At 34.1% G+C, this 144,179-nt stretch overlaps 5 protein-coding genes across 8 annotated transcripts; 1 reads left to right on the top strand and 4 right to left on the bottom strand.

The window, feature by feature from the left end:
* Window positions 1-1,941: 1,941 nt before the first annotated feature.
* LOC128231921 (uncharacterized) lies at window positions 1,942-5,453 on the bottom strand. 2 transcript variants are annotated; one of them, XM_052945177.1, is made up of 4 exons: window positions 5,255-5,453; window positions 4,154-4,292; window positions 3,456-3,636; window positions 1,942-3,115 (listed from the first exon to the last, which is right to left on the bottom strand). In XM_052945177.1, exons 2-4 carry the CDS (start codon window positions 4,289-4,291, stop codon window positions 2,580-2,582), a joined length of 855 nt encoding a protein of 284 aa, XP_052801137.1. In that variant the 5' UTR covers window position 4,292; window positions 5,255-5,453; the 3' UTR covers window positions 1,942-2,579. The 2 variants fall into 2 exon arrangements, with proteins under 2 accessions (XP_052801137.1, XP_052801146.1); XM_052945186.1 differs by having other exon boundaries at window positions 4,154-4,213.
* Window positions 5,454-34,498: 29,045 nt separating this feature from the next.
* Window positions 34,499-38,585, bottom strand: LOC128231902 (uncharacterized). Of its 3 annotated transcripts, none has more exons than XM_052945149.1 (4): window positions 38,388-38,585; window positions 37,219-37,357; window positions 36,564-36,744; window positions 34,499-36,211 (listed from the first exon to the last, which is right to left on the bottom strand). In XM_052945149.1, exons 2-4 carry the CDS (start codon window positions 37,354-37,356, stop codon window positions 35,676-35,678), a joined length of 855 nt encoding a protein of 284 aa, XP_052801109.1. In that variant the 5' UTR covers window position 37,357; window positions 38,388-38,585; the 3' UTR covers window positions 34,499-35,675. The 3 variants fall into 3 exon arrangements, with proteins under 3 accessions (XP_052801109.1, XP_052801117.1, XP_052801125.1); XM_052945157.1 differs by having other exon boundaries at window positions 37,219-37,278; XM_052945165.1 differs by lacking the exon at window positions 37,219-37,357.
* Window positions 38,586-40,425: 1,840 nt separating this feature from the next.
* On the top strand, window positions 40,426-129,122 carry LOC128231890 (uncharacterized protein C10orf67, mitochondrial-like). Its single transcript, XM_052945146.1, has 28 exons — window positions 40,426-40,475; window positions 89,319-89,459; window positions 90,531-90,651; window positions 91,154-91,245; window positions 92,361-92,412; window positions 93,051-93,125; window positions 93,449-93,622; window positions 95,003-95,053; window positions 97,905-97,925; window positions 99,440-99,490; window positions 99,817-99,831; window positions 107,560-107,586; window positions 107,910-107,930; window positions 110,677-110,818; window positions 111,450-111,508; window positions 112,890-112,955; window positions 114,027-114,038; window positions 115,313-115,333; window positions 119,220-119,285; window positions 119,716-119,823; window positions 120,189-120,212; window positions 120,629-120,720; window positions 121,869-121,934; window positions 122,491-122,578; window positions 123,271-123,330; window positions 123,932-124,061; window positions 125,027-125,102; window positions 128,231-129,122. Exons 1-28 carry the CDS (start codon window positions 40,441-40,443, stop codon window positions 128,310-128,312), a joined length of 1,968 nt encoding a protein of 655 aa, XP_052801106.1. The 5' UTR covers window positions 40,426-40,440; the 3' UTR covers window positions 128,313-129,122.
* A 2,691-nt stretch (window positions 129,123-131,813) lies between these two features.
* On the bottom strand, window positions 131,814-132,656 carry LOC128225429 (uncharacterized). The gene has a single exon (XM_052935393.1). The coding sequence runs from the start codon at window positions 132,654-132,656 to the stop codon at window positions 131,814-131,816; it is 843 nt and encodes a 280-aa protein (XP_052791353.1).
* A 7,877-nt stretch (window positions 132,657-140,533) lies between these two features.
* LOC128225413 (uncharacterized) lies at window positions 140,534-142,011 on the bottom strand. Its single transcript, XM_052935392.1, has one exon. The coding sequence runs from the start codon at window positions 142,009-142,011 to the stop codon at window positions 141,079-141,081; it is 933 nt and encodes a 310-aa protein (XP_052791352.1). The 3' UTR covers window positions 140,534-141,078.
* Between the last annotated feature and the right edge of the window lie 2,168 nt (window positions 142,012-144,179).

The raw sequence follows: 144,179 nt of genomic DNA, 5'->3' as shown, positions 1-144,179 counted from the left end.
GTTTATTAATTTTAAAACATAATTCTCAAAGAAACACATATAAATATTCTTTATTTTTTAACTATGATATATGTTGAAAACAAATGAGAAAAAAAGAAACACAGGTAATACGTCATAGATTAAAAGTGTTTGAATGTAAAGATATTAGTGAGACCATTATTTTGCATATATACAAATTCCTTTCTCAACTAATGTATCTAAGCAGTAAATCTTTCCCTGACATACAAGACATTGTATGTTGTCATTTCTAACATTCCACCTTTCAGCACTCCTTAGGAAATTGCGACTGTATGTGTATATTCCTTCCAAGTTATAGGCACGATGTAGCCAATCGGATTGCACTGTATAATTAACGGATCTGTACGGTGCATCTAGTCATTGGTGTTTGTACACAGGATTGACTTATATAGCGCATATATGATCTAGTGGAAACATACTTTTATATCACAGGAACAATATTCGATTCCCCGCCTCAAAACTAAAAACACTGATTGTCTTACGTCAGGGACGTATTACTGAGTTATATAATTGCGCACGTTAAAGAACTACGGAAGCTCTAACGTAAACCCCGCAACTTCTCAGATACACCAACAACATCACACCACACTCGATAAGTCATCTATATATGTGTCATCTTTATCCCGAGTATTCTCCAATTCTCTCGTTTGTATATTGTGTACAGTTTAATAAAGCCAGTTTGTAATAAGGAAATGATACGATGTCCTAACTTTTAAGGTAATTAATTAATCGTCTGTATGGTCATGGTCGGCTTTGTTGTATAGTACGGCACCAGCAGCATTGTATTCTTGTAAAACTGGCTAAAACATAAGATACAAATAGTATAACTATTTAGACCAAGCAAATTCAGAACAAAAATGTATTTTGTTGAGCATTTTTCATTAAAAACAAAACTTAACGAAGTACCATAAAAATAATGTTTTGGAGCTTTTTCGTTTGTTGTAACACCTTTAATGCATTTTTATTGTTTTATACAATTTTTACAAGGCAGCGACAATTTACCACCGCCCAACACTTATTTAATGAAATTTATGTCTTATCGGTTTAAGGTCGCACCAAAATACCACATAACTACACAAAGGGCGGAGCTAGTGGGTCAATTAAGTGCGAACACCAAACAAGTTAGAGTTCCTTTTAGCACTCTACAGAAAATGGTGTTTTCTCTTCTCATTCATACTACGTTCGGGAGTTTTCGAAATTGCAAGATGGCGTTTTAAGAGGCATGGAAATTGAATATGCATTAGTAGAATGCGTAGAATGCGTAAAATGACTCCTTGAATTAAAAACACAAGCTGGTGCCTCGGATCATACAACAATTTTGCATATTTGCAGCGTGTTTCCATCTTTTATGAGGTAATTATGACATGTTTAATATATTACCTAACTGTAGGGGATATATTTCGCTTGTGGTAATACTGTTCCAACAAATTTGGATACTTATGATTTATTGTTGTATAGCTGTATGAAATTGGAATAGAGAATTGCACTTATGACAGTTTAATACCTTCATTGGCGTCCAGCTAGTTTCTAGTATCTAGTGTGAATATTAGTTGCATTTTATACTAGTTTAATAAGTTACCGATTTTTTAAATTTGAATCTATTTTTGAACTGAATTAGAAAATAATTCAGATAGTAAGGTTTGGTAGGCTGAGCACTGATGAATTAAATGCCACTTATGTTGTAAAATGTTTATTCATCAAGTTAATAAATCATCGCATATGGAATTGCGCAGTCAGATAGTAAATTGAACGTGGAACTGTATTTCTTATCTCTTAATATTGCCTACGAGATGGAATACTTACTTTATAAACCGTTAGTCTAAAATAGTTTCGTAAATGAATAATTACCTTGTACGTGTGTACATGTGTGCAGAGAAAAACGACACCACATATCATTTTATTCTTTAACCTTACAAGCACAGACAAGACACATTTTTTTATTAAAACAACTCTTTTAATTAAATAAATATTTTAATAAATACATATTGTTGAAACTTTTACTGACGATAAACGTTAAGCAAAATCACATTTCATATCTGTCAATAACACGACAATGTGATTAATTAGAGATCAGCATGAAACAATTATGTTCAAAACGAATGCTTAATAACAAAACCTTGACAAATCTGAATATCATTAAATACACTTTGCATGAATATTAAAATGGTAACAGTAAAATAATGAGAATGTAAAGGAAATAAAGTTTTGCGGGAGCCTTCCTTAAATTAATATTCTGGAAATAACGATTAGTATTTTTTTATCGTTGTGCAAACAACTTTGAATATTTTATTATAAACTGCAATTTTATAAACTTAGCCTAAACAAATACAATCTAGAAATCACCACCACTTTTCACGTCCCTTTCGACTTAAATATTTCTTAAATTGTTGACATTTCAATATAACCGATATCGATGTTTTCAAGTTCATTTCTGTCTTGAAAGGTTTCGATTTAAAGGTCCTACAATAACATTAAATTTGCGTTGGCATGTTTTAAACCTTAGAAATAAATTAAACGTAGTGAAAATGAACAAACTTTCCTCTACAATCAGACCATTATGGTCAACTAGGCACACTTTTATGAGTTTGTATTAATAAAACTGGACGTCGTTTGTGTAACGATCTGGCTGTGTTATTGCCCTTTGCACGTTTTCGCTTTTTGTGTTTGTGTAGAAGAATCAAGGCGGCTCGACGCCCGCACCCGCCGCAGACAATATGCAACTGCAATGTTCGGCTGTCAGAATTAAGTGCGTCTACGAGGATTGACGGCTGTAACGTTAACTGGAGAGTCTTTGTCTTTTTGAGGCGAGATTTCACCGATGTGAGTACAGTCCCTTGTTTTCCATCGTGCTTCACATTGGACACCGTAAGCTTGATTTCCAAAGATTGCTTTCGACGTCTGTCTTTTTTGCTCTTCTTTGTCAAATCAATGTTGTTTTTATTCGATGATTTAACCGACTGGAAATCCAAACTCTTTTGTTTTCTTTTCTTCTTGTATTTGAGTCTCACGAGTAAATTTACTATGTCTATAACCGTTCGATGATCGGACGAAATGTCGGATAGCTCAAACTGAATGGTGTGAGTGTCAGCGGCCGTAGCTGAGAGTAAAAATAAAAATCAGAGTAAATTGTTCGATTGTAGCAATGATTGACATTTATCATTTGTTATTGATAAAATTCAGAATTCCAAAACATTCTATGCGAAAGTACATTTAAATTACCGTCCGTATCATTTAAGCGTACTAATTGTATATCTTTGTTACCCACTGTTGCTTTTAGGACGACAATCCTACCAAGTAGGTAACCTATTTGCCGTCAACAAAACATTTTACATGCATATATCCAGATTCTGTGTTTACAAAATTGATTTTGTGACTAAATGATATAGTTGTTTGCTACATACGTTCCTTAAACGGTATATATTATATGTAGTTTATACCTGGTACTTCCGAGAGAATTCTGGTGATATCTCGTGATCTAAAAGCCATCACCTTTGACATTGGTGGGGGTTTGGTGGTGAGTGGAGGAACAATTGGGCGCATTGGAGGATCCATGATCCCTAAACGCCTCAGTATGTTGGCCTTAATGATGGCTAAGTACCGAAGCTCTTTGATTTGTATCTAAAAAACAAATAAGCATTAAATTGAGGTGAGATGTTAATAGGCGAGGAGTGTTTTAGGTAATCACACTTAGCTGGTCCTGGTTTAGAGGCCAACCAGAACTAACTTTATCATGCTATTAAATTTGCAACAGTTCCAGTTTCTGTCAAATATATAAGATCACGCGTAACACATAATACACCTTAAAAAGTATAAGTATGAAGTCGTTGCTGGTATCCTGTTTGATTTTGTGACTCTGTTTACAGTAAACCTTTTCCATAATTAGCTGTTACTATTATTATTTTGTACATATTGACATTATTTATTAATATCCATTGACATTACACACTTTATTTCGACATACTTACTAAACATTTTTTTGAGATTGACAATTAATCAGTCTTAATCATTAGATATTTAATGGAAAATAAATTACTTTTTATGTGAACCGGTCGATAAAACACATCGGCAACTGTTTATTATTAAAGCACATTTTCAATTTCACTTCATCTAAAGCAATCGGATTAAACTATGCTACCTGAAAGTTTTGGTGTGATGTTGGTACCTCTGAGTTTTGATATATGCGTGGAACTTCGGGCTGAATACAGAGACTCGAGTAAGAATTATAGGCCAAAACGACCAAAATATACATGAAACGGTCCATGCGAGTTGACATTCTGAAAATACAAATGTAGTTGTAGTTCATTTTACTTGGAAACGCCTTTCAGTTTTTCAATTTATCTTGCCCAGAAATATCAGTTAATACCGGTTAGGATAACATTTAAAACCGCAAGAACTTCCGCATTCATTGTAAAAATATCTCAATTGATGATCCCTTTGAAATTTCAAGAATTCGAGAAATCAACGGAATTTGAAACAAGCGATTTAGCAGTAATAGATCCCGATGGAATTAATGTTCCCCTCTTCGTTAAAATATTTTACAGCACAGGTTTGACATAAATTCTCAGTACCTGTGGAACGTCTGTATTAATTATCGATACGCAAGCTATAATGATGTTACACCATATGGCCTTGTCAGATATGTTTGGTATTTTCAGGATTATGTAATCTTGCATACTGACGAAAATGATAGTTATATTTTCACAGGAAAACGCCCGTGTAACAAGCAAATATGTATGCTATTGCATGTGCTGCTATTAAACAGAGAGGGCTTAATGACTTTACTAGAACAGATAAATCCTCGTTTAATAAGATATGTTTGTTAATTAATTAGTTAATTAATTCATTAATTCATCAATTCAATAATTCATTCATTCGTTCGTTCGTTCGTCCGTTCGTTCGTTCGTTCGTTCGTTCGTTCGTTCGTTCGTTCGTTCGTTCGTTCATTCATTTATTCATTCATTTATTCATATTTTTTAATATTTCTTCTTTACCTTTTTATATTTATTTTTATTAATGAAATATTAAGTTTATTCCATTATTTTTTATTATTTGCACTAACTTTAGCAAGTGTGATCTTTGATCTTTAATCGAATCGCTTTGATAACGCCTAAATAGAATATATATCTTGATATAAAAACTAGTGTTATGTATTTTTCTACTTAAGTGTTTGTATCAGAAGCACGTTTTGTTCTTTTAAATAGTTAGATAAATAGTTCAACGTTATGAATGTTCTTACCTCCAAATAAATGTTGAATTTCTGTTACGCAATAATCTATGATCCAACCGTGTTTAATCTCCGATAAAATAAGTCATTGGCTTCACAGCAATCCAACACTATTTACACTCTTGTCGGTCTTTTCCATGTCCCCGCATGTTCAATGGAAGCATAATCACATAAGCAGATGCTTCCGTGAAGCCTAAAGCCTATCAGACATCCCAACGCTGTTGAGGCGCGACTTCCAATACGTTGGAAACATTCCGCCTTCATAGTATTTGTTATTTTTCTCCTCCTCTGATAAGCCGCCATGATAATAATACGATTCATAAAAATGTAACATTGCTCTTACATAGTTTCGCGTAAATATTACATCTATTCAATAATCTTTACAACTAGACGTATTCATTGCTTGCCCAGCAGGGAGTTCAAGTATTATAAGGTCCCTATATTATTAAATGTCGTTTGTCCGAAAAATAACCCTTTTTTATAAACGCAATAAATGTAAACCTGAAAGAAATTGCATTGTATTGTCCTTTGAATTAAAGAATATTTTTATTCTACATGTTCAAGATAGTGATACATCACTCAAAGTGCTAAACAAAGTACCTTCCGTATAAAATATGATACAAAAAGAACACCTTCTTGCAGTAAAACATCAAAAGGAGGTTCACAACAGTCTCGGTTATATTGACAGAAATAGTAGTTGCAACAGTGTCAACGCTTTCTAAAGCCGTTTAAGGCGGAATTCAATGTTCATGAATCACTAAGCCATGGCCAATATTCAAAGGATAAGAAAATATCGAATTACACTGTGGATGGAGTTGCTTAAGCCGTTGGCTGAACGTATTTGCCGTGACGAAATAATTGTTGATCATTTAGTCCATATAGTTCCTAATAAGACTAATAGTCAATCATAAAAGAGTTAAGACATTTGTTCTGAAATTGAAGTATCGATTGCAGCCCAAGAAACAACAAAGCAATCTTGGTGTTGAACAACTGTCATTCTGAGTACACATAATCTAGTTTAAACCAAGAGTTACCTCCCTGTTTCGCGGTAACCCCAACATTTCTTGAAAAATATATTTCAACGCATATGGTATATGTCTTTGTTGTATTTTGACGATGTATTTACTTATGTAGTGTGACTTATACCTTCCCTCAGTATCATCGTCAATGTTGCAGACGTGACGCTATAATCCAAGTTATGTCTTGCACCACTTGCCTCGGTGTCATCATATATATATTTCGGACAATGCGCTTGTCCCTGTATTGTGAAAATTAGTATTATTTTTCATTCACGAACGGTTATAAGAGATGCACTGTCAATAACCCAAGGTTCAACTAATTCACGAAGTACAATTTACATCAGCATGGCAATGAAAAGAGGGACACTATTCCACTATCCGAAGCAGTACTTTACTCACTATTACGGTAAAAATGGTGGGAAAGGAACGTACTTGTGTAAATACCTTCAGTCAATTACAAACACTATATTGTAACCTATTATTTTTTAGCCTGTTTATTTCGTTAAAAAATATTCATTTAAATCATTGTCAAAGCAAAGATTATATCATTGTCAGCGCCAAAACTTCGATACACAACGCATAATATCCCTATGGCAGACTGTGTGAGATTTTCATTGTTTAATTTTTTCAAACAAGTGCGTCATATCTTATAAACAGTTTGCATTAGGTGATATTTTTGAAGCTGGAGAGAGAGTTAGGTCCCTTATCATAGAACTACGTGGGGTTTACCGATTACTTTTTATAATCATTTGTTTCATTCTTAAATTTGCTCAAGTTAATGCATACTTGGATAGGATTTGCCATTGACGTTTCTTCTTATTCGGGAGTGTTGGGAACAGAGTAAGGAAGTTAACGGAAACTAGTTTAAATCTTAAATTACATTTTACTGACCGTTCCAAGGCTGTACTCCAACAATCCTCGATAGACACCCCTAGATTTATACATTCTATATGTTGTTTGTTGTTTGTGGATGTTTGTGTTGTTGTTATGTGTACCTGGTTTTTGGCCTGTGCCATTTATGATTTATATATACAAGTTTGACTACTGGACTTGATTATGTAGTTTTTCATGTAAACTTAAGCAAAGACCGCGTCCGATTTACTTGGGTTTAGTAATGGTAAATCATGACACTTTTGTGTAGGGGATAAAATGCATGTATCTCCATAAAGACATTTCCTATACTTTCCGATTTTGATTTCTTGAAAAATAATTGCTTTTTCATGTATCCGAAAGACTTTGCAAATCCCCAATTTAAAAATAAAAGACAATATGAAATAAAAGTGTTTCTCAATTTACCGTCCAATTTACTGTTTATGGGTTCATTTTGCTACATTTTGAGAGATTGAAATATTTGTTGAAAAAAACATCAGGCCATCTAGGTGTCATTAGTTTTAGTTACAGAGGAAAAGACCGCTGTAGCCGATGGATTTCTACCTAATAAAGTGAAAAAGTGAGGTCGCTTTATTTCAACTTGCACATACACGTCTTGTGTTAAGGCCTTCCAAGAACGCAATAAGCGGATAAAGTAGTCTTTTTCCCTTTTTATCATGTTTTAGTCTTAACACTATGTTAAGACGTTGAAGCGAAAAAGGAAAAAAATATGCCAACATTGTGAAAATTGAAAAACACTTCTGACTGCAACAGTCTAGCCAAATAACAAAACATTGCGCTTTGCTCCAACTGTACTTATTTCAGGTCAATGTACTTTTAAACGGAACGAAAGTCATTTTCTCTTTATTCTACACGTGATAAAACTCGCAATGAAGCCATTCTTTCAGTTATTTACCTGTTTTAATGAACGTTTCTGAAATCGATTAAATCATTTAAAAAATAGCGTTTGAAAAAGCAACATAATAAAGAATAAAATAACAAGCCATGTCAAGGAAAAATATATATATATATATAAGAAGTAACACATAACTTTAAGTGCTTTACAATTACATAATGGCAATCTTATTTACGAGCTTACGGCTACATTGCGAATAAAATGCGACTTAATATATGACCATTTCCAAAAGACGCTGCAAAAATATAAACTGATCATACAAATATGAAAAGTCGTTTAAGAATGGAGAACACCAGCGGTAGGGGACCATTTAGGGTCTTAGGTATAAGCGTGATACTAAACTACAACCTCGCTTTTAACATGAACGGTATCTTTGATAAAAGTATATTGGATCAGTCTTACATTTTCTGACAGTTATATTTTTTCTATATAAAGTATTGCTTTTATGTGCGATATTATAAAAAAATATATACATATAATTTAAATATGTTAAGATTCCAGAACTGTTAAATTCATGTTGTTCTTGCGTTTTTGAATGTTTGCGCTCATTTCTCCAGAAATTTGATTGGAAGACGGAGTCTGGTTAAGTACTGTAGCAGGCCCCAGACGATAACGACCGCCAAAAATGCATTTAGCCATTCATTGTTTTTTTTGAGTGGGTTATTTTTGAAGTTCACTCATGGGCAATTCCTATTATAGAGACATAAGCATCTACACTAAGATAGCTAGCGCTTACTAAAATATACCTAATAATGAAATATCATTAAATATAATATTATTCGGCTATATTGGAATCGCTTCCCGTTAGTGAGATTCATACAACGAAATAAAGTAATTTTGCAAAAAAAATTGGTTTTGAATGTTTGCAGAATCCTGATATGGCGACATTGATTACGTATTCAGATATCATAAAGTAAATTCTATTCTTACGAAAATAGATCAGCCAGATTATAATTAACATGGCACGGTGGATGATGTGCATCATTAATGTAGGTTTTAATTTCAAAGTCAGACATGTTATTATTTTAACTTGCTGTAATCAGTAATTATCGGCAATGGCACATTGATCTGAAATATGGAGTTGACATCATCGTTGGGTTTCAAGAATATATTTTATTGAAGGGAATTTCGTTTGATTGGAACCAAACTCATCATGTGATATTTCTTACAAACAGCACGGATTGAAGTCACAGCATTCCGGAAGAACGAAGTGTTCGTGTTTATGTCTTGCGTAGTTTATTAATATTGGGATTTTTCATCTGCCGTCAAGTCAACTTGTTTCGTCCGCTGAAAGGTCATTCCCAGATAACGAGGGTATGTTATTGATGGAAGCTCTAAGTGACGAATTTAAGTATTCCGATGTCTATGGTCTATTGAGGGAAAACAAACAGGGCTGTGTTTTCAAATAATTATAAACTGCAATCCAATTATGATACAAAGCGTAACACATTCTATTAAAACATTGTCCTGAGATTCATTACACAAAAAAACTTTTTTGGGTTCCAATCTGGAGCACAGTCCCTTTAAGCGCTGTATTTTATAAAATTTAAAAGGAGTAAAAGGTTATTAAGTAAATGAATTTTCTGATCTACGAGTTGCAGTTCCATATAAAGCTTTTGCCTTCCATATTTTGTTTTATGACAAGGTACATTGCATGTTTGTTTATAGACAGAATATCAACAGTTTATAAAATTGGAATCATCAAACATACAAACACAGACGCATCTTTGCAACAAAAGCAAAAATTAAATTCAGTATCGCGTAGTGTCTTTCAATTGTAACAACGCAATCTTATTTTAGTATTTCAAATAAAACGTTGTAGAATTAAACTGACATGTCGGTCTTAAGGAAAGAACCTTTGACCAAGACTAAATGCTCTTCCATGCAATTCTTACATAGACTAACATGATTTTAAACTAAACGTGTACCTGTGAAACTATGCCTCAGCATGGTCAACCTCGAAGGAAATTTTGTTTTAGAAATACTATAATGCATCGGATAATTTTAAAACAGTGTTATTAACAGTACTCATGTTGACAATTAAACTCTTAAGTGCGACACACAGAATTATCATGTGGAACGTTCATGGCAATTGTTGTCGAAAACCTATAATGCATAGTCAAGATACAGTCCGGACAAGGATCATTTCAACCTTTGACCTGTTAGTATGACTTAGGGTTTCTTCATGGTGAGTTTTTTCGAAATTCCTATAATGCATGGTCAAGATACAGCAACCTCTAGCCTTGACCTTAACCTTTAGGACATGGGTCTCGTGCCCGACATGCCGCCACATCATGCTGAACCTTTAAAGCAAGGTGTTTTTAAGTAATCATTCATGGTAGGTCAAGATACAGACAAAACAAGGACCATTCCAACCGTTGACCTCTAACATTGACCTTGACCTTTAAGGTACAGATATGGGTCTTGATTGCAACACACCACCTCATCATGGTGAAACTTCAGGGCAACTTTTTGAGAATCCTATAATGCATGGTCAATATATTGCCCTGACAGGATCTTTTTCACCTTTGACCTCTTACCTTGACCATGACATTAGAGATACAGGATGGAAGTGCTTTCGATCTATTTAATAATTCTCTGTTGAAGCGTATTCACAATTTTTAATTTGCTTAATGCAAGATGATGTGGTAATACTCAACCTGGAGTTGTTTCTTCTTGACGTTACCTCCGAGTATATGCGTAAAACACCGGGCAGAATGCTGTTACACGAGTAGTCATTAAAGGCCAAAATAATATGATGTATCAATATGTTTTACTTGTATTAAAACAAATATTTAAAGGTATTTGAAAATGTCATTCGGTTGTTCAATGGAATTAGCCCAGACAAATGTCTTTACATCATTCAACATAAAATTTGAAACCGCAAGAATATCAGCTTTCCTTTCAAAAATATCTTTATTGATTATTCTTTGAAATTTGAAGAATTTAAGACTTGAACGGTATTTGAAACAAACGATTCGACAGAGATAGATCCTCGAAAATAGATTAAACAGAAATTTCAAAGGAGCGGATGCATCCACTCATTTTACACACATTTTCATCACAAGTTTGACATTGTTTCTCTTTACCTGTTGAACGTCTTCATCAAGGGTCGATATGCAAGCTATACCGAAGATACACCATATGGCCTTGTTTGATTGTTCATATTTTTATTGAAATTACGTAACCTTGCATAATCAAACAAAATCAGAGTTATATATTTCACAGGGAAATGGTTTGCCTCAAGGCCACAAGCAAAATTGTATGTTACAGTTTGTGCTGATATGTTGAGAATTTTAATGATTCCACCAACTATTTTATGAGAACAGATAAATCCTCATTAAATGATAAGGACTCCATCTAATTTATCGTCAAATAAATGTTATATTACTGTTAAACAGTATTATATGAATGAACAGTAATCTGTGTATAATGAAATATTGCTCAGGCTTCACGACTATCCATCACTTGATACACTCGTGAAGGTTTTTTATGTCCCCGCATGCTCAATGGTGGCAACATGAAATGATTCAATGCTCTTAAGAACGTGACATTGTTTATACAAACTGCCATACGCGGTTCGTAAACGGGAATGCTTTTACGGCATCATAAGGCCGTTCAAGGGTGTAACATTATTTATGCTGACCGCCAAACGTGGTTCATAAAAGGAAATGCTTTTACGACATCATAAGGCCGTTCATGAGCGTGACATTGTTTATTCAGACTGCCATTCGCGGTTCATAAACGGAACTGCTTTAACGACATCATAAGGCCGTTCATGCCTTTGACATTGTTTTTACACTGCTATACGCGGCTTGTAATGGGGAATAGCATTTATAAATAAACATTAAACAGCATAATTTATGTTTTCTCTCTTCGTTGTAATGGAGCGCTGCATGTTACCGTGAAAATAATGCTATTCATTTACACTTCGTGCATCAGGGTCATCGTTATGGTTGTGTATTGTCAAGTGATGTTATCCCTGTATTCATTCTGAAATCCTCGACCATTCACCATCGAAAACAACCTCGCAAAAATGATGTATTATCGGCATCATATTTACGCATTCTGACAATTCCTGGCTTGTTTTGATTTAATACTGAATTTTGGGACCGTTCGATATCTATCCCCTTTTAAGTTCATTTTGTTGTTGTTGTTTTCGGGCCAATTTGAGTAATTAGTTCATGTAAAAAAGATCAATACAATACTTTTTGTAAACCGGGGCCGCTGTTTCCAAACCTTGAATGTCATTGTTTAAGGGTGTATTGGTACGCAGTGATTCTTTTTTTTTATCTTTTTTTATCTTCGAATGAGCTGTTGTGTAAATGTCTGGAAGCTTGGTCCGTAATATATAAGACTGCTGACAAAAGATCTGATTGCCGTTAATCATATTTCCGTTAATTGATGTTTTATGGCTAAAAGCGTTAGTAACGCATTATGAAAAAATCAAACTTTTGGCAGTTTACAAGAAGCATTTAAAGGGAAAGAAACTTATTTATGATGACCATTCGCTTATTTTAAATAAATCGTGTTGGATCACTGGCTTTCATGCTGTTGTTTTTTTTTCAATGTGTGATAGTTTTCGGATGGAACGAACCGACGAAAAGCCTCGGAAAAGATTTCGATAATTTAAAAAACAAAACAGTTTCGGTCTATTTAAAGTCTTCATTTTAAGCAAAAAAATGCCCTCCGACGTAGCATATATGATGTTATTTATTAATGGTATAAACATGCTGGTTATAAGGACACAAATCAAAGTAATGCATTTCAGTACATAGTTAAAGTTAAAGGAATATAAGGAAATAAAATGTATATAAGAAGTTATACATAACTTCAAGTGCTATACAAATATATTTTAGCAATCTTATTAACGAGCGAACGGCGGCATATCGTAAGATGAATTATTTTAGGTAAATCGTAAGAGTACAAAAAAATTGCAGAATATAAATATCATTTTGCCAAAACTGGCAAGCAAAGCACTTCGTTTAGAAAAAGACATTCAAAAAACGATCGTAATATAACATGGTTTCATTACGAATTAAATGCGACGTGGTATATGACCATTTGTAAAAGAGTTATTTCAAAAATAGAAAATCAAAACGTAGTCGTGTTAGAATGGGTACCTGGAGAGAGCCATCTGTAGAGAGCCATCTGTAGCGGACTGAAACGTGATACATGACTCCACAGTCGTCATATTTAAGTTTTCAATTTGTATGCTTAATTCATACTACAGTACTGTTTGCGCTTATTTCTCCAACGATTGGATTGCAAGATGGAGTCTGATACAGTACTAAAGAAGTCCCCAGACGATAACGACCGCCAAAGTAGAATTTAGTTAATAACTAAATTTGATTGAGTGGGCTTTGATTGAGAGTGATTACACAGGAATTGCCTTGCATAGAGACATTAGCACAAACACTGCAATAGCTCGGTTTAATTTAGTGTGCTAAATTATTAGATATCATTAAACATCACATTATTCGGCTATAATAGGAATTGCTTTTTGTCAGTTGGGTTCATACAAAGAATGAAAAAAGTAATATTGGAGATATATTTTGATTCGAATGTTTGAGATTTCTGAAATGTCAACATTGATTATGTATTCAGATATCATCAAGTTTATCCTATTATTTCGAAAAAAGATCAGCCAGGTTATACATAACATGCCACGGTGAATGAAATGTAGCATATAATGTAGGTTTTAATTTAAATGTCAGACATGTTATCATTGAAACTTTTTATCGGCAATGGCACATTGATGTAAAATATGTAGTTTACATCATCCTTGTGTTTCAAGAATATATTTTAATAAAGGGAAATACGTTTGATTGGAATCAATCTCTTCATGTGATATTTCGTACGAACAATACGGATTGAAGTTTTTATGCTTTTGTCTTGCATAGTTTATTAATATTGAGATGTTTCATCTGTCGCCAATATAACTAGTCTCGTCCGCTCCAAGGAATCGTCCCTGATATTTAAGGTGTGTTTTTGTCGGAAGCTCTGGACGGATGCTTTCATAAAGAAAAAAAACGACTGCTGCGTTTTCAAATAATACTAAAGTGCAATCCACGTTTTTCATGACAGGCGAATTATTGAAGCATTTGCGCAGAAAATGGAGTGCAAAAGTGTGTACCTGTTAAACCTTCTATGCGTTTACAAAAATATATTTCGGCATTTCAACTTGCAATAAAACGAAAAAACACAAGGTGTTTAAAGAAATTATATATAGTTACACAAGCATCGAATTGTTTCCCTAGTTTACAGTCATATATAGTGATATGTTTGTATCAGATTGATATTAATTCTTAGGTTTCACATTCTTATAAATATCGCACATGTCTAAACATGGTGAAATTTAGCAATACAATCAGTTGCACCCATTTTTTGAACGTCCGCATTACTTTCCAATTTAAACATCTTTTAAAATAATTTCGTTCTCAAATAATATGTATTTTATGTATGTAGTAATCATTCCTGACCTATGCAGCAGGATTGTTCATAAAATTGTTTGACATATTTCCACGATGTTGGTAGTGTTTCCTTTTTTATTTTGCTACGAATGGAATTAAAAGTTTGTTTTCAAAGCATCACTTTTTTTTATTCATAAAAAACCTATTTCGTAAAAACGAAATATTAAATTATAATTCAAAAATACGACCAATCACTGTTTTACTGTTTTATTAAGTTAAGAGCATGCATTAATGACTTCAGTGTTAAATCCTGGGCAGGTTTATTCATTTCAAAACATAATTCTCAAAGAAATACTAAAATATATAATGTCAAGCTGATATATGTTAACAATAAATGAGAAAAAAGAAACGCTAAAACTTCACCGAATAAAAGTGTTTGAATGTTAAATTATTAGTGAGACTTTTATTTTGCATATACACACATACAATTTTCTTTTCCGACTAATGAATCTAAGCAGTAAAGTCTTTTACTGCCATACAAGACATTGTATGTTGTCATTTCTAACCTTCCAACTTTGAATAATCAGCCCTCTTTAGGAAATTGTTACAGAAGGTGTATATTCTTCCAAGCTTTAGAAACGATGTAGCCAATCGGATTGCACTGTATAAACAAGGATCTGTACGGTGCATGTAGTCATCGGTGTTTGTATATATGATTGACTTATATAGCGCATTCATGATCTAGTGGAAATACACTTTAATGTTTTAATATTCGATTTCCCCCCTCAAAACTGAAAACACTGATTGTGTTTCGTGAGGGACGTGTGACTAAGTTATATAATTGCGCATGTTCAAGGACTACGGAAGCTCTAACGTAAACCCCACAACATCCCAGATACACCAACAACAATGCCCCGCACACCAGAAGTCATCTATATAATTAAGTGCCATCCTTATCCCGAATAATTCTCTCGTTACTTTTTGATTATTGTGTACAGTTTGAAAAGCCAGTTTGTAATAAGGATATTTGGACGTTTGACATTACATTGATAACGTCACGTGATCATGTCAATCAATCAATCACGCAACAAGCCGTAATTAAGTGATAATTACATTTACAAACGCTAATGAAAATTTTAGTCTTGAAAGAGGATATTTAAGCAAATATCAACATTTGCTGAAGGGTCCCGGTTTTCGGTGTCTTAGGGCAGTTTTGTTGGTAATAAACTAGTTTTAATTTAATGTCTTTTTTCGAACCGTATATTTGTTATAACAGATAAAAATAAAATAAAAAAAAACATGTTTATCGTTTGTTTAACGTAAACCGAAACTGATTTTTGGAGCTATCAAGACCCACTGCGGGGGTGTTTTCGTCGGTTTGCTCAATCCGAAAACTAGTTTACTTTAAAAAAAAAAATAACATGACGAGAAGTGAAATAACACGTGTGTTGAAACACCATTAAGTAAAGAACACGCAAAAGGACCATCTGCAGTACTATTACTTTGAAGAAATTCAAAAGTAATGACTACATTCAGAAACTATACTTTGTTGTTGAAACTGTACAAAAAACCATGCATTTGTTACCTCAAGTAAAATCAGGTTTCTAATCCGCCGAAACCAATGAAGTTTTTTGTAAAACCGTCAATGCATTTTGTTTGGTTTAATACAGTATTTACAAGGCAGCGACAAGCTACCATCGCCCGACACTTATTTAATGAAACTTACCCCTTGGGTGTTTAGTGTCGCGCCAAAATACCACGTGACTACACAAATGACGGAGCTATCAGGTCAATTAAGTGCGAGCAGCAAACAAGCTAGACTTCATTTTAGCACTCGACGAAAATTGGTGCGAGTTTCCTCGACCCGCGAGATCGCTCCATTTTACGTAGATTGCCAAACTGAACTGTAACATATACGTAAAGGTAGAATATGGAATAAATATTAATTTATACCAAGTTCGGGAGTTTCCAAAATTGCATTTTTGCGTTTTAAGAGGCACATGAATTGAATATGCATTAGTAGCATGCGTAGAGTGCGTAAAATAACACCTTGAATAAGAAACACAAGCAATACCTTCGGATCTTACAACAACTGTGCATATTTGCAACGTGTTTCCATCTATTATGAGGTAATTATGGCTTTTTTAATATATTACCTAATTGTAGGGGATATATTTTGCTTGTGGTAATACTGATCCAACAAATTTGTATAATTATGATTAGTAATTGTATAGCTGTATAAAATTGAAATAGAGAGTTATGTTTATGACAGTTTAAGCCCTAGAGTTCATTGGCGTCCAGCTAGTTTCTAGTATCAAAATGTATAGTGTTAATATTATTTAGCATTATATACTAGTTTAATAAGTAAGCGTTTTTGTTTTTACATATGCTTTAAATTGAACGTGTAACCGTCTCTTTCTTATATTTTTATCTTGTCTACGAGATTCAATACTACTTACACCGTTCGCCTAACATAGTTTGGTAAACGAATAATTACCTTGTATATGAGTACATGTGTACACCGTAAGCTTGATTTCCAAAAAAAGCTTTCGACGTCTGTCTTTTTTGCTCTTCTTCAAATCAATGTTGTTTTTATCCGATGATTTGACCGACTGGAAATCCAAACTGTTTTGATTTCTTTTCTTCTTGTATTTGAGTCTCACGAGTAAATTAACCATGTCTATAACCGTTCGATTGTCAGACGAAATGTCGGAGAGCTCAAACTAAATTGTGTGAGTGTCTGCGGCCGTAGCTGAGATTATAAAATATAGTAAATTGTTCGATTGTAACAATGGGTGGCATTTCTTATTTGATACTGATAGAATTCAGAATTCAAAAACGTACTGTGCGAAGTTTCATTTAAATCAACGTCCGTATCAGCCAAGCGTTTTAATTTTATCTCTTTATTGCCCACTGTTGCTTTTAGGACGACAGTCCTATCAAATAGGTAACTTATTTGCCGTCAACAAAATATTTTACATGCATATATCAAGATTCCGGTTTACAAAATTGATTTCGTGACAATTTGATATGGTTGTTTGCTACATACGTTCCTTTAATTAAAATATCATTCAAACGTGATATAGTATGTGTAGTTTATACCTGGTACTTCTGAGAGAATTCTGGTGATATCGCGTGATCTAAAAGCCATCACCTTTAACCTCAGTGGGGTTTTGGTGGTGAGCGGAGGAGCAGTTGGACGCATCGAAGGATCCATGATCCCTAAACGCCTCAGTATGTCGGCTTTGATGATGACTAAGGTGAAGCTCTTTCATTTGTATCTAAAAGAAACCCAAAAAAGCATTATATTAAATTGAGATGAGATGGTTAATAATAATGAATAAGTGTTTAAGGTAATCACACTTAGCTGGTCTCAGTTTCTAGGCCAACCAGAACTAACTTTATAATGATATTAAATTGACATCAGTTCCAGTTTCTGTCAAATATATCAGACCAAATGTAACACACAATATAGCTTAATACGTAACAGAAGTATGAAGCCGTTGCTGGTATCCGGTTCCATTTTGTGACTCTGTTGACAGTAAACCTGTTCCATAATTAGCTGTTGTTATTATTATTTTGTACATATTGACATAATTTATTAATACATATATGTATTCATTGATATTACACACTTCCTTTCGAGATACTTAACATTTTTTCAGATTGACAATCAGTCTTAATCATTAGATATTGAATCAAAATTAAATTACTTTTTGTTTGAACCGGTCGATAAAACACATCGGTAACTCATTAACATCAAAACACATTTTCAATTGCACTTGATCCAATCTGAAGGAATCGGAATAAACTATGCTACCTTGAAGTTTTGGTGTGATGTTGGTACCTCTGAGTTTTGATATATGCGTGGGGCTTCGTGCTGAATACAGAGACTTGAGTAAGAATTATAGGCCAAAACGACCAAAATATACATGAAACGGTCCATGCGAGTTGACATTCTAAAAATACAAATGTAATTGTAGTTCATTTTACTTGAAAACGCCTTTCAGTTTTTCAATTTGTCTTGCCAGGAAATATCAGTTAATATCGGTAAGGATAATATTTAAAACCGCAAGAACTTCCGCATTCATTGTAAAATATCTCGATTGATGATCTCTTTGAAATTTCAAGAATTCGAGAAACCAACGGTATTTGAAACAAGCTATTTAGCATTGATAGATCATCGGATCCAAATTAAACAGAATTCCCGAAGGAATTAATGTTCCCCTCATCGTTCAAATATTTACAGCACAGATTTGACATAAATTCATAGTACCTGTTGAACGTCTGCATTAATTATCGATACGCAAGCTATAATGATGTTACACCATATGGCCTTGTCAGATATGTTTGGTATTTTCAGGATTATTTAATCTTGCATACTGACGAAAATGATAGTTATATTTTCACAGGAAAACGCCTACGTAACAAGATAATGTGTATGCTACTGCATGTACTGCTATTAAACAGAAAGTTCTTAATGTCTTCACCTATTAATTTAATAGAACAGATAAATCCTCGTAAAATGAGACATGTTTGTTAATTAACAAATTCATTCATTCATTCATTCATTCATTCATTCATTCATTCATTCATTCATTCATTCATTCATTCATTCATTCATACATTCATTCATTCATTCATTCATTCATTCATTCATTCATTGATTCATTCATTCATTCATTCTTTCATTCATTCATTCATTTATTCATTCATTCATTCATTCATTCATTCATTCATTCATTCATTCATTCATTCATTCATTCATTCATCGAAAATGGAAGTGATTACTCAGTGTCACATGCCTTTTTCCAATTTATTAACAAATGACAGTGAATGAAAGCATGCTTATACATTTCAGACCATTAGCTACTTCCATCTCCGTGAAATGGTTTGTGATTTAAAAAATGGCTGAACATGGTCGATCTACTTGAATTGCATTTTTAACAATATCATTGCATTGTTCTTCCGTGTACACTGTTGTGTTTTCTTCAATGTGTTTAATGTTTATTACAAAAGAGGAACTTTGTCCCCATATACGGTGTTTGGGTCGTGAAAAAAAGTAAAATTCAGTCTCACGAGCAAATTGGTCAATCAAGATGTTTCACAAATTAAAAAAACTGTTTCTGTGAAAGTGTGTTGGTTTTTCAAACCACCCTTAATTTCACATCCGGGGTTAAATTATACTTTTCAGATAACATATCTAATTGGAGCAAGGTGTAACAGAACATTTGCTGTTTCTGATATATGCTTACGTTCGAATGGTTCCGATTGTGGACCCGTTTTGATTGCGACCTTCTCAATTCAATCATGAGAATTTCCAGTGATTGAAGTTTATCTAAAATGATACTGCTATTTTGTCCTATTGCTATAATACAGTAAGCTGAATCGAGCCAGATTGATTGCACTAAGTATACTAATTGGATTATCCGTGAAGTTTCGTTTTAATTATTCTCCGACAAACTTGTGTTTAACTTTTCTAGTGCCAATTGAGCTTTTGTTAATATCAAAAGCTTTTCAAGAAAAGCTGAGCACATTGAAAGAAAACTCAATAAACCTTAATAAGTTTTTAATTTCTTGTTTTCTTAGGATTTCAATTTATTTGCTTGTTTACGTTAATTCATCCCTTGGAGGTTATAGGTCCATGCCACAAGTTGAAATTTGGATTGGAATTTGGAAGCTTAAGGTTACCAGATCTTTATTTTGACACCCCCAAATAGCATCCAGTATTTGCTAAATTGTGTTTTGGTTAAGTTGAAATATTCATGTTATATTTATTGCAACAAAGACTTTTCTTTGCATGTTGCCAAACAATGATGCGTCCATTTATAAAAGAAAAACATAACATTTTGAATCAGGAATTATCGAGCAAGGCATTTTGGTCCAAAATACTAAGTTGATATGGTTTAATTGAAAATCTTGAAAAACAATGAATAGAAGATCACGGAATAAACATTCGTTTATAGGATTTTTTCCGCAGTTTAACGTTTGTATTTACTTTAATTTTAGGAGGATATTTTTTATTTTACTTTTTAGTTGAAAGTGTTATATCGTTTATTTCGAAACCATTTGTCATATACTAGTTTTTAGTTTTGTGTATTGTCATATCGCGTTGTCACTCATTTGATCAGTGTGTAGTAACAAAGCGTGGTGTAGTCAAGTAGTTTGACTGAAAACCAGATTTATTGTACTATTTATGAAACAAAATTTATTTAAATAAAAAAATCAAGATTATACCGTAAATGTTTTTATTTTACAATGTTTCATGAATACACAATGCGTTTCTATGTCATCTTACAATTTTCCTCCAAATCAATCTTGACAGAAGAATGAATCTATTGCACTTAACTTCTTTTGCAACCCAATGTATCGATTTATCTTTCAACTTGCGTTCAAATCAAATCGCACTTCGACTTTGACAAAATTAAACGAAAAATCCAGGATACCAAAAATACAATGGATAATTCTTATATCATCAAAGCTCTGATTCCTGGACACAAAGTCTTTAGTACTCAGAGTTTCTTTCTAAGTGATGCGTTTGTTGTTATTTTCAAATAATTCATGATTGTCCTATGATAACCGTTGCATTGCAATTTATTTATAAATATTTAATATCATTTTCGCTTCATAGGAGGTAGTTAGCGGTACGCATATAAACAACACTTAATTTTCGGTATTCCGACACTTGTATTTGTTAAACCACTGTAGAGTAGAAAATGACGGAGAAATCGGACATCAATGGGGAATGGGAGGGGGTACAATCTCATTGATTATTATTCCGCCCTTCATCTGGTCTCTTAATATTGCCATTGTTCCATTATGTTACAAAATGCATTGTAGAGTGACATTGTGCAGCATTCCACTTATACGAATATCAGCATTTCACAAGAAATTGGGACTGTAGGTGAACATCCCATTCAGAAAGAATGTGCACTTCTGTCAACAGCAAGAATACTAAACAAATCAGAAACAGATCCAGTCTGCCAAGAACAAATTGTAAAAGAATTTCTCACTTGTGTCGGGTAAACATTATTTTTCAAGGTTGTCTACGTTTGAGTAAACAAATCATGCTACGAAAGTGTTCGGAAATTGTGCACGGAAGTTCTTTTAGGCTGTTAATTTCGTTAGAAAGCATTCATTCAAATCATCGTCAGAGCAAAGATTATGTCATTGTCAGTGTCAAAACTTCGATGCACAACGCAAAATATCCCTGGCAGACTGTGAGAGATTTTTATTGTTTTATTTTTTTGGAACAAGTGCATCATATCTTAACTAAAGATTGCATTAGGTACTCTGACTCGCATTCTTATAGCTGTAGAGAGAGTTATGTCCCTAATCATAAAAGTACGTGAGGTTTATCGATTACTTTTTATCATCATTTGTTTCATTCTTAAATTTGCTCAAGTTAATGCACACTTGGATAAGATTAGCCATTCACGTTTCTTCCTTATTCCGGAGTGTTGGGATAAATGTGAGGTTGTTTACGGAACCTAGTTTATATCAGAAGTAAAATTACATTTTGGTGACCGCTCCAAGGCGGTACCACAACATTCCTCTATAGACACCGCTAGTTTTATACATTCTATATGGTGTAAGTTGTTTGTGGACGTGTGTGTTGTTGTTCTGTGTATCTGGTTTTGGGCCTGTGTCATTTATGACTTATATATACAATTTTGACTACTGGACGTGTTTCTATAGAATTCATATACACTTTTGCTAAGGCCGCGTCCGATTTACATTGGTTTAGTAATGGTAAAACATAATGCGTTTGTGTAGGGAATAAAAATGTGTGTAATCTCAAAAAATAAATACCGTGAATGTACACATAACTCCATAAAGACATTTCCCATATTTTTCGTTTTTGATTTCTTGAAAAATAATTGCTTTTCATGTATCCGAATGACTTTGCAAATCTCCATCTGAGAATAAATGGCAATATAAATTAAATTGTTTCTCAATTAACCGTCCGATTTACTGTTTATGGGTTTATTTTGGTACATTTTGAGTGCCTGAAAGAATGTGCACTTCTGTCAACAGCAAGAATACTAAACAAATCAGAAACAGATCCAGTCTGCCAAGAACAAATTGTAAAGGAATTTCTCACTTGTGTCGGGTAAACATTATTTTTCAAGGTTGTCTACGTTTGAGTAAACAAATCATGCTACGAAAGTGTTCGGAAATTGTGCACGGAAGTTCTTTTAGCCTGTTAATTTCGTTACAAAACATTCATTCACATCATCGTCAGAGCAAAGATTTTGTCATTGTCAGTATCAAAACTACGATGCACAACGCAAAATATCCCTATGGCAGACTGTGAGAGATTTTTATTGTTTTATTTTTTGGAACAAGTGCATCATATCTTAACTAAAGATTGCATTAGGTACTCTGACTCGCATTCTTATAGCTGTAGAGAGAGTTATGTCCCTAATCATAAAAGTACGTGAGGTTTATCGATTACTTTTTATCATCATTTGTTTCATTCTTAAATTTGCTCAAGTTAATGCACACTTGGATAAGATTTGCCATTCACGTTTTTTCCTTATTCCGGAGTGTTGGGATTAATGTGAGGTTGTTTACGGAAACTAGTTTATATCAGAAGTAAAATTACATTTTGGTGACCGCTCCAAGGCGGAACCACAACATTCCTCTATAGACACCGCTAGTTTTATACATTCTATATGGTGTAAGTTGTTTGTGGACGTGTGTGTTATTGTTCTGTGTATCTGGTTTTGGGCCTGTGTCATTTATGGCTTATATATACAATTTTGACTACTGGACGTGTTTCTATAGAATTCATATACACTTTTGCTAAGGCCGCGTCCGATTTACATTGGTTTAGTAATGGTAAAACATAATGCTTTTGTGTAGGGAATTAAAATGTGTGTAATCTCAAAAAATAAATACCGTGAATGTACGCATAACTCCATAGAGACATTTCCCATATTTTTCGTTTTTGATTTCTTGAAAAATAATTGCTTTTCATGTATCCGAATGACTTTGCAAATCTCCATTTCAGAATAAATGACAATATAAATTAAATTGTTTCTCATTTAACCGTCCGATTTACTGTTTATGGGTTTATTTTGGTACATTTTGAGTGCCTGAAATAACAGAAAAAATCAGGCCTGGGTGTCATTAGGTATAGAGGCAAAGACCGCTGTAGCCGATGAATTTCTACCAAATAAAGTGAAATTACGTAAGTACAAAGAATAACATACGGATATAGTTGTTCACTGTACTTAATGTATGAAACTAATTAATATAACTCTTGGTTAAAAATAGTGATACAAATAATTTTAAATGGGATACTAAGATATGTGAACAGTTCAGTCTAATATGTCATGATATGAAAACTCAAAATATAATCTGGTATTAAAAAGTTTGTAAATGGAGAGCCGGAAAACGTGTCGTATAAATGAATGGCGTCGTTTGGTCGCTCTATTTCAACTCGTACATACACGTCTTGTGTTTTGGCCTTCCGAAAATGCATTAAGCCGATAAAGTACTCCTTTTCCCTTTTTATCATTTTTAGTCAAGACGTTTAAGCGAAAAAGGAACAAAAAACATCCCAACATTGTAAAAATTAATAACACTTCTGTCTGATACAGTTTAGCCAAAATAAAAAAAAAACATTGTTCTTTGCTCCAACTGTACTTAGTTCAGGTCGGTGTACTTTTAAACAGAACAAACGTCATTTTCTCTGTATTCTACACATGATATAAATTGTAATGAAGCCGTTATTTCATTAATTTGCGTGTCTCAATGAACGTTTCTGAAATTGTTTAGATCAATTCTAAAATGATACCATAAATAGCGTTTGATAAAGCAACATAATAAACACTAAAAACAATGACATGTCAAGAAAAAATAAACATTAGAAGTAGTAAATATCTTCAAGTGCTTTAAAAAAATAATTTGGCATTATTATTAACCAGCTTACGGCAACATTGTTTCATTGCGAATAAAATGCGAAGTAATATATAACCATTTCCAAAAGACGTTTCATTAAAATATACACTGACTATACAAATGCGAAAATAAAGTCGTTTTAGAATGGCTGTCTATAGAAACCATCGGTGGAGGACCATTTAGTGTCTTGGGTTAAAGCGTGATAACTACAACCTCGCTTTTAACATTAACGAAAACCTTTGATAATATATATTGGATCAGTCTTATTTTCTTACAGTTATATTTTTCTATACAAAGTATTGGTTTTATGTGCGATATTATAAATATGTATATATATAATTGATAAATGTTACGATCCCAGAACTGTTATATTCATGTTGTTGTTGCGTTTTTGTGTGTTTGCGCTCATTTGTCCAGAAATTTGATTGCAAGATGGAGTCTGATTCTGTATTGTAGCAGGCCCCAGACGGTAACGACCGCCAAAGTTGCATTTAGCCATTCGTTTGTTTTATTGAGTGGGTTATTTTTGAAGTTCACTCATGTACAATGCCTATTATAGAGACATACGCATCTACACTAAGATAGCTAGTGCTTATTGAAATATACTTAATAATGAACTAGCATGAAATATAATATAATTCGACTTTAATGGAATCGCTTCCCGTTAGTAAGGCTCATACAACGAAATAAAGTAATTTTATAGATATATTTGGATTGGAATGTTTGCAGAATTATAAAATGTCAACATTGATTACGTATTTAGATATCATTAAGTTTATCTTATTATTACGAAAATAGATCAGCGAAGTTATAAATAACATGGCACAGTACAATGTAGGTTTTAATTCAAATTTCAGACATGTTATCATTGAAACATGTTGTAATCAGTTATTTTCGGCACATTTATCTAAAATATGGAGTTTACATCATCCTTGTGTTTCAAAAATATATTTCAATGAAGAGAAATACGTTTTATTGGACTCAATCTCTTCATGTGCTATTTCTTACATACTACACGGATTGAAGTCACAGCATTCCGGAAGAACGAAAAGGTCATGTTTAGGTCTAACATGTTTATTAATATTGAGATTTTTCATCTGCCGCCTGTCTAACTTGTTTCTCACCGACGAATTTGAGTATTCCGATGCCTTCAGGTCTATTGAGAAACACCAGAGTGTTGTGTTTTTGAAATAATTATTAAATGCAATCCACGTTGATCATGACAGTTGAATTAAAGTATCTGCGCAGAATTGTAAATAAAACAATTTGCACCTGTAAGACCTCCAACGTGATTACAAAAAAACACACTATTTTTTGCTTTTTAACTTTCAATAAAACGGCTTAACGTAGGGTTTCAAGAGCTTATTGGAAATTTAAAAGGCAAGGAATTGATTGTGTAGTTTAGAATCAAACATTGTGGTTTGCTTTCAGTTCCAAGATTTGGGTCGAAGAAGTATCGCGCGTGTCTAAAAATTTGGCAAAATAGCAATACAGACAGTTCTTGTCCTATTTTGACCTTCTACATGTTTGGGTACATCAATACTTACCAAATTTTACATCGTTTAAAATAATGTCAATCAAGACATTGTTTACTTGATGCTACAGCCATCCTACGAAACGCATTTTTAGTAGGGCTTTTGTTGAAAAACCGATTGAAATATCAATCATAGTCAAGTACTTTAGTGGGTTATTCGGTACAGGATTTGTTTTTTTATCTAGGAAATGAAAGAGAGATTTTAGAGGCCCAGGAATAAACACATCATGACCTCTTCAAATGCGTGAAACGACAATTTGAATTAGAATCACAAGCAGATGCCTCCACTTTGCTAATTTACATTCGTTATTCCTTCTTTTATTAGGTAATTCTGGTATTTTGTAATTAATTAACAAAATAAAGAGGATATGTTTCGCTTATGATGAGAGTGTTCCAACTCAAATGGATAATGAAGATTAATGGCTGTATAACGGTATAAAAGTTGAGAAGAGAATTATGTTGATGATAGTGTGATTCCCAGCTTTCATTAGCACCCAACACGTGTTCTTGTATCGACATACACAGAATACTTAGTGTTTTTATAGTTGCACAATTTAATAGTTTTATAAATAAGCGACTGTTTTAAATCATTAATTTATTTTATAATCAAATAAAATATAAATTTAGCGAATAAGACTGGTCTACTTAAGCACTGTATTTTATAAAATTTAAATGGAGAAAATAGTTATTCAGTAAATGAACAAATTGAAAATGTTTATTTATTTATTTTCTTCTGATGCACGAGTTGCAATTCCATATAAAGCTTTTGCCTTCCATATTTTGTTTTATGACAAGGTACATAATTTATATAATTGGAATCATCAAACATACAAACACAGACGCATCTTTATTACAAAAGCAAATATTAAATTCAGTATCACATAGTGTCTTTCAATTTGAACAACGCGATTTAACTTAAGTATTTCAAATACAACGTAGAATTAAACTGAAGCCAAATTGCGAAATGTTGATCCCATTGAAAGAATCTTTGATCCAGACTAAATTCCTTTCCATGCAATCCTTACACAGAAGAACATGATTTTAAACAATAAGTATACCTGTGAAACTATGCCACAGCATGGTCAACCTCCATGGAAATTTTGTTTTTGAAAAATTCTATAATGCATCGGATACAGCTCGGATAAGGCTTAGTCTAGACCAGTGTTATAACCAGTACTCATGTTGACAATAGACGTCTTAATTGCGACACACAGCCTTATCATGTTGAACCTTCTGGCCATTGTTGTTAAAAACCTATAATGCATGGTCAAGATGAAAACCGAAAAAGGATCATTTCAACCTTTGACCTTTAAGTTCTTGTGAGCGCCGCCTCATTACGGTGAACCTTCATGGCAGTGTTATGATACAGCCCGGACAATTTTAAGTTCAACATTTGACCTTTAACCCTATCTTTGACCTTAGAGGTAACGCCCTGGGTCTAATGCGCGACACGCGACCTCCTCCTCCTCACAGGGTTCATTCATGGCAAGTTTGTTTGAAAATCCAAGAATGCATGGTCAAGATACAGCGAGAACAAGGATCACTTCAGCCTTTCACCTTTAATCTTGACCTTTCACGACCTGGGTCCTTTGCGCGACATGCCGCCTCATCATGGTGAACCTTCAAGGTTATTTTGGAAAATCCTATCATTCATGGTTGGTAAAGATACAGACAGAAAAAGGACAATTTTAACCTTTGACCTCTAACCTTGACCCTAACCTTTAAGGTACAGACAAGGGTCTTGATTGCTACTCGCCACCTCATCGTGGTGAACCTCCATGGCAAGTTTTTGAAAATCCTTCAATGCATGGTCAAGATATAGCTCGGACATGATCATTTCTACCTTTGACCTATTACCTTGACTAAGACATTTGAGATACAGAATTCGGTCTTGTGCGTGACACTCTACCTCGTCATAGTGAACTTCCATAGTTTCTAATAAATTATTTTGCTAGAATAAAACATTAGTCCCATTTGTATTATTAATGTTCGTTATTAAATATTATTACAAATGGTGCTTATGAGAGAATTCTGTTCTTTTAATTCTCAGTAGGTCTAAAAGGGATCCCCTTTGACCTTGGTGGAGGTTTGGTAGTGACATGTGGAGAAGTGGTGCTCAACGGATGATCTCTTGGACCCCTTAACGCCGCAGTAATCGCCTTTAATGATGGCTAAGCTACGATGCTACTTCATCTGTTATGCAAAAACGTAATTATGCAGATGGTTTAGCTGAATCGGGGTGTCGGCCTGTCACCTTACTGATTATTGGTTCGAACCCAAGAGGGGTCAACATTCTTACGATATTTCAAATTGACATCAGTTCCGGTTTCTACCAAGTTAACAAATGCAAATGTATTTTATAAAAGATACATTAGATATTAATATAAACAAATAGTTGCAGGATTGGAAGTGGTTTTTATTGTTTTAATTATTCTCTGATGAAACACATTCCCATTTTTCAATTTTCTTTAATACAAGTTGTCGTTATTTTCCTCTACCTGGTGTTGTTTTTTCTTGACCTTGGTACCTCATAGTTTTGTTATCTCCGTGAAACACCGGGTAAAATGCTGTCACCCGAGTAAGCATTAAAGGCCCAAACGATCAATATATACATATAACGGTCCATAGTGTTAACATTCTTTAGAATGCATCCTACATTTTTAGCCAATAAAATTGCAGATAAGCAACCATTTAGTACTTGACTTAATCGTTAAGAATAATTTCACCTTTTGCGGGTGTTTAAAGGTCCGCCTACTGCCACTAATCCAATACATAATCCCTATGTCGTATTTTGCGTTTTCAATGTATCAGCCAATGAAATTATTTTCTAAGTTAGTTAGATGACCAGAATTAATTTCGTAATGATAAAGAAGGACTCGTTTGCTACGCTCACTCCGCCCATTTTTATTCATTGAGGATTTACTTCATGTCATCTAGCTATTACGTCAAAATAGTAGGATGTAGCAACATGTTTTACTTTACATTCAACAAATATTTAAAAGTTTTTGAAAATGCCTTTCATGTGTTCATTTAAACTGGCCCAGACATTAATCTTGACATAGTTCAACATAAAATTTGAAACCGCAATAACACCAGCATTTCTTTCAAAAGTATCTTAATTGATTATTCTTTGAAATTGGAAGAATTCAAAAATTGAACGGTATTTGAAACAAACGATTCGACAGAGATAGATCCTCGAAAATAGATTATTAATAAACAGAAATTTCAAAGAAGCGGATGTCACAGGTTTGACATTGTTTCTCTTTAACTGTTGAACGTCTACAACAAGTGTCGATATGCAAGCTTTATCGAAGATACACCATATGGCCTTGTCTGATTTTTCTTGATATTCTCAGGATTACGTAATCTTGCGTTATAAGGCAAAATCAGAGTTATATATCTCACAGGGAAAGCCTCAAGGCAACAAGCAGAAGTATATGTTACAGTATGTGCTGATATGTTGAGAATTTTATAAATAGAGAGTGCTAAATAGCTCCACCAACTATTTCATGAGAACAGATAAGTCCTCATTAAATAATAAGAACTTCATTTTACTTTTCGTCATATACATGTTATATTACTGTTGCACATTACTATATGAATTAACAGTAATATGTGTCCAATGAAATATTGATCAGGCTTCACGACTATCCATCACTTGAAGGTTTTTTTGTCACCGATTGCTCCATGGTGGCAACAGTAAATGAATCATTAAATGAATGTTTTTACGACATCATAATGCCGTTCAAGAGCGTAACGTTGTTTATGCAGACCGCCATACGCGGATAATAAATGGGACTGCTTTTACGACATCATAAGGCCGTTCAAGACCGTGACATTGTTTATACACTGCTATATGCGGCTTGTGAACGGGAATAGCATTTATAAATAACCAATAAATAGCATAATTTATGTTTTCTCTCTTCGTTGTAGTGGAGCGCTGCATGTTACCCGTGAAATGTATGCTATTTATTTGCACTTTGTGCATCAGGGTCATCGTTATTGTTGTGTATTGTCAAGTGATGTTATCCCCGTATTCATTCTGAACTCCTCGACCATTCACCATCGAAAATAACCTTGCAAAAATAATGTATTATCGGCATCACATTAGCTCATTCTGACAATTATTGGTTTGTTTTGTTTTAATACTGAATTTTGGGACCGTTCGATGTCCAGCCCCTTTAAAGTTCTTTTTGTTGTTGTTGTTGTTTTTGGGCCCATTTGAGTATTTTTTTCTCGAAAAAATAGAAATGAAACACTTTTCATATACCGAGGCTACTGTTTCCAAACCTTGAATGTCTTTGCTTAAGGGTGAATTAATGGTACAAATGACATGCATTGAACGCATCTTTATATTCTCAATGTTAAAGCTTTTTCAAATTATACATACCTATATTTCCTACAAGTTCGCATGTCAAAATACTTTAAAAGCAGTCCCTTGTTCAAAATCGATACATTACAGAACAGAAACGAAGTGTTGTATTTTTGTTTGTGCTTCGCGTGGGTGATAAAAATATGTGTAATCTAGGAAAAATGAAAACCGTTGCGGTTATCATAACTTCGTCAAGACATTTCCCATACTTTACGTGCTTGATTTATTGGAAAAATGTTCCGGAGCCATAGTATTTCTTGTTTCTAAACAGTAATACCGGCTTTCCTTATTTTCAATGTGAAAATGATTCAATATTAAATGTTAAACCTGTTAATTCTTCTGGCAACAGTATAATTGAAATTGAACCAAAAAGTTAAGTTGCTGAATCGAGCCCCTGAAGTGATATTCTCTCATTTTCTATCAACTTGGATCACGACAGCCAATGCTATAAAACATTGATAAGTTGTCCACGGCTTATATTTTAGCCAGTTTGCACATTGAACGATGTGATTGGCTAACAGTTACTGTATGATAAATATGGACTTATCTTTCAATCGTATGTATACTTTAAGCCGTACTGGCACAGATTGAGCGTTTTGATTCTTTTTGTCTTTTTTATCTTAGAATAAGCTTATTTTTGAGTAAACGTCTGGAAGCCTGTACTGTTGCATTAGATTGCTGAAAATAGATCTGATTGCCGTTTATCATATTTCCGGTTTTTAATGTTTTATGGCTAAAAACGTTACGCACGCATTATGGAAAATTTTTCGGCAGTTTACAAGACAATTGAGATCAGTCATATTGTGACTTATCTAATATGACTGAAGTGAAGCCGTTTCGGAGACCTTGTTTTAAGTAAAACTGTATATATCCGAGAGTGCAGCTTTTAAACGGAAAGGAACGTATTAATGATGGTCGTTTGCCTAATTTAACTAAATCGTGTTGCGAAACAGGTGTTGGAACACTTGTTCGTCACCCTGTTGTTGTTGTTTTTTCAATGTGAGATAGTTTTCGGATGGAACGAACCGACGAAATGCCTCGGAAGAGGTTTTAGATAATTTTTAAAAACGGTTTCGGTCTGTTTTAAGTCTTTATTTTTAGCAAATTTTGCCCTCCGACGTAGGATATATGATTTAATTTATCATTTGTCCGTCATGCTGTTGTTGTTGTTTTTTCAATGTGAGATAGTTTTTGGATGGAACGAACCAACGAAATGCCTCGGAAGAGGTTTTAGATAAATTTTAAAAACAGTTTCGGTCTGTTTTAAGTCTTTATTTTTAGCAAAATTAAATCATATATGCTACGTCGGAGGGCAAAATTTTGCTAAAAATAAAGACTTTAAGGAAATAAAGTGTATATAAGAAGTGATACATATCTAGTGCTATTCAATTATATTTTGGGAATCTTATTTACGGCTACATATCGTAAGATCAAGATTTGTAGGTAACTCGTTAGAGTACAAACAAAACATGCAGACTCAATAAAACACCTTGCCAAAACTGGCAAGAAAAGCACTTAGTTTCGAAAAGGTCTATACAAAAACTCAATTATATTAAATCAAAAAAACGATCGAATCATTACATGGTTTCATTACGAATAAAATGCGACTTGATATATGAACATTTGCAAAAGAGGTATAGCGAACATATAAAATAAAAACGTAGTCGTGTTGTAACGGCTTTCTGTAGAGAGCAATCTGTAGCGGACTATTACGTGTTTTGGGTCGAAACGTGATATTATATTTGATTTATCACATGACTCCACAGTCGTCATATTCAAATTTTCATTTTGTATGTTTAACTCATACTTCAGTACTGCTTGTGCTGATATTTCCAATAATTAGATTGCAAGATGGGGTCTGATACATTACTTTAGAAGTCCTCAGACAATAACGACCGCCAAAGTAGCATTTAGTTAATAATTAATTTTGATTGAGTGGGCTATTTTTGAAGTTTACATATAGGAATTGCCTAGTAGAGACATTAGCGCCAATACTGCAATAGCTCGGTTTAATTTAGTGTTTTAAATAATGAGATATAATAAAACATCACATTATTCGGCTATAATAGTTATTGCTTTTCGTCAGTGAGGTTCATACAAAGAATGAAAAAAGTAATTTTGGAGATATATTTTGATTGGAATGTTTGAGAATTCTGAAATGTCAACATTGATTACATATTCAGATATCATCAAGTATATTCTATTATTACGGAAGTAGATCGGCCAGATTATAAAGAACATGACACGGTGAATGATATGTAGCATATAATGTAAGTTTTAATTTAAATGTCAGACATGTTATCACTGAAACATGTTGTTATCAGTTATTATCGGCAATGGCACATTTAACTAAAAATGGAGATTACATCATCCTTGCTTTTCAAGGATAGATTTCATTGAAGGGAAATATGTTTGATTGGAATCAAACTCTTCATGTGATATTTTTTACGAACAAAACGGATGCTTTAAGATTTGAGGAAGAAAAGAACGACTGCTGCGTTTCCAAATCAGATTGGTTTAATTTCTTATGTTTGCATGTTTCACACTCTTACAAATATCACGCGTGTCTGAGAATTGTGAAAATTAGCAATACAATCAGTTGCACTCATTTTTTGAACTTCAGCATTACTTTCCAATGTTAACATCCTCTCAAATAATTTCGTCCGCAAATAATATGTATTTTATGTAAATTGTAACCATCACCGATGTTGGTAGTGTTTCTTCCTAAATATTATTTTACGAAGTTTTGGAAGTAAACGTTTTTTTTCGAAGCATCACTTCCCTTAATAAAAAGGTATTTCGTTAAAATGAAGTATTTAAGAAACTCATATAAATATTCTTGATATATTTTAAAATATGATATATATTGAAAACAAATGAGAAAAAAAGAAACACTTAGGTAATAAGTCAACGATTAAAAGTGTTTGAATGTAAAGATATCAGTGAGACATTTATTTTGCATATACACAATTTCCTTTTTCAACTAATGTATCTAAGTAGTAAAGCATAACCTGACATACAAGACATTGTATGTTGACATTTCTTACATCCCACTTTGCACAATCATCACTCCTTAGTAAATTGTGACTGTATGTGTATATTCCTTATCTGTACAGTGCGTGTAGTCATTGGTATTTGTACATAGGATTGACTTATATAGCGCATCCATGATCTAGTGGAAACACACTTTAATGCCACAGGAACAGTATTCGATTCCGCACCTCAAAACTAAAAAAACACACTGATTGTCTTACGTCAGGGGCGTCTTACTGAGTTATATAATGACGTACGTTAAAGAACTACGGAAGCTCTAACGTAAACTCCGCCACCTCTCAAATACACCAACAACATCACACCACACTCGAGAAGTCATCTATGTATGTGTCATCTTGATCGAGTATTCTCCCATTCTCTCGTTTGTATATTGTGTACAGTTTAAAAAACCAGTTTGTAATAAGGAAATGGTACGATGTCCTAACTTTTAAGGTAATTAATAAAACGTTTGTGTGGTCATCGTCGACTTTGTTGTATAAGACAGCACCAGCAGCATCATAGTCTTGAAAAACTGACTAACACATAACATACATATAGTATAACTATTCAAACAAAGCAAATTCAGTACAAAAATGTATTTTGTTGAAAACAAACATAAACGAGGTTCTTTCCAGTAAATCATTGTATTATGCAAACATACCTAGGTAGTTCTTATAATCTAAATATCAACGAAATGAGTTAATATTAAAACATAAAGTACCATAAAAATCATGTTTTTGAGCATTTCGTTTGTTATAACACCTTCAATGTTTTTTTGTTTTTTTTGGTTTTATACAATATTTACAAGACTGCGACAATTTACCATCGCCAAACACTCATTTAATGAAACTTACGTCTTGGCGGTTGAAGGTCGCGCCAAAATACCACATGAATACACAAAGGGCGGAGCTAGTGGGTCAATTAAGTTCCTTTTAGCACTCTACAGAAAATGGTGTTTTCTCGGCCCGCGGCATTGCTCCATTTTACGTAGATTGTAAAAATGAACTTGAACATATACGTAAAGGTAGAATACGGAATAAAAATTTATTTATACCAAGTTCGGGAGTTTCCGAAATTGCAAGATGGCGTTTTAAGAGGCAAGGGAATTGAATATGCATAAGTAGCATGCGTAGAATGCGTAAAATGACTCCTTGAATTTGAAACACAAGCTTTTCCCTCGGATCTTACAACAACTGTGCATATTTGCAACGTGTTTCCATTTATTAGGAGTTAATTATGGCATTTTTAATACATAAAATAATTGTAGGTGATATATGATTGGAATAGAGAATTGTTCTTATGACAGTTTAATAGCTAGAGTTCATTGGCGTGCAGCTAGTTTCTAGTATCGAAATGTATAGTGTGAATATTAGTTGCATTATATACTAGTTTAATAGGTTACCGAATTTTAATTTATTTTTTAACTGAATTAGAAAATAATTCAGATAGTAAGGTTTGTTAGGCTGAGCACTGATTTTAATACCACTTATGTTGTAAAATGTTTATTCATCAAGTTATTAAATCATCGCATATAAAATTGTGCAGTCAGATAGTAAATTGGACGTGGAACTGTCTTTCTTATCTTTTTATCTTGTCTACAAGATGCAATACTATATACACCGTTCGTCTAACATAGTTTGGTAAATGAATAAATACCTTGTACATGTGTACATGTGTACAGAGAAAAACGACACCAGATATTATTTTATTCTTAAACCCTACAAACACAGACAAGACACAATTTTTAATTAAAGCAACTCTTTTAATTAAATAAATATTTAAATAAATAAATATTGTTGAACTGACGATAAACTTTAAGCAAAATCACATTTCATATCAGGCAATAACACGACAATGTGATTAATTAGAGACCAGCATGAAACAATTCTGTTCAAAACGAATGTTTAATAACAAAACCTTGAAAAATCTGAATATTATTACATACACTTCGCATGAATATTAAAATAGTAACAGTAAAATAAGGAGAATATAAAGGAAATAAAGGTATGCGGGAACATTCCTAAAATTAATATTCTGGAAATAACGATTAGTATTTTTTACAATTTCCGTTGTGCAAACAACTTTGAATATTTCATTATAAACTGTAATTTTATAAACTTAGCCTAAACAAATACAATCTAGAAATCACCACCACTTTTCACGTCCCTTTCGACTTATATATTTCTTAAATTGTTGACATTTCAATATGACCGATATTGATGCTTTCAAGTTCATTTCTGTCTTGAAAGGTTTCGATTTAAAGGTCTTACAATAACATTAAATTTGCATTGGCATGTTTCAAACCTTAGAAATGGATAAAATGTAGTGAAAATGAGCAAACTTTCTTCTACAATCAGACCATTTTGGTCAACTAGGCACACTTTTATGAGTTTGTATGAATAAAACTGGACGTCGTTTGTGTAACGTTCTTGCTGTGTTATTGCCTTTTGCCCGTTTTCGCTTTTTGTGTTTGTGTAAAAGAATCAAGGCAGCTCGACGCCCACACCCGCCGCAGGTAATGTGCAACATCAATGTTTGGCTGTCAGAATTAATTGCGTCTACAAGAATTGACGGGTGTAACGTTAACTGTAGGGTCTTTGTCTTTTTGAGGCGAGATTTCACCGTTGTGAGTACAGTCCCTTGTTTTCCATCGTGCGTCACATTGGAAACCATAAGCTTGATTTCCAATAATTGCCTTCGACGTCTGTCCTTTTTGCTCTTCTTTGTCAAATCAATCTTGTTTTTATCCGATGATTTGACCGACTGGAAATCCAAACTGTTTTGATTTCTTTTCTTCTTGTATTTGAGTCTCACGAGTAAATTTACCATGTCTATAACCGTTCGATTATCGGACGAAATGCCGGATAACTCAAACTGAATGGTGTGAGTGTCTGCGGCCGTAGCTGAGAATACAAAAATCAGAGTAAATTGTTCGATTGTAACAATGAGTGACATTTTTGATTTGATACTGATAAAATTCATAATTCCAAAACGTACTGTGCGAAGTTACACTGAAATCACCGTCCGTATCAGTCAACCGTTTAATTTTATCACTTTATAAGCCACTGTTGCTTTTAGGACGACAGTCCTACTAAATAGGTACTTAATTTGCCGTCAACAAAACAGTTTACATGCATATATCCAGATTCTGTGTTTACAAAATTGATTTCCTGACTAAATGATATGGTTGTCTGCTACATACGTTCCTTTCATTAACATATCATTCAAAAGTTATATATTATATGTAGTTTATACCTGGTAATTCTGAGAGAATTCTGGTGATATCGCGTGATCTAAAAGCCATCACCTTGGACCTTTGTGGGGGTTTGGTGGTGAGAGGAGGAGCAGTTGGACGCATTGGAGGATCCATGATTCCTAAGCGCCTCAGTATGTCGGCTTTTATGATGGCTAAGTTGCGAAGCTCTATCATCCGTATCTAAAAGAAACCCAAAGCATAAAATTCAGATGAGATGGTTTATAGGCGAGGAGTGTTTTTAGGTGATCACACCTAGCTGGTCCCGGTTTTGAGGCCAACCAAAACTAACTTTATGATGCTATTAAATTGACATCAGTTGCAGTTTCTTTCCAACATATAATACCAAGCGTAACTCATAATACAGCTCTATACGTATGAGAAGTATGAAGGCGTTGCTGGAATCATGTTCGTTTGTTCTACTCTGTTGACAAAAAACCTGTTATATAACTAGCTGTTGCCATCATAATTTTGCCAAAAAGACCATAGTTTTTAGAATGGCACTTATTCAGTCTTAATAATTAGATTTAAAATCAAAATTTGATTACCTTTTGTGTGAACCGGTCGATAAAACACATCGGCAACTGTTTTTTATCATAAAAACACATTTCAATTTTACTTGATCAAATCTGAAGCGATCGGATTAAACTATGCTACCTGAAAGTTTTGGTGTGATGTTGGTACCTCTGAGTTTTGATATATGCGTGGGGCTTCGTGCTGAATACAGATACTCGAGTAAGAATTATAGGCCAAAACGACCAAAATATACATGAAACGGTCCATGCGAGTTGACATTCTGAAAATACAAATGTAGTTGTTGTTCATTTTACTTGAAAACGCCTTTCAGTTTTTCAATTTATCTTGCCCAGAAATATCAGTTAATGTCGGTAAGGATAACATTTAAAACCGCAAGAACTTCCGCATTCATTGTAAAAATATCTCAATTGATGATCCCTTTGAAATTTCAAGAATTCGAGAAATCAACGGTATTTGAAACAAGCGATTTAGCAGTAATAGATCATCGGATCCAAATTAAACAGAATTCCCCGAAGGAATTAATGTTCCCCTCATCGTTCAAATATTTACAGCACAGGTTTGACATAAATTCTTAGTACCTGTTGAACGTCTGCATTAATTATCGATACGCAAGCTATAATGATGTTACACCATATGGCCTTGTCAGATATGTTTGGTATTTTCAGGATTATTTAATCTTGCATACTGACGAAAATGATAGTTATACTTTCACAGGAAAACGCCTGCGTAACAAGGAAATGTACATGCTACTGCATGTACTGCTATTAAACAGAAAGTGCTTGACTTTACCTAGCTATTCTACTAGAACAGATATATCCTCGTTAAATAAGACATGTTTGTTTGTTCATTAATTCATTCATTCATTCATTCATTCATTCATTCATTCATTCATTCATTCATTCATTCATTCATTCATTCATTCATTCATTCATTCATTCAGTCAGTCAGTCAGTCAGTCAGTCAGTCATTTATTACTTCATTCATTCATTTATTTATTCATTTATTTATATTTTTTATATTTTTTCTTCATCTTTTTAATATTTATTTCTTATTAATATAACATCAAGTTTATTCCTTTATTATTTATTTGTTTTCACTTTCTTCAGCAAGTGTGATCTTTAATCTTTAATCGGATCGCTTAATCAAAGTGATTACGCCTAAATAGAATATATATCTTTGTGATATAAAAACTATTGGTATGTATTTTTCTACTAAAGTGTTTGTATCAGAAGCACGTTTTGTTCTATTAAGCATTTATATAAATAGTTCAACATTATGAATGTGCTTACCTCTGAATAAATGTTGAATTTCTGTTACGCAACGATATATGATCCAACCGTGTTCAATCTCCGATATGATAAGTCATTAGCTTCACGGCAATCCAACACTAGTAACACTCTTGTCGGTATTTTCCATGTCCCCGCATGTTCACTTGAGGCATACTCACATAAACAGATGCTTCCGTGAAGCCTAAAGCCTTTCAGACATCCCAATGCTGTTGAGACGCGTATTCCAATTCGTTGGAATCATTCCGCCTTCATAGTATTCGTCTATATTTCTCCTCCTCTGATAAGCTGCCATGATAATAATACGGTTCAAGAAAAATGTAAAATTGCTATCACATAGTTTTGCGTAAATATTACATCTATTCAATAATCTTTAAAACTAGACAATAAATGTAAACGTGAAAGATATTGCATTGTATTGTCTTGTCCTTTGAATTAAAGAATATTTTTATTCTACATGTTCAAGATAGTGATACATCACTTAAAGTGCTAAACAAAGTACCTTCCGTATAAAATAGGATACAAAAAGAACAGCTTTGCAGGAAATACATTAAAAGGAGGAGGTTCCCAACAGTTTCGGTTATATTGACAGGATAGTAGTTGCAACAGTTCTGAAATTGAAATATCGATTGCAGCCCAAGTATGAACAAAGCAATCTTGGTGTTGAACAACTGTCACCGCTAAGTACGCATAATCTAGTTAAAACCAAGAGTTACATCCCTGTTTCGCTGACTGTTCCAATGCGATAACCCCCAACATTTGTTGATAAATATATTTCACTCATATGGTATATGTCTTTGTTGTATTTTGACGTTGCATTTACTTATGTAGTGTAACTTATACCTTCCCTCAGTATCATCGTCAATGTTTACAGACCTGATGTTATAATCAAAGTTATGTCTTGCAACACTTGCCTCTTGGTCATCATTTTTATTTCGGCAAATGGGCTTGTCCCTGTATTGTGAAAATTAGTGTGTGTTTTTTCATTGAAATCATGAACGATGATAAGAGATTCACTGTCAGCACCCCAGGGAGGAACTAATTCACCAAGAACTATTTACACCAGATGGCAATGAAAAGAGGGACAATATTCCATTATCATAAATAGTACTTTACTCACTATTACGGTAAAAAAGGTGGAGAAAGGAACGTACTTGTATTGTGTAAATACCTGCTGTAATTTACATAATATATCGTGCAACCCATTATATTTAGGGAAAATTGGAAGTGATAACTCAGTGTCACATGCCTTTTTCCTACTTATTATCATATGACAGTGACTACTTCCATCTTTATAGGTTTTGAAGCGAAATGGTTTGTGATTACAAAAATGACTGAACATGCTATGTGTACTTGAATTACATTTTAACAATATCAGTACATTGCTCGTGCGTATACTTCGATGTGTTTTCCTAAATGTGTTTATTGTTTATTTCACAAGAAGAACTTTGTCCCAATAAACGGTGTTGGGGGTCGTGAAACAGTAGAATTCAGTGTTATTTCACGAGCCAACTGGTCAATAAAGATGTTTCACAAATCAAAAAGAACTATTTCTGAAAGTGTTTTGGTTTTCAAACCACCCCAAATTCCACATCCAGGGTTTAATTATCCTACTCAGATAACATATCTAAATGGAGCAGGGTGAAACAGAACAATTGCTGCTTCTGATATATGTTTTTGTTCGAATGGGTTCCGATTGTGGACTTGTTTTTATTGCGACCTCCTCAATTCAATCATGAGAATTTCCAGCGATTGAATTTTATCTAAAATGATATTGCTTTTTTGTCCTATTGCTATATTACAGTAAGCTGAATCGAGCCAGATGCATTGTATTAATTGGATTATCCTTGAAGTTTCGTTTTAATTATACTTTGACAAACTTTTATTTAACTTTTCAAATGCAAATCCAGCTTATGTTTAAATCAAACGCTTTTCAAGAAAAGCTGCGCACATTAAAAGAAAACTAAAAAAAACTGAATAGTGTTTAATTTCTTGTTTTCAAATGATTTAGTTGTTAAAGTTAATTCCTCTCTTGCAGGCTAAAGGTCCATGCCACATGTTGCTATTCGGAGAGAAATTTGGAAGCTTAAGGTTAGCAGATCTTAATTTTGACATCCCAAAATAGCATCCAGTATTTGCTAAACTGTGCTTAGGTTCAATTGAAATATACATGTTATACATATTGCAACAAAGATTTTCAATGATGTAATTATATACTATATAGAAAACCTGTCACCTTTTTTTCAGGGGAGCTTTAAACCACAGGGCCATACTTTGAACAATCTTTGTAAAAGACATCTACATTGCACACCTATGTCAGACTGCATACACAATGCTATTAGGAAGTAGTTTTTATTTATAAAGAGAAGAATAATTTTCTCCCTCTTAATTTGTGCTTGGTACTCAATTCATATAACATGTTACCATGATAACTTAGTGCTGTTGATAAATATTAGGCACTGCCTTTTGTCTAATGCTATTCTTATTACTGCTGCAGACTTTTGTACATAGCAAAGCAAGTTGAGTAGACTAAGATGAGATGAATATCGTTTTTTTAAAGTATGAACTATTGAAATGGCTTTTAAATACTTTGACCATCAAATTTCATAACATGGTGTCAGTTGATCATCACACTTCTAGTGAGAATGGAATACCAAACATAATTTTATTTTTTATTATATACCCATCATCAATCCACATGCAATACATATCACAAAATACTTTAACCCATATTCCGCTCCAGTGCAATACGGCCATATACCACTCTTGTGACATCACGTCATAACAAGTATGTTGCGCAATATTAAATTGACGTCATTAAACCAATGAGTGCATCCTTAAAATGAAATTTATTATGCAAAGATGTGGCTTCTAAGTGATCTAATCAGTAATGTATATAATAAAATGGTTATTAGTACTGCGTTTTGATCCGGATATGGCGGGATGTCATATTTGATTCTGGTAGTTTTTTGTAGATTGATTTTACTCGGCTTGTGCCTTGTGAAATCCGAATCTGCAAAAATCTACTTGAGTTAAATACAACCTCCTGGATCAAAACGCAGGAACAACAAAACCTGTTACCCCATGGACAAAGCATCTTTAACCCACAGGGCCATTGTAACTTTAAAAATCATTGTAAAAGACATTTACATACAAGATGCTTAAGGAAGTAGTTTGGAAAAATTAAGAATTATTTTCTCCATCTTAATTTGTATGCATTAAATAACTCAATAATTGCAGCAGTTGGTCATTCTTGTATTGTTATCTGTCACTGTCCTATCTCAATAGATGCAAAAGGTTGTAGGTTCATGATTCTCCTGGTCCAATATGTCAAACAGAAAGAAGATGTTGAATGTCGAATCAAGAAGCTTTCTTTTCAGGCACTCCAAATTGCATAGTACTGTAACATTTGGAATGCCAAAAAATTGTTGGATTCCTAGGCAACAGGTATCAGGTGTTGCAGTACATTGGGCAAATACTTTTCACCCGTCCTTGTAAATCTAAAAAAGCTTTCATTTCGCAAAAGTAGTTCATATAACTATATTAAGGTTGCTAAATCAGAGTTTGAATAATTCTGCAAACTAGATGTGCCTTTAATTGCAGCAATTTGAAATATACATGTTATACATATTGCAACAAAGTCTTTTCTTTGCATGTTGGCAAACAAAGATTCGCCCATTTATATAAAACATTAAAATGTTAAATCGGTAAATATCGAGCAAGGCGTTTTGATCCAAAATACTAAGTTGATATTGTTTTATAAAAATCCCTGAAAAACAGTGAATAGAAGATCATCGAATAAACATACGTTTACAGGAATCTACCTTAGTTATACATTTGAATTTTCTATTATTGAAGGCGGATATTTTAAGTTAATAGTTTCATATCGTTTAATTTGAACCTTTCAGTCATATGCAAGTTTGTAATTTTGTGTACTTTATCTTATCGCGTTGTGTGTCTCATTTGATCAGTGTGTAGTAGAAAAGCGCCTTTTGAAGTGGTTTGACTGTAAGGCCAGAATTATTGTACTATTTATAAAAACAAAATATATTCAAAGAGAACAAGATTATTCACGTTTTTATTTTACTATTTTCATGACAATTTAAAATTTCCATCTGCCGTTTGCTTTCGTAGGCAGAATCTGATCGTCAATGGGTAACAGTCATTGCCAAACACAAAGCGCTTCCATATCGAGTTGTAATTTTCATTCCAAATCAATATTGACAGAAGTACAAATCTAGTTACACTGAAAAACTTTTGCAAGCCAATGCACCGATTTATATTTCAACTTTCGTTCAAATCAAATAATTGGCATTTCGACTTTGATAAAATTAAACGAAAACTCAGACAGGATACCAAGAACTCTATGAAGAATTCTTATGACTTCAAAGTGCTTCTCTGTTTCGTGGACACAAAGTCTTTAGCAGGCAGATTTCTTTTCCATGTGATGCGGGTTTTTCCCAATAATTCATAATTTTGATATGATAATCGTTATTGCAATAATTAAATGGCATTCTGGATTCACTGGATCACCATTCAATGGTAATTTAAACATCATTCAAATGAACGCCGCGCGTTTTAGTGGTTTAGTAACCCTTACGATGGAGTTGAAAGGCAACTTTGAGAACATCCTTTTTAAACGAATTCATCCTGTGACAACGTTTCAGGTTCTTTGTTCTCTGCTACCATCGATTTTGTCTTAATGGCAGCTAGAGACTGACAAGATATACCCTTATTGTCGTAGGAAACTGTGATTATAAATTATGAAATGTTCTTTTTTCCCCATAGGTCATTGCCAAGTCTAAGTAAGTCAAGTACATGAATTTGTTTCAGTGAATCGGTCTCAGGGTATTCTTCTTCTTCACTAATCATAGAAGTACTTGAAGTTTATCAATTACTTTTTATTAGCATCTGTTTTCTTCTTAAAGTTGGTGATTAATGCATTCTTCGATAGAATTTGCCATTCTCGTTTCTTCTTTATTAAGTGTTTGGAATAGTGTGAGGTTGTTAACGGAAAGTAGTTAATCCCCAGTACAATTACATTTTACTGACCGTTCCAAGGCGGTTCCCAAACATTCCTTGATCGACACCTCTAGTTGTATACATTATATATGTTGTGGGTTGTTTGTGGGTGTTTGTGTTATTGTTCTGTGTATCTGGTTTTTGGCCTGTGTCATTTATGAACGACTTAATATATACCATTTTGACTGCTGGACTTGTTTCTGTAGTTGTTCATATAAACTTTAGCAGAGACTGCGTCCGTTTTACATATATTTAGTACTGATAAAACATAACGCTTTTGCGTAGGGGATAAAAATGTATGTTATCGCAGAAAATTCATGCCGCGAAGGTACTCATTACTCCATCAATGACACTTCCCATATTTTCCGCTTTTGATTTGTTTAAAAATGTTACGAAATACTTGCTTTTTCTTGTTTTTGAATGACTTTTCTAATACCCAATTTAAGAATAAATTGCAATATTAAATATAATCAAAGTGCTGAAAGCACTGATGGACTAGGGCTTCATTCAGGGGAATGTTGACAACCATATTCTAAGCATTGAAAAAATCGGCTCACATCACAAGGGGTCACTGTTTAATGGGCTAGCTTAAACTTTAGACTAAAACTGCTTGCTCGCTGCAAAGGAAATTTGAAAATTTTAGTTAAATGTGTGTAAAGTGAGGGGGGTAGGCACACATACTTCTTTAATTTAATAAAATCCTTTTATATCAAAGGTCTGTTATTTGCAGTTTCAGAGAAGATTTTCAATGATGTAATTATATACTATATAGAAAACCTGTCACCTCTTTTTCAGGGGAGCTTTAAACCACAGGGCCATACTTTGAACAATCTTTGTAAAAGACATCTACATTGCACACCTATGTCAGACTGCATACACAATGCTATTAGGAAGTAGTTTTTATTTAAAAAGAGAAGAATAATTTTCTCCCTCTTAATTTGTGCTTGGTACTCAATTCATATAACATGTTACCATGATAACTTAGTGCTGTTGATAAATATTAGGCACTGCCTTTTGTCTAATGCTATTCATATTACTGCTGCAGACTTTTGTACATAGCAAAGCAAGTTGAGTAGACTAAGATGAGATGAATATCGTTTTTAAAGTATGAACTATTGAAATGGCTTTTAAATACTTTGACCATCAAATTTCATAACATGGTGTCAGTTGTTCATCACACTGCTAGTGAGAATGGAATACCAAACATAATTTTATTTTTTATTATATACCCATCATCAATCCACATGCAATACATATCACAAAATACTTTAACCCATATTCCGCTCCAGTGCAATACGGCCATATACCACTCTTGTGACGTCACGTCATAACAAGTATGTTGCGCAATATTAAATTGACGTCATTAAACCAATGAGTGCATCCTTAAAATGAAATTTATTATGCAAAGATGTGGCTTCTAAGTGATCTAATCAGTAATGTATATAATAAAATGGTTATTAGTACTGCGTTTTGATCCGGATATGGCGGGATGTCATATTTGATTCTGGTAGTTTTTTGTAGATTTGATTTTACTCGGCTTGTGCCTTGTGAAATCCGAATCTGCAAAAATCTACTTGAGTTTAATACAACCTCCTGGATCAAAACGCAGGAACAACAAAACCTGTTACCCCATGGACAAAGCATCTTTAACCCACAGGGCCATTGTAACTTTAAAAATCATTGTAAAAGACAACTACATACAAGATGCTTAAGGAAGTAGTTTGGAAAAATTAAGAATTATTTTCTCCATCTTAATTTGTACGCATTAGATAACTCAATAATTGCAGCAGTTGGTCATTCTTGTATTGTTATCTGTCACTGTCCTATCTCAATAGATGCAAAAGGTTGTAGGTTCATGATTCTCCTGGTCCAATATGTCAAACAGAAAGAAGATGTTGAATGTCGAATCAAGAAGCTTTCTTTTCAGGCACTCCAAATTGCATAGTACTGTAACATTTGGAATGCCAAAAAATTGTTGGATTCCTAGGCAACAGGTATCAGATGTTGCAGTACATTGGGCAAATACTTTTCACCCGTCCTTGTAAATCTAAAAAAGCTTTCATTTCGCAAAAGTAGTTCATATAACTATATTAAGGTTGCTAAATCAGAGTTTGAATAATTCTGCAAACTAGATGTGCCTTTAATTGCAGCAATTTGAACTCCAACTCATATTTCAATTAAGCTGGTTAAGCAATACTGCAGTTCCTTGGTGTGAAATTGCTTTATTTACTTTAATAAACAAACAGTTCTTGCGTTGGAAAGTACAATGTATTACTACTATGCATTTTTCTTGCCCTGACTCCATCCAAGCCTTAAATCTTAGATCAACATGTACTTTGGGTTATGTGTAATATCAATGACAACTATAAATTATGTTCAATTTAGTTTCACTTATGATATTTCATTCCACATACAAAAACACTAACACGTTCTTTAAAACCAATATCCTATGTTATGATAAAACCATTGCCAAGTTGGTAATTTGAAAAGACAAGAAATTATATCTGGTCAGGGTTTGACATAGTCTTTCTAGACAGCGTGCTGGACTTATTTTGCAGTTACTTTGAAAATCTTCAAAACTTAAACTGAACAAGACTAGAGCAAAAAACTCACAATACCAAAAGGGATTTTAAAGACTTACGAGATCATTCTCACATCACCTATACCATTAGTTCTTATCTACAAACTTAAGTCAACATAATAATTCATGTTTTACATAAATATTGCAATGAATAAAACATATTGCAATAAGTGCCAATAACATAGCAATCAAGTATGATCACTATAGGCCTAACCATGAGATTTCAACATTTCCTGATAAACAATAAAACATTTTACTTAACAATTTTCTCATTATTTACACAAGCTGAAAAAATGGTCTCTTTTTGAATACTTCACATATTTCAAGGCTTTCATCATTCAAACTAACAATTCGCTTGTTATTTCAATATTCAATGATTTTGTAAACATTCATAAATAATGGTTAAAATTAACATTCATGCTAATCATGCCTACCAAAAGCACCTGACTGACCAATCAGTATCTAATTTTGGCAGGGCTTATTGGTGGTTCATTGAAATCAACCATGACCTCCCACAATCTGCACTGATCAACAGTAGTTAAGGAGTTTTTTCAATTAGAAAACAACTGCAGTTAATAAAATGTATTCCTCATCACTGAGAGAAAGTTTAGAAAAAATGAACGAAGCCGAGTTACATCTAGTAGGATATCAAATCCTACAAATGTATTCATCATTTTATGTAACCGTATATAGTAAATGTTAAATTTTTGAAAGTCTAAAAAGTTTCATTTTTTGGTATATCAAAGAACATTTGTGTGTATAATTTTGATGATATTTTGTGATTCATTTAATTTCATTCTTGTTTCATTTAGAGTTCAATCCCAAGCTTTCTTGTCCACATTTAAGTGCAAGAAAAGTCACTTAATAATGATCTGAATAAATTCATCATAATGTAAGGTCACATAAAGGATATATTGTGCTTTTTAAAAATAACATTTTTTCATCTGTTTAAAATTATGTCAAATGTAGTGCATTGAAATTTTATTATGAGTTTAAAGCTGCACTCTCATTTTGAACACTTTTTTATTTTTTGTCTTGGAACGAGCCAATTTTTGCGAAAATCCATGGAAACCAGTTATATAAGACTGCTGACCAAAATTTAGATGGCAGATTTTTATATTATAGTTAAAAATTGATGTTTTAAGCATTATTCTTAAACTGTTAGTAACGGTTTAAGCCATAAAACATTAATTTCCGAACGGAAATATGACAAACTACGAGCTGATTGTTTGTCAGCAATCTGATATCATTGGTTTTGAAGATGTTTACGCAAAAATTTGCTCTTTCCAAGACAAAAAAAGTTGTAAAAACGGAAAATCTGTGATAGTGCAGCTTTAAACTATGACAGGAATAATTCAAGGGAATGATTTTTTGTGATTTCTAGCATTAAAATTGTCTGAATCGCATGAAAATTTATAAATTATGTAAGGTATTCTCACATTGGTCACACTTTTTTTAACTTTGTGCTGTCTTCTTTTTGTTTATCTCAAATTAATACAGCATTGGCTTCACTTGTTGTTTATGAAAGGGACTGTACGCCAGATTGGCACCAAAAAAGTTGTTTTTTTCCTGTAACGAATCTAAGGACACTTTTTTAATAAAATATTTTACTCTTTGATATCGTTATTGTAATTAAAATAATAAAATATAAAAAAAAATATCCACTATGCTATGAAGACTTACTTTTACTGGGTGGAATTTTCCAGTATACCTAACTCGCTAATATCATGTAATAGCATCAACGGCAGATCACGCATAAGGAATGAATTCTACTCGGTAGACAAACCTAGTAATCTTTTTTTAATGGAAAAACACGAAATAACTGCTATTAATAAATCATTTGTAAACTAAGGGGATCATCAGTTAGTAAGTTTCAAGCATTAATTGTACACATCGATACCAAGTTTATGTCAATTTTCTACAATTTTCTTTAATTTTTTGCTTTTTCATCATTGACTGAGTACAGCCCGTTTAAACTGTACCTTATAATGTCTGTGACTTATCAAATATTTAATAGTAATGGTCTACAACCAAGATTTGTTTTAATTATCCAGGTTACAAACAGCATTGTGTATGCGATTGGAAAGGTAATCTTGAAAGCTCACTTTTTATTTTTACAAATAACATTCACCCTGCAAGGTACTCATATTTGGATGATACATAAAGATTTGCACAGTCATTTATGTATACTTGCATTTATTGATAAAGGATACCTTTTTCAGATCTTTGATTTAGATTGCCAAGTATAACTTATATAAATAAATATATATTCTTAACTTTATCTGAATACACAAGCTAATGCATCAGTCAATTGTAACAATGCCCCCCCCCCCCCCGGGTCCCGGAATAGTGGGGACTTTTACTTTCGGCCAACCCCAGCTAAAATCCCCACCCTGCGGAGATAATCTGATGGTAAAGTCCCCACCAAATGCCCCGCACCCAAGGGACATTATGTTAAGCCCCATCCATGTATTTTCCGGGAAGACCTGGCACTGCGGGGCCACCTGAAAGGTAAGAACATGGCCCATTTCGCCGGCTATCCCCGGTATACCCCCGGATGTGGGAGCCGTGGTTACAATTGACTGGTGCATAATGATCCATAGTGATCCAATCTCATGCCAAGATGATTTCTGGTCTGACATCGCGAGGTTAGTTATTCTTAAGCATAAAAAAGCTTGGACAGCATTTGAGAAAGACTGTTGTGATGTTGAATCTTCATCACTTCACTATTCCACAACATTGGGTGATAAGCGAACTTTATTGAATATTTTGATTTTAATTTTGTTCCCTAAACGCCACAAGTCAACTGATTAATTAATACAAATTAAATTCTATCTCCACAATATTCGGCACTGCATTGTTAAATAAAACTCAAAAGTGACACTTGTAAATTATTTAACCAAGTACCTTTCCCTCAAATATTTCCCAAATTTATATTGATCTATCAACAACAATGCATCACCATACAGTATCTTTGACTGATTTTTGATTTTCATTCTTGGCTAGAAAACAAAAAGTGAGCACAAAGCGTCTTCAGAAAAAGAACTTGTAAAGTATGCACCAGTCAATTGTAACCACGAACCACGCCCCCTCCCCCCCCCCAGGGAATAGCAGGTACTTTGACTTTCGGTCCAGCCAATCCCCGGTTAAATCCCTGCCCTGCGAGAACGAACTGGTGGTAAAATCCCGTGAATAACCCCCCCCCCGCACCCCGGGTATCTAAGGTAAGAGCAATTCCCTGATATTTTGAGGGAAGACAAAACCACCGCAATCACCCGGCATTGCGAGGACACTAGTGATAATTGGCAAGAAAAACAACATTTTTATTTTATTTTTTATTTTATTATCTTTGTAAAGGATGACGACTAGACCCTGATTTCCATATATTTGCTGACATGACCCTGTTTAAGAAGCCATAACTTTATCACAACTTTTGTGTCAAAACAACGCAACCTGCCCCTGTGGTAAGAGAGGAAATCAAAATTGAGCATGCAAAATTGTTTTACCAATGGCGATGGTTTATCACAATGTCCTGTACTTACACTGAGAGTGGCTCCAAGACTTTTCTATGCAGATAGGTAAACAATCATCTTATTCACAGATGATGTGCACATATTCATACATTTGGCTTCTTTTAGAATGAAACTTCATAAATAAGTATGCGCATATTTGATATTTTTTTATCTCCATTATCACATGATTTTTTCAAACGAACTTGTATTGCTTGAAAATTTACGTGTCAAATTAAAAATGCTACTCACGGTAAGATGAAAATAAATCCGTTTTGATGGTGGTAATCATTCAATGGCGGCTTTATTGATACATTTCCTCAATAAAACACTATGAAATTCACATCATCAGCATCCAGAAGTAGTGATAACTTACATGTATGTCGGAATCATTCGGCAGCTCTGATCAGAGTAACTTTTGAGGTCAATAAGTAGACTGGTACCCTGATTTACTTTTCCTCAAAATATAAAGTTATACAGGTACGCGGCATATGGTTTTTATTTAACATTAATAGTATTTGAACAATAAATACCAAAAATCGTGTTGTATTTAAAAATGTGCTAAGTGCCATGCGATGATTTGTTAAAAAAACTTTGTATCGAAAAGAAAATATCACGGAAACATGCAAATTATGTCGAAAAAAAGAACAGGGACCGACTTCGGAATACCAACATTGTATGCAAAGGATAACAATACTTTTTTAAACCAACTTTCCTGGTTGTTTTCTACTTAAACCGCACGCTTTATTCGCTTTACGTATGAATTCACAAGACATTTCGAATGCGCGACGGGCACCGCCGTTAGCTGATACTGGTTTCTTTTCGGATAAAAGAGAAAGAGGGTACCAGTCTATCAATACAGAGCATTGAACGGAAAAATTTCGATGCGTACTTTTCCAATATGTTCATATTCGTATTGCATATAATCTGACCATATGCAAGAATATTCATGTAGTTAACCCGATTAACTCACTCGCTACGTATGAATTTCTTGTGCTTCATTAAAAGAACATACAGTTAGCTTGAATTGTTAGAACTATTTTTATTTGATGTTTTCATTGTAATCAGTTCTGGTACTACTTTAATTATTCAAATTCGCTAACGGCAATCCAATCAAAATACAGCGTATGAATACATTACGTCAGTGAACCCCCAGATGCGGCTTGAGAATGCAGATAGCGCGTTTATGGCTATGAACTAGGCCACAAGTGCCCTAGTCCAAAAATTGTTTCTCAATTCACCGTCCAATTTACTGTTTATGGGTTCATTTTGCTACAGAAATATTAACAGAAAAAAACATCCGGCCATGTAGCAAAATTCCACCCTGGTGTCTTGAGTTTTAAGTATAGAGGCGTATATCGCTGTAGCCGATGGATTTCTTTATAACCAAGTGAAATAACGTTAGTACAGAGAATAACATACGGATGTAGTTGTTTTTTTATTGTACTAAATGTTTTAAACAATTTGATATATGTATAACTCGTGGTAAAAAACGAGCGATAACAATAATTTTAAAAGCTATACTGAAGCATGTGAAGAGTTAAAACTAATCTGTTATAATATAAAAAACTAAGCATAAAATTTGATATCAGAGAAATTTATAAATGATAACCGGAAACGAGTCGTATAAATAAATGGCGTCGTAAGGTCGCTCTATTTCGACCTTGTTCTTTGCTCTAGCTGTTTTTATTTCAGATCCGTGTACTTTTATACAGAACGAACCAGCGAACCAAAATGATATAGCACCGAAATCTTCTTATTTGAGTTGATGAAGAGGAGAATGCAATCCGGCTCAAACCTTTTACCCGAAATGACACAACATACATTAGTTCATTATTAAGCCATGATCCCACTTATTAAATAAAATTGACAAAATATAATTTGTTAAAAAATGGTATAGAATATTGTTTGAAACAAATGTGTAACATCTGTAAAGTTTGTAATTAGTTTGTAGGTAGAGAACGGATCAAATAGGCTCCCTGTAGTATAAAACCTGCAAGAAAATAAATTAAAGTCATTTACGATAGGCACTCTTTATTCTACACCTGGTATAAATTGCAATGAATCCGTTGTTTCAGTTAATAATGTTCTGAAATTGGTTAAATCATTTCTAAAATGATGACCAAAAAAGGCGTTTGAAAAAGCAACGTAATAAACACTAAATTAAAAAGCAAAGCCATGTAAAGGGGAAAAAATAAATACAGTGTATATGGATAGAAGTAATACATAGCTTCAAGTGAATTGAGCGTACATATCGTCAGATGAATAATTGTAGGTAAATCGTAAGAGTACAAACAAAAATTGCAGAAGCAATAAAACACCTTGCCAAAACTGGCAAGAAAAGCACTTCGTTTCGAAATAAATATTATAACTACTGATTTATATTCATTCGATAAATCGACCAAACCATTAAATGACCATTTCCTAAAAACGTTTTGCAAAAATATAAACTGGATATACGTACAAATACTTAAATATAGTCGTTTTAGAATGACTGTAGATAAACATCGTTGGAGGATCATTAAGTGTATTGGGTTGACGCGTGGGACTGTCTTTTTTGCACTCTTTTAGGTTTTCTTAGCATCTCTGCTCTTGATAGGATTTGTTTCCCTGTGTGTTATGCAAATCGGACAAACAATGCCAAAGCGTTCCTTTCAATCTCGCAATTCTTCAGTGTCAAGAAAATCACTGCGTCCACAGTGGAAGCAGATATCGTCTAAAACCATTGTTTGACCTAAAAAACATTTTCATTTGTAACCTTCATTAACTGTTTGTTTTTATACCAGCTCGAACATAGCACTTAAAGAGTAAACTAAGTTGTAAGTCATATTGAATAACCAGACTGCCACTAAAAAGATGCTTTGCCAACAATCATTTCTTTATGATTCATGAGAATAAACTGAGTACTAAGTGAGGCTTGTATCTGCATAATAATATGCCTCTGTGAAAGTACTGCTTGGCAAGCCTTCCTTAACAATGATTGTGTACCTGTAAGCCCTTGCGTGGAAGAGCGGAACCCCGCATTTGTAAAGAAGCTCTTCCTCAACTCTGGTGACCGACTGAGCCTGAGACGAAATCACTTTTGCTGGGCTGTACACAATCCTACGTGAACCACATTCCCGGCACATAATGAACGCCCTGACCTAAGCTGAAATATCATTTAAAGATGAACATAATTATAAATGAAAAATAAAACTGGGATTTATATTGTCCTTTATAGATAGTTACACAAAAAGTTTCTGTAGAATATCTTAAACAGAAATTAACTTTAAGCAAAGCTATCAGTACAGTATTTGGACATGTTAAATGTAAGTGCCGGATTATTGTCCATAATTAATTCAGTCATGTATAACTTCTGGCAATTAGCACCTAATTGAAATATATATTTACAAGGACCAAGAATAAAGTTTCTGCAAAATGCTGATGCTCAATTGTTGTTTTGTTTTTTTTTCAGTTGAACTCTATAAATATACATGCTCACAAAGCCATGTCAAGAGCACTTTAAACAGTATTAAGCCTGAAGCATGACCTAATTAGGGTCACACTTGCAGCAATGATGTGTTAAACGTCATTTCTCTCTCATCTGACGAAAATCCTTCAAAACTCCAAAAGAATTTCGTCTTATCCACCTCGGTCTGCTTCTCGGCAAGGACTTTCGTTATTTAAACGTGTTTTGCAGCTGAGCATTAATTTATTCAACAACTTCACCAACTGATAAAATTATTTTTTCTTTACGTTTCAATTATTTTGAAGAGTTTTCGTCAATAAGAATCAATTTAAAATATTTAATATCCCATGTATTGTTGTTAACATCAAATGCCGACATCTTGTTTGGAAGGCCTAGGACGACTTAATTACAATGATTATGATTGGCTTATATAGCAGTGAACATCTAATTAAAGGCTGTTATACAATTCAGGCGGAATAGTATAAAATTTGACAAATCGTCGCCGAATCGTCATCATTCTTTTTTTGGAACACACGAAAAAATGACAGTCGGCGGCCATAACGAAAAATAAAAGATTACGATGGAACTTTCATTTTTATTTGTTGTTTTTTTTGGGCATAAAATAGGATTGGCGCTCCCGTAAACCACATTATAAAAAAGGCTGGCCTTACATAGTTACACAGCCTTTCAAGTCAAGACGTGGGATTCTTTCTGACGCCTCACTTTCATTTCTGTTTCTAAAAAGAAGAATGTATTTCGTAAAGAAAATGAAATATTGATTAGTCAATACGAAATGTTTATTCGAAAGTACGAAAAAAAAATATAATCAGCATTTTGCACTACATTAGTTTAAGGAAATATATTACGTAGTTGAAACATATCTGTGACACCATTGACCATTAACGTGTTTGTGTTTCATGCGTGCAATGCAATGCTATCATTGTTGGTCAAACAGTTCAGGTTTCTTTATTTCTCTTTTTATTTCTTAATGATCGACTTACTTATGTCCTTATAAATGCAACAAAAATGGTTTCCACATGTTTTGATATTTTATCCCTAATATGTGATTTAAGCGTATGGTAGTTGATGTTCAATACCAATTCAAACTTTCCTGCTAAAATATACTGTCAAAACTCGTTGACTCGGTTAATATGTTGCATATGTTTATATATCATATTGTTAGTATGATATAATTATAATTTGTGGATAGGTGACAGTAATAAGAATCGCAATTACCAAAGACTATCCTAGAATATTTTCATTAATAAAATAAATATTGTATTTCATTTTTAAAATCCAGTTCCCAAACTATTGCGAAACAAGACATTCTTCACTTGATGCTACAGCCATCCTCCGAAATCATTTTCAGGAAGACTCTTGTTGAAAAACTGATTGAAATATCCCTCATAGTCGAGTATTATAGTGGGTTACTCGGTACGGGATGCGTTTTTAAACCTATAAATGTTCTCTAGAAAAACAAAGAGAGTTTTAAGAGGCACAGGAGAAGAAACGTCATGTCTTCAATTTCGTGAAATGACTTTTAGAATTGGAATCAAAAGCTCTTGTCTCCACTTTCCAAATTTACATTCGTGATTTCTTCTTTTATTGGGTAATTCTGGTAATTTGTAATTAATCAGCGAAATACAGAGGATATGAATCGCTAATGATGATAATGGTCCAACCCAAATGAATAATTAATATTAATGACTGTGTTTGGGTATAAAAATTGAGAAGATTATGTTGATGACAGTTTGATACCCAGCGTTCATTAGCATCCAACACGTGTTCTTGTATCAAAATACACAGATTATCTAGTTTTATTAGCTGTTGTATAATTTGATAGTTTTATAAATGAGCGAATGCTTTAATTCATTTTAATTTATTTTATAATTAAATGATATGTAAATTGAGCGAATAAGACTGGTCTGTTTGAGCAATGTATATTATAAAATTTAAATGGAGTAAAAGGTTATAAAGTGAATAAATACATTGAAGATGTTAATTTTTTCTGACCTACGAGTTGCAATTCCATATACATCTTTCGCCTGACATATTTTGATTAATGAAAAGGTACATAGTTTATATATTTGTAGACAGAATAACGACACTTCATATAATTGAAATTATCAAACTTACAAACACAGACGCATCTTTGCTACAAAAGCAAAATTTACAATATGGAAACAATGTTAAACTCAATATCTAAATTAAAATGATGTATTTGTTTTGTAGCGCTATTGTAATTTTTATTTCCATACAATAAAACAAGTTTTGTCTGAAAACCTCATTGCAATGTGATATATAAGAGCATTAACATTTGAATATTTCGTTCCAAGCGAAACCTTCATAAAATGTCTGCTAACATATTTCAAAATTTATTGACACTTATATGTGAGTGAGATGAATGCTTCAAGACCACCACGTCGTGTCGTTCAATTTTAACAACCCGATCTTTTAAAGAATTTCAAATAAAAACGTTTTACAGTTTAACGTTGTCGTAAACTGAACCGAAATGGCGACATGTCGAGCCAATTGAAACAACCTTTGACCCAGATTAAATGCTCTTCTATGCAATTCAAACAAAGAACAACATGGTTTTGAACAAAGCATGTACCTGTGAAACTATGCCTCAGCATGGTGAACCTCTTTGACTAATCTTATACTGCATCGGTTACAGCTCGGATAAGGCTCAGCCTAGACCAGTCCTATCAACAGAACTCATTTTGACATTTAATCTCTTAAGCGTGACACGCCGCCTTATCATGTTGATCCTGCATGGCATTTTATTCGAAAATATATAATACATGCTCAAGATACAGCCCAGACAAGGATCATTTCAACCTTTAAGTGTGACCTCGGTTTTGTAAGCGACACACCGTCTCATCATGGTATACATTCATGGCAAGTATTTAAGAAAATGTGTAATGCATGGTCAAGATACAGCCCCGATATATTAAAATGTCTTGTGCGCGACATGCCGCCTTATCATGGTGAACTTCAATGCAAGTTTTTTTTTAATATCCTATCATTCATGGTTGGTCAACATACAGACAGAACAAGGAACATTTTACCCTTTGACAAGTATGACCTTGATTTTTGAGGCGCAGGCTTCGGTCTTGTGAACGACGCGACGAATCATCATGGTGAACCTTCATGGCAATATTTAAAAAAAATATATAATGCGAAGACATAATACAGCCCGGAACATTATAATTTGCAATTATATATGTAGGATAGTAGAATGTAGAATAGTACGTGAATTACATTTGTGTTATTAAAGTTTTGTATTAAATGTTATTATGAATGGTGCTTCTAAGAGAATTCTGTTGAAATCGTGAGGTCCGAAAGTGATCCTTTTTGACCTTGGTGGAGGTTTGGTAGTGATTGGAGGAGAAGTGGGGCGCAGGGAGGGATCTCTTGGATCCATAAACGCCACAGTATAACGACGCTTCTTCATCTGTATCTGCAAAAAACGTAATCAGTTTAAAAAACAAAAACATGAAATCAATGAGTATCTAGGTGGAAGTTTGAGCTGTGAAGATGTTCGCCTTTCAACTGACTTCTCCTAGGATCGAGCTCAATAGGGGCCAACATTCCTGTGAATTTTTATATTGACCGTTCCGGTTTCTTCCAAGTAAACAGAAGCAAGATATTTTTGAAATTAATATAAACAATTAGTTGCAAGGTTGGAAATGCTTTTTCCTTCCATGTTATTATTCTCTGTTGAAGCCTGAACGACCAATATATATGTTACGGTTCAAAGTGTCAACATTCTTTAGAATTCAACCTACATTCTAAGCCAATGAAAAGGCAAACCTGAAGTAATTTCTTAATGCTTACGAAGGATTCGTTCGCTATGCTCACTCCGCCCATTCATATGTATTAAGAATTTACTCCATGCCATCTAACTATTACGTGAATATAAGAGGATGTAGACATATGTTCTACTTGAGTTAAAACAAATAATTAAAGGTATTTGAGAATGCCTTTCAGTTGTTCAATTAAACTTGCCCAGATAAAAATATTCACATAGTTCAACATATAATTTGAAATCGCAAGAACATCAGCATTCTTTTCAAAAATATCTTAATTGATTATTTTTTGAAAAATGAAGAATTCGAGAATTGAACGGTATTTGAAACAAGCGATTCAGCAAAGATAGATCCTTGAATCTAGATTAAACAGAAATTTCAAAGAAGCGGATGCTTCCACTCATTTTACACATATTTTCATCACAAGTTTGGCATTGTTTCTTTTTACCTGTTGAACGTCTACAGCAAGTGTCGATATGCAAGCTATATCGAAGATACACCATATGGCCTTGTCTGATTTTTCATGATATTCTCAGGATTACGTAATCTTGCATTATCAAGCAAAGATTTACATCTTTCACAGGGAAATGGTAAGGTTCAAGGCAGCAGGCAAAATTGTATGTTACAGTATGTGCTGGTATGTTGAGAATTTCATAAAAAATATAGAGTGCTTAATGACTTTACCAACTTTTATATGAGAACAGATAAATCCTCATTATATGATAAGGCCTCCATCTAATTTATAGTCTTTAGGAATATAGTATTAGTAAAATTCAATATATTTTTTAATATTTTTTTATTATGCTTTACAAGTATAGCTTTTTGAAATAGGTCAATGTATTTTTCACGCAATATTTTCGTCACAGCAAAAATAATTGTACTTTTTAGCATGAATAAAACTATTTGAACATAATAATTCTTCTCACCTCTGTATAAATGTTATTTTACTGTTGCGCAAAAGTAAATCAATGAACAGTTAATAAAATACAGCACAGGCTTCACGACTATCCATGACTTAGTCTACATTAAATGTTTTTACGATATCTAAAGGCCGTTCAAGAGCGTGCACTTGTTTATGCAGACTGCCATACGCGGTTCATAAACGAGAATGCTTTTACGACATCTTAAGAACGTGACATTGTTTATACAAACTGTCATACGCGGTTCATAAACGGGAATGCTTTTACGACATTATAAGGCTTTTTATGAATGAGCGTGACATTGTTTATTCAGACTGCTATACGCGGTTCATAAACGAGAATGCCTTTAGGACATTATAAGTGTGTGACAGCCTGACATTATTTATATAGACTGCCATACGCGGTTCATTAACAGGAAGAACATTTATTAATAAACATCGAACTGCATAATTTATGTTTTCTCTCTTCGTTGTTGTGGGACGTTGCATGCTACTCGTGAAGTAAATGCCATTTATTTGCACTTTGTACATCAGGGTCATCGTTAATGTTGTGATTCTTAAGTGGTTTTGTCCCTGTATTCATTCTGATCTCTTCGGCCATTTCTTATCGAAAACAATCTCGGATGTATGCCGGTATATCAGTAGAAAAAGTTCGCAAACTTCCAAATAATAGTAACAATTAACACTGTAAAACCATTATGCGCTATCGTTAAACATGTATATTCGGCTAAGACAGCGACAAAATATTCTTTTAATCATGTAAGAATGATGTATATTCGGCATCACATTATGTCATATTGACCTTTCTAGGCAAGTTTTGAGGAAATACTGTATTTGCCGATATAGGGACCATTTGGTGTTCGTTTTGTTTTCGTTGTTTTAGGCCAAATGGCGCCATTATTTCTTGAAAAACACACACAAAAAGCAGTTTTTATACCGAGGTTGTTGTTTCCAAACCTTAAATGTCTTTGTTTAAGAATGTATTAATGGTACAAATGACATGCATTGAACGGATCTTTAAATCCTCAATGTTAAAGTTGTTTTGTTTTGTTTTCAATTTCAAATCATACCTACCTATATCTCCTAAAGCTTTTGCATTTCAAATCATACCTTTAAATCCCTTGTTCTGAATTGAAACATAACAGAACACAAACGATGACGTACTGTTGCACTTTTGTTTGAAGTGCTTCTGCGTGGGTGATAAAAAATGTGTGTAATCTAGAAAAAACAAATACCGTAGTGGTTATCATAACTTCGTCAAGATATTTTCCACACTTTCTGTGCTTGATTTATTAGAAAAATGTTCGGAAGCATTAGTATTTCTTGCGTTTATTCTTGTGTATAAATAGGAATACCGGCTTGGCGAGTTCGCAATGTAAAAATGATACCAATCGGGACTTCACAGCCATTTTTAAGGACGTATGCCGGTACACCAGTAGAATTAATTCGTAAAATTTAAAAACAATAATAATAATAATAATAATAATAATAATAATAAATTATAGTGTTTGAACGTGTTATTTGTATTACGAAATTCAAATTGATTCATTACAAGTTGAAATGGTGCGTTGCATAAATAATCCGTATTCCATACCGAAGAGTCCAAAGGTTTAACTGCTAAATTGAAAATACTACGCGTTCTTCCTGCAGCGATTGTAAAGAATTGTGACATTTCAATGGGAAATCCTGCAGCGATTGTAAAGAATTGTGACATTTCAATGGGAAATCCTGCAGCGATTGTAAAGAATTGTGACATTTCAATGGGAAATCCTGCAGCGATTGTAAAAAATTGTGACATTTCAATGGGAAATGAGGAGTTCCGATTGAAAAGAAGACAATAGCAGATATAGAACGTGTTTATTCTTTCGGCAACATTTTAATTGAAACAATTGAAATTGAACCAACAAGTAAAAACTCTGTGTCACGATTACTCTTTCTTATTTTATGGCATGATTGCTTTGCAAAAAAGTCTGTCATTATATTAGTTGCTGAACTGAGCACATGAAGAGATTTTCTCTCATGTTCTATCAAAATGGATCACGGCAGCCAATTGTATAAAACATTGATAAGTTTTCCACAGGTTATCTTTTGGCTGGCTTGCACATTTTAAATGATTAGATTGGTTAACAGTTAATATATATAAATATTCACTTATCTATAAAGCGTGTGTATACTTAAAGCTGCGTTCGCATAGATTGATCTTTTTATTTTATTTTTTTATCTTAGAATGATCTAATGTTTGCGTAAATGTCTGGAAGCCAGTGATATAAGACTGCTGACAAAAGATTCAATCGCCGATTCAAAAATATGTTTTATGGCTTAAAGCGTTACTAACGCATTAAGAAAAATAAACATTTCGGCCGTTTCCAAGACAATTGAGATGTGTCAATTTGAAACTTATCCAATTTTGAATTAAAGGCGTTGGTGCCATAATAAGCCGTTTCTGAGATTTTTTTACAAAACTGTAATATATGTGTGATAGTGCAGCTTTTAAACGGCAAGGAGCTTATTTCTGATTAACATTGTTTAGAAAAGAAGTGTTTAACATCTTATATGGACTAGACACCCGATTATACAATTCCAAAAAGAAAAAAGAAAATTTCCAAACACTTACATAAAATTGACATCGTTGTATATAACACATTGAGTATTTTTATTGATGTATCACGTCGCTTACGACACATATATCTTTCGTATTATCGGTCTCTTACTAGCTCGCATTGACAATTCTATGGGTATTTTGAGGAAATACTGCATTTGCAGATGTTTGCAGCATCTGATTTCCAGTCCCTTCCAGAAGGTCATTAATGGTTGTCCGGTAAGCGCAGTGGTTAGCGCACTCGCTTCTCACCTAGGCGACCCGGGTTCGATTCCCGGCCTGGGCGCATGTGAGTTTGGTTTGTGGTCACCAAGCCGGACAAGTGGGTTACCTCCGGGTTCTCCGGTTTCCCCCACAACACAAGACCACACTCTCGCGTAAAATCGTGCCAACGAGAGTGATTAATATAATGTTGTAATAACTTGTTTCACAATCGTTGTAAAATAAGTATGTTTAAACTAAAACTAAGGTCATTAATAATGAATACAACTATTCAGTACAATAAATAAACTTTGAATAATTTCTCCAGTACATTTGTTGCTTTAAAAATGTTTTGCTATAAACTATTGACCAAATATATTTTTCAGCCTCATTTAATTCATTTTACATTTAACCTGGTAAAAGAAACGTTTGAACTACGCTTATCTGTCGACGGTTAGGGACTAGAGCTAGACATTGAGTAAATTCTAAATATGGGTGTACATGTCATTCGTGTGCTTCGTTGACAACGTAAAGAAATTCGCGATAGAATGCATGCCTTAACTGCTTTTTAAAATAATACTTAGGGCGTTTTGTTAAAACTAGTTTCAGATTTGGTTTCAATGGTTTCGGCGGCTTTAAAACCTCTTCGGAAATTTTTATTGAAGAAACAAATGTAAGATTTTGTGTAAGCTTCAACTACATGGTAAAACTGCTACATGCCGCCATTATTTATGAATTGGTTTAAAAGAATGATACCGCTGATGGTCGTTTGCCAATTTTATCTAAATGGTATTTCGAAACTAGTATTGAATCACTGTCTGTCATGTTGTTGTTTTAAAGTGAGATAGCTTTCGGATGGAAGGCACCGACGAAACCGCCTCGGGAGGGGGGTTCGATATTTCATAAACCAGTTTCGGTATTCCTAAAACATACGATAAAGTGGTTTTCATTTTATTTCAAACTGTCACAACAAATACACAGTTCATGAAACAGATACAAAACTTAAACTAGTTTATAAAAAAATATTATCAACAATACGCCCTTAGACTTAAACACAAAAAGGCATGTCAACTCGAGAATCCTTACAATGTAGTTGATGTTTTTCCCTTGCCATATCGGTAGTGTCTGAAATTGCATTAATAATGTGGTAACACACTTGATTATCAATCCAGGGATCGCAAGTTTGATTCCCCGTCGCATCACTAAAAATACTAATCGTCTTCCGGGAGGGTCGTTAAATGGGGGTCCCGTGTGACAGTGCTATACACTGGTGCACGTTAAAGAATCAGGGTAGCTCTAACCAGGGTTACATTCTGTTTGTGCACTAATCTCCAAAAACCTAAATTGACTAACATTCTTAACGGAGCACTCGCCGAATGGGCATGGTCCGAGTGCGAGTATAAATAAGCTTACACACCACCACCTTTTCGTCCTTTCGAGAAGGCAATAACCCGACAAGGTTGTTTTTTTCTCTTTTTGTCGTTCCGTCCCGTAAACACGCTGAAACGAAAGCAAAACAGTCTCATTCTTAGAAATGCCGGAGTTGAATGACACGAATTCCCCAAATGTTTAAGACCAAAATGGCAAAACATAGTTAATTGCTTAAAACTGTTCTAACTCCAGGTCGGTGTAAAAACAAAATCATCAAAAAGGTTTATTGCACCGAACTGTTTTTATCTGACAGATGGAATGCATCTATTTATGATCCATATTAGTTTTCGCTAATAGGTCCTATTAAATGATTCTGACAAACTACACAATTTATTAAACTTTGATCGCTTTCTCATCAATCACTTTACTTGTTACGACTATGGCAAGTGCATTTCGCTGGTATGTCAAGAATTTTAAAACACTTTGTCTGGGAGCTCTTGTTTCAGAACAAATTTGACTAAACATTTAACGGAAGGTTCAAAATGTGTCGGAGTGCAGAACGGTCACACTCCTCTCAACGTTTTTTACAAGGGTGGCTGCACCGCACAGGGGTTTTACACAACTTGGAAATGTTCTTGTCTGAACCTTAACCTGGAGCAGGGAAATATGTCAAAATTCCTTGGGGCGGGGATTTCAGCATCGAAAATCTGACCAAGTCTATTTCATCACCCTCTGTTGTAAATCCCTTATATATACCCGCGCTGTATTTGCTATTAGCAAACGACGATCGGATAGGCAGTATCGATAATTGAACATACGGCGATGGGATAGGCAGTATAGATAAGTGAACATACGGCGATGGGATAGGCAGTATAGATAAGTGAACATACGGCGATGGGATAGGCAGTATAGATAAGTGAACATACGGCGATGGGATAGGCAGTATAGATAAGTGAACATACGGCGATGGGATAGGCAGTATAGATAAGTGAACATACGGCGATGGGATAGGCAGTATCGATACGTGAACATACGGCGATGGGCTAGGCAGTAGAGATAAGTGAACATACGGCGATGGGATAGACAGTAAAGATAAGTGAACATACGGCGATGGGCTAGGCAGTATAGATAAGTGAACATACGGCGATGGGCTAGGCAGTATAGATAAGTGAACATACGGCGATGGGCTAGGCAGTATCGATAAGTGAACATACGGCGATGGGCTAGGCAGTATAGATAAGTGAACATACGGCGATGGGATAGGCAGTATAGATAAGTGAACATACGGCGATGGGATAGGCAGTATAGATAAGTGAACATACGGCGATGGGCTAGGCAGTATAGATAAGTGAACATACGGCGATGGGCTAGGCAGTATAGATAAGTGAACATACGGCGATGGGCTAGGCAGTATAGATAAGTGAACATACGGCGATGGGCTAGGCAGTATCGATACGTGAACATACGGCGATGGGCTAGGCAGTATAGATAAGTGAACATACGGCGATGGGCTAGGCAGTATAGATAAGTGAACATACGGCGATGGGATAGGCAGTATAGATAAGTGAACATACGGCGATGGGATAGGCAGTATCGATAAGTGAACATACGGCGATGGGATAGGCAGTATAGATAAGTGAACATACGGCGATGGGCTAGGCAGTAGAGATAAGTGAACATACGGCGATGGGATAGGCAGTATAGATAAGTGAACATACGGCGATGGGATAGGCAGTATAGATAAGTGAACATACGGCGATGGGCTAGGCAGTATAGATAAGTGAACATACGGCGATGGGCTAGGCAGTATAGATAAGTGAACATACGGCGATGGGCTAGGCAGTATAGATAAGTGAACATACGGCGATGGGATAGGCAGTATAGATAAGTGAACATACGGCGATGGGATAGGCAGTATCGATAAGTGAACATACGGCGATGGGATAGGCAGTATCGATAAGTGAACATACGGCGATGGGATAGGCAGTATAGATAAGTGAACATACGGCGATGGGATAGGCAGTATAGATAAGTGAACATACGGCGATGGGATAGGCAGTATCGATAAGTGAACATACGGCGATGGGATAGGCAGTATCGATAAGTGAACATACGGCGATGGGATAGGCAGTATAGATAAGTGAACATACGGCGATGGGCTAGGCAGTATCGATTAGTGAACAAACGGCGATGGGCTAGGCAGTATCGATACGTGAACATACGGCGATGGGATAGGCAGTATAGATAAGTGAACATACGGCGATGGGATAGGCAGTATAGATAAGTGAACATACGGCGATGGGATAGGCAGTATAGATAAGTGAACATACGGCGATGGGATAGGCAGTATAGATAAGTGAACATACGGCGATGGGATAGGCAGTATAGATACGTGAACATACGGCGATGGGATAGGCAGTATAGATAAGTGAACATACGGCGATGGGATAGGCAGTATAGATACGTGAACATACGGCGATGGGATAGGCAGTATAGATAAGTGAACATACGGCGATGGGATAGGCAGTATAGATAAGTGAACATACGGCGATGGGATAGGCAGTATAGATACGTGAACATACGGCGATGGGCTAGGCAGTATAGATAAGTGAACATACGGCGATGGGCTAGGCAGTATCGATAAGTGAACATACGGCGATGGGATAGGCAGTATCGATACGTGAACATACGGCGATGGGATAGCCAGTATCGATACGTGAACATACGGCGATGGGATAGCCAGTATCGATAAGTGAACATACGGCGATGGGATAGGCAGTATCGACAAGTGAACATACGGCGATGGGATAGGCAGTATCGATACGTGAACATACGGCGATGGGATAGGCAGTATCGATACGTGAACATACGGCGATGGGATAGGCAGTATCGATACGTGAACATACGGCGATGGGATAGGCAGTATCGATACGTGAACATACGGCGATGGGATAGGCAGTATAGATAAGTGAACATACGGCGATGGGATAGGCAGTATAGATACGTGAACATACGGCGATGGGATAGGCAGTATCGATACGTGAACATACGGCGATGGGATAGGCAGTATAGATAAGAGAACATACGGCGATGGGAAAGGCAGAATAGATGAGTGAACAAACGACGATGGGAAAGGCAGCATAGATGAGTGAACAAACGACGATGGGATAGGCAGCATAGATGAGTGAACAAACGACGATGGGATAGGCAGTATAGATAAGTGAACATACGGCGATGGGATAGGCAGTAAAGATAAGTGAACAAACGACGATGGGATAGGCAGTAAAGATAAGTGAACAAACGACGATGGGATAGGCAGTAAAGATAAGTGAACATGCGACAATGGGATAGACAGTAAAGATAAATCAACAAACAACAATCGGTTATGCAGTAGAGATAATTGAACAAACGGCGATAGAAGAGGCAGCATAGATAAGTGAACAAACGACGATGGGAAAGGCAGCATAGATAAGTGAACTAACGACAATGGGATAGGCAGCATAGATAAGTGAACAAACGGCGATAGAAGAGGCAGCATAGATAAGTGAACTAACGACAATGGGATAGGCAGCATAGATAAGTGAACTAACGACAATGAGATAGGCAGCATAGATAAGTGAACAAACGACAATGGGATAGGCAGCATAGATAAGTGAACTAACGACAATGGGATAGGCAGCATAGATAAGTGAACTAACGACAATGGGATAGGCAGCATAGATAAGTGAACTAACGACAATGGGATAAGGAGTTAAGATAAATCAACAAACAACAATCGGATATGCAGTAGAGATAAGTGAACAAACGGCGATAGAAGAGGTAGCATAGATAAGTGAACAAACGACGATGGGATAGGCGGTAGAGATAAGTAAACAAACGGCGATAGGATAGCCAGTACATATAAGTGAACAGATGGCAATGGGAAAGACAGTAATTAATCCAAAATACAACAATCGGATAGGCAGTAGAGATAAGTGAACAAACGGCGATAGGATAGGCAGTAGAGATAAGTGAACAGATGGCGATGGGAAAGACAGTAATTAAACCAACAAACAACAATCGGATATGCAGTTGAGATAAGTGAACAAACGACGATTGGATAGGCGGCATAGATAAGTGAACAAACGACAAAGGGAAAGACGGCATAGATAAATGAACAAACGACGATGGGATAGGCATCATAGGTAAGTGAACAAACGACATTGGGATAAGCAGCATAGATAAGTGGACAAACGACGATGGGATAGGCAGCATATATAAGTGGACAAACGACGATGGGATAGGCAGCATATATAAGTGAACAAACGGCGATGGGATAGGCGGCATAGAAAAGTGAACAAACGACATTGGGATAGGCAGCATAGATAAGTGAACAAACGACGATGGGAAAGGCAGCATATATAAGTGAACAAACGGCGATGGGATAGGCAGTATATATAAGTGAACAAACGGCGATGGGATAGGCGGCATAGATAAGTGAACAAACGACATTGGGATAGGCAGCATATATAAGTGAACAAACGACGATGGGATAGGTGGCATAGATAAGTGAACAAACGACGATCGGATAGGCAGCATAGATAAGTGAACAAACGGCGATGGGATAGGCATCATAGATAAGTGAACAAACGCCATTGGGAAAAGCAGCATAGATAAGTGGACAAACGACGACGGGATAGGCAGCATATATAAGTGAACAAACGGCGATGGGATAGGCGGCATAGATAAGTGAACAAACGACGATCGGATAGGCAGCATAGAAAAGTGAAAAAACGACGATGGGATAGGCAGTAGAGATAAGTGACCAAACGACGATTAGATAGACAGTATAGATAAGTGAACAAACGACGATGGTAAAGGCAGCATAGATAAGTGAACAAACGACGACGGGATAGGCAGCATAGATAAGTGAACAAACGACGATGGGAAAGGCAGCATAGATAAGTGACCAAACGACGATGGGAAAGGCAGCATAGATAAGTGGCAAAACGACGATGGGAAAGGCAGCATAGATAAGTGAACAAACGACGATGGTAAAGGCAGCATAGATAAGTGAACAAACGACGACGGGATAGGCAGCATAGATAAGTGAACAAAAGACGACGGGATAGGCAGCATAGGTAAGTGAACAAACGACGATGGGATAGGCAGCATAGATAAGTGACCAAACGACGATGGGATAGGCAGCATAGAAAGGTGAACAAACGACGATGGGATAGGCAGCATAGATAAGTAAACAAACGACGATGGGAAAGGCAGCATAGATAAGTGACCGAACGACGATGGGAAAGCAGCATAGATAAGTGACCAAAAGACGATGGGAAAGGCAGCATAGATAAGGGACCAAACGACGATGGGAAAGACAGCATATATAAGTGAACAAACAACAATCGGATAGGCTGTATAGATAAGTGGACAAACAACAATGTGATAGGCAGCATAGATAAGTGGACAAACAGCAATGTGATAGGCAGCATAGATAAGTGGACAAACAGCAATGTGATAGGCGGCATAGATAAGTGGACAAACAACAATGTGAGAGGCAGCATATATAAGTGAACAGACGAAGATCGGATAGGCAGTATAGATAAGTGAACTCAAGACAGGTCGGTGTATTAACAAAATCATCAAAATATTACATGCGATATTGAAGACTCCATTGTGTTCTAACTTCAAAGCAAAATACTGTTTTAAAGATATACTGAGCAAGTGCAATTAAATAGGAACACACCGTCTGTGTCTAACTTAAGGAATTGGTCTGTCACACTTCTCACCTTTCGTCTCTATATTTACAACCTTCTCAAATTGTTTTTCATTAAACCATTTCAATATGTTTTATACTCCATTTAATAAAACACTAAATATCGCATTCTTATTTTTGCTTCCGTATTTCTTTTTTTATATTTTGTTAACACATACCCTAAACGACAATATATTAAAAGCAAATTGAAAAAGGACAGAAGCGTGACCTTGTATTTAAGCTTACCGCTTTCTTTTTAATTTATGTCGTACAATCATGCATGTTTGTATGTAAAAATTGTTTGTATATATCTTCGTTGTATTTTTTGTCCATGCATACTGTTCACCGCATGTGTATAAGCTATTTAAATAAAAGCTGTGTTATCCAAGAAATATAACCATGCCTATGTTTCCAAAGGATGGAAAGTAGGAATGTGCAATAAATAAATAAACCGATATATTGCAGTGCGTAACAGAAACGATACGTGGATGTGCATAAACCGAAATACTGCGGAACGGATGAACAGTATTATCTATAACTGATATACTGCGGTACAGAACAGAAGCGATACATGAACAGTGTGTGTATACCACGTGATAAATTACGTCATACATGCTACGTCGGAAGGCAAAAATTTGCTTAAAATTAAGACTTAAATTAATCTATGCCTCTTAAAGAGCCCCGCATTTGTTTTAATTCCGAAATTTGATGAGGTCATTAGTTTCATCAAACACTTCGACAAACCTGTTTCCAAAATAATGTTTTGACAGTGCTCCGTCAGACGGCCGTTTTATGAAAAGGTTTGTCGAAGTGTTTTAAGAAACTTAACTCGCAATCAAATTCTGGTAAAAGACCGAAGGTGTGGCTCCGTAAGCGGCGTAGACTGCGCTATGTTTCATTTAAAATGGTGAAGAATTAGTGAAGTTATCTTTGTTTAAAGTCCTTTTTCAAATCAAAATATTGCCTTCCGACGTAGCATTTTTGACGCAATGTATTACGTGGTATACACACACTGATGAATATGCAGTATCGATAAACCAATATACTCGGTACGGTATAGAAGAGATACGAGCACGTGCAGCATCGATAAACAGATATATTGCGGTACAGAAATAAAAGCGATACGTGGATGAGCAGCATTGATAAACAGATATACTGCGGTACAGAAATAAAAGCGATACGTGGATGTGCAGCATCGATAAACAGATATACTGTAATACGGAATAGAAGCGATACGTGGATGTGCAGCATCGATAAACAGATATACTGTAATACGGAATAGAAGCGATACGAGGATGTGCAGTATCGATAAACCGATATACTGCGGTACGGAATAGAAGCGATACGTGGATGTGCAGTGTCGATAAACCGATATACTGCGGTACGGAATAGAAGCGATACGTGGATGTGCAGTATCGATAAACCGATATGTTTCGGTACGGAATAAAAGTGATACGTGGATATGCAGCATCGATAAACCGATATGCTTCGGTACGGAATAGAAGCGATACGACGATGGGCAGTATCGATAAACCGATATGCTTCGGTACGGAATAGAAGCGATACGAGGATGTGCAGTATCGATAAACCGATATACTGCGGTACGGAATAGAAGCGATACGTGGATGTGCAGTATCGATGAATCGATATCCTTCGGAACGGAATAGAAGCGATACGTGGGTGTTCAGTATCGATAAACGATATACTGCGGTACGGAATAGAAGCGATACGTGGATGTGCAGTAATAATAATAATAATAATAATAATAATAATAATAACAACAACAACTTTATTTAACGAAGGTTACATAATAAGTGTACATTCATTACAGACATACTACTTATTTCCAGCATGGCCTTCACACAAAAGTATTACAAAAACACATATACTAAGTTACATAATAAGCAACATAAAAAAAACATACAATCACACTATCATATATTTCTTCGACAAACACAACTCAGTTTAATATGATGATTATAAATTACAATAATTTCATACTGTAAATAATGTAGATATATTCAGTAAAACTACATTCAATCAATATATTTTCAACATTTACATATTTGGTAGTATCCATTACAAGTTGTTGCACGAATGGCACATACGTACATTAACACAATTCACAATTCATGTAAACAATGAACTATTTATTATAATGTGAATTAAATAAAGTGTCAAGATTGTTTTTCATGTGATAAAATTATTATGCCAATAAGTAGCCGTTTAATGCATGTTTAAAGGCTGGAAGCTTATCTTGACATTTAATGTACATGTTATGTAGGAAGAGAATTCCAAATTTTCATTGCTTTATAGGCAAATGTATTTTTGATATAGTTTGTTCTAGGTTTTACAACAAAAAAGATCCTTGTTTTCTGAAGAACGCAAGCTATAGTGCTCATTTTTGGCAAATGTTAACAATTCTGTGAAGTACGAAGGAGACAAACATTTCATGTTTTTGAAAACAAGTAATGAAAGATGATAATAGCACCTGTCTTCAAAAGAACCCTGACTGTTTGAATATGTTTCCACAGTGGCTAATTCCCGACTTCATTATTAGCTTAATCGCTCTTTTCTGGATATAAGTGATTTTTGTGGTATCTGAGGAATATGTAAGTCCCCAGACACTACAACAGTACTCCATGTTTGACATGAATTATGGAGTATAATACAATAATTTCATCTCGCCTGTTAGATAATATGCTATTCTTCTTAGAAGTGCCAATTTTGGATTAAGCTTATCACTACAGTCTTAACATGTGTATGCCATGACAATGTCTGATCAACATGCACCCCGAGGACATTTTGACATTTCACGTTTTCTACTGACAATCCATCTATTGATAATTCAAGTTGCAATGCATTTTTTGCCTTATAATTAGTACATAGAATCTTACATTTGGTTTTTTGATGGATGGATTGACATATCATTTGTCTTACACCAACAGTTCACACTATTAAGACTTTATTGTAGATCAGATTGAATGATCAATATACTTGGACGTATTTTGTATAACGTGGAATCATCTGCATAATATCATTGATGTATATTAGAAAAAGCAAGGGACCGAGTATTGATCCTTGAGGGACACCCGACATAGTTTTCATTTTCTCAGAATTAATGTTGTTCCCTTTCACAAATTGCATCCTGTTAGTCAGATAGGACCTAAATAACTTCATAGACCTTTCTGTGAAGTGATAAAGTTTAAGTTTGTGTAAGAGTATTTTATGGTCAACTAAGTCAAATGCTTTTCGGAGATCGAGATAAATGGCCCATACATAATCACCCCTGTCTGTACCCTTCAACCATGTATCTATAAGATGGGTGAATGCAGTCTGACATGAGTGATTTGGACGGAAACCCGACTGATTTTTGTGTATAATATCCGTTCTCCTAAAAAACATTTGCAACTGAGACGCAATATGTCGTTCAAATATCTTTGATAAAGTATTGAGAATAGATATAGGGCGATAGTCTCCAGGTTCGTACTTATTTCCTGATTTGTGTATCGGGACAACAGAAGCTTCTTTCAATTTGTCAGGAAATATACCGCTTTCTATACTATTAATGATGATAGAAGCTATTGCAAATGTTATGTAATCGCCACAATAGCGTAAAACGTTTGGTCCTATTCCATCAGGACCAGTGGACTTTGAAATGTCAAGTTTGTCAATGATGTGCTTTACATCAAGGGCTGTAATATTTTCCGCATTAAATTGATGATGTCGCATTTTTTTCATCCAGATATTTCTGCAGAGTAGAAAAATGTTCCTTAGCAAATGGGTTTCTCTTAATTATATTTGATGTATTGGTGAAGTGAGAAGGCTTCCAATATTTTCACTGTACCCTCAATATCGTTTTCATTTATGATAAGTTTATTTTGAATACTTAATTGGTGTGCTTTGGTGTGTATCGATAAACCGATATACTGCTATACGGAATAGAAGCGATACGTGAATGTGCAGTATCGATAAACCGATATTAAATCAGATTAAATCATTATGCCCTTATTTTTTCGTATTTTATGGAAAGTGGGCGTGTTTCCTTACTTGCGCTCCCAAACCGCGCCCCCTCTAACGCAAAATCCTAAAACCGCCCCTGCAAACAGTTAGGAATTTTGAAATCATTATTAAAGAGATTTTGAAATATTAGTATTATCTACCTAAGCTTACAAAAATACAAAAGTATCATTAATAAATAAATAAATCTGTAAATCATTTTCAAATGATACCAAAATGATATGGGCTTACAGGCAACTACAATTACAAATTAATACTGAAAAGTGACACTTTTATTCAAAATTAATACATAAACATGTATAACAAACATAAATTTTGAGTGATAAACTTTTAACTGCTTACTAAATCATGCATTTATGGAAAATATTAATTACTGATCACAAGACTTTAACGGTGTATTTAATAGCTGAAAACGCAAAAATATTAAATAATTGGTGAATGCTAGAATATTTACTGAGTGTGATCTTCCATCGTGTCATAATTTCTCCCACCTCAGATAAGTAGATCCATTAATTTAACTATGCTAGAAATTCTTATCTTGCCCACGGGCGAAGATAAAATGCTCGTATGGAACTTCTTTAATGGTTACCACATTGTAATTACCTCCCTTGTTGAAGACTGTCGTCTGTAGCGCATCATGGAAACCTTCTCTTGTGGCAATATTTAGAACGCGAGTTAATTATTTCTCGCTTCAAATGTCACCAGAAAACAGTTTTCACGCACCTTTCAAGAAATAATGCTTCACTCTTCTTAGAATTATTTAAGGACCGATCAGACCATTTACATACTCTGAATCACTGCACGAATATCCATGACAACCACGAATTATTGCATATCCGTACGCAATCATTTACACTTAGCACAAAAGAGTTCCGGTGTAACGTTGTAAAGTGACCCCCATAGAATAATGACCCCCCGGTCATTATTTTATATAAAATAATGACCCCCGGTCATTATTTTATATAAAATATTGACCGGGGGGTCATTATATTATGACTGGGGGGTCATTATATTATGACTCCTCACACGTAGAAAAATGACCCCTCACGTAGAAATGTGACCCCCTATAGAATAAGGACCCCCCCCCCAATCCAAACCTTGACCTAACCTATCTAAGGTACACTTGCACAACATAATTATCTTCATCCATAGACATCGGAGGAGAGATGGCACCCGTCCGTGCATGCGTCCATACTGCACGTTTTTTTTTGACCGCAGTTAGATGGAATTGATCCAAGCTTCAGGGATTACCACTACCGATGCCTATTTGTGTGGAAAGAAAAAATGGTTAAAGTCTCCGACCGAGAATCACTTGCCCCTCACCGTTGTGAGTTCGACGCCTACCAGGGTCGTGTATGGGTGACAGGCATACAAACTGTGCGCTGCTCAGTTTATCATTTAAAACATAGGCGATGGACTGCATAGGAACGTTCCATCAACAAAATACGCAACTACTTGTTGTAATTTACGGCCTGTTTGAATATCAACAATCAAAAATATTTATAATCACAGAACTAGCTAGTTTTCAGGGGGCGAGGGTGGCTGGATTTCAATCTAGTATCGTTGGACTTCTTACCAGAACTCGTCTAATCCTGATCTGATGTAACATACTTCGATAGCTTCCTCGCCTAAGAATCGAATCTGTGCAACTGGATTAGGAGTCAACTATATAAACCTCTCTGCGATTGAAATTAAATAATTATTAATTATACAAGCAGAATCACTGTAAGTGCACTGTAAGTGACAAGTGTTTGTTAGTGATTTGAATCATTTTCGTAGTCATCAAAGTTGTATAGTGATTAAACGTCCCACACAGATTAATGGAACTAGCAATGATGAATGACTTAAAAATATTATCCCTTTTTTCTTTTCATGACCATTCGAAAAGTGGTTTTAGAAATCATTTAGCACAAAAAGGATAAGCAATTCATGCAAAAGATCTGAGTTACAGGTTAATTACAGCAACCTCTTATTATCATAAATGTTCTTTCTTCCCCAGGACTGTGTACCATTGGAACAACCTACCACTTACTGTTGCCCTCCTCCCTACCCCTGAGCAGTTCAGTGCAGCTATATTTAAGAAATGAACGCCTTCTCGCGTCGGTTCACGATTATATGAATACAACAAGTCTCGTGCATAGTTCGTAAACCCCGAAGGGGTTTACGTTAACTATGCACGCTACTTGTTGTATTCATATACCCGTTGAACTATAGCGAGAAGGCGTTCATTTCTTATATTTATATTATCATTTATATTATTTCTACTTATATCAAAAGAATAATAGTCGATTTATTGGATTATCTTCTAAGAAAATCGATTGCATCTTATTAACACGACGATCGCGTCCGTTATTCGGAAGAGCGGTGGCCAGCCCATATGACGTCACGGAGACTTGTTTATTTCGTATGTGCCAATCAGATTGCGTGACGAAATATCTCGCTCATTTTTTGAAGGAATTTAACATTAACTTGAGATATATTTTAACCTTAATTAGAAGACGTGTCGCGCACACCACCCAGATCCGCTCGTCAAAGGTCAAGGTCACACTTGGAGTCGGCGCAAAATCCGTGTCCGGAGCATAACTTCTATATGGATGGAGGGATTTTAATATAATTTGGCATAAATGTTCTCCATGGCAAGGCGGTGTGTCGCGCGAAAAAATTATGTCTCTGTGGCAAAGGTCAAGGTCACACTTAGAGGTCAAATGTCAAATAACAAGTTCAAGGTTACATAGACCTTAAAACTGAAAACGGTTTCCGCTCAATAACTTAATTATTGTTCAACCTTCAGCTGCCAAACCTGATAGGATGATCACCCATATTGAGTAAATGACCCCTATTGTTTTTGGGGTCACAATATCAAAGGTCAAGGTCATTATCATTCTTTCATCTTCACAAATGTCCATTATGAATCTTTCTGTGAAAATTTAAACCTACAAAGCGGGCTCGACATCTGCCCGTGGGCATGCAGAATGTATTTCTAGTTAACCCTTTTAAACATTCTTTTAAATCTTTTTAAACTACTCTTTAAACCTTCTTGCGATTTTGACGCGCAACCATGTCTACGTCCCCGGGGGTGTTTGACATTACCGGAAGACAGACAGACAGACGGACGGACGGACAAACGGACAGACGGACGGACATACTTCTAATTTTGACCTAATATGACTCAGTTTTAAACTCACTCGAATTAACTAGCATTCTGACCAAATTTTATAAAGATTCATATAAAAATGTGGCCTCTAGAGTGTTTTTACTTTTGTGTGAATATAGATACGGGTCTTGGTAGCATTATCGTTGAATTTGCTAGATCTGATTTTATCACATGACATCGCTTGTTTTTCATGTAATATAATCATTACGAATTTCTTTATATTTAACACGTGTAATATAACTTTGACGTGACTCATTTCCGCCAATACATTCCATATAGAAAAAAGGCGTGAAAAGCGTGCGTACTCATAGCGTTAAAAAGGGTTTATTTTATATGTTTTATTTTTATGTTTTAAGTCATGTGATAAAACGAATCTCACATTCGTTGTCAAAAAATATAATATTTTATTAAACTCGTTCAAGAAAATGTTATAAAGCTCGCCCGAGGCTCGCTATGTAACATTTTCTTGAGCTCGTTTAATAAAATCTTATATCATATGACAACTCATGTGAGATCCTATATATCCGTGGTTCGGGAGTGTTGTTCGGTATATAATAAGGACAATTTCATAAACGAAAGGACTTTTTATTTAAAACTGTATGGAATATAGAGGCGAATCCAACAAAACGTCCCAGGGTGTTGACCTGTGCTTTGGTAAAACTACATGTCACATATGTTTATATCTTAAGCTATTATTTTAGTTAGTAAATCACACAAGGTATATTTAGCACGCATTGTTATGCTCATCAGATGCAATATGTTAAACCAAATTTAGCATAAATTGTATCGTTCTCCACTGAGTTGTTGATTTATTCTTGCACGTGTCACTTATCAATTAAGTATGTTTTCGACATCGCTCCAGTCACATACTATATTGAAAATATTTGCATCCACCTCGTCAGATAACCCACGCAGCCCTTCTACATTGTAAGGCGTGTTAGTAAAAGCCTTCACATATACAGTCTTTACACTTTTGTCAAGTTTTAATAGCAAGGCTTCGTCTGCGTAACAATTCACTAAAGCAGCATCTAATATGTCATCACTTATAAGGGCGTGGTATCTTTCTGGAATGTGGTTCCGAATTCGTTTGTATGGCTTTCTTGAGAACTCTTCGCCATCTACCTCTAGCACCGGGACAAAATGGTCGCTGGAATTCTGAATGTACACTGCTCGACCCCTTAAATTACCACCAATGAGGCCTAACGGTTTGTATTCTAACCAACGCCACTGTTCCTTACTGCCATACTGTGAATAAACATACACAACGCTTCTGGTGAGAGTTGCAAAAGCAAATATCTCCACTTCTGTTCCCCAAGTGTTTTCGGAGGCCATCATTGACGTGTCTAGATATCTGGAAACCGAATCACGTGTAATGCCTTTCATTAGAGTTTCGTTTTCTTTCATGAAGTCAACAATCGCTTGCCTTATCAAGCTATGGTGTGTTTGTACGCCAAAAACTAAATAACTGAATGTTCTAAACAAACAATTGCCATCCCCACGCATGTTTACAGTTTTAGTAGGTTTGGCGTCTCGTCGTATATATTTGTCTGGACCGGATGCATACGTGTTTTTGACTGCCGACTTAAATACACTCGAGATTTGTTCCTGCCATTCTTGATTAGATGGTCTGAATTGAAATGGTTGGGGTTCTTGATTAGTAGATTCTGTAGAATTGGTAGGTTGTGTTGCAACATCTTCTCGCGATACTCTTCTCTTTTTTGGAGGGAGATTGCAGTCGTCAGATTTATCGTTTCTTTTTGCAGGTCTTTCAAACGCTTTCTCGTTTGCTTGGGTTCCTGTTTCTTTGTTTATTAGACTGTGGTCATCTTTTGGACCTTCAGTTGGTCGCTTTTCTGTGTTATCTGTAGCAGCATCGTCATTACTCTGCCTATAGCGATTCAGTCTGTTCCCACTTACACTTGTTTTCATTCCTTCTAGGAAATAAGTGCCTTTTCCAGTTACTTTTGTTATTTTGAATGGTCCTTTCCATTTTAGACCCAATTTCCCTCCTTTTCTCGTCAATTTTCTGGTGTTATGAAGAAGGACTTGGTCGCCGACTTCAAAACCTGCTGTATCGTCTTTAGGTAGTGAAGAATCGTAATATTTCTTCTGCTTCGATTGTGCCGTTTTAATATTGGACGATGCTTCTTTTCTGTTGCACGACAGTTTAATGAACGAGTCTATTCTTTCCTTTAGTGACAATTCAGAGTCTTGGTTATCATCCGATTGCATTGCTAAGTCTAGTTCTATTGGTAAGCGTGCGTGCCTTCCAAACACAAGATAGAATGGTGTTTGTTTCGTCGACTCATGTTTAGACGTTCTATAGGCAAACAGTACGTATGGTAACTTAATGTCCCAATTTTTCTGCGACAAATCTACACTGTGCACAAGCATATCGCACAAAGTCCTGTTAAATCTTTCAGTATGTCCTCCTGTTTGTGGGTGATATGCTGATGCAATTCTATGTTCTATCCCAAACTGCTTGCAAAACTTTTCATTCAAGTCGTTGCAGAATTCTCTCCCCTGATCCGTTATTAATACGCTGGGGCAACCATGTGTCGTGACAAACTTTGTGAATACTGATAGTACAGTTTCAGATGACTTGTCTGGAATCCCTTCTGCCTCTACCCATTTTGTCAAATATTCTGTTATAACGACAATGTACTTGTTTCCTGAAATGTATAAATGTAAGCATTTTACAATACTTATTTTAATCAACGATGCATTGTCAAAGACAATACTAGTATATCCCCAGCCGATAGATGTTTCTTTTCAAGTTTGAGTTTGCATAGAAACTAGAATTTCATTCTGCATGTCTACGGGCCAGCATCGCAGTTTTAAGATGTTGCATAAAAATTCCCTCATGCATATAGGATATCCTCTAGAAAAGCACTTCTAATGACCTCTGTTATCTTTACCTTTAACTGGAGACCTGGTTGATGCGTGCGACACTAGATCTCATGGTAGTTAACATTTGTGTGAAGTTATAGTAAAAAAAATCTCTTCATGCAGTTACCAGATATGCCCTGCACAAGCATTTATCAGTGATCTCTAAGAAGACCTTTACCTTTGACCCATAAACCCAGTTCATGCGCGCAGAACTAGAACTCATGGAGGTGATCACTTGTGTGAAGTTTTTACAGAAATTCCTCCATTTTCATTCAAATTGGAGTTATGGTCCGTAAAAATCAGGACGGACACATGCACGCACATATAGCGAACATCAAAACCTGGCGACTAAGGGTCGAGTTCACCGAAGGTGGGCTCGACAAAAATGGAAGGAAAATAAAAAAGCACTACTCTGTTTCTTAATAATATCTTTCTCAAGTTTACAGTTGATATGTTCTATACAAACTACTTTAAGAAAAAAATCCCCCATTCATTTCGCTTGAAAATTGCAAATTGCTAGTCAAATGCTATAACTCTTAAAAAAAATAATTGAAATCTGGCCAATAGTCTTCAAGAAATAGCCCGGAAACAAAATTTGGACGGACGGACAGACGGGACAGACGGACGGAGGGCAATCCTATCTCGGTTACACCGGTAGGGGAGTTCCATAAAAAAATTCAATGTACTTTTGGAGATATAGTGGAATCCAGTTAGGTTAAAGATGTGTTGAATGTTTTTTAAAGCAGACAGACAGACGGACGCAAAAACGAAAAAAATAAATAAATAAAAAGACGTGCATAATCTCCATATTGCCCTTTATCACTATTCCAAGTTTCATGAATTTTTTTTAAGTATTTTGAAGATATCGCGGGATCCAGATTTTCGGACGGACGGACGGACAGACGGACGGACGGACAGACTGACGGAGGGCATTCCTATAGTCCTCGTAGGGGACTAATAAGCCTGATCATATTTGACTGACAGGTCATAAACAGCTGGTACATTGACATATCAGCTGGCAACCGTCGACGGCGTTTAAGTTACAGAACTATCAAAATTTAATTTAATAAACTATGGTTTTCCCGTAAAAATACAGAACTATCAAAATTTAATTTAATAAACTATGGTTTTCCCGTAAAAATACGACATATATTTACAGTGCTTAAAAAGAAATGCAGTTGCTTTCGCACATGGCCCTGTTTCACATGGGCGGTCGCTTTGCTTGTAACTAATCGTAAACTGCGTAAAATCTATTTCAGTTTACCACCACTCAACAGGTGCATTACCGATACGTCTCTACCGCTCCAGTAACTAAAAATCTCAAGTTAAACTGACTACAATGTATTACAACGTTTCAAATGAGTACGGTGGTACAGAGGTGAAATACCCAGTAGGTTGTTTTCCACCATCATTTAGCATTAACTTCACCGTCAAACCACGTGAAGACTGGACATGGTGATTTTATCAATATAAGTATATTGTAACTTAGCAAACTGATCCTTATAGAAATATGAGTCGCATCATTACTTTTATGCATAATAGTGACTAAAAATGAGCAGTGCAACCGTTGGTACTATGTGAAGGGCGTTTTCTATGTGTAGGGGAGATGTAAAATTATGACCCCCAGTCACAGTTTATGACCGGGGGCACAATATTATGACTCTGCCTCACACAGAAAATAACCCTCATATAGTGGTTTGTGTGAGACTCATTTTCCTATGTGTGGAGGAGTCGTAATATTATGACCCCCGGTCACAGTATTATGACCCCCCGGTCATAGTATTATGACCCCCGGTCACAGTATTATGACCCCCGGTCATAGTATTATGACCCCCGGTCATAGTATTATGACCCCCAGTCATAGTATTATTACGGGGGTCATAACATTATTATGCCCTGTGGTGCCGCATAGCGGTGTTGCCGCATAAAGGTGGTCGGACTCGTTTATGCGGTGATTTTCAACGCATATAGAGGGTGACCACCTTTATGCGGCGACATGCCACGCATAAAACAACTAGATATGTGTCCATAGGACACTGGTGCACCCCTACATGATGCTTAGTAACATGTTATATCATTTGATCTTTAGCGCATATTAAGTTTGTCTTAAAAAGGTTGTTGTGCTCAAGCATGAAGAAAACTAATAAATAAATAGCAAAGTTTTAGTCACTTTTGGGAAATTTCAAACTTTAAAGTCCCATAAGGCTTTTATTTTTATGTTAAAAATGGGTTTAACATTTGTCTAAATAGGGAATGTCAACAATAAAACGTAAAGAAACACTCACTTTTAATTATCCTACATGTAAACATATAGTAAAAAGAATTAAGGGAGGTAATAAAATATTTTGTTTTCCTTATAATGCTTATTGGATATACAAATCTGTTAAAAAGCTTTAAGAAAACAGTTATTTCTTATATAATTTAACTTGAAAAATATATAATTTCTTTAGTATACTTTAGTCACAAAAATAGTGGCAGCCACTCCAAACACAAAGGCCTTATGAGGCTTTAAATTTGAAGGTCAAGGTCATTCAGAGGCCAAGGTTATCTTCATATTAATTTTTTGAAGGTCCAGTTCAAAGCTTTGTTGTGTTCAAATATGAAATTAATAAGTATATTAATACCAAAATTATTACTTCACAAATATTTCCTTATATAATGTATAGTGAATAAAACAACAAAGGGCCATAATTCTGCTAAGACTAAACGCAGCAAAAATTCCTGTCTGTACGATCATCAACATATTAAGGTTGATCATCTGTGAAAGTTTGAACAAAATCCCCCAAGCGGTGTAGGAGGAGTTGCGTTCACAATTTTTTTTCCATATATAATGTATAGTGAATAAAACATCAAAAGGCCATAATTTTGCTAAAACCAATCACAGCCAAAATTCCTGTCTTTACGATCATCTACACATTAAGGTTGATCATCTGTGAAAGTTTGAACAAAATCCACCAAGCGGTGTAGGAGAAGTTGCGTTCACAATTTTTTTCCCTATATAATGTATAGTGAATAAAATATGCCCCCACTTAAGATGGAATGACCTTCGGAACTTAAGACTTTTTCAGAGGAAGAGAGAGTGAGTACATAAAACTAGATCCTGGTCTGGTTGAAACTTCATAGAAGTAACTAGTAATTATCGTTTATGTTTTAATGGGTTTCTTTATGCGGCGAAAGGGGGCCTTTCTGCCGCCTAAACATGCCCTCTGCATGCGTTGAAAATCGCCGCATAATTTTGTTTGACCATCTTTATGCAGCAACACCGCTATGCGGCACCACAATGCCCCGACATATATTGTCTACGAGTCAAAGTCACCAGGGTCTACCAAAGCAGCCCAACAAACCGACAGACAAAACTTACCCTGATAAGAGGTTTCTAGAGGACCTATAAGGTCCATGCCCACTTGCTTGAAAGCCTCGGCGGGAACTGTGATAGGTCGCAGTGGCTTCTTTGCTTTCTTCAGGTTCACCTTTCTTTGACAGTTGTCGCAGTTCTGTATAAACGTGTGTACATCTTCGAAACATCCTTTCCAGTAAAACCTAGTCGAAATCTTTTCCCATCTGAAACAAAGCAAACATAACTATTAGTCCAGATAAGTTACCAAAATACAGTCAACCTTGCCTTAGCGACTCACTGATTTAGACAACTTCCTGCCGTATACGACCCTGTTTACGACCGCCTGACGTAAAAAAATCTATATAAAGTCACTGACTGAATTAAAAGACTCCCTGTCTGACGCCACAAACGACCGTAATGTTTGCACCCCGTGATGATAATATGGCTTAATTAAACGAATTTCATGCATTTTTCAGTCATTAACATATAGCGCTTCGGATCTTGGATTTCTTACCAGCGTGTTAACTTTACTGTGTGCTATGGCAAAAATGTTTATTTTTCTCTTTTATTATCTGAGTTAAGTCAATTTAACCATAACTTCTAATATGTCCAAAATTGGACGATCTGTGGATGCACGAGTTCATTTTATATAATCCGTACGAACAACTTTTCTTGTGAGAAAATCGAATTGGAGCTACCAACCTAATTAAAATTTCGAAATTTCAAAATCCCTGCTCCTTTTAGTATTACCAAACAATAATAAAATATGATGGAAATATAATCTCATATAAACCTATCCATTACCCGATGAATAAACGCGGGATTTGAAAACTCAACCGATGTGCAGTAATATGATATCACGGCAGACAAAATGGCTTGCAAAACAAGTAAAAAGGAATTAGACAAATAATAATGCAAATACGTATACATATTCTAAATAGGGAATATCTTATATCAATTTAAATACCATAATCCAAGAAAAAGACAGGCATCAGGATTTACAAGAACAAATAATAAATTGAAACACTTGACGTTAGTGGACCTGAATTAAAAGACTCCCAGTCATACGTGACCTTTTTGTTAAGGTCTCACGGAAAGTCACCTATTACAAGTTTCACTGTAGTATCATTACTAAAAATAAAGCTAGCCATGGATGCACCTGAGACAAGTTGAAATCCAATACATGTTGTTCTAAATGTTCTAAATGACGATAGAATTATTAGAATTAGTTTTGAGTTTACATAAGCAACTTTCAATGACTGTGGCGTAGTGGTATAATGGAAGAATGCGGAACACTACACATGTTATGATCATGGGTTCGATCCTCATAAGTGCACAGATACAACCTTTTCCTTTTCGGCGGAATTCAAATACTTTCCTGGCATTCTTATAGTTTACTTGGAGGATACTGTCTACTTATTATGTGTACTCGGACCTTATTTGAATTATACATGCAAAATCGAGATAAGTGAGGTTCTCGTGATTTAGATTTTTACATAACATTACTAAATACAAACTATGTAATTCTTTCCAAAAATGAAATAACAAGAGCTGTCACTGTAAGAGACAAATGCCCCCCTAGCACATTGACCTTAATTTGACCTTTGACCTTGAAGGATGACCTTGACCTTGAAATGTTTGAACTCAAAATTTGCAATTCTGTGAAGTTTGATTCAAATCCATTCAATAGTAAAGAAGTTATGGCTGAGACACGAAAAAATTGAACTTTGACCTTTAAGTGTGACCTTGACCTTGGACCTGGGGGACCCGAGAGTTGGATGCGACACACCGTCTCATGGTGCTTTACAATTCTGTGAAGTTTGATTCAAATCCATTCAATAGTAAAGAAGTTATGGCCAAGACACGAAAGATTTGAACTTTGACCTTTAAGTGTGACCTTGACCTTGGACCTGGGGAACTGAGAGTTGGACGCGACACACCTTCTCATGGTGCTTTACAATTCTGTGAAGTTTGATTCGAATCCATTCAACAGTTAAGAAGTTATGACGAAGACACGAAACGGGACGGACGGACGGACGAACGAACGAACGGACGAACGGACAGACAGTGCAATCACTATATGCCTCCCACTTTGTGGGGGGGGGGGGCATAAAAAAAACTTCCTCACTTGAGGTTCGAACCCACAACCGCTATCGTCATAGATCTGAACGATACCACTGGGCCAGCGACTCTATATGAGAAATTAATATCTGTAATTTCATTAAGTACAGAGCATTTTAGAGGACAATTAAATTAAAGTGAATATGCTAATGCATCAAGTAAATAAAATACTTATCAAAACAATAACATTTACCTGGAGTCATCCGATCATTACACCCCTATTTATTGACAATAAACTCGTATCTCATAATCAGCTTTTTTAAACGGACTATACTTTAATATTGCACACTGCATATCAAAATAAACCAGTATCATTTACTATTGGCATGAAAAGCGGACAATATATAGACAAAACACTTTATTTCAGTTTTATCTAATAATGGAATGATCCAAAGACCTGTTCACCTATATTATAAACTTTAAAATCAAGTACCGTTATATATTCTTTACCTTTTTCAGTATAATGGTTTTGTCAGCGAAAACCAAAATATTGCGTTCGGACTGTTCTCACAATATATTTACAGTTATTATAATCGAAAATTAATCATAACTGATACAAAGATCTAGAGCTTAATGTTAGTTTGTAAAACGACTCATCTGATACGCCTTATTTATACATACATGACTGTTTTAAAGCATGAAATAACTTTGAGAGTATCCCCTGCCTGTCGGTTGTTCGCTCTCAGTGTCCGTGTCCGTCATAATCCGTACAAGTCTAATAACAAGATAGTTGTCTCGTTATAACGAGATACTTAGTCGTTTTTACGAGATATTTATCTCGTTATTACGAGTTCAGTCACGTTTTGACGCTTTTGTTATTCAGCTTTCGTACTAATTTAAATAATCTTAAATGTCATATCTAACACAGGCTCACAGGAATCACAAGTTCCTTTTTGGTCATGATAATGAAATCATTATATCAAACTTACGTTTTTGAAACTCCCAAATGTCCTCCGTGATCTGATGCATGCATGCTCTGAATGATGTCATCTGTCTTCCCTTTCTTAACAACTTGCAAACGTTTTGATGAGCTGGTTTTCTTATAATACAACCCGTCATCAAAAATAAAAGGTTTGCACTTTCTACGAAAATTCCTCTTTTTGTTCTTGTCTTTTACAGAAACGGGATACTTCCCATTTTTTACAAACTCTACAACATCTGTGTAATCTTTCTCGTCCATGCTGCAAGGTTGGACTGACTGCTTACCACAGACCTTTATATATACACGCGTTTACGTAGAACTGCTTTCGGTGTCGCTGTCGTTTTCTTTGATGTTGAACGAGCGGCTTTTCTGAGGTAAATCAAAGGAACTATTTTTAGAAATGATGCAGTCTGCATAAAACATAAAAAACACCGCTCAGTGACATCATGGACTTTGATGTAAGTCATGGCACGAACAGTGACTGCTTAAATAGCTCCTCAAAGCCTTGCATTTTTAACACATTCGTTTTAAGCAATGCCTCCACGGTATGAACAAAGGCTATCTAACGTCAGATGAAGTAGAACAATGTTGTCTTTGAAGTTGAATCATATACAGCTACGTTAAAGCGACTTATGTATATTGTATTACATTGATGATAATTTAAATGAAATTCAAATGGAAGCAATTTTATATTTCATTTCAATAGATGTAGACACAGCAGCTTCTGCAGCAGTAACATGCAGCGGCTCCAGAAGCAAAAACAACAACAACAAATATAAAAGCCATAGAAACACGACAGTGACTTGAATTGATATAGATATGTTAGTAACAGGCTAAGTGGGGGGGGGGGGGGGGTCAATATTTTACAGATAAAATCGGGGGGTCATTATTTTATAAGGGGAGTCAGTATTTTATAGAAAATGGTCATTATTTTATATAAAATAATGACCGGGGGGTCATTATTCTATGGGGGTCACTTTACAACGTTACACCGGCAAAAACATACATTTTTACTTAACTTTGATAAACTGTGGGGGGGGGGAAGCATCTACCATGGCCGCTCGTGTAAGATAGGTACATCCCGACCCTCGCGTAGGGTGTTTTGCGGAAACTCGGTAAACCTCGTTTCCGCAAAACACCCTACGCTCGGGTCGGAATGAACCTATCTTACACTCTCGGCCATGGAAGATACTTATTACCGTGTTTTCTGCACCTTTCTTTCAAATTTAAATCGGTATCCTTCATAAGAACCATTGTTTTTAACATGTATTTATCCTTTTTGGTAAATTAAAAAAATAATTGCGGCAAATCTTATTTGGGAATAAGAGTGCATCTTTAAATTGTGTAAGTGAAAATTCCATTTCTGGAAAATAAGACACAAATAAATGAAAGAGGGTATAAAACTCATTACATTTCCAGAGTATTTGCTTTCTTTAATGATTTTGCTTTTCGTGTGGGCGGCAGGCAAATACGATTTCATTTAAAATGTTATCCTATTTCTGGAAATTAATTGTTACATTAAAGTTCTTAAGAACCCTAGGGAGACACAGTTATATTCAACTCACGTTCCAATTCATTCAGTGAGATAATGGATTAATTTCAATCTTTTGAATTGATTGCGCGCCATCTACCGCTGTTTCCGAACATTATGCCATTATATGTTTCATCTGGCGCTCCTGAATGAAAATAAGAACACATTCATCAAAATCTAAATTGAGCCCAAAATAAGATCTTCTAAGAGCTTAATACATTTGTATTTTGACCTTACAATATTCTGAGTCAAGAAATACGTCAACTACAGGGTGATAAGTGTTTTCAAATACACATTAACTAACATATCGAGATGGTAACAAGTACAATCCTAGATATAAGGCTATTCACTTCATTCGGAACACCTCGGCCGTTTTTATTGAAAACAGCCTCGGATGTATATGGACAGTTTACAATGTCAGAAATTTCTTCATTTAACTACGCTGCAAGTAGATCACGTAGTGATTCCATTTAGCAGTTCAACTTAATGACTTTACTTTTTGGTATATTAATTATTTATACACTATCACACTTCGCTGGTAATTTTTTTTAAATTGGTAATACAAAACACAAGTTCTCCTGATATACTGGCATACATCCGAGGTTGTTTACGAGGGAAAATGGCCGTGGTGGTGGTGTTAGTAGTTTATACTCCGGGTCCCGGCGTGAGCACATTGAAGGGTCCTAGAGTGACAGTTCAACCACCGCACACCTAGCCAGGGGCAGTGGTACAGTGCGAATGGTCGTAGAAAGTATTTCATAACCAATCACAACAGAAGTGACCTGGTCCGCCCGGGAATCGAACCCTGGTTGTCCGATTAACAGTCCAACGCTCTACCGACTGAGCTAACCGGGCGGACAATGGCCGTGGTGTTCCGAATGTATACACTTAAACCGCACGGTGTCATTGACAAAATGGAACAACACAGGCACGTGACATCCGGCAAGCCTCGTTGTTGAAGTTATTCACTCGCGCTAAAAGCTCGTGTATAATCGCAATGACGCATGTTATTGTGGGTGCCGTAACCAGGCGCGTATCTGACTGTCCATAAATACGCAGTTACGTAATAAAATATTGACAGGTTTTTGTCATACCCAAAACCCCGAATTTGAGATGAAAATCGAATGGGGGGGGGGGAGTGAAGGGGTTAATATGTTGTCCGTTATCGATCTGCGTAATCACGTAATTGGCTCTAGCTACGCGTCTGCTAATTTTTACTTGATTAATGGACCTGTAAATGCTTATACATGTATGAAAATTTCTTTACTATTTTCATTGGTGGCATCTGCTATGAAGTCATTAGTTATACAACGAAAAGGCTTTGTTTCTTCTATGGCATATAATTTGGGGTTGAAGGATATGTGTGTGCGTGCGTGCGTGCGTGCGTGCGTGCGTGCGTGCGTTATCATTTTTTATTTGGGGCCGAGAAAATGAAAAGGTATTATTTTTATTTATTTTATGAAAGGCGGAACACACTGATAAACAGTGCCCGGAAGCCATACTTTCCCTTTCGAAAGTACCCGTATGTCGAATAAGGAATTGAGTCCGCCACATTGATGGTTAACATTTACGTCAGTCGAACCGGGTCATTGTCATAAGAATCATAAGAACGATGTTCGAACCTAGGACAGTGTGAAGAGTGCTGCTGTACTGAATCGGTCGCAATTTACCATGTCGGATACGTCACACCGTAATATTTAGCTTAACTTTAAACCAATGCTATGAGTATAATATATGGATATACTGGTTAGTTGATCTCTTTCTCGAACTTACGTATATACGTAATGAAGTACGTATTATCTAATCGTAATATTTGAATATTAAAACACACAAACGTAAACGAAATACACTTGCATAAAGTTATATATATATATACATCAGTCGTTGGTCACACTGATCAGAAACATATAGTTATATTAAAAAACACACATTCAAAACATAATTGATGTCATCACATTATAAAAGTTTCAACCAATAATGTATCACATTTACAGCTCTTTAAGTGATCAATGGTAATAAGTTGCCAAAAAAAAATATTAACAATTTACCAATACTTTCTTTACAAAACTTAAATGAGCATTTCGATCATAATACTATCGTGTAAACCCCAAACTTCACAGCCATAGTTTATTACGGGATATTTACACCGATATAGTACATTTCGTTGATCATTTTTCTGTGTTTCATTAAGTGATGTTTTTATTTCTAAAGTGCAAGTCTGAGGTTTAATTAGTAACACAACAGTAAGGATGAAAAGGCTACTGATAATCAAAACAATGACGTGATTACGTCAGTCAGACCGAAGTACGCCTTGATTCAAAAGTTTCCAGCAAAAATGCTCAAGCAGTTGTGCAGTCTGATACCTTTGATGCCCAACGTAAATAACCAACGTTGCTAGTTAAAGCCACAATGTCATTACAAATTGGCATATGTCTCCAAGATTCGACAACAACAATCCAATATAGAGGAGAAAAGTGTTATTGGGAATATTAAATATGTAAATAGAGGAGCTTACATGGTCTCGCTATAAAACTGTTTTTTATAAAGACGCAATAGAGTTGATTGATTGATTGATTGATTGATTGATTGATTGATTGATTGATTGATTGATTGATTGATTGATTGATTGATTGATTGATTGATTGATTGATTGATTGATTTTGTTTGTTTGTTTGTTTGTTTGTTTGTTTGTTTGTTTGTTTGTTTGTTTGTTTGTTTGTTTGTTTGTTGGTTGGTTGGTTGGTTGATTGATTGATTGATTGATTGATTGATTGATTGATTGATTGATTGATTGATTGATTGATTGATTGATTGATTGATTGATTGATTGATTGATTGATTGATAATAAAACACGCTCAATATACTTTGTCATTATAAAGAATTTTGTAATAACCTTGGACTATTTGATTTTATGAAAATGAAATACATTGTTACGTTTTGTCGGTTGGGTATAAAAGACTGGCTGGACCGGACCTGGGGGCTGTTTCAATAAAGGATTTTAGTCGTAACTTCAATTATCTTAAAATAATGAAACTATGACACTAAGATAATTTCAATTTACGATAAAAATCTTTATTGAAACGCACCCCAAATCCGGACCAACTAAAATCTCCGAACTGTTACGGAAATCGTTCGGAAGTTTACCTAATTTCCGCACCAAATTAAAATACGCATTGCTATGTTTCATAGATATTTTATTTATTAATTAATATATTATTTTATGTCAGGTTACAAAAAAAATAATAATAATAATAATAATAATAATAATAATAATAATAATAATAATAATAATATATAATAATAATGATGATAATAATAATAGAAACAATAATAACAAAAATTAACAGCTTATTACATAGTATTTTAAAATACATGCATAAGTTAATTTAATCCTAGAAAATGATTCCGTGTGAACAATATACTCACATACCTATGGTCCGTAATGTCCCTAAATCTGGTCCGTAGTGTCCCTAAATCTGGTCCGTAATGTCTGGTCAGTAATGTCCATGGTCCGTAGTGTCCGTAATTCCTTAAAAATTGATCTTACTTCTTCATTTTTTGACAAATTTCAATAAAATTTGAAATATAAAACCTTCATGAGACACTTTCCAATATGTATTCAAAAAAATATTATTAATTTAAATGAACGAGTTCTGAGTGGATTTCACGTTCTGAGTGGATTCACGTGATATCCTCTAGATTCCTGTAATACCCCGCACCGGTTTTGTCCTACTAATAAAAGAATTATTCCCCTTAGAAGAGCTTTGTTGATAGCAACAAATATGGCGCTGCTACTCCGCGATCCCAGCGGAGCGAACTACGGAAATACTGAACAGGAGCTTCAAGACAGGATTTTAAGCGTTTACGGCAGTAACGAAAATGACGACCATTTGTTCAGGTATCCATTCACATAAATATCAAGTATAAATCCCCAACAGTTTAATTTATGAGAGCCAAAATTTGTCAAATTAAAATCCAATTTATACAAATTTAAAAGGAAAAAGTTTCCGAAACTTAACGTGCCTTTCACTTATATTATACTGAGCTGACGTCATTAATGCACGCGCATGCTGATGTTTTATTGTCAGTCTCTGCTTTTGGCATATTTTTTTTCCAAAAAATGGCAAACTTTTATGACCTGTTGGGAAAAGTTACGAGATATCATACAAAGGCATGTGGGTAGGTTTTCAGTAGACTGTTTCTATTCAAATATAATATTGTTTTGCACATCTTCTAGCCAATGTAACCTAGCCAAAGATTACATTTGATTTGATGTTTTGATGTCTTTTCATAATGTCATTTTGGAATGGACGACAAAGTGGAATAATGAAATGACATCACATTGAATGTGCCTTAAACATGGCCTTTACATCATAACTGACATTAGACGTTGTAATATTCTGCATCTGGGGGGTATATGTTTATTTTACTAAGTCACCCTAGTCCACCTAAAAGGCCGTCAACAAGTCTTTTGACGAATATATACATATGGCAGACTTGAGACAGGTTACAGGATACATATTACCCTTGTTAGAGATACTATGATTATTTAACGCTGTCAGTGCAGTGTATAGCACTAACACACAGGACCCCGATTTAATGTGGTGGGGGAAAGGATCTGTGACACTTCGATTGACAGTCAATAGTTTTACCGCTAGACTGCTGCATCTGCCATTCCATTTTGCACTCACAGTGGTTTGCAGATCTATAGGTGAGTGATTGAGGGCCTAAATATTACTCTTGAAAAAGTCTTAAATCTCTGAAAATTTAAATATTCCTGTGATTATTAGTAAATAAAGGTTGTGGGTATCTTGACACACATCAGATCATGCAATTTGATTTAAATAGTCCTGAGTTTATAACACATGACTTTATGTTTTACTTAAAGTACCATTAAGGCCTCAAATTGCTCAAATACCCTGAAACCAGTATGATTGTACTTTATACATAATGTATCATTTATTTTCAGACCAGACCTTGCAGACCAACACAAGGTTGGTTTCTTTGGTCTGGACCGAGCTTCTCAGACGGATGTCACGGAGGTTGTTGACCTGAAGGAGATGACCGAGGTTCTACAAATTCTCCTCAGGGTAAGAAATGGTTTATTTATTTATAAACAGAAATATTTAAGTTTATAAACTTTAGCTTGATTTAAAATGTTAGCTTGTAGAGTCATGAAAAAGTCAGTCATCCAAATTAGAATACAGATAAACAACCCTGATTATTACTGCAGTATTTGACTTCAAAAATTGTAACAAGCCAAGTTATGGAATATATTTTAATTTTGAATAAGTTGTTTTACCATATTTCTGATGTTGGGCTTGTGGTCTTACAAGTTATTTGACCACTACGAAAGCTGACAGCTCATAGAACAACTTTAAAGTCTGTTTCTTACCAAAAGTTCTTTCCATTAGAAGTGATCTCTTGAAAGCCACTCTGGTGGGAATAGATCACATACATACTAGACTTCTGGAGACCCCCCTATGGAATTTTGTTCAGGATACGATGGGATTTTTCATGTGTCTTAGAAGCGCGAAAAATATCTCATGCAAACCATTGACTCAAATAAAATGATTATGTTATATCTTTCAGGATGTTGATGAGCTGAAAAGAGACATAAACCTCACTAAGCATGTGATGCAGGCTGATTACGAGTCAAAACTTCGAGAAAGATCCCTCGAATTGTACGTCCTTAAATTATTCAAACCTCATACATTTCATAAAATATTATTCTACGTTGTTTGTATACAGAAAGGAACAGGTTTAAGACACAAACCATTGCATTTAAGATGTAGCAATTTTCATGCTTTAACCTTAATTTTGAAACTTCATAATTTATGAATGTTTTGTTTATACACATATAATTTTTTGGCAAAGTGAAAATCATGATACAAATTTACTCAGCATTAATAAGTATGCATTGTCAGATAAACCGGATATACTATTAAGCTATGCTTCGTTGTGTACCTTGGGTGATTTGGCTACGAAAGAGCTTGTAATCATAAATAAATAATGAGGCAGTATCATTGGTTCTGCAATGTACCAGCTGCAGAAATATGACTCTCACATATGCACTCAGACACTCATATTAATGTTTTCCATTTCAAAAGTATTCCGACCAAAGTTGGAATTGAATCTAGTCCCCCTTTCACTACAGTTATTTTTTGACAGCAGTTTAGACCACTCGCCATTTTAGACTACTGACAGTGCAGGTATCATTAAAGTTTTTAATTGTAACATGCAAATTCATTTGGAAAAAGAGTTGTCTCCCCTGTCATGCATATAAATTACAACCGATTTTGTCAGTCAATTGTCCCACGGTATTTATTAAGAGTAACGAAATAAAGTACCAAGGTTGCTGATGATGTTAAATATGCAGAGAAGGTCTTTATTATATGTTTGTTTATCTAAGTTTTATGATGCAGGCTTCAAGAAAGATCCTTTGAATTATAGGTCATTTTAAATTGTTCAAACCTAATTAAATGGTCATTTTATTTATACATAAAGAAACAGGTTCAAGACACAAACCACTATATTTAAGATGTATAAATGATAATATTTTAACCTAAATTTGGTATCAGTTGACATTGTGCACAATTATGTGTATATTTTGTTAAAACACATTTAAATTTTAGTATACAAGTCATATTGTTATTATGTCTAAAATTTTACTCATGATATCATGTATGCTTGTATTTCTGGTTACAAGCAGTAAAACATAAAGAAAATCAATAAAATCAAATCAAATTCAAGTTGAGATTTACACATTGTTTTACACTGAAAACTGTCTTTTTTGCAGATACTGTAGAATAAATGAGAGGGTGTCAGACTTGGAAAAGATGCATGAAGAGGTAAGAATCTGTACTTTAAAGGGGCACTTTTTCAGTTCAGCCTACATTCATCTGCTCTATTCCTTAAGATATATGCTGTGGCTGATTAAGCAGGAAGGGGAGGGGGGCACAAGGGCCTGTGCCCCCAACCCCCAGTTGGCTGGCAAATAATCCACTGAATTTTAACCTTAAATTGATACCTTAACAATAAAAAGGGCTGCATATATATCACAAGAGTGATCAAGCCTTTAAGAGGTTCATCAGCCAAAGCAGAGTTTGCTCTGACTATTTGTAACAGAGTTATGACCCTTGCTTTTGTTACAATATGGAGTAATTCTTGTGCATGCTTCATCTCCAAAACCCCTGGCAGTACACAGATAAACCTTAACAAGAACGTTTTATATCAAGCATAGTGCTTGCTTGCCATCAACAGGTTTGGGTTGCAGTATTTTTCACAGAGTTGTTATTTTTACAATATAGTGTCAATGGTGATTGGACATATATCATCCTGTGTCAATGCCACACGCAGGAGTCATTCTCTTCAGTCATGTGATAGCTCTTGTTTGCTATTGCATAGTTTTTACAATTTTTAACCTGTAACCCCTAATCAAACATTTTTTTTGGCCTTATTATCATGTTATTCTGTCTTGTTATTTCAGAGAGTAGGGACGGTTCGTCGAGCCTTCAGACAACAGTTGTCGGATGCTATTGCCAGAGTTGCGGTGCTTTATAATGTAAGAATTCTACAGTCAGATTGATAAAGAATTAAACTTTATTATTTTCTTTCTCTTAAGAGTTCTTTTGTATTATATGTGTGTTTTATGACACATAAAAAATGCTAGTATTTTCTTCATTTTCCTGATTGTAAGTGTGCAAGGAACAATAATAAATCAATTAAAATTTTACTGTTAAAAATGCATGAGCATCTTGTTAAATAGATAATATTTCCTGTTTGTAAATTCGTATCAGCTCAACGTTCGTAGCTTTCCAGCTTGTCAAATTTCATCTTTTTTAATTGAATACTTTTGATAAATCATTTATTTTCATGTATTAACAGAAAAACCTCCAGCGAAAGGTTCGTCAAGAGAAGTCTCAAAATGAGAGTGACGCAGACCTCCGGGAAGAACGTTACAAGGAGCTGCAAGCCACGATCCAGAGGAACGAGTCCATTATACAGATGCTGAAGAGCCAGATTGAACAGCTTCAGAATAACCGAAGTCAATCTGTTAGTGTGAGTAGCCTCCCTTGGTTTTAAGCTCTAAGAACATTACCTCCCATGGACAAATATACTGGTTAGATACAGTGGGAGAATATTGAGTAGCCTCCCTTTACATTTGACTGAAAATATGAATTCCCCTGGCAGACTGATCTGATATTTAATAATGGTATGAAGCCTCCCTTATCATTGGAATGAAAACGAAATTTAAATTCAGTAGACCTTTTTCTGCCCATCTCACAAGTCAGAATATCTGACCCATTACCAATGCAAAATATGCTTACTTTTTCCCAATTTCAAGAAAAAACCCGAAATGAGATGAATTTGGTGTCAGGTGAAGTCTTGCTTCGCCATTTACACTATGCCCTTTTTTTCGAGGTGCGGAATTTCAGCACTGGAACAATTTATTGGAACATTTCTTCATTTATCAGCACTTTTGGGTGACATTCATTGTTAAATACACTAGTTTCACAGAGAAATAGTGCCCAAATTGCCAAATATCTCAAAATAGACAGAAAAGGCCCTGACAAATTGGCATGTTGTTTTCTCTCTGTATAGCTAAGTCACATTTTATTTCAATTTTTGTTAATATAAATTTTATACACATATCATACTAATAAACTTTGATGAATTTGGATAACAAAATAGCCCATTGTAAGATACCCTGGGTATTCATTAAGCTCGCATCTTGTTCAAGTACTGTGGAATTGAAATGTGCAAACCATTCTTTGTGCACAGGCAAAATGATATAATATAGGTTTTTTTAGTTACTTTTTTTTTCTATATAATATAAAAAAAATTATGTGTCATTGCATTATTTTGCATTTATTTCCATATCAAATGTTTACTTAATAATTTCAAAAGAGTTTAAAGTTGCACTCTCACAGATGAACCATTTAGAAAACTTTTTTTTATTTTTTTTATCTTAGAATATGAGCCAATTTTTGTGTGAAGGTCTTGAAACCAGTGATACAAGAATGCTGACAAAGATCAGATCGCAGTTTTTCATATTTATGTTCAAGAATTAATGTTTTATGCAGAAAAACTCATTTTTCTTAAAGCTTTAGTAACGCCTTTAGCCATAAAACTTTGATATGATACTATGTCACCAGTGTTATATCACTGCTTTCCAGATATTTACGCCAAAATTAGTTAATTTCAAGACAAAACATAAAAAAAGTTGTCAAAATGGTCAATCTGTGAGAGTGCAGCTTTGAGATCATGTGTTAAGAATGCTAGATATTTCATATCACATATTACCTTAAACTTTACAAAAGAGTTATTTCCCCTGTGTATAATATGATAGATATATTGCAATATTTCAAATCACACATTACCTTAAATATTTACGCATGAGTTATTTCCCCTTTGCTTAGAATGTTAGATATATTGCAGCCATCCCTAGATGACTCAGAAAGGCCCTCTGCGGTCACCCCACAAACTCCGGTAAAGCGTGTAGCCCTGTTCTTAAACTAACAGACTCTCCATTAACAATATTTCCAATATAATTATATAATCATATACCCATATATTAGTTGTATGTTGTGCATGTTAATTTCTTTTTAACTAACAATGCTATATATTGAAAATTATCATGTAACATGTAAATATCTTTTAAACTAACAAAGCTGTAAACTGGAAATGATCATCTAACTTGAATGATATTTCTTGATTTAAGTGTATATAAAAATGAAAAGGTCTTTGAAAATATTTGCAATCATTTTGGAGCAGAGTAATATTGTGCTACAGGTCTGGAGCAGTATTCATAAATCTTCCTAAGTCATTTTTTAACTTAAGTCATTTTCCTAAATTTTTCATGGTCAAATTAAATAAAAGAAAAGTTTAAAGATGCACTCTTATTCCCAAATAAGATTTATCACAAATAATACAATTGTTTTAATATACCAAAAAGTATTAATAAATGTTGAAAACAATGGTTCTTATGAAGGATATTGAGTTTAATATGAAAGAAAGGTGCAGAAAACATGGTACCTTTAATGACACGATCGTAGATCCCAGTAAATCTTTTAGCACTCACCAATCATTATTATTTCATTTTCTACTATTAAATACACAGTTACAATCTTGTTATCAGTAATTAATAGTTTCCATAAATGCATTATTTAGTAAGTAGTTAACGGTTTATCACTCAAAATTTATGTTTGTTATACATGTGTATGTATTGATTTTGAATAAGAGTGTCACTTTAAGATTAGTGTTTTTTAATGTTATAATAGGATTTTTATAAAACTATTACAATATCGTATGATAAGACGGATACATATTAGAAAATGACTTCAGATGTTTTATGAATAGCAATGCTTATCCATGCAAGATCAAGGGCTATTTCAATAAACTTTTTATTGCATAATTTTATGCTTAAACCAGTTACAAAAGCATGTCACTAGAAATCAATGATTGCATCTAGTTATTGCACTCATGTATGTGTAAGAGACCAATAAAGGAAAAAACATTGTAAAATCATAAATAAGATATAAACATTATAGTTGATTTGGCATTTTGTGTTTTGTAGGTATTTGAGTGAAGCAATTGTATCTTGAATAAAAACGGATATGAGGTCACTTCAGATGCATTATGAAAATGACCGCATTTTACAGGTCTGTTTAGAATGACGTTTGATGGAAATGTCCGAAAACCAATGAAAAATAGTCCAGCAAACTTTTCACACCTAATGCCGACAATTTACTCACGCAAAATCAAATGCTATGGATTATAAAAATACCATTGAGGGCCGATTGTTCAAAACTTTGTTTAAGTTAACAACATGATTAACAACATCGTTGTTAACTTTTAAATGAAAATATTTGATAATGTTCTCATAAATTTCAATAAAACAAATACAACTAAACAGTTGTTTCAAATCTGGTTGGAAATACAGCAGATCACAAGGGTATCCATTAAAATTCCGGAGCAGTAAAGATTTGAAAGTTAACATCAATTATGTTTATGACATTGTTAACTGTAACAAACTTCTGAATAATAGGCCCTATTTGTTGTTCATATATAAGGTGTTTACTTTAATTCTGCATCTGTATTACAAAATGCATGCGAAGAATTTTCTAGAGTTGCATGTAGGACATAATGTACATGTAGAAAATTGATTCTATTGATCTCGATGCTTAAGAAATTTTTCACTCATTTTTTCCCTCAAGACACATTTGATAAAACATTGTTCAGCTGTCCATTTTAAAAATTGTAACTACAATGTCTTTAACCTTAACTCTTTAAATATCATTTTTAAATGAAGTGTTTGTTTTATTAACTGCTTTCTATTTTAACATTCTAATACAGAACAATTAACAAATATTGTTAAAAATATATAAATTGGAAGCCTTGATTTATGTTATATTCAAAAATTATTTACCGATATAAATAATTTCATTTATTAAGACAGAAAAAATAGTTTTCTGTATTTATCTACGATTTCTCGAATATAATTTCTAAACACATGTGGTTGCCTGTAAATCAATATGCAGAACGCCCTGGTCATCCTATAACATTTACCATGCATGTGACTTTACAAACGATGTTGTTTATCATGTTTTTAACTTAAGCCAATTTTTGATGATGCCTCTAATGCATTTGTTCACAATAGTTTCATTTGGTGAAAGATGTCGTAGAAAATGTATGTTAACAATAAGTTTTCTGTCAGATTTGCCTGACGGAAATATTTCATTTAGTGAATATGAATATAGGTTACTCAACATTTTCATCATATTAAATTATGCAAATTTTCTTACATTATGAAATAAATGTTATTTTTAATTTATTATTAAATATTAAGCTAATTGAGAACCATACTATACTAACAATTTCATCTTTTATGTAACCAATTCCTGCTCAAAAACATTTCAGTTTCAGATGGTCACAAGTTGGTCTGAATGAGAAATATATTTGTTTGGTTTTCAGAAAACTAAAAACGAGCCCGAAAGCCCAAATCATTTTTTTTCATATAATTTTGTATTTGTTAATATTTTGGGGTTTCTGGCTTAATATATAACCTATAATCATAAGAACAAACATTATTCAGGTTCTTGTTAAAGATAATGGGATGGTAAAGTGGTATAGGTGTCCCTCACCCAAGAGGTTGTGGGTTTGATAGCCACAAGGGGTATTTTCTCACAGCCTCTCAAAATAGACACCAGTTATGATTTCTACCCAGGAAATGGACCCGAGAGTGATTCTATAAGCTATCAGCTTCGATTACAACTAAGCTTAAAGATATAAGTATAAACTAAACTAAAGATAATGATTAATTCAATGACTGTTTTTACAGAGTTCCGCGGGTAAAGTTATGGTGAGTCGATCTGCATGAGATGGGTACAGGCAATGTTGAACTAACTAATGAAGATAATACAAGAGTTTCAATGTTGATTCCGTCATATAGGGCTTTCATTGTCATGATGCTAACCTGAACCACTGTTATTGATTACCAAAATTTGATCGTTTCTTGAAAATATGCAAAGGTGTTTGTGATCATATATAAAATGTTAAAGGTTTTCAAAGGAAGTTTGGAAGTATATTACTTCCTGATCTGCACTTTTAAAACAATCAATGTTCATATTTACCCACATTATTTCCAAAATTTTGTTGGAATAGTGCAACTAAAATGCTGAAAAACAACACTTTCAAGATAATTAAATGTACACAGTATTAATTTAGCTGTTTGAACAGTCAATGATGTCACTAATGTTTCATTGACATCACGTCTTGTAACCACAATATAAACGTCATTACATTGTTTTATTAAGATCAGAGGTATTTTGAAGATATTAAATGTGAATGCAATTAAAAGAAAAATTGTTTTCATCAACAAAAGTGGAATTAATTAAAAGAGTATAAATTTATATTCCCTTGCAGGACAATAGTCTAATTGTGGAAATGTTTCTTCTGGTTTTAGCAATGCTTGAGTGTCGGATGCTTGTATAATAATACAATGTCATGTGAAAAGATAACCTTTTATATGTTTTAAACATTTTGTATTTTATTTCTAAATATTTTTTTTGTGTGCATTAATTGTTTTTACTTATGCAATATGTACTTAAGGTATCTGATCACCAATCAACAAATATGTCATTCTATCATGCCATTGGCTATATAATGTTTAATTGTGCCTGGTGGCCGCATATAATTTTAGAATTATTTTAAGAATTGTATTGGTAGCTGACTTAACTTCTAATTAAAATGAATGACCAATAAAAATCATTATAGTTTAAATTAAACTTAATTGCGTTTTGTATTTTTATCATTTGTTTCAACTGTATTGGTTGTAAAATTAAATCAGACCAATTAAAAATAATTTGAATTAAGGCAAGGCACAAAAAGATGTTTGTATTATAACTGATAAAATCATTTTTTCATTATTTTTCTTTACATAATTTTTTACACACTCCTTTCAAATAATACCTAACATAAGGTAACCAGGCATCCAAAATTCACATAAAAGTGGGTCAGATACCTTAAATAAGGGTTTAATGGAATTGTGACATGTGTATGTTTTCTAATTACTGTAAATTACTCAATTACTGTAGTAAAATGAGTTGCTCGCCAAGATGAACAAGTTATCCAACATGGTCATTATTGATTTTCATTAAAATAATCCTAAATACCCACACTTATCTGAAAATGATTTATTTTTCACTGGCACCATAATGATTTACTCATTCCCTAGAAAATAATAATTATGAAATACAAGATAATATTTTTATCTCATTCTGTTACTTTTACAGGGATTTATTTGAATGCATGAATATATTAAGTATCTTTTAAGTTAACAATGTAAGATAAAAGTTTTCATTGTGTTTTATGAAGAGTTATGCGGATACCCCACCAGGGTCTGCTGTCACACCCGTCCGTCCGCCGGTAAGTTGGGCCGCCCCGTCAAGTAGATGTTTTATTTAAGCGTTATACTGGATTATCTTGGAAGGCATTTTTGAACAACATAACTATTTTTTATCACTGGTATTAAATAAGCTTGTAAGACAGAGTATAAGAAGTATTATATCTTCAAACAACATGACTATTTTTTCATTTAGTAAGTTTTTAAGTTAGTTATTATTAGATATACCATATATATTTCCATTTAATTTGCCATTGATTTTATATGAATGTACAATGTACACTTATTCTCTGCCTTTTTTTAGACTGTAAATGTTACAGAGTTTTTAAAGATGATATATCCATTTTAGAGCGTCCGCGAAAGGGTGAGAGTAAACTAGATGATTGTGATTGTTTGAAATGGTGTATCTGTGACTTTATCAAACGTGTTGGTTGAAAACTTTGTTGTATTTTTCTAACATTTTTTTTTGCAGATATTCAGCTTATTAAGTAGCTATTGGTGTGTGTTTTTCGAAAGTACATAAATTTCTTACATCTAGGATATAGATGTCAGGCCATACCAATTAGAGGTTTTGTTCAATAGATTTACTGCGCTTTAATATCTGAAGATGCAAAATAAAAAAGCGACCACTCATATTAAACACCAAAGAAATCTAAATATGACAGGAATCATTTTCTTCAAAAGCTGTGTTGCATTGCACAACACAAAAATATGATATGATGGGTCAGTGAGTGTCAACTCTTAAAAGACAAAAAAAGAAGATCAACATTCTGTAAAATGAATATTCTTTGCAGTATTTGCTTAGGGAAAAAGGGAATATAAAGTTGCAATGGTTTAAGAGTGTTATTCTCATAGATAAATTGTTTTCCTTTAGCTCACAACCTTTTTGGTCCGAATCTGTAGAAACAAAATAAAGTTGGTGTGGCCTTAGTTTCCCTCCCGATATTGTCCATTGACCTTTCCGATAACCCATTCATGCCCCTGAAATAGTCAACATATCCGGGAGATTGAGTCCCCTGAGGCAGGAAAGTTATATTTCGACTTGCTGGGTGTAGCTATTGTTCCTTGCATACGTTTTTGTTTAAAGCTGCACTAGAACTCCCACAGATATATACCATTTTTACAAAAAAAAAATATTTTTTGTCTTGGAAAGAGCAAATATTTGCATAAGTTTCTGCAAACCAATGATTTAAGATTGCTGACAAAAATCAGGTCATAGATTTTTATATTTCCGTTCTATAAGTAATTTTTTATCGTTTAAATTGTTACTAACGGTTTAAGAAAAAATGCATAAAACATCATTTTTTAAGCTTAATTATAAAAAATCTGCGATCTTATTTTTCGTCAGCAGTCTTATATAACTGGTTTCCATGGATTTTCGCAAAAATTGGCAAGACAAAAAAAATAAATTGTCAAAACGTGAAATTTGTGAGAGTGCAGATTTAAATACAAATTATTATACAAGAAACATTGGCTTCACCTAAACAAGCATGGTATTTGAAATTTGACTTTTCTGCTTCTGGGGACTAAACTCTCCCGGTTCAAGTGTATCCAGGGGCAGATAAATGAGTTATCGGAAAGGACAATCGCATGCTTTTTCATTGATGAAGCCCATAGGTAATTATTCTGTGATTGAGGCACGTGTTTTGATATTGGTGTTTGTATATTCTATGTTAGAGGGAAAAAATAAAAAATACTGGGACATATGATTTCACTAAGAATTTAGTGTAATTCAATTATAGTTATCATCAAAATAGTGAACATATGGATGATTTTATTCAATATAATTCTAATGATACATACATTTATAATTGCTCTTTATTAACACGATAGAAAAAGACATCTTTATGTAATTTCCTAAATTTGTTACAACATAAGTTTGATACATAGTTTTCATATTTTTGATAGATCACATTTTATTGTTTTAAATATTTTATTGATTTACAGGAACTATAATAAGTTATTTTGAGTTTTCATTACATGGATCTTTTAATGCTGTGATTTACCATTGTTGTTGTTCTTAAGGTATCAGACCCACAGATATGTAAATTGTCAATACCTGGCTGGTAACCTGTACCTTATTATTTTGGTATCCTTTATTTTATCAAAAGTTTTGCAACAAAAATGTTTTTTTTTAACTTCAAAGATTGCTAAATTATACGCTCTTTTTACGTTCGGTTTCAATTGAAATTAAGAGCTAGTATAAAAACTAAAATAACTTTATGTTCAGTTAAAATCATTTGGCTCGATATCGCTTGGCTCAATTTTCTCTTTGGCTCAAACTGGATGAAAAGGACCGATTTTGTTTTACTCTTTGTAAGCATTCCCGCTTGGCTCGATATTTGCGAGGCTCAAAGTATTTTGGCCAGTCTCTGAGAGTTTACTTTGGCAAAAAAATCAGCAAGCAAATGGCCTTTGAAATAAAAACCAAAATAATATAGGGTCACTTAGGCATAAATATTTAATATTAAGGTTAATTGAGCCATCCGAAAACTAGCTTAGTTGTGGGCCAGATTCCTTAATGCCGTGATTAGATTTTATTGTTGTTATACTAATCAAATATAAATAGTGTTAGTATAAAAATATGTATGATGCCCCCAGTTACACTTAAGGCCCTTATGATCACTTATGAAAGGGTAAATTTAAGCATGACTGCAAATCGGGTTATCGTTTAAACGTCCTGTGACAAGTCAAGGGTAATCGTCAACAACCTTTTACAGTTCATATGAATCCTTATTTTAATAATACAAGTAGTTTAATTTGCAGGAAGGTTTTGGTGCATGCGCAGCATCTTTTGGCTGAAACCAAATTGGTTGATAAGAATTGTATGTTATTTTAAAATTTTAGTTTGTCTAAACCCCCCTGACAACACTTTAAACCATGTAAATTTCGGTTCTGAGGGAGTGGTGCATGTTGAAAGGTTACGCCCCTGAGTTACATCAAATCCTGGATCCACTCCTGGTAGTTGTAAAACAATAAAAAATGATTATACCATACTATCCCTGAATGCTGTGCAACTTGCAAAACTGCAAACTTATTGCATGGGTACTACAAAGACTGTTCGCCATGGTAAAGGCTTCCGTGTAATGGACCTGCCACGTGATCATCAAAGACTTACTAGTTTTCTTGAAAGTTGAACTGCAATCAATAACTTTAAATTAAAATCGCAATTGCCCACAATCATAAAAGCATACCAATTTTAAGTAATCATAGGTCTTAAGTGTCATATGAGCTTTAGATAATTTGCTGTTGTTTTTAGTGTAAAGTGAATTTTCTGTATACGCATGTTATATAGGAACAAACACATCGTTGGTAATGACGCTACTTTATACCTTATCACTCCATGATTAATTACACTTTATGATTAATACTTCCCCTGCGAAATGTGACCATGGTTCACCATGTTCATCCATGGTCAACCATGGTCAATCATTGGTTCTACATAGTCAAACCAGGTTCTACTAGGTAACCATGGTCTTGAACCATGATTGACCATGGTTGACCAAGACCACAATATATAAACCATGGTCCACAATGATCAACCATGGTCTAACCAGGTTCTACTAGGTAACCATGGTCTTGAACAATGATGACCAAGATCACAATAAATAAACCAAGTTTAGTCAGCCATGATAGACCATGGTTTAAAATAAGACAGTTATAAACCATGGTCTATTTCAAGTGAACATGGTCAAGGTAACAGACCAATTGTTTGGCAGTTGACCATGATGGGCTTAAATGTAACCTTGTATACATTATAATTAAAACTTGTATTGCCAATTAAATACAGAATAAAATATAACTTAAACATTTCCAATTTTATTACACTTACCTGCTTTTTTTATCAGATCGTCCAAGATAGAGATAATCACAATGGGAGCTGGTATTGATCTCACTATTAGACAGTGTTATAAAAAATAACACTTCATATAATAGAATTGAAGACCAGTGAGGGTACAGTATTAAATTAATCCAGGAAAAACATGCTGATGGTCTAATTGAATTCGTGGCTGTCCGAATTTGATGGTTGACGCAGTATATAGAGATATCCTGAATTGCCCTATTTGCTAAAATACTTTAATTTACAAAACATCTTTGCCAGCACTGGTTAATTAGTTGTCAAACAGGTTTAAGGTATATTGTTTACAGGTTCACTAAACTTAAAACGACTCTACAATCATTGAAAATGACACAATCCGGTGTCCGGTGTTGATGTTTTTTTCTCACCCACTTCCGGTATCGCTTACGGATCGCTTACGTCTTTATTAATTATAAATAAAATTAAAATAAAATTGAAAGGATAACGATCTCTATGAATGTGAAAATATTGCAATTAATTTGACAACTTGTTATCGATTGCCTCACATATATAACAAAATAGTCCTATTCTTTTACGGTTACGCGTTTTAGAGAACGCTCTTCACTGGCGGAGGTAATTTCGAACTTCAGCCGTGTTCGACAACGCGCCAAATAAATTAAGTGTTATTTCTTCGATTTTAGGTAAGTTAAAACAAAGTAATTGGTGTTATTAAATAACTTTCATAACTATCTTTTACACTAATATTATTGTTTAAAACGACATTATAACATTTAAAAGTTGTCAGCAAATAAGTTCTTTGTTATATGTTTTCGCGACAAATGTACAAAATACGTTTGTGTAGAAACACAGTTTAGCGAGTGTTTTTGAGTAGCATACAGCTAATTCTTCATTGTTATATATTTTTTAACAACTATTATCTATGTTTCTTAAGGTAATTGTTAATGAAACTTCTGTTGAGCTAGTTTTTATCTAGAAGTAGGAACAGTTGTCAGTCATCTTTCATAGTTTATGATAGTTATTATTTTCAATATTTTTACCATAACATCACATTTTTCATGATCTCAAATCACTTATCCTGTGTTGCCAATTAATAAATTTGTCTATTCAGAAACTTGATGCTAAGTTAACGAGCCATGTTTGTCTTTTATTTTCACATTTTTGTTAACCTGTTCAGCCAAATAAACTGAAGTGTTGTTTCATCTATTTTAGCCAGCCTATAGCCTATAGGAGCTTGCAAAAACAAATCGTCCGTCCACACAAGAATCAATTAGATTTCTGTGAAGGAGATCTCATTAAACAGAGAATGAGAAAAACATTCTAAGCCATAAATTGCCAAATCCCTCAGTAAGTTGATGTTTTTTTAAAGCACATTGAAAGATTCTCATCCTGATTTAAAAACAAATATGGCATATGTGTGGAACTTATTTGCTATGCACATAGGTGACACCCTATGAATGTACTGTCCATGACAAAATCAAATTCAATAAAATTAAACATGATTATTGTGTATAGTTTGGTTATTTTTGCAGTTACCATTATTCATCAAATAAAACATTTTGGAGTGGGTGGTGACAGACAGGAATGAGAATCTTTAAAAAAAAAATCAGACTCAATAAAAATGAGCTTTTTGGTTCGAAAAAATATAGTAAGCGAAAAAATATAGTAAGCGGTCATTAATTAATATACCTGTGACATTGAAATTCGCACTGATTTAATAACCAACTCACCTTAAGTTATTGGCATTTTTTTGCAGTAAAAAACAATATTAGAAATATTTTTCAGGTTGGAAGATGGATGTCAAAGTCTCAGTCATAAGCCTCAACAGTTAAGAAAATGTCATGGTCGAATCATCTTTGTCATCAAATGTATTAAGGAAACGGACTGCAGTCTTCAGAGACTAATTGTGAATGTCAAGGACTGAATAAAGCAATATACTGGGACCTTACTTATTGTGTAAGACAACCGCCATTTGAGAAAGAAAATGAGGAAATAGGAGGAACATATTACCGCACTGCAGTATAGAATCAACCCTGTGTTACAACTTCCATGTGAGTTGCTGTCGGCATCAACATTGATACAGATGCCATTTTGGAAACTGTTAAAAAAGTTATGCCATCTTAATTAAAGAAGAAGTGAAAAACAGTTCCTGTATAGGGTAGGTTAACCTAAACTAGATGCTTAAAAAGTTTGTCATGTTGCAGTGATAAATAAATTTGAAACTTACAAAAGAACCCTAAAGAAGAAGAATCATCTTTAATGATTACATCACCCGGCAAGGAGTATACATAAAAAGTGAAAACTGTTATACATGGACTCTGGACTTCCTGACAAAACCATAAATATGTCATATTTTGTAATGATTGGTATTGTTTCATTTTAAATTTTTAAACCATTATAAAACATTTAGTGAAGTGGTGTTATAGATTTATGTGTGTTCAATTGTATAACTTATTTTTTTTTAAATATCTTTCAAATGTTTTTGTTTTGTAAGGTTTTGTTCTGTAAATCTGTTGTTTTAACTGACCTCGAAGTAAATAAGTTGTAACATGGATATTGTTTCTAATTAATGTCACAGATCTTGCCCAATGCAAACATATAGAGCTATAAAAAATGTGTTGTGACCTGTGCTAAGCACTCAATATTAAAAGGGAAATATTTTAGAACTTTAAGAATTATGTTTTGACTCAATTATTTTCCTGACTAAATATTTTTCCATATAAGTCAACAAATGTTAATGAATTTCCTACTATATCTGCTCTTAATTTTGGAATGATTTTGTATTTTTAGCTACTTTATTCCAGGGGTAAACCATGGATATATTTTGGTGGTATTCCTCGCAAAGTTTACGGCTGGTATTCCAGTGGTATTGTGGAGTACCAGCCTTAAACCTTAAGTGGAAAACCACCAAAATTCACCGCTGATATACCACTGAAATTCCAGTGGTATACTGCCAAACTTTTTACTGGGGACCTCACCTGAACAATGTCTGAATATTTCTCTGAATACTGTCTGAGAAACTTGTCTGAACAACCCTCTGAATATTGTCTTACCAGTCTGAATTATGTCTGGATTGTTCCATTTTCAGCCATTTTTCAGCAGCTCAGCCAATATTCAGAAATAAAAGTCTGAATAAAAGTCTGAAATTTAACTGAGCAGTGTTGTCAGACATAATTCAGAAACATATAACAACGCTGATTTTTTCTGAATTAGTGTTACAGACTTTATTCAGCTTTTGCAATTTCAGGTTATCTGCACACATTTAGCAATGATTCAGATGGTATTCAGACAAATTTTCAGCAAAATTCAGCTAAATTCAGATGATATTGACAGACCATACTTTTTCATGAGGGAAGTTTAAGAAACTAACAGCACAAAAACTGCATTGTTGAGAATGCAGTTGAATTTGATGTAATTGTCTTATGGCTTATAGAAATATTTATCAGTCTAATACCTTAAACCCTAAATTATGCCTACTTTATTACACTACGTCCTAGTTGGTTTGGTAACCTGACAACATACATAGAATCTTTAACTGAAATAAAAAAGAGTTTATCCAATATTAGATTAACAGGTATGGTTTTTACATTATCTGTTTGTGATTATTGATTTGTTTAGCTTGCCTGAGCACAAAGTGCTGAAGGTGAGCTTTTGTGATCACTCTATGTCCGTCATCCGTGCATCACCAAGTAATATATGTCAGTCATGGTTTTCTGACCATGGTTCAACCTTGGTTGACCATTCTTTTCTGACCACGATTCAACCTAGGATGACAATGGTTTATAGACCATGGTTCAACTGTGGTTGACCATGGTTTATATACCATGGTTCAACTTGGGTTGACCATGGTCTGTCAAAACCATGGTTGTAGACTGTGGTCCATTTGTTATTTTGTTAAACCATGTCATAACCATGGTTTAACCATGGTTAAATAACCATGGATGAACATGGTGAACCATGGTCACATTTCGCAGGGGTTAATAGATATGTAATAGGAATATGTCAAAAATTTGAAAACTTTGATTTCTGTTAAACACTTATTTTGTTTTTCTGTTTAAAGAACTATGAATACTTTTACAGTTCACATTTATATGATTTTTATTGGTACTATATATGAGCACTAATTTTGTTTGATTATTTTCATTGTAATGTTTGTGAACTCAATGATACATCATTTTTACATTGTTAATATGCATTTTAGGTTGTTTTTTGTTTTTTTGCAAACAAAAGTTGAAAAATGAATAACAAATGTTTTCTTTTATGCCTGATATATAGGGTGTACAAGTTGCCATCAAACCTGTGGTAAGGTTCTTTTTTATAAGATTACTAATAATTTTATTGATAAATTGTAATTGATTAATTACAAAATTAATCTATATTAATAATTGACACTAAAATCAACATTCTTAATTCTAAATGGGACAAAATGGTTATCAATCCTTTATCATAAAATTGCATATTTACCAACATGACATTCTTAATTATCATACTAATTTTTATGGCAAAGTAATGGTTCTCTTCCTCTATTGCATTATCATGACATAAATGATGCTTAGCTTTTGTAATATTTTTGTCAGAATATTAATTGACCTTTCAAATATATATCATCATACTAAATATTCTAGATGAAGTCAAAGGAGGTCCAGGTATAAACAAATTGTGTGCATCGTGTATAAGCATGTATGTCATGGAACTAATATAAATTATTAGGCCGATTCTTCAGACCTTAACAGCATTGATAACGTCATCGTTGTTTACTTTCAAATCATAACTGCTCTGGAATATATGGCTACACTAGAGACCGGCTGTATTTCTATCAAAATTTGAGACAGCTTAAGTGTCAGCTGTACTTGTTTATATTCAAATATGTGAGCTCAAAATCAAATATGTCTTGTTTAAAATTTAACAACGATGTTGTTAACTACGTTGTTCACTAAAACAGAGTTCTGAACAATCGACCCTTAATAGTGCATACTCTCAGTGTCAAAATAGAAAGTGTGCGATTTCAACAATTATACAACTTAACTATTATGTCAAAATATATGTTCAAAATGAATATTCACATATACAAATTTTATTTCTTATAAAAAAAAAACTAGCTCAAAAACTAGAAAAACACCGGACACAGGGTATATCTTTTGTAACAAGGTGTATTTTCACATACCGTAAATGACTGGGTATTAGACGCACTTTTTTTCCTCAGATTTTGATGCAAAAAAATGCCTGCGTATAATACCCAGTAACAATTTTTTGAACTTTTTTTCTGAGGTCAATTTCTAGCCGAGAGTTTTAGATTTATGTAGAAAGGGATGTTACTCGCGTCATATTGATCGAGTATATACGGGTTAAAACGGCACTTGAAGATCGGGATACGGTATATCGTAAGACGTTTATAATTTCAACAAAAATAAATTTAATAAGATGAGTTACAAATTATTGGCTAATGTTTGCGGGAGGTCAATTTTGAACAAATTTAAAAAAGCTTCTTTTTTTTAAACATTAATGTTGGTAAGAAATTACTTAATATATACTGGTATATATATATATATATGTTGATACGACTGTACAGTTAATGTTGTACTTTTTTCCATTAGTTGTTGTATTGTCTAGGTATTGTTGCATGTTTGTCTGTGAATTGTTCTATTCTAAATTAATAACATGACTTTGTATGGTAATTGACTATTATTGAAAACTTCTTTCACAGTTTGTTATTTTTTTGAACTACTACTAGATATTTACAATTTTGCTTTACTAATTGTAACTGCATGTAAGCTTACAGTACCATATGTTTTTCATCCATCAAACATATTGCTACATTGTTCTAACAACATCATTTTTGTGTAGGCCAGCAAGGTCATCATCTGTGCCATTATCATACAAGGCATCACACTTTCATAGTTATTCTCTAACTTAAACATTTTTTCTCCAATCTTGACAAAACTTTTCAGTAATGCTTATTTGCATATAATTATGACTAAGTTTGATTACCAGTTAGATAACTTAGGCGCTCTAGAGTTATTGCCCTTGGATTGTTAAATATGTACCAATGATTTGAACTCCCGACAAGCAATTAATCCATTTAAATTCTCAGTTTCCTACTTCCATGCTAGATATCTTAAGGAATTCATGCTATTAAGTTTTTTTTCTCATTTTAACATAATGGCGCATGTAATTGTAATGTTTGTGGATGGTTGTGAACCAGACTATAACGCATGTTAACAAGTTTGTGACAATATTATTGCAATGGTATTACCAGCTTTTACTGCCTTTAGTTTGTTTATAATGAGCAGAATTATGTCATAAATCATGTGGTCTAAACATTTATGACTTGAAAGGTACCGGTATGAGTTATCATGTATAACGCTTTCTTAGATAGTCTGATAGTAAAAAATGCATGCATTTGAATTAAGTTTGTTGTGAATAATTTCGTGTGGGAAAGGTAATAATCATTTGTAATGCTTTCTTAGATAGTCTGAGAAGATGGTGAAACATGAATGCTTATGTAGGTTATGCACCAGTCAATTGTAACCATGGCCCCCCCAGGTCCCAGGAATAGCGGGGACTTTGACTCTCGGTTCAGCCACCCCGGCTAAAATCCTTGTCCTGCGGGGACGAACAGTTGGTAAAATCCCCGTCAAATGCCCCCGCACCCCAGGGACCCTAGGTAAGGCCCATTTCCAGCTATATTTAAAGGGAAGACAAAACCATCGCAATTACCCGGCACTGCGGGGCCACCTGAAAGGTAAAAACATGGCCCATTTCCTCGGCTATCCCCGGTATACCCCCAGACCTGGGGGAGCCGTGGTTATAATTGACTGGTGCATTATTTGTGGAAAATAATTTCATGTGAGAAAGGTACCATCATACTATATTTAATGTGTTCAAAGATAGTCAAGTGCCTAGAGAAACATGCATGCATAACCTTGTGTACTTTATTGAAGAATTTCATTTGATAGATATTTTCACGGTGATGACAGTTATATGGTAAGGAACAAATTCTCTAGAAAGAAAGCCAAGGCCAACTTTTTGAGGAAAATATACATACATCCTCCTCTTTTGAAAATATTTCACGGTTAATTAACCCATTATGCTGTTCACATACAGTCCCAAACATCCTTTTGATTATGAAAATATTGAATTATTGTATATTTTGATATGGCTGATATTGAGTCAGATTTGACTTATGCTTATTTTTGGTCTTACATGAATAATTAGTCGGTAAAGTTCATGACAATGAATGTGTAGATTTAATTTCATTTTATTAGCGATCATGTTATCATAAATACAATGCCCAAACTAGCAATTCCATGAAGAGGACTAGTATGGCAGAATAGTAAATATTCAGGGTATTATATTTTTAGTCATCTGACTTTTTTGCTGTCTGCCTTGCAGATAGAGGGGTCATTGCATTCGAAAACACCAAGTGTCAATTACGAGGCAGAGGCGTTGAGGGATGAGCTAGATGCCGCCACCCAGAGACTGTCTTCCTTGCAAGACAGCCTTCAGGAGCGTGAGGATGAAAACACAAAACTCAGTGAGTAAATAAAAAAAATAAGAAAATACTTTATTAAATTTTGTTCTTATTGATGCCTTACTTGTGCTATAAATTTGCTGGTTAATATAAACCTGTGCATTGACTTGAAATCATGCTCGTCGTCTCGTTCATCTGTCTGTCCCATTTTTGTCCCATCCATTTTTTTCTCATTCATGGCTGGATTTTAAATTAATTTCGCGGAAGTGGCCACCATAGTAAGATGATGCGTCGGACATAAAGCCTGTGTCCTTTCTTTCAAGGTTGAGGTCACAGTAACCTTGTGAACTTTTGTTTTGCTATATAAGCCTGTCTGATAATTAAGTTTTTCACTTCTGTGACAGCTCTTGTTTGTGTGAACACTAATGTTTTTGTAAGAAGAATAATAATGCAAATCAAATGGTTTGGTGCTGGTGGTGTGTAAGCTTATTTATACTCGCACTTGGGCCTTGCCCACTCGGCCAGGTGCTCCGTTTAGATTGTTAGTCATTTTAGGTTTTTGGAGCATAGTGCACAGACAGAATGCAACCCTGGTTAGAGCTACCCTGGCATCTTTGTCACAGTTTGGGTGACCTTGTTCTTGTATTACAAAATTAATAATTTTAAATGATTTGCTTGATTACCTTTTTTGCAGGTAAAAAGGTTGACAGTTTGGATGACGAATTGACAAATGAAAGAATGGAAAAAGAAAAGGTATGGGTTGATCATCTGATGGTGATCTTTTTTGATAAGATATATAATTTTTTGTGGTAAAAATCCTGTTTTATAAGCTTTTTGCATTCAGGATCAAAGCCTTTCATGAGAATCTTGATGACTCAGCTAGCCTTGTTATCAACCTGGATTGGATTTTCTGATTTAACCTTAAATTCAGTTTTTTTGCGTGAAAAATGACATTGTCATAGCTTTGGGGTTTGTGTCATTGACTTTGCCATTTTTGCACAAAAGCCATTCAAAATATTTAGAAACTTTGTACACATGGAATTTGAATGATAATATGCATATTTGTATTAAGATTCATTATTCTAGCTTTTCCAATTGTTGAGTTACTTCCCTATGATCGATTAAGAAAAAAGGATAGGCGTTTTAATCCGCTCATGAAGCTTTTGCCCACAGTATAAATATATTGTTTCTATTACATGTATATGATGTAGAAAGTGCTAATATATACAACGCATGGTGTTACAATGATGGACACATTGACATCATTATATATTTCTTATATTTAACTAGTGTAAAATCTCTTGACCTGACATCATGGCTTGACATGACATCATGAATTTGAGAATGTGCAAATAATATTGTGACATATTATGCATTAAGTGCTGTTAGTCATCAAATGAGTTTTTAAGATTTATAAAATAAAATATCACATGTGTGGATATTCAGTTAGGAAAAGCTTGCTTTCATCAATTTTAGAAAACTTGTTAATAGGAAAAAATATATGCCTATATAAATGGGCTGGTTTTCAATTAATAGCTGCACAGTTCGGCCATAAATTTCCTAGATACAAAAAGCACCTAAATATCACTGATATTTTTTTATCTGTACCCAGATCATGTTATTTTTTCAAAATAATGATGCATTCAAATTTATGTTTCTTTTTTGCATCAATCAAGACTTTGTACATGTACGTTTTAAGCTGCACTCTCACAGATATACCATTTTTACAACTTTTTTATTTTTGTCTTGGAAAGAGCAATTTTTGGCGTAAATATCTGCAAGCCAATGATATAAGATTGCTGACAAAAAATCAGATTGTAAATTTTCATATTTACGTTAAGAAAACAATGTTTTATGGCCTAAACCATTACTAACAGTTTAAACATGCATAAAACATCAATTTTTGAACTTAATGTAAAAATCTGCAATCTATTCTTTTTGTCAGCAGTCTTATTTAACTTATTTCCATGGATTGTCGCAAAAATTGGCTCGTTCCAAGACAAAAAAAAAAAAAGTTGTCAAAACGCTCATTTTGTGAGAGTGCAGCTTTAATAACGTCTGTAATGAATGAACACTTGTTTAGTTAATCCGCAATGAACATTATTTCTATAACAATAACTATGTACTATTTTAGCTGAGGATGGAGATCCAATCAATCCATTCAGCGTTGCAACAGGACAAGGCAAACTCACAGAAAATGGTAAGCAACTGCTGTATATATGGCAAAATATTGTTTTGGGAAAATTCTAGAGAAAAATTCACTGTGTGGTCTGAATAAGATATTTAATCGTCCCAATTTTGAATAGCACATGTAGCCTGTATTAGATGGAGTTGTCATGGATGGAGGGGAGTGGGAAACAGACATTAGCATTGGTGTTAACACCACAGCATTATTGTCTTTTTTGATAGTGCCATTCAAACTATAGTTTACAGTTCTGTTGAATGTTCATTATATATATTAGAGGAAACAACTGTGTATGATAAAATATCAATCTAAAAATACATGTAGTCTGAAATGTTTGTTTTTTGTGGGGGGTTTTATACAATATTATGCTGCAAACCTATTATTATGTAGCAGTCATCGAAATTAGACTTTTGGATCAACAAGCCCGAATTATTATACTATTGCTTGGCATCAAAGTTTTAAACAAGCCCTGCTATATAAAATTCAGAATTTGAGCAAGCCCAAAAGACATTTTACCAGTGCAGGGCTTGCGGGCTTATGCTAATTTCGACCACTGTGTAGTCAGGGTATTCTCACTAAAATGGACCAATGTTCTAAATATCCTTCAATTTAAAAGTTAGTATCTCTAAAGTTTTAGTAGAAACAATATTGATTGGTCTACACAGTTATTGTATTCTGCTAGTATGAAACAGTCTTAATTTACCTTTATATTATATCATGTACTAAATGTTGCTAGAATGTTATATTGTACCATGTTTGTGATAGTTTCTATGTTTTCATCTATTCATTTAGTCCCATATTCTAATAGAAAGTTATGCTTAACCGTGCAGTAACTAACATGATAATGAATAATTACAAATGTATGCTTAATATAACAAATGCCAGTTATTGAACATTGACACCCACTACCCTCGTATTCGAAATTATACACTCAGACTAAATCATTTGTGTATTATTTAAATTATTATTATTTACAACAAATACCATTTTTGCTCAGCAGTCGAGTGTCACACAAGGGGTCAACTGTAAATTTTGTTTGAGAAATTCATGTTCATTGTTTGAATTGAAATTCATTTCCCATTGCAGCACTCAGCTATGGTAATTAACATAACATTGATGATGTGTTATTGTTTAACAATTAAATAAAAGGGTTCCCACGGTCAGGGAAATTTTAGGGAAGTTATTTTCAAGTTCAGGGAAAAGTCATGGAAGTTTTTTTCTAGGTCAGGGAAGTTTTTTTTCAATGTCAGGGAAGTTTTTTTTTCAAGGTCAAGGAAGTTTTTTTTCATTGTCAGGGAAGTTTTTTTTCAAGGTCAGTTAAGTTTTTTCTTCAAGATCAAGGAATAGTAAGGGAAGTTTTTTGTCAAGGTCAGGGAAAAGTAAGGGAAGTTTTTTTTTCAAGGTCAGGGAAGTTTTTTCTTCAAGATCAAGGAATAGTAAGGGAAGGTTTTTTTCAAGGTCAGGGAAAAGTCAGAGAAGTTTTTTTTTAGGTCAGGGAAGTTTTTTTTCAAGGTCAGGGAAGTTTTTTTCATTGTCAGGGAAGTTTTTTTTCAAGGTCAGTTAAGTTTTTTCTTCAAGATCAAGGAATAGTAAGGGAAGGTTTTTTTTCAAGGTCGGTTTCTTTTTTTGTCAAGGTCAGGGAAAAGTCAGGGAAGTTTTTTTTCAAGGTCAGTTAAGTTTTTTCTTTAAGATCAAGGAATAGTTAGAGAAGTTTTTTTTTCAAGGTCGGTTTTTTTTTGTCAAGGTCAGGGAAAAGTCAGGGAAGTTTTTAATTTGTCATGGAAAATTGGAACCAGAGATGGAGGGTTGTGAAAACTGTTTGTAAAACAGCTGACAGAAGAAAATAAGGCTAAGGTTGTTGGGTTATTGGAAATCCAGTGCGGAAAGACTTAAACTGATTCTTTGGTCAGGGAAACTTTGGATTTGGTCAGGGAGTTTTATTTTCTAAGATCTGTGGGAACCCGTCATAACATTTGATTAACAGACATATCACTGTGTGCCATAATTGATCACGCACTCTTGATGATCTTCACTACTAAGAAAATAATAACATGTTTTCATTACAAATTTGTGCCATATTTTGATGTGTATTAAATTCTATATGATTATTATTCATACTTTAAATAACTAATTAGCATTCATATTTTGCAATGAAAGTCAGTGATTTAATAGTTTTGACTTTTGTGGGCATAGATTAATAATGACAATTTTGTTCTTTCTTCAGCATATCAAAATATGGCCAAATATCTTAACTGTTACAAAACTTGACTTTCCCAATTAATATTTCATTTTCAGGGCGTATAAAAATGATGTGAAACATTTCAATATTTGCCTTGTATTTGATCATTCATAACATTTAATGTTTCACATAGGATGGCGCAAATGATGAAATGGTAACAACAATATTTTAATAACTCTAAGAGAAATGCATGAAGGCAAAGGAACTACCTCTTTACATTCTATTGACTCTTATTATAACCCTTATATCATCATAGGAACCAATTATATAGTATACCATTTCTCTACAGAATAAACCTTGGGAAAAAAGGCTCCAAATATCATCGTAGGAACCCATGATAAAGTATTACTCGGTAGGATTACTCTACTGAATATATCTTGGGAAAAAAGGCTCCAAATATCAAGCTAGGAACCCACGATATTGTATTACAATTACTTTACAGAATATTCCTCGGAAGAAAAAAGGCTAGGGAAACTTCGTAATACATGAATATTCATTTTCATCCATAATTTCAAGGCTATTTCCATAACGTCTGATATGTGTCTTTGGCATCCAATCAAAGGTCCAGATTTTCCCCGTATAAATAATAAATGAGTACGAGGTTTCCACGGTCAATTTTTCGCTTGGTATTCAATGGAGTTATACATGATATAAATAAACTGGATTTCGGAGGATGCCTAAATATTAGATCATATGGTTTTACGGTTCCTCGGCCTTCAAATAACTTTCAGTCTCTTGTAAGGACCTTTTTGCACAAGCCAGTTATTTAAAGGGACTCAGTCAGATTTTCTATGGTAAGAAAGCGAAAAAATTAATTTTTAAGGGAGATGTGAGGAAAATGCCTGGTTCAAAGGTGAAACATCATCAAACGTCAAATTAGAGCTCTGTTGATTATATTTATAAAAACTTTGAAGAAATTGCTCTATTTTACTGTAAAGCATTTAAGTCAAAACTATTAAGAACTGAAATATTTTAGTTGTCAGTGTAAATATAAGTATCTGACAGTTGCTGTTTTGTGTTTTTTTTTAAATAAATAGTTGCAATAAATTTTTAAAAACTGTAGCCAACATAAAATCTGTGATTGAGTCCCTTTACACCTCTGTGATGCTATTTATTAATGATAACATAATTTTTTTATTTTTTTATTTTTTCAGATGTATTTTGTCCAAAATGAAATTTTTCCACATTGTTAAAAATTCACTAAATGTGATTTAATCAGCTGTGCATTTGGGTCCGGAATCTTAACTTTTAGAATGCCTTCTAATCTGCATAATTATGAAAATGAAATGAAATTATCTTCATATATTCATTATTTCATTGTATTAAGCACTATCAATGAATATCATTATAGTTAAACTCAACAAAGATCTAATGATTATAGACATTGTATTACTGTAAAACTGCTTGATGGTCGCGAGGTATTCTTTTAAAAAACTTTGTGTTTTGACATGTTTCGTGATTGTGAATTTTTTGTAAAAAATGGTTTTATGCGCAACATAACAGTGCTTTGATAAAATCATTATTAAGCTAAGTTGTAAATTTGAAGCGAGATGATTATTCGCAAAAATAAGTTTTCAGTATAAAATTATTATTATGTTCATTTTTTCACTCTGCATGCCTAGTATCTTTCTGCAGTCGGTTGTATAAAGTTAAGTTTTTGGTTTGGTCAAAGATAGCCCAAAAGTTTTTGATTGGTTTATTTTGTTTCAATTAATACAATTAACCAATCAAAATGTACAAATTAGTTTTAATTAAAGATAGTCTGTGGACAACTTTTTAACAATTTTAAGTTTTATACAAAATGGATGCTGATGTACTAAAAATATTTAAAACCGATTGGGAAAGCATCGGATGTTTCTAGCTATTTTTTAGGTACCAGGGGCATTAGATATTGTAATAAAAATAATCAACTTCAAACTTGAACCTTTATTTTACTGCTAAAAAAATGGACTATTTCCACAGTTAGTTAAAAATGCACTGCACGCTTAAGAGTAGTTGCAATTATCAATACTTATTTATTTGATGTATTGTTTTTCCGTTTTGCATTTCGAAGGGTGCCTGCAAGATTGTAATAACTAGATGAATTAATAGAAGGACAATTTACCACAGTTTTGCTGGTTATTCCTCTGTTTGGTAATGTCATGCTGTGTTTACTTCTGAAAAAACAACAACACTGTTTCAGCATTATTTTTCTCATTTAGATCATTCTTACTTCTGGTTATAAATGAAATTATATCAAAAATGCATTTTGTATTTACTGTAATATATAAACTTGAATATTTTTTTCTTATTCATGTAAGCATTTTTTTTATACAATAACATCTTTGTTACAAAGATATACATGTATTTTTTATGTTTCAGTTTTAATATTTAATTAAAATGATTTTAACATTGAACCTCAAAACTTTTTTTGATGTTTGTCATTTCAAAATGATCAATGAACTTTTCCATTTCTTTCATTGCATTCTAACTGAGTTAAACTTCTTTCATTGCATTCTAACTCAGATATACTTTTCCCTTTTTGCAGTCAGCAGGAGTAAGTTATTTTTTCACAAAGACTGACATGAATGTGATGACACTTTTCGCACGGAATTTATTTATGTTTTATAATACAGATGTGAAGTGGTCTAATTTTGTTTTGGTGATAGAATTTTCCCTCTGTTGAATTGTCATACCTAACTGCCCCCCCAAAAGATATGTTGGTTTCCAGTGTTACTGCTTAAAGTAAGGGTTACGAGAGCTACTTTATATTTATCCACCAAAACGGAAATTCATATAACCGTATCAAAAATTGCATTGTTGGCAACAAACATTTTTTTCATCAAGTTTAATCTTAAGTGTACTTGTACATACCAAGTGGTTTTATTTTCATATGTTAACAGAATTTTGATAAATTATTTGGACATTATTCAGCAGGACATGTTTTCAATTATTATTTTTTTCCCGAAAGTGACAAATTTTGTGTTACAAAACCAATTGCAGGATGGCATATAAGAATATGGTATGTATGTGCAAAAGCCACTAATGAAATAATTGGGGGATTTAAAATTGAAAAAATATTAAAAGAAAAGAAAAATGCTCAAAATCAACAAACGCCATGCAAGGTTTAAATTCTTTGTTAGGTTAAGAAAACTGGAGACAGCATAGTTTTGATAAACATAATTTTAATTATACACTCAGTAAATGTGTTATATTGTATGTTTTCTTTCCGAGGGACATATTAGCTTTGGTGATGCACATTCAAATCAGCTGTAAATTTGAATTAAAACTCTAAAATGCTAAAAATTGCAATACTGGTACAATAATGGGAGATCAACAAAGGGAGAGAGAAGCCACCATTTCTATATTAATTTTGGTAAATTCTATGCTGTTGGAGGGGAGCGGGAGGCCATGTCTCTTTTCAGGGGAGGAAATTGTATTGCAATGTTGTTAGTTATAAGGGAGGTGGGGGGCATGTCTATTATGGTGTTGTTGAGGGCGGGGGGCGGGGGCAATGTTTATGTTGTTGCTGAGCAGTAGGGGGGGGTGGGGTGATATTTATGCAGCTGGTTTGTTACGTCAATCAACGTAGCTATGCCCCTGTCTTCTATCTTAAACTGTGGACTTCATTTTTTTCTCACAAGTATGTTGCATGTTTATGTCATTCTTACTTTTACTCAGGACATGGCATGTTTATAATACTGAGATTTTTCTTATCTTGTGTCTAATATTTTCTTGTGTTTTTTTGTGGTAATGTAAATGTGTGTTAATACCTTTTTTATATAATTGTTCCAGGTTTGGTGATATCACAGTTTTTTAGATGTGATTTCAAATAACTTACCCACAGATGTTTATTTTATTCGTGAATTTTAACAGTGTTCAACTTTATATTATAAGTTTAATTATTACTTTCTTGGACTTGTAAATATTAAAAAAAAATGTTAGTTAGCTAGCTATTATTATTTTGTAATGACAAAAAATATACTGTCCTGTAGCACATAGCTAAAAAGGGCCAAAAGGAGCATACTTAAATAACATTTATATGATATTTTACTGTATAGATCGAAAAACAGAAGGAAGAAATGGAAAAGTTGATGCAGGAAAGACTAAGGCAGGCGCAAATGCAAGTAAGTACCCCGGAAATGTAGTTGAATCCAGTTATTTGCGAAAAAGTATATAATGTTAAGTATGCTTTTTTGGTGGTTTGTTGAGACACATAAGTGAAATAAAATTGATATTTCACTGTTTCAAACAGTGAAAGTATCAATTTGATATTTTTCACTGTTTTGAAGTTTAAGCCCACTCTCGGTTCCAAATTAACCGGCAGTGCGCAAAGGGCTGGGACAATTTTCAGCGACGCCATTTCCGTAATTATGTTACATTTGTATACAAATTAGTGTGTTAGTGTAATTAAATGTCTTTTAATTCCAATTCGAGCCATATAATAGAAAGAAAAATTGTTTGTTTCAGTGTAAGATAGTTAGAACTGGTAACTGGTAAATGGAACTATTTTACATCGATATCCCTTGTAACCATGTTTATGATCTCCCCTAACAGAGCAGCCAAACCTTGGAGGAGGAAGCAAAGGCTCGCCAGAAAGCGGAGAAAGAAAAGCTGGCTTTCATGTATGACCAAGAGAAAAAACTGAAGGAAGAACTTGCCAGGGTAACCACATTTTTTTGTTTTTTATTATTCCATATCCGATTATTTATTATAAAGTAGATTTTGATTCACCATTGGTTAAAAAAATCTTACTGGTTTTGTCAGATGACTGTAAATTATGTATTTGTTTGCTATTAAGTGATGCAAATCAAAGATGACTGTAAGTTATTGAAAACATGTGCTAATGATGCAAATAAAAGTATTTAATCAGAATAATATTATATATTACCAGGACGAACAAAATTCAAATCAAAATTGCTCTTGACAGGATAACATTTTAGTCATGACTTGTGTAACATTTCATGAACATTCAAATAAACCATGAACATAATAACATTGAATACATCAATTATTACATTATTAAATAGGAATATCGGCAGCAATTGAATGAGGTAAGAACCTGCACAGTCTTGAAGCAATAGCCTGAGGCCTATCGAGGGCTAAAGGTCTCATATTAAGCACAAAATGTTCCAGTTTGCCAATATAATTTAGTGTTCACAAACGCAATTTGGATTAGTTCAAAACAGCAAATAAGGAAAATCTTGAGACGACAATATAACAAAAAGCATGAGTGAAAGTTTAAAAAATAGATGATCTTGAAATTTGGGTATTTCATGGCTGAAACGCCATTTTTGAGAAACTTTATATGGGAGAGCCATTTTCAAAACCCTATAAAATGGTTGTCTGGTTTAACGCACTGGCCTGCGCGTATATGAGTTTGGCTTGTGGTCACCAAGCTCAACGTGAATTATTGTTGTACTGCTTCGCCCATTCACTGAAATTTTGTTGTTGTTGTACTGTCTGTTAGGAGAGAGCCAAACTTGCAGAAGCACTTAAAGGTGATACTGATGTGAACAAGTTGAGAAAGCAGGAGCAGGCTCTCCGGGAAGAGGTGGCAAGGTAATCAAAATCTTCACCTAATATTACACAGTCGAATCCCAGTGGCTCAATATCCCTTGCCGCGATTTCCTCTTCAGCTCAAACTTGATATAATGGACTGATTTCTTTTTTACTTTATGTAAGCATTCCTGTTTGGCTCAATATTTGTGAGGCTTGAAGTCTTTTGGCTGGCCTCTGGTTTATCGAGCCAATGGGTTTTGACTGTATATTTGAAACAGGAACATATAGTTTCCTTTTGAAATTTCATCAGCATGGTTATTGTGTTTTATTATATTGTGTGTTGTTTTTTTTTCATTGTATTGAATCAACTACACAACTATGTTTATTTCATGTTTTGGAATAAGTAAGTTTTTATGATAAAAAATATGACAAGAGTTTGCAAGATTCTGGAAGTTTTCACCTTTGTAGAAGGCAGACACCTTAAATAAAAAAAGGAACTTAAAAGATTTCTTCTGTATTTTCATTAGCAGATTTTTTTTCTCCTTTGTATTGTATCAACTTCAGTATACTTCTGTTATATTGATGATTTGGATTAAAGGGACTAGACACCAGATGATACCATTGCAAGAAAAAAAGAATTGAAAAAAGAAAATTGTCACTGCAAAGCATTGAATCTTACTTCCTGATATTATCACATCGCTTACTACTCATGTATCTTGCACAGTGCAGTTTTTTTTGCGTATTAATATCAAATTCGAAATTTACTGGGATTTTCTACCACGTAAATACCTGTAAATTTAAAAATAGTGTTGGTATATTTATCTGTATTAATCACATGACTTTTACATGCTCAAAAAACACACTATGAACTGGGAAATCATTATGCGCTATTTTTGAATGGGTAAACTCAGCTGAGACAGGGACACAATATTCTTTTAATCATGTAAAGTGATGAATTACCAGCCTCCTACTAGGTCCTATTGACAATTCTAGGCTTGTTTTTGGGGGGAGTAATGTAATTGCCAACTTTTGGACCATCTTGTGTCTAGTCCCTTTAAGTACTCAATAGTCAAATAAAGTTTTATTTTCTGGAATTAATTTTGGTTAATCTCGTCAGAAGACATGTTATAAAATACTTGGTATACATTTATTCAAACAAACCTTTGTATTAATATTTGACTAACACTCAAGTATTATGCTTGTTTCAGATTGAAGAAAGAAATTGAGCGCATCCATAAGACTTGGGAAAAGAAATTTGCTATTCTGCAACAGAGGTATTGTTCTAAAATATGATACATGTCCATGTGTAGTCACATAGCTGGATACCCCAGATACACCACTCTTGGCTATGCTTTGTTGTGTACCATTGGCGATTTTGATAGTGAAATCTCCTTTTCATGAATAATAAATGAGGCACTTTCAATGGTTCTGCAAGGAAACCGCTCCAGAAATCTGACTCTCAAATATGCACTACACACGGCCGGAAATTAACGCAAAATTGCAGCCGAGCTATCATATTGCATGAACGCATGAAAAATAAGAATCAATCGTTATATTTACGTTTTCCCTTTTTATTACTATATTTTTTGTGATAATAATGATTTTGGTTCAATGATGCATTTATAAAGAAAAATATTGAGATTTTTTTATTCATGTTTTATATATGCATGATCCAGGTTTTTCTTGCGAAACTTCGCCAACAGAGGTTATGAAAGTTCAACTGGTTCATGCAAAAACAATTTTATCGTACAGAAAATCAAGTGTGAATGTCAATATTGCATGTACAATCACTGTTTTCTTATGCCAATGACTAGTTAACCTCTGTTACAGCCTACACGCCCTGAAGGACGAGAGCTACATTCGTCAGCAGCTACAGAGACAGGCAGCCAATCTTCACCATGCTGCGGTCTCATACTCAGTATGTTGTTTTCTCTTGTTTTAAGCTCATCTTGTTTTCTAAAGTGTGTTTCTCTTGTTTTGTAAGCTATTCTTGTTTTCAACATTATGTAAATTTCTTTTTTATAGCTTCTTTTAAAAATATATGATGTTCACATTACCAAGGTGTCTATATAGCGAGACTTTGACTTGGTATCATTCGTGGTGCTGTGCGCATTAAGTATAATGTTGGCCATAACTCTAAAGATATTTCCATCAAACTTGGTACACCATTTTCACCACGACAGTATGCATATGTATAGCAAGTCCCACAATTCTACAAAAGAGTTATGTGCCTTTTTGACTGATTGTTTTCCATTTGTGATGCGCCTGTTATTAAACTTACATGGCTGGAAATGTTGAAATTAAAGTTGTCATGCCCAATCTAGCTTGAACTAACTAGTCAGCTTCACATGTATTTACATATAACAGATGTTAAGATACCATGCAATGTTACGAAACAAAGATTTTTTGGTAGCAGAAGAAAAGCTTATAAGATTTTTTGCAAGGTATTCAATCGTTTTAGCTTTATTTCTAGTCGTATTAATGTTACATTAATGTTCCTTTTGAAGGATTCACTCTTATTTCGATGCTTTCATTCTATGGTATGCATTCAGCATGTTTGCTTTTTGTCTGTTAATAACTGTTCCAGTGTCTTTGTTTGACCATTTACAGGTGGACTCCCCGCTCGGCATTCATCCAACAAAAAACAGGAGTTCCGTGAAAAGACCACTAGTAAGTTTACAACATTTTTTTTATAAGAATATTTATTGTGTAATCTCGACAAATTTATTGTGGTTTTGAGCCCCATCAGGTGAGAGTGGTGTAATTTTACCCAATATGATGTGGGTTTGAGCCCCACCAGGGTAGAGTGGTTCAGTGGTATCGATGTAATCTCACCCAATATATTGTGGGTTTGAGCACCACCAGGGTAGAGTGGTCTAGAGGTATCGATGTAATCTCACCCCATAATTTGTGGGTTAGAGCCCACCAGGGTAGATTGGTCTAGTGGTATAGGTGTTCTCTCCCTCAAGATATTGTAGGTTTGTGCATCACAAGGGTAAGAAAGTTCTGTAGTGGCAGAGTATCCCTTAAACCATGATATTGTGGGTTTAAGCCTCACTTGGAGAATATACTTTTGGCCTGCCAGATTTCTATCAAGGAAATGGACACAAATTATTCATATCAACTTGTAGCCACATGTGCCTTCACAATTAAGCTGAGATCATTTTTGTAATTCTTAATGTCTTAGATGTATTAAGAATGCTTGTACTAGCTCCCTTATTCCATTTCTTTGACATAAGCTGAAAAAATGTATTTATGACCTACCTTCCAGCCTGAGATCCCAAAGTACAGTAAGCCAGTGAACCCTGGGGCTACCCCAGGTGGTTTTGCAGATAAGGACTATATCTCATATACCGTGTCTGCCCCCAGCGGAAGAGGAACTGCCATCTTCTCAGCTGATGGTGAGTTAGTCAAGTGGTTCTGAGCTTTGTCCATAGACAAGGAAAATACCTCTTGCATAGCATTTTTAATACGGAACAAGACTGATAATAAAAAAGATAAAAAAAAGTCAAAGTCATCTAAGGACAATCTTGAAATTTCCTTTTAGCTGAAACTGATTCAGTGGTAAAATCTGGAGACCTTGTATATGTCAACAACTCGAGTCATTTTCAGCAGTTCTGTTTCTTGGCGAAAAATACTAAAGGCATTGCAATAAGTTGTGCATAAACATAAACCTTTGCCCGTTAAAGAAACTTTGTACACATGTTGCCAGAGACAATACGCACATGCATAGCAAGACCCATAACTCTGATTGTAACGATTATAGAGTTATGTATTTTTTTTGACTGGAAAAAAACAATAACGGACAATTAAGTATCTTTGACATGTATGCGGAGCTGATTGAAAGCCCAGATCCGAAGGCATGTGCAGAAGAAGGTTACGAGGCTTAATGACTAACCAGCCATGCAGCATGCCTGACGGTCAGATTTTTCATCTGCCCAGTTTACTTGTTAACAATACATTTCATGCATACTGAAAATTTAAATTGTGAAATTTTGAAGGTGTAAGTGTTGATTTTAGATATTCCACTAAATAGCATTGAAGTGAAGATCCAAAAGTTCTCGATTGACATCTCTATTTTGAGGTTTTTATTAAAAAAAATCTATTAATATTTTTGTTGATGTATATTGTTTTGACTTTGCTCTTCATAATTGTTCTATTTTTAATTTAGTATCATTATCCATTTAAGTATTATTCTGAAATGGCGCGTAGATGCACAAGAGTCATCTTACCCGGGGTGGCCCAGTCTGTTATGCAAGAATTGGTGTTCCCTCAACTGTGCTTTAATTCATTTATTTATTTGTCGTAATCTATCATGTTCTATAAACTTACTTGCATTTATGCTGACAAAACCTTTCCTTTCTAGAGAACCAGATTATGTCTGAAACAGATCGTGAGGACATTCCCGCTGATGTTGTTCCTCTACCTGACCGACCAACTAGGTAAATATTGGGGGATATGACCTGTTTGAATCTGTTGCAAGGATCAAATTGATGAACCATGATCCTTATTCATGTCAATTGTTTCAGTAGATCTTTTAATAATGAGACATTTGGGGAGAGTAGTGCTTCGATTATGTTCAAAAGGGGACAGATTGATTCATCTGCTGAACTAAATCAAGCGCTTTAAGTAAATTATTGATATTTGTGTGACTACTGTTTTGGTTGCATTATATTTCAATTAAAAAAGGTTGCTTTCAGTGACATGTTTTATATATAAATATAAGTTCTCCCGTGTAAAATGTCAATTGAAACCTTAAGTTTCTCAGTTCTTGATTTCTTGTTGATCTCATGAATGTACAATTATGATGTAGGATTAATAGCACAACCAAAGTCACGTGGTAAGAAAGTTTGGTAGAATTAACTCACACTTTATTTGCTTTGCACTTCTTTATGTAGATGTTAACTACACTTCTTAGTGGAAAAGACAATTGTTTCATGAAATAATATACATATGAACTTGTTAGTTAATGGTCTTAAAGTCAAACTCACTAAAAAGTAGGTCAAGGAAGGCAAAAAAATATAGTTATCAATCAAGTTTATGAGATGTCTTGTGCAGTTGTACAACATTTCATAACTGCTGGTATAAACATTCAGCTATAATATTCAGCAGATGAACATGGATATAAACCATCTCTTATTATTTAACACTGTCAGTTGTTTCTTCATCAGCTTTATCTGCATGAAGTATATAACACTTGGTTTAAAAAAGAGATCATTGTCAACAATATTTTGCACAAATGTTTTAAACTTTGGACAACAGTCAAAGATTCCATGAGACTTTTGACTGTGACCTTGACCTTTGCTCTACTCACCCCATTCCAAATAGGGGTCATTCTAGTAAGGGCAACCTACCACTGCATTTCCATGGCCCTAGGTAAAACTGTTCTTTAGTTATTTTGAAGGTAAATATTTCATAAGAAAGTTGTATTTGAACTTGACCTTTGTCCTACTGAACTCGTCAACAATAGCGGGCATCAGCTGTTCAAGGGAAACCTAATTCCACTAAAGTTAAATGGTCCTAGGTTATTGGTTCTCAAGTTTGTTTAAGGCAGTTGACTCTGACCGTGACCTTTGTCCTTCTGATCAATAGGGGTAATCTGCGGGTCAATGGAAACCTACCAAATTTTATAGTTCTATGTTTAACCTATCACTAAAGTTTCATGGCCATAGGTCAACGCCGTCTAGTGTTATTGTGTGGGCAAAGGTTTCTTACGACCGTTGACCATGACCTTTCACCTACTGAACTCAAAAGCAATACGTCATCCACTGGTCATGGGCAACCTACCACTAAAGAATCGAGCAGTCATGTGGACACTGTTTCCCCTCAATGGTTGACCGTCAATTTTGACCTAGTGACTTTATAAAAAAAAATATTTGCATGGTCCTAGGTCAGACCATTATATAGGTACTCTGAGTACAAAACCTTACTAAGATCATTGACCGTGACCCTGAGCTTTGATCAACTGACCTCTAAAACAACAACAGTCATCTTCTTTTAAAGGAGTGAACACAAATTAGGTTAAGCAGCGTTATGAAGAGAATGAACTTGAAAAATAAATGTTTTACTTTATTCCAATCTCGAAATATGTATATTTCTAAGAAACCATTGTCTTCAATATGTCTCTTCACTTATAGTTTATTGACAAATAACTTGTATGTCATACATCTTAAGACTCTCAAAATCTCATTGTAGTTACATGTAACGCAATAATTTGTTATGTTTTATTTAAGAGTGTATGTATTCTCTTCATTATCTAGTAAAGTAGTTATCACAGTAATGTATAATTAATAATAACATTATACTACGGTTATACAGTTATGAGGTATATTATGTAATGATAAGATATATTATAGATAGATAGACGGTCATCAGAATCAATTCCTTTTCTTCATTCATATGTTTATGATTATTTATATTCTTATTGAGTCATTTGACATTAGTGCTTTGCAAAAAAGATTCTTGAATTATTAATTGCAGTGTGCGTAGAACTCGTTTTGACCTAAGCATGTTGACATATATATTACATACAGGCGAATTTCCTCTAAAATAGTATACTAACAAACTACATGTTTGAGACATTGTGTTTTGACAGAAGAAAAAGACAACCTTAAATCTGCACTCTCACAAATTTACCAATTTTACAACTTTTTTTATTTTTTTGTCATGGAAAGAGCAAATTTTTGCGTAGATATCTGCAAACCAATGGTATGAGATCGCTGACAAAAAATCAGGTCGTAGATTTTCATATTTCCGTCCGAAAATTAATGTTTTATGGCTTAAACCGTTACTAACTTACTTACATAAATATACAAATCTGCGATCTAATTTATTGTCAGCAGTCTTATATAACTGGTTTCCATGGAATTTCGCTAAAAATTGCTCGTTTCAAGACAAAAAATAAAATAAAAAGTTGTAAAAATGGTAAATCTGTGAGAGTGCAGCTTTAATGTACCTGTTCTTTGTTAACACACGTGTTTATGTTTATGTTGTATGAGTATATTGGAGTATATAGTTGAGTTTCGACTACTGAGATACTGGTTGAACTTGTGGTATTATAAACGTATATATGTAAAAATAATGGCATCATCACCACCAACAAGTCTCATGCACGTGTAACTTGATTGATTAGAAAAAAACTCTCGCTTATTTCTACCTGCACATTCTTATATATCTTTATTTATTACATCTGTTTTTCTTTATTCACATGAAATGTGTGGGATATTTTGCTTCTCTTGTTTAAGGGCTAGGTTAAGCATGGTGCCTTTGACCATTTTTGCTCAAAATAAACAAATATCATACACTAATTTGCATATATATATATATATATATATATATATATATATATATATATATATATATATATATATATAGAATTTTAATTTGATATGCCAAAAATAAAGACTAGTTCTAGGTGTCGTTTAAAATAAGAATCTCGGGAGCAGTTTTCGTACCTATTGAAACTCTCGAAAATCCTTTCTAGGATGTTTGATGAAATGGCGCCTTGGTTCTGATTAGAAGGTTATGTAGATTAGTTTTAATTAAAACCTTCTCCTTGTGTCTATTTCAGAAACTCTGCCCCACCCTCCAAGACGTCCAGTCCAGTAAAGCAACACAAAGGTCCCGTGATCATTGTTCCTCATGTCACGTGACACAAATACTGTTTTTAACTGTTGTACATAGTGCAAAATAGCAAAGCCTCTGCAAAATCCGTGTGTTGTTTTGAACTGGTTTCACACTAAATGTCTTTTACTGCTGGATAATGTAAATACATTTACTGCTGAATTGGCGTTTATGTTGAATTATCTGCAATAAAAGTCATTTACTGCTGAATTGGGATTCACAGTGATTATTGTGAATTGCTGAATTCGTTTCACTGATAATTCCGTTTCGCGATTAATGTCATTTACTGATTAAATGGCGTCACTGCCTAATTGGTTACATAATGAATGTCATTTACTGCTGAAATGGGTTTCTCGATGAATTTTATTTACTGCTGAATTTGTATCACTGCTGAATCGGTTTCGAGATGAATGCCATTTACCGCTAATTGCGTATCACGATGAATGTCATTTAATTGTAATTTACTGCTGAATTTATTTCATGATAAATGTCATATACTGCTGAATTTATTTTACGATGAATTCCATTAATGTATGATTTTAAGCTGTGTCGTGTTTGTGAGATTTAATTAATGATATAATGCTGCTAATAATTGTTTATTGTTGTTGTATGCATTATTTAATAAACCATATGAAATAAATTGTTACATGTGTTTAATGTACATGCACGTTTGTCAACGTCTTTTACCTTCAATTTTACAATAAAAAATAACTCAATAATTAGTTACATAAATAAATATATCAAAGAAATATTGTCCTAAAACCATAGATATGATATTTCTGCGGGATATATAAATAATAACTTTACCTTTGAGCTTAAATGATAAATTTACCAATGAGCTAATAAAACAAGTACAAGATGATTTATTTTTTGTTCTTTTAAGCCATGCAAAACTTGTCAAATCATTTCCTCCCAATTTTCTTAAGGTTTCGACCCAAATCCACTTTTAAAACGGATGTTCGTTAAATATTACTGATATGATTGAAATAATGTAAAATAACGTCGTTCGGCCATAAAATATATTCATTAACTTCTCACCTTCGCATGTAAATTATGCATATGTATAGTAACCAAAGGTACGTACCGAATTCAAATATACGTGTCAACATTGCAAACTTGATATTATTCAATATTTACAAAAAGACTATCCATCTTATGCCCTTGGGGTATTGATACGTTAATTTGTTTCAGCAGGGTTCTAAATTAATTAAAGATGCACTATTACTCCCAAATAAGTTTTACGACAATTAATTTACATGTAATTGCTTTGATATACCGAAAAGAATTGATAAATGTCGATGACAATGGTTCTTCTGAAGGATACTGGGTTTAATATGAAAGAAAGGTGAAGAAAACATGACATTTCTACCCTGTGAGACTAAAGTAGATCACAGTAGTCTTTTAGCACTCTTGTTACCAGTAATCATTATAATATATTCTATAAATGCATTATTTAGTAAGTAGTTAAATCTGTACCACTCAAAATTTATCTTTGTTATACAACTGTATGTATTGATTTTGATTAAGAGTGTCACTTTAAGACAATGCTTAATGACGATGGCTGCATCAATGTCCATTGCTTGGTGTCTGTTTGGCTTTGATCGGTGTGCCTTTGAACGAGATCTTGGTTAGATTTGAGTTTTGTCCTTGTTGTTTCCAATGATGTAAGTTTAATGGAGAAATTACCAGTGACGTGTCTCGAAAGTTTGTTGAATCCATTTCCAAAAAAAAGAAGATTAAATTGAGACTGCTAACAGAAAAACAAAACAACCATGGGCCAAAATAAAAAGCAGACATTTCATGATAGGTGGACCCTAGCACTTAAAGGCCTTGTTAAATCCTTCTATAGTTACCCGACCCCCCCCCCCCCCCCCAAAAAAAAAAAAAAAAAAAAAAAAAAAAAAACAACAAAAACGTGTATTGTACACAACCTCAGTGTATTGATCTTAATCTAACTGCCTAATTGTCTGAGTACCCTGCTGTGCCGTTTTGGAGGTTTTATTATAAAAATGGACACTAAATGGCCCAGTGTCAATAAACAAATAAACAGGAAATTGGCCCCTTCTGTGACATCAGTGCAATTAGCAGGAAAAGCACAGCACGGTATTGCATGGGTGAAAGATTTCCGTATTTTCGGTCTTCTCAGTGGTCATTTTCTAAATCGTGTAAATCCGGGGAGTTTTTCGGGGGGTGGAGGGGGTACCCCAAACCCCATCATTAACATCGCGATCTACTCAAAATCGAAGATAAAACAAAGTTAAATTTTCCCAAATTCGTTCTATAAATAGCGTTGCCATATGTGGTAAAATTCTATATCAGCCGAACGTTTCTGAAAATAGTCGTTTCTTTTCATAAAAAGAATGTCATTCCAATGTTCTCCGAATAACCTCGGCAGTTTCCGCGCCAACAAAAACTTGGATGGCGGAGAAAGCCGGTTTTCGCCGAATATTTACGGTCAGTATCCTTTACGACTTTTACGACATACCGCAAATTGGAGGCAAAAATAAACAATGAAATAAATCGAAATACTGCTGTCAAAATTAAACAATGAAGTTTGTACCCCCAGGGTATAATACTAAAGATCTTGAATAGCCTGCGAAAAAAAACAAATGGAAGTGGCAATGGCTGGCAAAAGTCTATTCGAAGGGTGTGAAATGGTCCAATTGGTAACTTGATAAAAATACAAAACACTATTCAATATAAATCTTTAATTGTATTCTGTTTTTTATTTTATAACTTTTATTGAATGAGTTACAGAGTTAAATGAATTCATGATAAATGAGCAAGAATTGAAGTATTGAGTGATGTTTCTGTCAGGGGCCTTATGTACATATGTATGTTGACAAAAGCTGCCAGAAATATTATAAATATACAACATAGATTTGATGTAAAAAAAAACAATAATTTAAGAATATAGATTTCATCGACATTGCTTTCTTTTAAATTTCATCTATAACCTACTATCATTAAATTTTAAATTTTCTTACACATTTTCTCAACTAACATCCCAAAACAGATAACTCGAATACCTTCTCATGGTTTATTTTGGTACACGACTTTTGTATACATTATCAATATATGTATGATTTACATGTATAGTTGAGAATATGAAATTGAAAAAAAAAACAACATGTTCAGGTGGGGAAAAACTTGAATTGTCCAAATATAACAGAATCATCAAGATCTGATAAAAGATACGCTGTCGAACATTTGCTTTTCTTTTTGATATCATATTTTCAATTTAATGGCAAATAAATATTTTTACACTGGAGAGGTAAGTTTTATACGAAAAGACCATTTCGATTTCCATTAGTCACGCAGCCAATAAAGCCAAATAACAGGAACACTTGGATCTGTTTATTTCTCCTCGAGTCGTGTTGCTTCTTCTGTTTTAGTCTTGATCGAGTTCCTTTCTCTTACATTATACTGTACAAACAGTATGCAGGGAACCAGACAACACTTGTGTTTAGTTTCAACTGGCGGTATTCAAATAGCATCGTTGTGGTAAAAAATAATTTCGGCTTCTATTTTTAAGCTCCAGGATCGACGTCTACGTCATCTTTGTATGTTTCGTCATCAACTGGCACAATTTCTGTAGGCGCACAGATTTGTTGCTTCATCGTCTGTCTCAATGTCTTTAAGTCCAATTCTGATTTCATTTGCTCTTTTGCCCATTTATGCATTTCAACAACCATCGATGTCAGAACGTTTTTGCACAAAACTTTGTTTTTGACCATGTGAGGTAATACTGTGTACTCTGACCCTTCAATATCCATTTTAACAAAAACTGCTTTGGGATTTAGTGGTTTAATTTCCTTATTGATGAATTGCACAATATCAACTGTTGGTATTTCGTATCTAGTCATGGATTCTTTATCTTTAATCGCGACATCAAGGATCCCTGCACCCCAGTCTAAGTCAAAATTAGTCTCCGAATAAATTGTCACGTTCCTATTCTGTTCATTGGAAACTGCATTGTTGTAGAAGGTAACACGAAGCCCTTTTCGTTTGTAGGCATCTTCAATGTACTTCAACCTTGTAAAATGCCGTGGATTTGCCTCAAATCCAAAAGCACACGCATATTTTCGTCTTTGTTCGACGTTTCCAAATATTTTGTCGAAATACGGGAGGACCTTAGCTCCTGGGTATAGCGCTGGTTCAAACAGTTTTCGAATTTGTACGCCTTTGTTAGATCCAAGGTCCAAGTATACGTAGCGACATTCTTCTTGTGGTACATAAGAGAACGATGTTTGCACATTGTGCGCTCCATTTTGTATGTTACTTCTTACAAGGATATCAACAAGCAAAACGCACAGTAGTATAAGAAAAAGTGCTATGTTACGAATCCAGCTATTGCGGATAACGCTGACCATTGTTGATGAAAAATCAAAATCGAACTTTACATTCCAAATAAAATATGCAAATGGTGAAAATTATTGTTTCCCTATATTGGTAGTCAATGGTAATTATTTTAACATAAGATACGATATTGTGAAGATTTTTAGATAAAAAACTAATTTAAAAGTATACGCTATCATTCATTAAATTAATTAACGAAAGTAATTTCAATTACATTCAGATCGATATACTAAACTGTTGACGTCGGTCAACTTATCAGTGCATAGTTGAAAAAAAAGACAATTTCAAACGATTTTTTGTCTTTTTCGGTGTATGAGCAGAAAAGAGTATTAATACCACCGTCGGGAATGAAATGTATGCAAGGCCAGAACAAAAACAAAGTGTATTTTTAATATAAACATACATTTTAGATTTTTCAAAGATAAACATAACTAGTTAAAGTTTTATTGGTTATATTGGCAGTTTATTAGCCTTTGGTCATAAACAAAAACATGGAGAATGGGATGTACTCAAATTGTAAAGGTGAAAAAACGAATATTTTGACAAGTACATAATGAAAGAAACAAAATAGATCGTGAACTATTTCATATATGATTACGAGACAACTGCATTCACTCTGACGGGACGTCTAAGCACAGCATTTTAAATATATTTAGGCAAACATCTTTTTTTAAATAGTAATAGTAGATTTTGATGACATTATAAACATGAATGTATTCCAAGTATCCCCACAAGATTTTCTCTCACCTAGTACACACCAACAAATATACTTAAAGATGCACTTTTACTCCCAAATAAGATTTAACACATTTAATACAATTGTTTAAATATACCAAAAAGAATGAATAAATGTCGAATAGTGCTTATGAAGGATACGAGATTTATTTGAAAGAAATGTGCAGAAAACACGGTATTGCTACCTTATGAGACGATAGTAGATCGTAGTAAATCTTAAATCATTCACCAATCATTTTAAAAAAACCTGCGTTTTGAGCTATTAAACACACAGTTATAATAGTGTTACCAGTAATTAATAGTTTGCATAACTGCATTATTTAGTAAATAGATGAGGGTTTATCACTCAAAATTTATGTTTGTTGTACATGTGTATATAGTGATTTTGAATAAGAGAGTCACTTTAAAGACCATATTCAAATGAAACTATTTCCATAAAATACAGTTTTAAACCACAAAGCTCATTTGTAAAACAACAACAACAAAAACAATAACATTATAGAAAGCAATGTTCGCAGATAGCTTACTTAAACGGACACTGTAATATAAATAGTAGTTAATCAAACTAAAAGAAACCCATTTAGAATTGTTAAACGTATTAGATTCATACGGCATTGCGATGGTTTTATTTTATTCAAATATCGAAACATGTTAATAACTAAGAAACTAATGTCTTCAATATGTCTCCTTACTTATACTTAAAGCTTTTTGACAAATAACCTTTATGTCATGCATCTTGATACTTATGTGAACAACTACAGAAACAAGCTCAGTAGCCAAACGTTTAAACATAAACCCTGTTAAATGGCACATGGTAAACGCCAAAGACATAAAACACACACGCACACACGCGCACGCACGCACGCACGCACACACACACACACACACACACACACACACACACACACACATAAGCACAAACTAGAAACATGGAACAGCAGCACAAAACTCCACTAACAGCACAGTGCATATATACTATATAAAAAAACTAGGTATGCTTATCAGGGATTGTTAGGTAGCGCCTTGGAACGGTCAGTAAAATGTAAATTTACTGGGAGTTTAAACCAGTTTACATGCACAACCCTCACTCTTATCCCAACAATCCCAAATGAAGAAAAAACGTAAAGGTAAACCTTATCAAATTATGCATTAACTTGAGGAAACGATAAATTGTGTTCAATGTTCATTACATATACCTGGTATGTCATGTTTTTTTAATACCAAAATATATATTATTCATATACACGGTCATTGGAAGCAAATCAAGCAAGCAATTTCTCACTTTATATAATCATGTATAAATCTATATTTATAAACAATTAATTTTGGGTCTATTGACAAATAGTTGTTTGAGACTAGGTGCTGATTTTGTCTATGGAATCCTGCAGTGACTGAATGTCGGTAATGAACATGAAAGTGAAAGTAGACAGATGAAGTTAATTGTACGTATCTACCTCCATAGCTTAAATTTAAATTTAACTGTAAACCTGTGTTCTATAAATTTATATTGGTTTGGTTCCGATTCATAAATATAATGAGATTTTAGTGTCAAGGTTTTTTGGGTGAAAATGTCACAAAGGAGTTCAAAACTTACGAACCTGTAGCTAAGGCGCCGAATGTAACGGCAAAACTTTATATTTATTTTAATATTTTGTTTTAATATGGCCCCATGTTATAAGTAAAAGTATAATGACATGAATTCAAATCTGAATACTTAAGAATGGGCGGATAGAGCTAAGCTATCGAGCCCTTTTTTAATCATTAAGATTTTAATCAGGTCATCCTACTGGCTTAGAATACAACCTCATTGGCTGACAAATTGTCAACGCAAAATTTGTCCCAGGTATTGTGTATCGAAAGATTGGCAGTGTGCGGCATTTTTAACATCCACATTTTGTAGAAAAGATGATTTCATAAAGAGATGTTAACGATCTGTGTGTGTGCGTGTGTGCGTGCCTGCGTGTGTTTGTGCGTGAGTGCGTGCCTTTGTGTGTGTTAGTGTATACGAGTGCGTGCGTGTGTGTGTGTTTGTGTGTTTCACCATAAACATCTACGTGCGCTTTTATAAAACACATTTCTTAATAGAATGTGTTGATAAAAACCCTTCGTCAATATTTCAAAGAAAGCTTATTCTGGAGTATTAATTGTTAACTTATTCTAAGACTTACAGATATTAACCAGTTTTCTAAGCAACATATTCCAAGAGAGAATGCGCGTTTAAAAGGTGAAAAACATTTCATACGAATTATTTATAATTATAGCCTAAATGATATATAGACAACTATAGTCTATATAATAAAAGATAAATATTTTCTTATATTGTAACGCTCAAAGGAACTTTACGACTAACTGTCGTAAACTTCCAGACTTCTCTGGACGATTTATTTCAAATCTGTCACAATTCTCGTTTATATACGCATTTTTTCAACAAATTATTAAGTACCGAAGCTCAACAAAATACGATAAAACTTTAAAAATAAACAGCTGTGATCAGACCTGGGTTTAATGTTTCAACCCTGTCATGAATGCAGTTATTTAAAATAGCATCGTATCTAGTTGCATGACATCATTGATTATCACCAAGGCAGCAGCGTCTATGCCCGCCTTCTGGAAAGGGTTAAGGTGAATCAGCTCCGCATTGACCGCTTCATGTTCGTTTTTTGCTTTCATCTGTGGACACGTACATTTCTTGAAAACATAACATGATAAGCATTTTATGGCAGCCTGGGATAGGAAACGAATCGCCAGTGACTATCATATCTCTACAGGCAGTCATATATCTTTTCAACATTTTGACCCCGGATTAACTCATTGAAATGCTTAAAAAGATTCATCATGCCAAATGCAATTTCCCTCTGACAAAAGTCAATATCCCAATCCTCAGGCCCCAATTTCTCGAAACTTCTTAAGTCCCTTATAACAGGATTTAGCTAATCTCACTATTTTTGTTATTCTATAAAATGTGTTATATTTACTTCTTCAAGAATTTTTAGAAATTTTGTTGGAATAATCTGTATGATTATCAGAATAAACCATTTTTCATTTACCAAAAAACATTTTCAGTATGTATTTTGGCTAATTGAAATAAGCGACTTAAGCCTGTTAAGCTTAAGAAGTTTCGAGAAATGGGGGCCTGCAGAACAAGAAAAAACTTGATGATAAAGTGTAAACACATACCCATTTTCACGTTGTTACAATCTAGAGTTCTAAATATAATTATATTTATTATTAATAACTGAACATGAACTTTTATGAAAACACGTACTGATTGTTCTTGGAATGTGTCCCTTAAACAGTATCAAAGATGACATTAAGTTAAGCATTAAATGTTAAAATACTTGAAAATATTCAACTTGCGCAAAGAAACTTGCCGAATTTCGTTCATCTATCACGGTGCAATTGTAAAACAGTTTGGCATCAAGGCAGCCCACGCAAGGGCTATCAAACGTTCAAATGCGCAGTAGCGAAGACTCACTGATACGAAGGCAAAGGGGCGTTTGGACGAAGGTGAAAAAGCGATTTTACCTTCGCGGCTCCTTCTTCCTTACGTTTTTGTCGTCTTTGTCGTCGTGTCTGGCGTCTTTGCCTTCGTCCCTTATACTCATTCGCCTTCGTGCTTTAGTGTCTTCGTTGAAAACACGAATGCGAAGGACGGAGACACGACGATCCTAATTAAACAACGTTGTATAATGCATGCATTGTATGTTAAACCAACATTACTCTTAAATATTGAATATATATTGTTGACGAGATAAATAAATACATACTTAATCTACCGAATAGCTGACTGAATAAGTAAAGAATGGTTAATGCTCTCAATTTAAGACATACTCTTATTATGTAAAATGAATATATCTTTAAGATGCACTCGTACTCCCAAATAAAATTTACCACATTTAATACAAATGTTTTGATATACCCAAAAGGATCAATAAATATCGACAACAGAGGTTCTTATAAAGGATACCGAGTTTAATTTTAAGGGATTTATTTAGGTGCAGAAAACATGGTTTATCTACCTTATGAACTACAGTTGATCTTATGGTAGATACAGTAAATCTTTAAGCATTCACCAATCAATTAATATATTTGCGTTTTCAGCTATTGGATACATGGTTACAATCTTATTATCGGTATTTTATATTTTCCCTAAATGCAGTATTTAGTAAGTATATAAAGATTTATCACTCAAAATTTATTTTTGTTATACATCTGTATGTACTGATTTTGAATAAGAGTGTCACTTTAACTTTCTGAAAATTTTGACACATTGACGATAATATACTATGAAAAATTCATTAAATATAATTGATATGATAAACATGATATCAAATAGTCTATTGGCCATGAAATATATTCATTAATTTCTCCAGTTTTGTATATTTTGTAAATTATGTATATACATGTATACAGTAACCAACGATTCGTACCGAATTGAAATATACGTGGCAACTTTGTTAACTAAATCTTGCCCAATATTTGAAAAATACCACATGCCCTAGGGATACAGATAGGTAAATATGTTTTCAATAGGGTTGTAAATTAATTAAGATAATGTTTTAGTACATTGATTATCTGTTTGTGTGCTTTATTACTCCAAATACATATGAATTGTGCAGTCATATGTATTTCCATATACAACTGATTTGTGAGAACCACAATATATAGAAAGTGGATATACACGAAGCAATAACACACACACATATTAAGACGTTTCTTTCATTGTTTTCCCAAGTAATAAGGTCAACAAAAAATTTGAATTTCTACAGACATGAAGTTTTGATCATATATTTTATTATAAGTTTGGTCACTTAGTTGTTACTGATCTCTCATTACGTTCAAAACACATGAACCTATAAATTATAAGCAAGGCATATATGTATGTATTTCTAAGTGTTGGGCAATTTTGGAATGGTTTGTGATTTGGAATCAAAGCCGACATGAAAATATCTCCAAACTCAAGGTTATTTTGATGATAAAGTCTTAACTGACATACAAACAAAAGAGTATCGAAGTGAACGTTAGCGCTCCTCTGTATTTTGGTCGAAAACTTTGTACAGTCAGAGTAATGACCTTCCTGTATACATGTGCGGTTTGTCTAGAAACATGTCTTGTAAGTTTAATTTCATTTTCTTGAACGGTTTACGAGTACCTAGCAACCCTTAGTAAAAACACATAGTTGTATATATTATATATGGAGTGTGTTTTTGTGGTGTTTCGTGTTGTTGTTCGTGTTTCTGGCTATTTAATAGTTGTGTTTCTGTTCTGTGTCACTGGCGTTGACACCGAGCCATTGAACGGGGTTTTACTTTTAAAGTTTTGACTACTGGGCTTGTTTCTGTAGTTGTACATGTATATACAAATATAGTCAATGTGACTTTATTTTGCATGTTTGTCTTCCCGAAAAAGGGACATAACTCAACATGTATTCAAATCAGAATTATGGCCATTGGTTCATTTGCGTTTTGTCTCTTGAAACATATAAACCCAGATTTCTTTCGATGTCTTTTAAAAACATTTTTTGAGATATGGTCAAGGTTCAAGTTTGTGCTTGTTTGGTCGAAAAGTGGGCATAACGTGACACTTTTCAAATCAGAGTTTTGAGTCTTGTTTCTATTGTCTCTAGCAACATATGCGTCACAAAGTTTTATTTGACAAAAATTACGGTTTTTGCGTTATGGCCAAGGTTTAATTTTTCTCATTTTTTTATTTTCAAGAAAAAATGTTTGCATTACGACGACCCAAAGGCTATACAAAAATGAGTGGAACAAATCTTTTGAATTTAATATATTGGTATCTTTCATTATCAAATTCATAGAAAGTCTGTAAAGAAAATTAAGAGTGTTTTTGTGTCGCCTGAAAAGACGACATATAGGGGTTACTTTTGTCGGCGGCGTCGGCGGCGGCGGCGGTGTCGGCGGCGGTGGCGGCGGTGGCGGCGGCGGCGTCCGCGTCCCATTTTCGCTTGTCCGGGGTATATCTCCTAAACTATTAGTGGTATCAACTTGAAACTTCATATGTAGATAGATCTAATTGAGGGCAAGTGCAGTGCACAAGAACTGTTACTCTTGCTTTCTTAGTTTTAAACTTATTGCCCTTTGTTATTTTTCATGCTTAAAGTTTTGTCCGGGGCATATCTTGTATAATATAAGAGTTATCAACTTGAAACTTCATATGTAGATAGATCTCATGGAGGGCAAGTGCAGTGCACAATAACAGTAACTCTTGCTTTCTTAATTATAAAATTATTGCCCTTTGTTAATTTTCATGCTTAAAGTTTTGTCCGGGGCATATCTTGAAGAATATAAGAGTTATCAACTTGAAACTTCATAGCTAGATATATCTCATTGAGGGCAAGTGCAGTGCACAATAACAGTAACTCTTGCTTTCTTAGTTTTAAAGTTATTGCCCTTTGTTAATTTTCATGCTTAAAGTTTTGTCCGGGGCATATCTTGAAGAATATAAGAGGTATCAACTTGAAACTTCATAGCTAGATAAATCTCATTGAGGGCAAGTGCAGTGCACAATAACAGTAACTCTTGCTTTCTTAGTTTTAAAGTTATTGCCCTATGTTAATTTTCATGCTTAAAGTTTTGTCCGGGGCATATCTTGACGAATATAAGAGGTATCAACTTGAAACTTCATAGCTAGATAGATCTCATTGAGATAGAGTGCAGTGCACAAGAACCGTTACTCTTGCTGCCATATTTTTAGAGTTATTGCCCTTTGTTAATTTTCTTGCTTAGGTTTTGTCCGTGGCATATCTCGTAAACTATAGGAGGTTTCAACCTGAAACTTATTCCGTAGGTATATCTGATTGAAGGTTCAAATGCCACCTACACTTGAAAGTTAAATGGCAACATCATTGTCTATAAATGAATAAAATGCCAATCTAACAGCTATAATGTCGACAGTAAATAATTCGTCAGACGACCCATCCGACTCGCGGAGTTCTAGTTATACAAGTTATAAAACAAAATAACATACTGACAAACAGAACAGAGGTACCACAGAAAAATAACAAAATAACAAATTCTAAGATATTTTTAAGGTAATTGTCCAATTCCTATACATTGTATAACTTTGTGGTAATATTCAATTATATTTCTCTAGAACTATATTTTATCTTACACATTTGTGTGTCCGGAATAAACGTTAACGTTTTAGATTTCCTTTTGTAGCCACGTGATATTCCCTTTGTAAACATAACTCATCCAATATGCATAGATTCAAAACATTTGTGGAAAACGCTACCTTCTAGTTCGCCATTGACCATACACATCGAAACAAAACTGTTTTGAGGGTACTAACACTTAAGAATCGGTGTCCATTGGTTGGTGTATGTTTGGCTTTAATCGTTGTGCCTTTAGACGAGAACTCCTACATAAATACATATACTATTCAGGTGGAAAATATGAGGCATATACATATTACAGAATCATGTTGCTAGAACACACACCATCGAGCATTTCCTGTTCTTTTTGACATGATATGTGAAAGTCATTGCATGTCAAACTAGCGGGAGTAAGTATTGGACTTAACGTACTATTTCTATATCCATCCATGTCTTGTAGACAATAAAGATAACAGGAACACTTGATCTGTTCATTTATACTCGAGTCGTGTTACTTCATTTATGTGAGGTGTCAACGTGTACTATTCAAATAGTATCGTGGTGGTAATAGTAATTTCCGCTTCTATTTATGCGTCAGGATCGACTTCCACGTCATCTTTGTAGGACTCGTCATCAACTGGCACAATTTCTGTGGGCGCACACATTTGTTTCCTCATCATCTGTCTCAACGTTTTCAGGTCCAATTTTGATTTCATTTGTTTTTTTGCCCATCCATGCATTTCAACAACCATCGAGCTCAGAACGTTTTTGCACAAAACTTTGTTTTTGACCATGTGAGGTAGTACTGTGTACTCTGACCCTTCAATATCCATTTTAACAAAAACTGCTTTGGGATTTAGTGGTTTAATTTCCTTGTTGATGAATTTCACAATATCAACTGTTGGTACTTCGTATCTAGTCATGTTTTCTTTATCGTGAATAGCAACATCAAGGATCCCTGCACCCCAGTCTAAGTCAAAATTAGTCTCCGAATAAATTGTCACGTTTTTGTTTTGTTCATTTGAAACTGCATTGTTGTAGAAGGTAACACGAAACCCTTTTCGTCTGTAGGCATTTTCGATGTACTTTAACCTTGAAAAATGTCGTGGATTTGCCTCAAATCCAAATGCACACGCATATTTTCGCCTGTGATCGACGTTTCCAAATATTTTGTCGAAATACGGGAGGATCTCAGCTCCTGGGTATAGCGCTGGTTCAAACAGTTTTCGAATCTGTACGCCTTTGTTAGATCCAAGGTCCAAATATACGTAGCGACATTCTTCTTCATGAACTCCCTTTGCTTGGTCTACAGCATTCTCTGGCGTGTGCAAATTATCCGCAACAATGAAAAAAGAATTACTGTGACCGTGTCGATCCTGTCTTTGTTTCAAGAAAGATTCCTGTTCTAATGCTTCATTTTTGATGTTACCTTTTACAAAAATATTAACAAAGAAAACACACAGTATTATAAGAATAATAGTTAAATACCGTGGCCATTTTTGGCGGGTAACGCACATCATTTTGATACATATATGAAGAATCAAAAACGACTATTTCAATCAAAACGAAAAAATGCAAATGGCGAAATTTCATTGTATGCATCGTTTCCCACAATTACCAGACCATGGTAATTATTTTAAAATAATTTGGGATACTGTAAAGATCACACGCTGTCATTCATTGAATTAATGAATCTGTTTTCAGTTACATTTAGATCGATATGCTTAACTGTTCCCGGCTTAAATGCATTTATGAATATGTTTTTAGCATAAGTATTTTTGTTTACGTTTAAAACAGGAATTGAATCTTCCATTACACCGGATATATCTTGATTATCAAGAAATTACTTGAATCATTATTAATACTCGGTTTCTTTTCGCAATGAAAATCTGGCGAGTTAAGGAATATTAAGACGTTAGTAACCCATTCGGAGCTCCTCGGCCATTTTTATCCTGTATATGGACGGTTTACAAAGTCAAAAATCGGTACACTTTATCTCCGCTGCAAGTAGATCGCGCAGTAATTTCAATTTAGCAGCTAAACTTAATGACTTAACTCTTGAGAATCTTAATTATGTTTCCAATAATACACTGAACTGGCAATCAATTTAAACTTAGATTAACAAATACCAGCTAAAACACTACATTTATTTAATAATATAATTTAAAATTTTACGAACAACTTCTACTGATATACCGGCATATATCCGAGGTTGTTTTCCATTAAAATGGCCGAGGAGCTCCGAATGTTGAGTAAGATATAATATAATATCTTCCCTTGATTTCATTGACAAAATTAATTTACATTCAGCTTTTTAATATTCTAACATACTAAAATTTGGAAACCGCCTCCCTTGAAAACGCTTGACCTAGACCTTTGATATATGGTATTTAGTCTCATATAGTGACTTTTTACCAAAATTGTTCATATAATGTCCTTAGGGTATAAGCTGTAAGATATAGAATCTTACAAACACAATGACAGTTATGACAATTTTTATTGTAAACTTTCAAATACTACATACTATAACTAGTAAGAAATGAAGAAAATTGAATGTTCGACAACAACCTAAAGCAAGTTAGACATTTTGTAGACAGACGTCTTACATACAAGTGGTTTCTCTTTTGACCAAAATACCGCTAGCTTTTCTAACCAACTATGTTTACATAAAAATAAGTCAATATTTTTAAGAAAAGTCAAATGGTATCTTTTATGTACCTGCACTAACGTTTCCTCACTGGGATAGCACAGACAATTATATTTGCGAATCCTAGCCTCTGATGTTTGAATTATGTCGAAAGAAAGGCGTAAGACACGTTGGCTTGTTAAATTCTGGCATTTATATTGAAAAACATTTATTATTACGTAAAGTGAAACAAGACAATGTGACTTAAAGTTTATAACAAAATGAGGATAGGTAGGGAGGTGTATGTATAAATGAATTTTACATGTTGTAAATAATATTTCATCCAATTATTGCTGCTTATGTCACGTGGCACAAACATGGTTTTTAAACTGTTGTTCAAAGTACAAATTAACAAAGCCTCTACAAATCCCGTATGCTGTTTACTTTGAAATTATTCCACTTACTGAATGAATGTAAGTTAGAATAATGCAATGAGTGTCTTTTACTGCTAAAATGGTTTAATAATGAATGTCATGTTCTGCTCAATTGGTTTCATAATGAAATCCATTTACTGCAAAATCGGGTGCACAATGATTGTTATTGACTGGGAAGACCTGCAAAACAAGAAAAAAACTCGATGTTAAAATGAAAACAAACTCATACCCTTTTTAGTTGTCACCATCTAGAGCTCTGAATATAGTACATTTATTAACAATAACTGAACATGCATGTACTTTGATGAAAACACATAGTGTTCTTGGAATGTGTGACTTAAACAGTATCAAAGATAACATTACCTTGAACATTAAATGTTGAAAGACTTAAAATATTCAACTTGCCTAAAGAAACTTTTTAGTTCATCTATCACGGTGAAATTGTAAACTAGTTTGGCACCAATGCAGCCCACAATAGGGCCATCGAACGTTCGAAGGCGCAGGAGCGAAGACACACAGATACGAAGGCGAAGGGGCGTTGGGACGAACGAGAAAAACCGATGTAACCTCCGCGGCTCATTCTTTCTTACTTTCTCGTCTTCGCCATTGTGTCTGCGCGTCTTCGCCC

The sequence above is a fragment of the Mya arenaria genome, chromosome 1 (genome assembly GCF_026914265.1).
Source record: "Mya arenaria isolate MELC-2E11 chromosome 1, ASM2691426v1".
NCBI lineage: Eukaryota > Metazoa > Mollusca > Bivalvia > Myida > Myidae > Mya > Mya arenaria.
This window is presented reverse-complemented; position numbering and strand designations above follow the sequence as displayed.

What these genes read in the sequence shown, in the direction of transcription:
- LOC128225429 (XM_052935393.1), bottom strand. Translation starts at nt 132,656, where the DNA reads ATGGTCAGCGTTATCCGCAATAGCTGGATTCGTAACATAGCACTTTTT.
- LOC128231902 (XM_052945149.1), bottom strand. Translation starts at nt 37,356, where the DNA reads ATGTCAACTCGCATGGACCGTTTCATGTATATTTTGGTCGTTTTGGCC. An exon ending in CATCACACCAAAACTTTCAG is followed by an intron (nt 36,745 to 37,218) that starts GTAGCATAGTTT and finishes GGTTTCTTTTAG; the next exon opens with ATACGGATGATAGAGCTTCG. An exon ending in AATTCTCTCAGAATTACCAG is followed by an intron (nt 36,212 to 36,563) that starts GTATAAACTACA and finishes TTGTATTCTCAG; the next exon opens with CTACGGCCGCAGACACTCAC.
- LOC128225413 (XM_052935392.1), bottom strand. Translation starts at nt 142,011, where the DNA reads ATGATGTGCGTTACCCGCCAAAAATGGCCACGGTATTTAACTATTATT.
- LOC128231890 (XM_052945146.1), top strand. Translation starts at nt 40,441, where the DNA reads ATGTTGCTATTCGGAGAGAAATTTGGAAGCTTAAG. An exon ending in ATGGCGCAAATGATGAAATG is followed by an intron (nt 115,334 to 119,219) that starts GTAACAACAATA and finishes TTTACTGTATAG; the next exon opens with ATCGAAAAACAGAAGGAAGA. An exon ending in ATGCTGCGGTCTCATACTCA is followed by an intron (nt 122,579 to 123,270) that starts GTATGTTGTTTT and finishes GACCATTTACAG; the next exon opens with GTGGACTCCCCGCTCGGCAT.
- LOC128231921 (XM_052945177.1), bottom strand. Translation starts at nt 4,291, where the DNA reads ATGTCAACTCGCATGGACCGTTTCATGTATATTTTGGTCGTTTTGGCC. An exon ending in CATCACACCAAAACTTTCAG is followed by an intron (nt 3,637 to 4,153) that starts GTAGCATAGTTT and finishes TTTGTTTTTTAG; the next exon opens with ATACAAATCAAAGAGCTTCG. An exon ending in AATTCTCTCGGAAGTACCAG is followed by an intron (nt 3,116 to 3,455) that starts GTATAAACTACA and finishes TTTTACTCTCAG; the next exon opens with CTACGGCCGCTGACACTCAC.